Source organism: Aptenodytes patagonicus, chromosome 2 (assembly GCF_965638725.1).
Source record: "Aptenodytes patagonicus chromosome 2, bAptPat1.pri.cur, whole genome shotgun sequence".
Classification (NCBI taxonomy): Eukaryota; Metazoa; Chordata; class Aves; order Sphenisciformes; family Spheniscidae; genus Aptenodytes; species Aptenodytes patagonicus.
The window spans coordinates 153,987,688-154,096,833 of NC_134950.1; the positions used below are offsets into that span (position 1 = coordinate 153,987,688).

The 109,146-nt window shown below is 38.1% G+C and overlaps 1 protein-coding gene across 2 annotated transcripts; it reads right to left on the reverse strand.

The window, feature by feature from the left end:
• Window positions 1-15,662: 15,662 nt before the first annotated feature.
• On the reverse strand, window positions 15,663-108,619 carry ODAD2 (outer dynein arm docking complex subunit 2). 2 transcript variants are annotated; one of them, XM_076332359.1, is made up of 19 exons: window positions 108,396-108,619; window positions 105,357-105,514; window positions 103,805-104,000; window positions 103,128-103,234; window positions 102,537-102,673; window positions 101,402-101,518; window positions 98,345-98,562; window positions 96,475-96,600; window positions 96,124-96,268; window positions 73,849-73,995; window positions 73,350-73,559; window positions 72,951-73,187; window positions 71,821-71,931; window positions 71,120-71,274; window positions 67,406-67,648; window positions 58,557-58,671; window positions 43,535-43,723; window positions 42,724-42,945; window positions 15,663-16,053 (listed from the first exon to the last, which is right to left on the reverse strand). In XM_076332359.1, the coding sequence occupies exons 1-19, from the start codon at window positions 108,617-108,619 to the stop codon at window positions 15,940-15,942; spliced, it is 3,171 nt and encodes a 1,056-aa protein (XP_076188474.1). In that variant the 3' UTR covers window positions 15,663-15,939. The 2 variants fall into 2 exon arrangements, with proteins under 2 accessions (XP_076188474.1, XP_076188473.1); XM_076332358.1 differs by having other exon boundaries at window positions 96,475-96,612; window positions 98,342-98,562.
• Between the last annotated feature and the right edge of the window lie 527 nt (window positions 108,620-109,146).

Sequence of the window (109,146 nt, forward strand, 5' to 3'; positions counted from 1 at the left end):
TTTGGAGGAATTGGTAAGAGGGTGTGCTGAAATGGAAACAGGTTTGCAGGAAGAAAACACACCATGTGTGACCAACCCTAAAGCAGCTTTGCTGGTGGTGCTGCGGCTGGTGGTGCTGGTGGTGCTGCAGCAGGTAATACTGTCAAACTGCAGGGCCAAAGACTGTGGGGAGCAAGGAGGGCAACAACAGCAAGAAGGTGAAATGGGGAGGTTGTCAAGAGGACATCCTGAAGCCTGGCAGATGTGATCATTAACCAAACCCTGGTTTCACTTCTAGGTCCAGCAAGACTAGACTAAGACTGTAGCTCCAGTGTAGCACTCAGCATAACGCAGATAATTCCTTACCATTTATATCCAGGAAAGCTGTTCATTAAGGGAGCTGGTCTGCTGTCTGCAGGCCGCTGAATGCTGCAGAAAAGTGGGCCAGACTTCACCTGATGAGAAAGCCGAAAACAAGAACTGCACCAGACTCTGTACAAATGCAGGAGATGACTTTGTGTGAAGGTCCAGTTCTTGTCTTCCACAAATCAGGAAGGGTTGCATGCTATTTGTGTTTAGAAAAGGGTAGACTGAGGGTACCGGCTGGGTTGTAGAGCAGACTCACATGCTACGACACATAATATTTTGTCATCTGGCTTCTAGATCAGCTGAGCGATGAAACCCAGAGCCCGGGTTATGGCATGGCAAGGGAAAGTGGCCAGGGGGCTTCAGCTGCAGGAAGAGGTTAGCCATGAAGCTGTGCCTTGAACCTGGCCTTACACATGGCTGTCAGGTGTGGGGGCACCGAGGCCACTCTGGAGGCAGGGAGCTGGGCTAGCAAACATGGGGAGGGGGCAGGTGCCTCTTTGGGAGCTGCAGCAGGCAGTGCTGTCCCCTGTTTCTGCTAAGAAGCAGGGGGCCCTGTGGGGTGGCATCCCTGGTGACACTGTAAAACTCTGGAAAAAACACTGGGGTTAGTGGCAGCAAAAGCCCCAGACAAGCCACAGACCAAAAAAACCCCAACCCATAGCTGTTGCTTCATCTAGGAGGGTGGAGGACCCAGTTCTGTTTTGCATCTTCGTGATGTGTTTTGTCCTAAGAATTAATAAACAAAAACATAACAAGATCTCCAACTAAGGACTAGATCTCAGTTCTTTCTACTTCCATGTGAACTCCCCCCAAAGAGTCAGAAAAACAAGCTCCTGACTGGTGCTCACGGGCTTTATTTCTTCTCGCTGCTCTGCTCCACCTCCATTTTTTATATTTCCATCCCCTGGGCCATGTAAAACAAAGCACCTTCCATAGAGTCTCTGCTGCACTTCATCTGCTGCATGCAGTGGACACGGGGAGGAGGAGGAGGGCCATGGTGTTTGCAGGAGCCGTGTTTTCCCAGCGCCCCTTAACTCAAGCTCTGTCAGGGCTCTGTGACCAGCCATGAGGGCAAAAGGGCTCCAGAGAGGGGCCGGATGCTTTTCCTGGGAATGACAACGGTGTGTAATGCAGTGTTAATTAGGGGGAAACGTGGTTAGCAGGAGAAGCTCTGCAGTTTGGTCTGGGGCAGAGTCGGTGGCTCAAGATCAGGCCTTTTGGTTATTAAGCTTCATTCATGTGCGTGAGCTGTTCTCCATTTCGTGCTCTTAGGACCCAGGTGGGATCTGTGTGTGCCTCACCAAAGACCCCACTCGTGGGTCTTATGGCCCACCTGGTTTCTCCAGTTCTCTGCCTTTCTTCAAGTCAAGCTGTGTGGGTTGCTCTGGTCTGCACCATCCCTCCTCTGCTGCTCATTTCTGCTTAACCACGAGAAATACAAAGCCAGAGTCTCAAGCCTTAAATATGTACATGAGCCCTTGTTTCCGTACAAACAGGAGTTGAAACATCCCAAAAGAGGCTGATTTTCCTAATTATATGTAATGTATCAATATAGCCAACACAGTCAACACTGGTAATTTTGCTATGTTATATATATTTTATTCTTTTCATAACCATGCTTCTTTTAACTTAGTTTTAAAATATGTATTTAATATTCTCTGAGGAAATTCACATCTTCGGTGTTTTTACTGGTCAGGGAGTGATTCAGTTCCATTTAATGTAGTATCTCAGATGGCTGATGTCTGCTCTACATTTGAAAGATGGATGTGGATTTCATTGGATTTACAAGTCACATCGCAGAAATCACTGCTTTGAAAAGTTAAGGGTAAACTTTGAACAGTTGATAACAATAATAATTATAATGCTAACTTTTCTTCATCCGCCTGTGCAAAAATAAACACTGCACTCTGTGTTATTGGATTCCCTACTATTTATTCCTGTTTTGCCATCTAGCACCACTGGAAAGCATAAAGTCAGGTATTTCTACCATCAATATTCTTCAGTATTACAGATATAGAGGTCAATCCATAATTTTAAATAATTATTTGCAGAATGGTTCAAACTGTGAGGAATTTTTGCTCAAGTCTGCCTTTTCTGGGCAGGGAGAGAGGAGAAAGTGTGTGAGTGAAGGCGATGCAGTAATGCACAGGGGCACTGCGATTCACGTGGTGTCTGCCTGGGACTTGTCCCCTTGGACTTACTCTACCAGCCCCAACTCTCAAGCATCCCCAAATACCCAAAAATGTGAACTAAACCAGCAAGGTGGAGAGACGCGTGTGGGCTGAGGGGATGGAAGGGGCAGCTGCGAGGGACTGACTCCGTTGCCCACTTGAGCCGCACGCGATTTTGTGTGACCTCGAGGATTTCACAATCCCCATGCCTCTCTTCTGCAGCCGTAACATGGGAATAATAACACTTCCTCCCCTTTCTCTGCCTCCTACTCTGCTTTTGGCACACGGCTAATACAAGAGGGCTTGATCTCAGTTGGAATCTATCAGTGCTACTGACATGTTAATAATACCAGCAGAAATGTTTCCTCTTCCCTTTGCACTGACAAAGCTCTGTGCAGGGTAGCAGCTCCCAACACGTCAGCCCAGAGCATATTCACTTTCAACCCCAAATCTGAGGCGTTTTCTGGAGACAAGACAGAGAGGATACAACATTCAGACTGACTTTTAGGATTTTAAACAGGGAGAAGTAGTCATAACATGCTTCAGTTTGATGGCCCTCCAGTTACTGCATTAAAAAAACTCCAAAATATCCTCAGCCTCTTGGCTGCTTGCACAGTGTAAAACCTTGTGCGGTTGAGTCAGGGTTTCAATGATTTTCTGTCTAGAAGCTCCCCTGGTAGATGTCGGGTCCTGAAGAGGACAGGCAGAGTCGGAGCATGTTGCCTCGGCAACACAGATGTAATTGAGGGGATTTTGTGTCTTGAAGGAAAACCCCAAAGTTAATGCCACTTTCTATAAAAGCTGTACGGGGTCAGGCACCCGGAGCCGCCCCGGGAGAGCTCTCTCTGGGACACGGGATCCCGCTCTCTCCGGCTCTGCTCAGGAGTCACCCAGTAGCAGGTTGGTTTCCTGCAGAGGAAGCCTGAGAAAGTCTGAGGATAAAATAAGGTTGCGGAAAGATTTTCTCAAGATCACTTGCGATTAATGTTTTTGGCCTGAGTTTGAAAATCTCCTTCCTTATTGCTTGCAGTCATATAAAACCATCTCCCTAGTTGCTCTAGCTTTTACAGAATCGATAATTTATAAATCTCTAATGACTTGGAAGATTTCTTAAAGTTTTCTGATAATAATAATGAATATAAATGTTTATTCGAGCAGATTAAAAAGGATCATATTAATCTGTTATTAATATAATCTAGTAGAATGGAAGTTAAAGCTCTGTAAATAGTTTTAAAATACACAAATGCTGCTCTAGCAGAAGCTAAAGCCAAAGACTCAAAATGCAGTTTGGCTTTCATAGCTATTGCCAGCCTCGAATGTCAATACCCAAGGAGAGGCAACAAACTCATACTCTGTCTGTGTTTTCCTCCTTGTGAAAATAGATGGGTTCTGCAGGGCGCAAAACATGAGGTGTAGCAGCATAACTCATGTACAAACCGTTACTATTTATTATTGGTGAGGCTGAGGCATGCAGGCCAGCGAAGGAAATAGCTGGCACATCTTCATTAATTCCTTCTGGTTCTAAAGTAGTTTTCAGGAAATAATTCTCCAAGACCTTGGCTACACACACAGCGTATTTATTCAGAGTTGGCAGGGGCACCAGAAACCCTATAGTTCATAGCGCCCTCGTTTCTTTGGATCCTGAAGGTGTTTATCAAAAATGATTTTTAGACAGATTAGAGCCACACACATACATGGTACCAGTCCTACAACACTTGCTGGTGTCTTCGAGCACTTTAGGTTTAATCACAACCCTCATCCACCCTATAAATAAGCTTCAGAAATTCCCCAATGGCATTAAGGGTTATTTTGAGAATGAGGAGCCATCCACCTTAGTATGTCAAGTGAATATTGGCTTTGCAGGTTTTTATTTCTCCAAGTTATTTGAATATAACTATTATCTTTTCTTCTGTATTGTGATTATTTGACTTGTGACCTCAGGGATACTTTTCTTGTTGCTTTGAGATCTAGCCATGACTAAAACCAGAAGTTTAGATATATATTCAGACTTTTTGTCTGAAAAATAGACTGAAAATCTTGAATATCAGTCTCTCTCATGAGATGTCCTGATTTCATGCATTACAGCAGGGCCAGAAATAACATGAGAACAGCTTTTCTCACAGTATTTCGGTAGTTCTTTTCTGGCCATTGCCAAAAGCAGGATGTGAAGACATGCATGAACATTAAAGCAAACTCTTATTAGAATAGTTCAACTTCCTTTTGCATTGTGGTAAAAATTTGTGTCAATTTTTATTCTATTCAGATTATTTCAACCCTTTCAGTACTTCAAAAATCCATCAGTGTTTTTTCTTAATAAATCATTTTGCTAGCTTAAATGTGATTTGTGGGTTTTCATCCTTTTTTCTTTTTTTTTTTTTTAAACACAGGCCAAGAATATGACAAAGTGCTCAGAGCCAAATTGCACATTTGATTGTACACATAAATGTTGGCTATCCCTCTGGCTATCCCATTGACTTTGCAAGCATTCCTCATTTGTGTAATAAGCATCCAGTGTTTGCTGGATTGGGACAGAAGCTGCCCTCAGATGCGGGGGGGGAGGACTGCAGCTGCCATCAGCGGGGATGTGCCCCAGGGCATAAGGACAGAATCAGTTTCAGGTTTGCATAATTAAATTGTTTCCTTCAAAGCTGTCAACAAATTCAGGTGCCCGTCACCTCACAGTGTTTCCACAAAGTAGCAAAACGGTATAAAGTTACCTGCTTCAGCTGCCAGGGTAAATACTGGGAATAAGCGTAAGCACAAAGCAGGGTTGCAGCCTGCTCCTGTGTGCTCCTCTGGTGCGGGATGTGCCCGGGGAAGGCAGCCCTGGCAGGCCAGCGCAGGTCTTGGTGCTGTGCCTGCCCCGTCCTGGCAGTGCCCATAAAGGTACTTACGGCACTGGCGTGAAGTGCTCCTGCCTCTTTACAGAGCAATAGTCTAAACAAGTGCTCTGCCCAGACAGTGGCTTGGCCCCTCCTGTAGAGAGGCTCTCCACCTGCACTGGAGTTGTGGTGGCATCAGCTGGGGTTATGGTCCTCTCTGAAGAGCAAGGCTTTCCAGACCTCTGAACATGGGTGCTTCCCAGGGTGCAGCGGAGGTCAGTGAAGCCTTATTGGACTTTACCTTCTCCATCAGGTTGAAGCAAGGCAGCCTGTTTTAGTAGACCGGGGTAACCCTTGCTTGCCTATGTTTCCTCTTCCCCAGTTCAGTAAGGAAAGAAATGTGGGGACGTGGTGAGCAGCTTGTCCACGCAGCACCTGCAGGGGTACCTTGCTGCCACTGGCAGGCTTTTCATCATGAGGAGCCAGGCACCTCACCTATAAACTAGGTTCTCCAGCCAGAGGGAAAATGAACGGCACTTGGACTGCCCAGGACAGCAGTGAAAGCTCAGATCTCCTTAAATGATCCGTTCACTAGCTGCTAACCCCAGATCACCACTTATAACCAGGTGGTTGGCTCAAGCACTTGGTCTTCTTAGGAAAGCTGTCACCCTGTCAGGTCCTGGGTGGAGTAGGTCAAGCCACGGTTACACATAGAGAGGAGACCTCTACTTATGTGCTGAGACTCTCCCCGAGGACAGCTGAGGTATCAGTGTCTTACTCCAGATGGGTGAATCAGAGCATGAAAATAACTGCCTGGCAAAGCCACAAACTGCCAGGCAGTTCAGGGTTTGTGGATCCAGCCCTGGGATTATGAATCCCAGGATCTCAGATCAAGAGGGGACTTCAGGAACAGCCAAATCCTGTTCGGATTCGGAAAAAGAGGGTTTTGCTATTCGCCTTTCTCCAGACAATAACAGGGCTAAAACCACCTGGCTACAAACTATTGGAGTTGAAAATCGACCTCCTTCTCAACATTTGTTGACCCTCCTTCAGGGACCTATAATATCTGCCTTCGTGGGTTGGGATGCAGATATCTGGGAAGGAACAGATGGCCTTTTGCAGTGCACAAGTGACACACTGCTGGTTTTATTTAAGCAGCCCTTGAGGAAGACTCTCTAAACAGCTGCTGGGCCTCCTGTAGTTCAGTGAACTCAACTGTGAGACCTTTTTCAATGTTGTCGCAGCCACTGTCCTGTAAAAGGCTGTGACTGAGCTGCCTGCGCCCGCTTGGAGCACTCTCTCCAAAAAAAAGGCACTTCAATTCGTGCCTGTGTTTATGTGGGAGACTCTCCACGGATTGAGCCATAAGGTCCCAGTTAAGGTAATTCTGTCTGGCAGGAGCACTAGATAGTTTGCAATGAACATTTACAAGCCAGCCAAGGAATATGATTTCTTACACAAAAGATCCAGCTTTTTAAGTTTCTTACCCATGGAGCTGCTTCAAGCAGTCCTCATGCCTCGGTCCTCCCTTGGATGGACTCCACAGCCCTGGACCAGGTGGCTGATAATACAGAAATGCTGAAAATGCCTGGAAAGGACACAGCCATGTCAATCGTCTCCAATGAAGGTAGCAGTCACAAACACATGGGTTTGCCAAAAGTCTCTGGCTAGTTCCAAGAAGCTGTCATTTGTTTGCATTGCTAATCTACCAGAGACTGAGACTGCTCAGAGAGATATCAAGCCTTTTGTAAGTTTTCTTTCACCCTGCTTCTGTTGGGATCTGCAGGACAGCAGCCATCTGAGAAGGTTTTGGGAGACTGCACAGTTATTAGACTGAGACAGAAGGAAATCATCTGCGCAGGACGCAAGGCAGCCCATGGAGCTAAATGCACATTTTCATTGTGCAAGTCCTCTTGCTTCCCCCATGGCTCAGCTGCTTGTCAGGGCTGGCAAACTCAAGGCCTTGCTACAGCAGGGTCTCGACAGGCTGGAGGGATGCCCTCCTGAGGCTGCATGCCCATGAACTTCAGTGAATGCTGTGACACGAGGAGAGCATTTGACTCACAGATCGGGCTGGGATCCCCCACTGCAAGAAAAATTTCTGTAAGGTTTTTTGCAGCTCCCTTCTCATAACAGAGCGAGGAGGGTAATCTGTATTGCCATATACTTTCAAGTCTTTATGGAAAGGGGAGCAGCATGAGGGTAGTATATGGTGTATAGGGCACATGCCCTTTTCCTGAGTAGAAGCAGGACTGTTTCATACACCTCGTTGGCTGGAGTGATTCCCCAAAAGAGGGGTTGCCTTTGGATCCTGACAGTCTGGGTTGCCATGCCATCATGCAGCATCCCAAAATCTGTATTTATCAAGCTAAGAAACTAAATCATCTTTCTTTGCTTCTTAACAAAGTCCTTCCTTAATAAATCTTTCTTTTCACCTTGCTTCCTTCCACACAGTGATGTGACTGACCAGCACCTCTCCCTGCAGCTGGGGATGCAGCTGCACTTGTGTGGGCCCTGCAGCAAAGAGCAAGGTGAGAAACAGTGCGTGAGTGCAGTCGTGCTGCCCGGGTGCTCCCAGGGCTGGAGCACATCGGGTACCTGCACATCAGTGGCAGACGCGGGAATCAATGGGAGTGACTCCCGCATCCTTCCCTTTATATTTTCCTTGGGCAGGAGTGATATCCCACAATTCATCTTTGGATTTTTGTGCTGTTACCTATCGCCCAGAGCTGCCCAAGGGAACTGTTTCTGGTCACAGCAGGCTGGGTTTGCAGCACATTCTCAGCCGTCGGGAGCTCTCCAGAGGCAGCCTGCAGCCCCCTTTGGCTCTCCCTCAGCTGTTCTGCTATCATTTCATTTGCAGTTATTCAAGACATGTTTGCCCAAATCACACTTGCTTCTGGCCAAGGCAAAATGTTACCTGCCCCAGCAAAGTGAGATTTCACCTATTTTTCTGCAAACCTTATTGATTAAAAGCTCGAAGGGGTACCTGCAGGTGGCAGCCACTTTTTGTAACTGAATTCCCTCCACATTCTTATTAGTTTGTAAAACTGCTACTAGTTGATTATAGAAGCACAAGCTTGTTACTTTGTTGGCCTGTTTAATTTTAGAAATGTAAATCTGGTGGACCTCTCACAATTACTTTCTCATTGGATTAAATTCTTAGACAGTTTTATTGTTTCATTCTGCAGGGTTTTCCAGGGTTTTCTTCAGCCGGGTCAGCCTTTCTAAACTGCCACTTAGATTTGCTATGAAAATATATGCCTCTGTGCGTCCAGTGCATACCCCGCCAGACGCATAGTGGAAGCCCTGAGCCCAGGCTGCTTATCAAGCCCCTGCCCGGCACTGCAGGATGCTTACAGATCTCCAGCGGGGCCTGTGGCACTGGGAAACCCCATGGAGAAGCTCTATGTTCAATCTCGGCCATCTCAGGGACATAGACACTTACTTTAGGTTGCAAAGAGATGCTTCACAGCCCTAAAGCTGTTTCTGGAGTTGAGCATTTTGGCCAGCACTTTCTGAGGCCCCAGCATCACAGCTGCGTTTTGTCCTAGTTGTAATGGTTGTCCATGATACGGAATAGCTGTTCCCAGGCCACGAGGGTCCTCTCTTACGTTGGCTTTCTCTGATGGAGACTCTCTGAGACTTGCAGAGTGTCTGAGGGTGCTGTAGGGCACTTGAGCCTGCATTTCCCATCTCCCAGAGCAAGGATGTACATGGTATAGTACAGACTCTTTTTCTTCTTAAAGCTGAAATATTTCAGTTCTTTGGGATGGTGGGTGTGGATGTGGCAGTCATGGAGGAGAGGAGACACATGATTCAAATTCAGTTCTAGCAAAAGTTAAAGTGGTTTCTATTACGCATTCCTACAAAGTTCAGAACAGATTAAGTGGTAATTAGATATCAGTAATTGCCAGTGGAACTAAAATCATAACATAGATCTCAGTAACTGTGTTGATTTAGAGATGTCGACAATAATGAGTCTACACTGGTACTTGTAGAGCCCTAAGACTGGTGAAAAGGAGCATGTCCACGCAATGGAAGTGTCTTAAAGATATGCAAAAATCTGAAAAGCAACAGGGGGACTGAAAAGAGTTCTGTTTTGGTTTTTTGTTGGATTTTTTTAATGCTGAGTTTGGAAAGAATTAGGCCTCAGTTTCTTCAGAGAAATCACTCCTCTTTGTTTTGTACCTCTTCATGCCACATCAGATCCAGTGCTTGGCAGTCACCTATATTCCTTAGTTGCTGCGCTGAAAAACATTCACCTAGTCATTACATTCTGGGAAGCATACCAAGGCTGGCCCACAGATGTCCGCTTCTCCAAATATTTTTCCTTTTACATGACACCCCACCACAGATAATTGTGGAACGGGTTGGAAGGAGGCATCAATCTGACCATAACTTCTGCTTCTGAACATATTTTGCCCCTCATCTTCCATTCCATGCATGCAAGTGCACATGGAATATTTCTCTCCAAGAGTTGCTCCAGCTCCACTTGGAATATTTTCCTGCCTAACCTCGTGCAGGGGTAAGGACTAGGTAGTCTGCTTTCCAAATGGTGTAATTAAAAAAGAAAGTCAGCCATAAGTGAGTTCAATGAAGGTCTGCAGAGCAAGACTGGCAGCCACAGGGACAGGAATTTTTCATATATTGGGCAAACATAGCACAAAAAGTGGCAATCCTAGAGCCTCTGCACTATCGCAGCCCTTGTGACTGAGCGCAGTTATCGAGGACGGTGTGACTTTGGTTATCAGACAGAAGCAACACTGACCTCTTCTCTCAGAACATTAGGAGCTGTTTTTCCTTTGGGCTGGTTGCCCCCTGGAAAGCAGGCAGAGAAGACCCACTGGTTTAATACATGGTATCGTCCGCCAGTGGGTCTCAGCTTGGCCCTAACCAACCCCAGTCCCATAACCAAGGTTTACTAAACTGCTGACCATCTACCACCAGCCTCCTTGTCCTCTTTTTTTTTACTTTTTGAGTGTCTGTTTGTCCCAATATGGGTTCCCCCACCCTTCCGTCATTGGAAGGTTTAATGCTGAGTGAAAAACCACGAACAGCCTTTGAACGTGTTCTGCCAAGTCTCTTTACAGTACAATACTGGCAGGAGTAAAACACTGGGGCCAGGCAAATCTGCAAGCTTCATCACATTAAAGGAAGCAGAGCAGCACAGTTATTGCATCATTCTATGGCTTCCCAGACGTTGTTGTTATTTTTTCATCAGAACAACAGAACTGCACTTAGTGCTTTTTGCTGAAGAGCCAAGGAGGCCCCAAAAGGCTGTCGACTGGAGGAGAGAATGCGGCAACTGGAAAGATGAGTGGTTTGCTGCACTAATTTTATAGCGCAGCCTTTACCAGTCTGTGGTAGAGGGAACCAGCAATATGATCTGTGCTCGCATTTTTTTAAAAGAAGACATGTAGCCAAATGCTTAAAACTATTTGCTTGTTCAAGACAAGTTATTTGGAAATTTAACTACTACTGAATCAACCAACGTTTTTCAACACTAAATCATTTCAATTCCATATCATATGTTTTTAATTTTATCAGCATCTGTAACTTTTTAATTACCATTTTTATTAAAGCCTCTTTTTTCAGAAGCAGTACACAAATCCCTAGTTATTTAATCTGGGTATTAGAAGGTGCAGTTCAAGGCTCGGCCATTGGAGGAAAATTCTGCTGCCAGAGGCACCCCCTGAATCACAGGTGCTCTGTGTAGCTCTCCTGCATTCACCAAGCCCCTTGGAGAAGTGGGGTACGTCACAGCACGGCTGAACAAAACCTTACCACCAGGATTGTAACGAACAATTTTGCCACCCCCAAAGCTTCTAGGCAGATTCTCACCTAATGAAGAGTGGAGAAGCTTTAAAGGCACTCCAGGATCCTGGCACAATGGGGAGTTGACTGAAAACTGCTGGTTTATGACTTATTGCTTCATGGTTCAGCATTAGTATAATGTCATTCTTCTGGCCTTTCTCCAATACACACTCAAAATGACAACAAGCAAAGGTTTTGACTGGCCAACTACTATCTTGTCACCACATCAGGATTCCCAAATGATGGAAGAAAACACATGAAAATAGTGAAGATGGTTTTGTGCCACTGGAGAACTGCAAAGGTGATAGGATTAGGCCGCATCATATAATTTGGTAGCCAAAGTCAAAGCTTCTTTACATAGGTTTATGAACCTTTCAGAAAGAAAACATTTGAGTTCAAAGTAGAATTGTTTACAGTCATTGTAGAAGAAAGATCAAGCAGCTGAAGGGTACCATGCTTCATGTCGACCAGGATAAAACACGTAACTTGCCAAAGACAACAACTGGAAAAGAGGGACGGACTTGCCAACTGAACGGTGTCTGGCAGATAGCACAGAAACAAGTCAAGAGGATAAACACAAGCCATGGTGATGCTGTCCATGGATATCCTTCCCAGCAAGTCGTGACTATTTCTGAAGTGATAACTAGGCAATAGGATGAAAGGCACACGTTACAATGTAAAATTGCGCTCAAGGAAAAAATTCATGAAAATGGATGACTTTGGCTGGCTTCAATAGCCAAAGCAGCAAAATATGGAGCATGGAGGAACATCTCTGTTTAAGCAGGGGAGGGAACAATAATTGGTAAAATTAATTCCTTCAGAAGCAGTGCAATGTAACTTCCCACTGCAATGGCTATGGCTGCAGACACGCTGGTCCTGGCACATGCCAGGTCACCAAAGAGTAAAAAATAAGGTTGTCTGAATTGAGAAGTGGCCAAGATGCAGCATTGCTTCCTTCTGTTGATCTGGATCCTGAGCAGTGTGTGGCAAAGCTTAAGTGGCTAAAGAAGAGACAAACCACAATTTACAGTGGGGGAGCAGTTAGCTTCTGACTCTGGAAATAAGCTCTGCAAACAGCCCACATGGAAACTTGAATACCACTGCTGAAGAAACACGTTACATGTTTCCATCACAGTCATCCTGCTGTCATGTGTAAAACAAAGATTATTTTGGTGGAAATGCACGAGGAACAACCATTTAATTTACTATGAAATGAAATTCTTAAACTAACGTATTATCTAGTTCAGCCTCCTGGGACGATTCACATCTGACCCCCGGCGTCAGCAGCTCATTTGACTCATTTTAGGAGGCATGGAATGAAAGAGGTACCGAGCTTTCACACAAAGCGATCAGTTAGCTTAAAGCAAATTAGTGACTCAATTCTCAAGACAGCCCTGTGAATCTCAAGCTCATTTACTCGCCAAAGAAAAGTTTCAGTGACGGAGCAGAATAACAAAGCCCCTAATATATCACAGATCCATTGCACCCAGGCCGTGAAGTTTATATTTCCCTAACAACTTGGAGACAGTATTGTGTGTCAGAACACATGCACTTGTCATTAGCATGAACATTAAGAGGAAATGAACATAAATCCCAGATTCAAATGTGTAGTTTGAACATCCTGGGACAATTAAATTATTGATAATGGTTATCTGTCACCAAGCAATAAATCATAAAGTCACAGAGTAGTAGAAGAAAAGCTATCTTGCTGCTGACAGATGCGTAGACTGAAAGATGTGGTGGGCCTTTAAGGTTCCAGAAATAATTGCATAAAGGTGAAAGATTTCTTCTCTTGCTTTTTTTCCATCAACTATAGTATTTCCATACTCAAAACAACACTTTCTTGTGACAACTTTTCTTACTTGGCCTCTATGTTTTCTGACATTTTAATGAAAATGAGGAACGAAGCTGAAAATGAGCAGCTGGTGAAGAGCAGGCCTGGCTTTATGGCTGTAAGTGCACGACTCTCCATGCAGAGCCGGGAGCTGGCTCCCAAAATTGTGAAGAGTGACGGACACTCTCTGCTGTAATGATGTTATGTAAATACATAATAATAAATAAACTAAAAAAAAACCCTATTGCAAGGCTGAAAAGACAGGAATCGCATAGAGAAAATGAGGGAGCAGACTGAGCAGGTGATGGCAAATGAACAGGACAGAGTCTGATCCCCCTTTTTAAGTCACTTCATTTCTGCAACTAAAATAAGATTCTATATGGAATTTGTACATTGGATTGCTCCGCACTGAATATAATATTGAGCTCCAGTGCTCAGTATAACCGATTTCCTAAGAGGCTGCAGGTTTATGTGGACAAGTAGCAGCTGGTGGAAAGAGAAAGGAGTGAAGGCATTTCCCTTCCAGTCACAGGAGCCGGGGAGCGGGAGCTGGCTGGTGCCCGGTTATACACGGTGGGAATACCGGGCCCGGGTGGCTGTGGCTGCTCGAGTTGGTGCCAGGGCTTGAATAGGCTGGCGGGCGCTGCCAGGAGGGGTGTGTGAGCAGAAAGTGGGACCCAGCTTTGTGAGGATCCCTTTTCAGAGGGCTGCAGTGCTGTGAAACTCAACACAGCCCTGCGGAGAAAGTGGAAGCTTTTCAAATGTACACGCTGTACTGCACCGCTCAGAGAGGCCAGGGATCACATTCACTTATTTATTTTCCAACAACTAAATCTCTTTGTATTAATTACATGGAATCCACCAGTTTTGGCCAAAAAAGATGTTTTTTTTTAATACTGATCCTTTGCCTGTGTGGCGATCTGTATCGATTTCAGCATTTCTTCTCCTTGTACAGAACTTAAAAACTGCAGGCATGGTGAAGGAAAAGAAAACGGCACAAGTAAGTCATCTTAAGTCTGGGATTAACTGTCTGAGGCCTTAAAATAAAGACTTCAGATCAACTACTCAGAGGCATAAGGGCTACCAGCGTGAGTGAGAGTGGCAAGCTGAGGCCATTTAATTGTCAGGAACGTGACATTTATTGCCCTGACACCTGCATCATAAAATTAAGTTTACTTTAGAACTTATTCCATTTGAAAACCACGCTAAACGGTCAAGAGTGCCTTGAGTGGTCATGTTAAGGACAACAGTTATTGTCAGGGAGTTTTTTCCCCTCAACAGTTAGAAAAATAAGCCACCATTTTACGTATTTTTCATAAGCAAGACTGTCATAAACTATTTGTATCTACAGCTTCTTTCACAGAAAAGACAAAAATAAAATCAAGCCTCTCCTCTTCCAAATTAATTTGGTAATTAGCATTTATTTTAGAAGTATTTTTGGGTATAGTGATGAAGCATATGATACTACTACAGCTGTGACATCAGTATAATAATATGGATATATATGTATTCAAAATAACATACCAGGCCTATGGGGCAGAGCTGGAAAATACCTACAATAGTATTTGCTTGGTCACTGGTTGCTGATGGAACTTGTGACAACCCCATGTCTATGTTGGTGTTTGCATTGATCAAAAAATACTACTTGGATTAGTATTTTGATCTCCACACTGTCAGCACCTGTCCGTAGTTTGTTTCCTTTAAAATACTCTCTATACCTTCCCTAAGGGCCCAATGCAATCCTCCTTTTTCAGAACTGCATCATTCTAAAATGAAATTTTAAATGAGCCTTCATGTCTGCTTCAGAGAAAACACAAAGTTGGATTTGCATTATGTCTTCCTTAGAAGCTTCTGTTAGCGGTAAAATTAGTTGCCTTGAGTAGCCATGCTAGTTAGAAGAAAAATAATGAAATTACAAACTGCTTCCAAAACAAGAAAATTGCTAATTATTAAGGGTAGTAAAAAAATCATTCAGAAGTGAGTACTTGACAAACACAAGTTATTTAAACACTTGGGTTTTTTCAGTTTTGTCAGCAGTCTGTGCTTGTAATTAAGACATTACTGCTCTCAAGAAAATGCTTTAGTATTATTTGTTGAGCACGGTACGTACAGTGGGTCTGTAATCTATAACATCAATCATTGTTTATGTGGTTATTGAAAGCAACTCTAATTCTGAATATAATTTTATGCAGAAAAATAAAGTAACTACATCAATACAATGTTGTCCTCAGTTTAAAAAAAAAGACCACAATAAGATAATGTGTAAACGTAAATGTAATTCTCCACTTTTTATTTACAGCTGGTAAATTTAAATTTGAGTTAAACACGTTAATTAAAACACATTTCACCAGCTACTTATAAAATTACGCACTATTTTGTTTGATGTTGGTAGAAACAGGAAATTTGGAGTGATGTCTACTGCTGCAGCTGTTTGCAGTCCTTATATAACACCAGATGTGAGATTGATGTATCTGTATTTTGTCCTCTCCTGTGAATTTCAAGTGATCAAACAGGCAAAAACATAATGACAGGATGATTGGACAAGTTTAGCACGAAGGGAATTGTTCAAGACATTCATAAATCACTGCACAACCACACACGCAGTGAAGGAAAAATTATTGTAATGTCACAGATATGCAAAACCATTTATACCTAAATGAATTTCAAATACAAGCATATTAACTGTAGAAAAAGTCTTTGACATATCTTAACTGATAGTCTTTTGAAAGATGTAATACAACAGGACACACAAAACTAGGTGTGTGTTTTATAAAACCTAGATGTGACAAACCAGTAATGTAAAAACAAACATAATGTTCCACAGATTTATTGTTATTAAATTATCCTTATACAAATGAGTTCTGCTATGAAATGCTAGAAGGAGTAATTATGTCTTTAAATGTAGCTGTACTGCAAAACAAGTGTGCTGGTTAAAGGTGCTAAAGCATCAGCCATACTTTGCTTTTTCTGTCGCTAGAGCCAATCTGCGAATGTTTGCTATGCAACCAGCTGCTGCCTCCTGCAGAATTTCATCTGTAGAGCCTACCATAGCCAGTAGGAGCTAGCAAAAATACAAAAGAGAAACAGCATAAGAAAAACAAATAAGTATGCTATTATTTAAATAATATTCAAATCATATCTAGAATAATTGCATGAATTTACTCACACACATAATAAATACAATACTAAAAATCATATTAACACCACTGTATTATATATGTATGTATACCTATATATGTATACTTTTGTATACCTATATATGTATTAACATACACATAGAGCACGCTTTATATTTTATCATATTTGTACCTGTAATTTGATATTTTCATGTCTGATTTTCTGTTTATTATATCACGCCAGTCTATTGGTTGTGACTTAGATTTTTTCTTGTAAGTAGAAAGTGCATCTGCCTTAATTGAAATCATGGTTCCTCCCCCCCCAGGTACACTAGTATGTTTGTACATGCTCAAGATTTTTAATAAACAAAGCCATGCTTTTTTTTGGTCGTGAAACTGGATCCATGTGAATGGACCCTCGTGTCCCATTGACTGCAGCAGGTTTCTCTATTGTCACAGCAAACCACTCATGTTAAACTGCTTGAGGGATACAGATCTGGGCCTATCATTCTCAAACATTTGCATGTAAAAGGAAAAAACAAAAGCTCAAAAAAGGCGCCAAACTTTTGGAGCTGATTCGGCTTTTCAGTCATGTGGAGTAGATCCTTTACTCTGGAAGTCATTCAATTTTTTCAGTGGAAATTCCCCTGGAGTAAGTGAGGTATTGTTCAACACAAGTATGACATAAGACAGGCCTTCATGATAAAACATTTTTACATATCAGAAAACCATTAATAATGGTTTTGGATCTTACTTCCTCAGTGTGTTGCAAATCAGTGACACAACTGCAAATGCAATATATGCTGGAAAACAGAAGACTCTTGCTTAGCTTGAATCAGCTCCACACAATCCTCAGATTTCTGAAAATCTGCCAAGCTTAATGTGCATTCAGGTATTTTGAAGCTCAGACAGCTCTAATTAAAACCTGTATTTTCAGGCTGCAATACTTAGGATTCTGTGTTCACCCAAACAACCGCAGAGAAATCTGTTATCACTCAACTCCGGTGCATATTTTTCATACAGCTAAAATATTTCACAAAATTATGAACTGCTAAATATAAAAGCATAAATTGAATGCAGACATCAAATTCGTATGCTACCTTTTTCTAACCTTCTAGCAATCGTGAGGCATGGGCCACAGCTGCACACATACGGCATTTCCTTATGATGAGATCAAAGCATTTTATACTTGAGGAAGTATTTGCGTTAGCCAAATGTACAAAACAAGCATCTTGCCAGTCACCTTTCACCCTTTGACCCTTACATGTAACTTGGAAAGGTGCCTGTGATGGGCCTGAATTATGTCAAAAAGAGTATTATGTAAATTAAGCATCAATGATAATTTTTTCTAGTAATTCTTCCTATAATTTCCATTAATGTAACCAGATGTCTCTGGACAAATAGCTAGATAAGAATTCTTGAAGTGTGAACACTCCTAAAGGGATATGCCAGAGTTAAAATGACACAAGAAGAAATTATATGAGAAGGCTTTGTATCCTTATACTTTATTTGCATGCAAATGTTGGGCCAAGGGCAGCAACCAGAGAAGTCAGTGGAAGTTTCACCACTGACTTCAACTGGCAGAAAGAGCAAGCAGCACATCTCTGTGTAGTGATAAAGCTGCTCTGCAAAGCACAAAGGCCAGAATGCAAGTCTTATCAGATGCTTAACTTCTTTTTTTTCTTAAGAAATATTGCTGGATGAAGATCTTTCTTCCTTGCTATTTTCCACCAGCTGATTTCTCATCAGCTTAAACTATAAAGTGTTTCTTTGGGTGCCTCACAGCTTTCTTGTATAACTTACAGAGGAAAACTGGTATAGATCCTTCATATCCCTGACTCAAAACCAAAAATATGTATGCACATACCATTCATACGGTGGTTTTGGTAGAGCCGTAAGTTTCAAATTTGGGGGCAAGGAAACTACATGCCTTACGTGATTATTCACTGGATCTTCACAGACCTACTGAAAGCTTTTTCAGCGTAGTGATGGTGGAACTGAAACTTTCATAATAATTTCAGCGTAAGACTTGTTATCAGTTTGTAAGAGCAGAAGTTCATTACAAAAATAATGTTTTGGAGACACATTATATAGTAGAAATATAGCAAAAAGCAAAAATAGACCTTTGCCTTTATTATGACTACATGTTAGGTAGGACTCAGTTCAAGGTTATTTATTTCTTTTAGCCAACACTTCTTTCTAGGCTCAGAAAACTTCGGAAAACAGGTATTTTTCTGTCACTTTCCATGCAGAGCTAAGTATTAAGCAATAACAATAGTAGTAGGGGGGGAACTGTGCTCTTTATTGCAGATGTATTTTGGAAAATCAGGGTTAGGTATCAAAGAACAGCCTACGACACAACACTGGTTAAAAGTACCCAAATAGATGTCTAAAGAATTTGTGGTACAAAGGCAACCAATGCAAACAGCAATTTTTATAAAGGTATCAAATACTGATTTTTTTCATTCTGAGTTCAGAAGATCAAGGATCAGTTCCTCTCTAATTCGTTGTTCTTCTAAATCACTTGCCAGTGGTAACATCCATAGGAACTGCCACGTCATACAAAATCCTATACTACACTGTGTCTCAGGATTTTCACAATACGACTTCAAAGAAATATTCTTGGAAACACAGTCTAATACAGTAGCTGCCTCTGAGGACTGAGGATATACAGCAACATTTGTCAGTCAACCTCCTCCTTTTATGCTAACAAAAAGGCAGCTGAAAAGAAGATTATCGGAAATGCAAAATATTTCAATATAAGTAGGCAATTCCATATTTAGGAATCTAACTTTGAAGATTTTGATGTAAACCCCGCCTTAAATGAAATAAAATTTTATTCTTTTTGTATGTACCAAGAAAGTTATAATTCTTTCACTTCCTGGCTCCCACTCCTTGACCTTTTCAGGGGTTCAGCTCAATATACTGGCAAATTGGGTCATCCAATTCAGGTATGGAAATGTATTCATAGACAGTATACACAGACCATACCCACATATTAGATATATTTGACAGGTCCAAGACATCTTTGTTTATTCCAACGCACCAGTGCAATATAACATGTCCTTTTTCTTCATGCCCTTGAACTTTGTGTATCCCTTCCCTTTACTGTTCAGGTATCGTTTTCTGACACATGTAAATGTTAACAGATGTGAGAAGCAGTAAAAAAGCATGTGGTATAAATGCTTCTTTCTGGCACGTAAGAGGCACTTTCCATAGACAGAGAAAGCATTTGCAGCACTATGTAGCCTTCATTTTCTGTTGGCAGGTATCTATATTCTAAGGCGGGAGTCCAAAATTTTTTGCACAGTTAGCACGTCACACCAGCAAATAAGCACAAATACAAGCTGTTTGGAGAACGTACAGAGCATATGTAGCATTTCTGGTTCCAAAAGCAAGAGCAATGCACAGCCAAATCATTTAAATATTCAGAACAATTAAGAAGATTTTGCTATTACTACCCCAGCTTTAAAATAGCACAGAATTGTGATACTATATTAGGATTGCACAATCATAGAATAATTCAGAAAGGGATCTCAGGAGGTCTCTAGTCCGATGTCATGCTCAAAGCAGAGTAAGCTACAAGGTTAGACCGGGTTGCTCAGAGTTTTTTCCAGCCTGATCTTGAAAACCTCCAGTGATGGAGATGGCGCAACCTCTTTGGGCAATCTATTGCAGTGTTTGACTGTCCTTGTAGAGAAAAAGGTTTTCCCTACATTCAGTCACTCTTGTTTCAGTTTATGCCTGTTGTCTCTCATCCTCTTCCCATGCACCACTGTGAAAAGCCCAGCTCCATCTTTTTGATGACTGACCTCCTTGTAGGTACTGGAAGGCTGCTATTAAGTCTGCCTGAAGCTCTCTCTTCTCCAGGCTGAAAAAGCCCAGTTTCCGTAGTTTCTCCTCATAGGGCAAGTGCTCCAGCTCTTGACTGTCCTGGTGGTCCTCTACGGAACCTATTATAGTTTATCCATGTCTTTCTCATACTGGAGGGCCAAAGCTGGGTGCAGTATTCTAGGTGTGGTCTAATGAGTGCTAAGGGGAACAATCACTTCCCTCAATCTCCTGGCTGTGCTCCTGCTCATACAGCCCAGTATTGTGTCTTCTTTGCTGTCAGGACACGCTGCTGCCTAATGTTCTGCTTGCTCTCTACCAAAATCTCTATGCCCTTTTCAGTAAAACTGCTCCTCAGCCAGTCAGTCTCTAGCCTGTGTCACTGCAAGTGCAAGTGCAAGTCCAAGTCCTTCTCAGGTGCAGGACTTTGCGTTTGTCCTTGCTGACTTCCATAACGTTCCTGTTGGCCGGCTCCAGCCCTGCCTAGGTATCTCTGAATGGCAGTCCTTCCCTTGACTGTATCGAAACCGCCTCCCCTGCCCCAACTGGTGATTTGGTGTCATTGCAAACTTTATGAGTAAGCAGTCCATTGCCTTCCCCAGGTCACTGACAAACATGTTAAATGGGACAGGTCCCAACAGAGAGAGCCCTTCGGCACTCCCCTTGTCACCAGCCTCCAGGCAGAGTACAACCCACTAACTACTACCCTCTGAGCTGGACCATCCAACCATTTTTAATCCATTTGGTTGTTCACACATCTAGGATATAATACAGCCTACCTTGTACAGGAGTATGCTGTGGGAAACAGTGTTGAAAACCTTGCTAAAGCCAAGGTAAATGACATCCACTGCTCTCCTCTCATCTACAAACTTAGACACATAGAGGGTAATCAGGTTTACCTTTGGTAAATCTATGTTGACTGTTCCAAATCATTTTCTCCTTCTTGTGCCCAGAAATGTGTTCCAAGAGGATTCCCTCCATGATCTCCCCAGAGACCAACGTGAGGCTGACCAGTCTCTAGTGCCCCAGACTGGGAGGAGGAAGTGTTGTTCTGAAGACATGCTTTGCAGACTGTCATTGTTGGGTCTTATGCTTTCTGGCATACCAGAGGTGTAACAAAAATGGAAAGTCTTTTGTCTCTCAGGGCAATAGTAGGAGGTAAGGGGGTAAGCCACAGTATTTGCTTGGATATTCATGCATCATGAATGATGCCACCTTCCACTGTCTGATAGCACAGCTCCCTTAAAATACTATCTCTACAATCACAAAATAACCAATTGAAAAATTATTATTTCCAACAAGATAGCAGAAGCATCAAAATAAGAAGTTGTAAAACTGTCATTCCAAAATGGGTATGGATCCCTGGATGAGTAAGACAGTAATAAAAATGGGCTAGTAATTCTCTTTTCCATGAAGATGTCTTTCCAGAAGTTTTCACTTCTACAAAAGAAGTAGGTCAAGGGGATTTTAAAGCAGAAAAAGGATAGACAAGTTTTGCAACAATAAATCCTGAATCTGACAAAATCTCAGATGTTAGTGATGCTCCATGTATGGGTACAATAATTTATAAGTACTCAATTTCCTTTGGTCACAGTCATTGCAGCTTCCAGGCTTAGAGGTGGGAAGCAGGAAACATAGGAAGTGGTGATTTCAGAAAGAATAGTTTTGCATGTATTAATCTTTAAATAAGTGACTAGTCATGTGATGTTTCTACAACAAGATTTCCAAAACAGTGGAAAGCGTAGAACAATACTGCTGGAAAGAGGTCCCCTTGCTCATATCAAACAGGTAAAAGATCAGCCTATTCAATACTCTGGAATCCTGTGAACATGAATGCAAGCAATAAATAAAGAATAACTATAAAAAGACTATTTAATGCCCTTTTTTCTTCTGGCTTCTTTAGGTTTTCTGCCCTGTAAAACAAATTTTATTTGATTTTTTCCAATCAGAAGGAAATATGGATAAACTCCTTCAACAAGATTCATATCTATACTGGGAAGCTAGTCAGAGTTCACACAGAGCTTAACATTCCTGGAACTAAAGACATTTACTTCAATACAACTTCTGCTTCTATCTGCTGTGCTGGTGATGACATCTTGTAGATTGACATAGCATTTCCAGTTGGTGGTAGGACTTGCCATTTTTTTTTTAAATTTAGATTTAGTATCTGACTTCTTTTACATGCAACATTTCCTAAAGGATGCTAAATTTCTAGCACTGTGATTTTCTAATTGCGTAATACTTCTTTTCCAAAAAAGGCATTTCTCACATGCTTTTTATAAATCTAACCTAAAAGAAAAAAATACTTTAAATAAAAGCATATGGTAGAAGCTTATCCAAGAAAGTATCAGTCTAGATCCAGCCAGCATTTTGCTAACTTTCAACACCATATTGCACACTGGAAAATATTAAAGCACCTAGTTTGAGTGTTATGTTACACATATTCCTATGAAAATACTTCTCATAAAATTAAATTATAAATAATAAAACATACTCCACAATCAAAGCATAATGAAGGTTAAGCTACGTCACTGTTTCTAAACTAAAATTCAGGCCAATTTCCTGATTTCCTCTTTCACCTGAGTGAAAGGGTAAGACAACATGTACCGTGCACGGCCTCCTAAGAAGAAGATGCTCGTGTAAGTTCTGCAGTGTTTTGTGTTAATTTTGTTTTTCTCAGGTGGCACAAAGAGAACAGATTTCAGACGTAAAGTCCTGTGTGCCAGGGAACACTCTGAGCTAGCAGATGTACAAAACCCAGCACCAAGAAATTCCAGTAAAGGCAAAAGATGGGCAGGCCAGACACCTACTGTGCTGATTCCCTCTCATATAAGGTCTCTTCTCTGGGACTGAAGTCAGAGCAGCCCCTGGTGTAGCCTAGTTCACTCACTTTGAATGTAAAGAGGTGGGAACTGAAGCTCTCTGGCTGGGGTGGGAGAAATCCTAGGAAGATTGCACCTGGCTTCTTTTCCCTTCCTCTTATTCCTGTCTTTCCTCTTCTCTCTCCCATGAAACACATCTCCATTCTGGCAGCCATGGAAAAAGGGTAACAAACTTTCAGAGTCACTCAAGCATGGCTGGGGGGACGAGGAGGTCCAAAGGATGCAGCTTGGGCTAAGGTACACCTGAACGTGGTGGTCAGCAGGCTGGCCAGGAGCTGTCTCTTCTTTCTCATCTTTCCCTTCCTGCCTCAGAAAACGAGTGAAAGAGTATAGGGGCAGGCAAACCTGTGCAATTCTGCAAACAGGTGCAGGACATGTTAGGATGAGAACAAATTCGTCTGCAGCTTGTGGTGCACTTCCAGACATTAAACCATTTCACCTATCTCAGGACTTAGGACAGGTGACTTGTCCTCTGCAAGTTGTTACTTTTTCCTACGTGACTGCCTGTGACAAACCAGCTGTTGGTAAGCTGAATCCCACAAAATGCTGGGAAACAAGGGAGAAAGAAGAGTAGGGCTTGATAGATTCAGTGACGTACTCTGAACATCTGATTACTGGTACCCTACCATGAGATGTTTACTATTTCTTTAGAATACACAGCTTCAGTGAACTTCAACTGATTTTACACCATGATCTATCTGAAGTTTAAAATCCTTCTGGGTACAGCTTCATTTTTTTGTTTTTCCTACCTGCTATCTGTCCCTTTTTGTCTATTTATTTTGTTTAGTCACTTCCTGTATTATAACTAAACCAAAAGGTATTTGGGCAAGGACCGTGTTTCTCCAGCACATCTGAATTGTGCCTACTACAATGGGTTAGCACTCTTGAACGGAAATCCTCTTGAGCACACACTAATAAAATACAAAATGAGAATATAGTTCTCATACTCTCCAGTAAGGTTAAATGTTGCACTGCATCACTTTGGAGAAATATGTACAACCTGAACGCCTAAAGGGAATTACAATACGGTACACATTTTAAGTACACATACGTACTTGCAAGTTTTTATAGATCTAGAAAATACAAAGAAACCCTACGGCTCTCTCTCCACCTCATCTGTATTAATTGTCTACTTCTTATATAATTATTTAGAGAAGGATGCCTCCCTTCAGTGCAAAGACATAATAAATGGGCAGAGAACTCTGAGTATCAGTGACAAGGAGAAAGTGAACAAAATGCTAAATGGTGAAATGTAAAATAGTTTAAAAACTGTAAACTTGCAGGCCACTTTAAAATATACTAAGTTTAAAAGTTTTCCCATCTTAAGTTGTTACTTACAGGACTTCAGAGGGATATTTCCAAAATTTCAGATGTAAGTCTAACTAAACATAAACATACCATGCAAAGGTAATGTAGCTAAATAAAACTAGCAATAAAAATGATTTCTAATCTTTGTTTAAAAGGTACGATTATATGTAACCAATTGGAGTCCTTAAAGGCAGATAGTTTAAATCTACATTCACCTGTAAGAAGTTTGGTGCAATATTAAGAAATAATTCAACCATCATGAACATTCCGATGTACAAAGAGTCTTATGGGATATGAAATTCATCCCACAAAAAGCAATAGGCAGATCTGATAATCCAGAAGTGATGAAGCCCAGGGTCTTACAGCATATTTTTATTTGAACCACTTTCTCTATTTTATTTTTATTCCACTGTAGTTTTCAAGAGAAGATTAACATATAAAAGGCTTTTGGTGGGATAGAGAGAATAAAGAACTTTTTCGTAATCACAATAGAGTGACATTTTTAAAAAAGCTTTTTTCAATTCACTGGAAATTCATTTTATTAAGATTAAAACAGGAGCCTGCTTACCTACTACATGTAATGGACATTCAAAACAGTAAACTTATGTCATGGATGTTCCTTTCATAATTTAGTTTGGCTCAGCAACATGTTGGGGACTATCCTTCCCTTATATTGCTGCCAGCCTGATCAATCTTTCTTCTTTGTATTTCCTGCTTCTTTTCCGTACTTACCTGCTTTTTCACACTTTGCTTTCTTTTTCATTTTACAGGAGCATGACTGCTACCTTGCTTTTCTGTCCTAAGTATTACTGAAATAATACTGAGTATAGGAAATTGAGAGAGAGTTGCTAATTCAGTTTTGGTTTTCCAAATTTGTTAACATTACTATCAATATGAATACTGTCATTTTGTCTGTCTGTCTATCTCTAGCAGTCATATGAAGATTACACGAAAGTTAAGAGGGGGCAGTTACAAATAAACTATCAGCAGCAAGTTAGAGGAGAAAAAGGAGGTTTAAGCTGTCCATTAACCCTCACATACTGAAGGGTTCTGCCTGACTTCTCAGCAATACCCTGAAAACATGGTGCATTTTTTTTCTCGTTTGTCTGATATTCCTGAAGTGCAATATAACTAGTCTGTCTTTGAAGACAACATTGAACTGCAGTGAAGAGACACCACAGTTTCCAGACTAGTGACAAATTTTGCAATGTTTATCTCAAGTTGCATCTTATCCTGAGAACAGGGTACAAAATCTGACTGTACTAGTATTTTAAAAGTATGTTAGATCTACTGGTATGCATGCACTGACTTCAAACTCTCTTCTGTATTCAATTCCAAGTACTAATTTTGATCTCTAAAGAAAGTTAATATAGCTTTAGGTCCAATGGTCTGGGTGTCTGTCTCTCTGCCTATATATGATCATTATAATCAAAACCAGTGGGGTGCTTTTGCCAGTAAACCTTACATATCAAAGTCTGGGGACAAAAGCAGGGTGTTCTCACTGTAGATCCATACAATAGCATTTATTTCAAATAACGAGCCAGGGTATATTAAAGCTGTTTTTTTTGTGGCATGCAAGAAGACTGATCTATAATCTCATGTTTTAGATGTGTGGGTGGCAACAGTGCATACATTTACATAAACTGGAAGATGAGCGGTATTGTTCAACTTATAGTCTGGTTTTAGACTAGTAAATGTGCTAGAAAATGTTCAGTTAGAACACAGCATAAATAAATGTATAAATGGTATGAACACAGCTCAGCTTTATTCATACAAATATGAAACTGAATGTGATGAAGCAAGAAATGAGCTGGGGCTGTTCATGGGCAAAGGTCCGTGTATAGTCCACATATTCATTCATATCTGTAGATTTAAATGTATGATATAAAAAAAAAATGAAAGCAACGATGAACATAGAGTGGAAGTTACTTTTCAAGATTGTCAAACTGCTTCTTTTTTATTATTAGAGAAAAACATAAGGAATAAATTATTTTATACTGAGGAGTCAACTTCCTACAATCAACCCAAACTTCTGAGTCACTTGAGCATTGCTTTATGAACCGAGTGTGATATAGTGATCATAAAACATATTTACTAGTGCTGGAAATTTATATGCTTTCCTAAAGTCTGTGCTATGGAAAAACATTACCATGCACATGTTGTGACAGATAAATGCTTTGGGTTTTTGGTGATTAAAACATAAGGGGTGGCTTGAATTAGCACTCCATTCAGGTCATATTCAACCAAAGTATTTGTGATTTGCATATAGTTCCCTGGAGTGGAGTTAGACAGATATTTTTTAAAAAATAAGCAAAACATCTCCCCAAAACCACTCAAGGACTCACTCTGGCCACAAACTGCTTGAGTGGCTGCTGGATTTTGGAAGCTTTGTGAGATCAGAAATTTTTAAAGACACTGTGTAGTCTGCAAACAAGCAATAATACCTGCCTGCCTGACTTGTGTATGTCAGCCAGGAAATACTAGAGGCCTTGATCTGCTCCCTTCCCTCTCTAAAGACATAACTATGAAGTAGGGAATGAAAAATTCACTAATAGAAGTTAAATCTCAAACTTTCCTCTGATTAGAGCAAAAGTCTGTTCCTCAACTTTTTTACTGAGTAATTGCTCAACTTTAATTCCAAGCTTCAAGTTTTGGGGATGTTTTTGGCTTATTCGTTTGCTTGGGCTTTTTTAGTTTTATAAAAAGAAAGTTGTAGTTATGCTTGGGCAAGTGGAGGTTGTAGCACATGTATAAAAGCTCTGCTAAAGCTGGTTAAAGCATGCGGGGGAAGATGTAAAAATTAATTTCCTAAAACCATGCAACTCTATGCTTTAATATAGAAAGAAAAAATTCATGTGGGTCTTCTAGCCGAATGCTACCACTGCAAAACGTAAAAAGAACCATGATTAATACTCTAAACTTGGTATGGAGGTTACTTTGTATCTCAGATAGGATGAAATGGTTGGAAAGGTTAGTTAACTAGCTACCCAAAATATTATTTCTCAACACTAATGCTAGCACAAGAACATTATTAACAGCATGTTGGACATTCTTGGGTGAGTATACTTGGGGCACACTGCCACCTAATTATAATAATATGGAGAAGCTGGTGTAAGACAAAGCACTAGTCCTACATGGGGAATGTACTCTCTTTTTCATCAGTTCCCAACTGAGAGAGGCTACGTTTTCATTAAAACACTGTATTACATGCTTGAATCATGACAAAATTGAGGAACTTAGCATCCTTTCCTGAACAGGAGCATATTTACGCAGAATATTGGCATTTGTCAAAGAGTGGTTTCTCAAAATACAATTCCCTCGTATGCATTTGTGATGCTGAAGGATTAAACAGAATATCAGTTTTTCCCCCCACTCCCCAGGAAGTCAACACAAATTTAAAGATAAGTAACTCTTACATTTAACTGCAAATTTTATGCGAATTCTTGGATTACGAGAAGAGCAGAAAGATGAACAAAAACAGCCTGATCAATCAGAAGCAAACCCAAGATCCAAGTCAGGGCTTCAGGGTGTCCCTAGCTGTATGTTACATTGAAAATCTTTCTGTCCAAATTGTTTGCGAGGACTTTTTTGCCTTGCCCAAATACACGGACATCTTTTCAGTCCTAACAGATAGTTACTGGCAGTCCCTTTGCATCTGCTGCACGTGTAGTGTGCCATACTGTCCAGTGTAGTAAATTCAATGCTTTCATGAAAGGTAAAAACTTTGCACTGAGCTGTGATGTACTTGCACAGGAGATGTGACCTCCATGGCTCAGCATTGTGAATTGCAGTTTGCAATTGGTTCTCATCTCGACCATGAAGAACTTAGTATTGTCAGCAAAGCTTGCAACCTCACCATTCACCACCCTTCCCATTATCATTTATGAAATACTGAATGGCAAGATCCCTTGGCTGCAAAACTTGATCCTAAATCCGACACTTTGATTCCTCATTTTTAACCAATTATTTGTCCTTTCTGGGACTTTGCCCTCCCATCGCATAGCAGTTTAACTTCATTAAGAGTTTGTGGTGAGAAGTGCTGTTGAATGGTCTCTTAAAATCCAAGTGTGGTCAATTCAACACTTCCAAATAGCAACAAGATTATTGCACATGAATAGACTATACAACTGATGAGAAGACAAAATGCTTTGAGAAGCAAAAGATTAATAAAATGTTCTCTATACAGTGAATGTCCAGCAAATCCAGTACAGAAGTATGACAGACCTTCTTTAGATATACACATGCTCCAGGCACGCCTGTAATGCCTCTGTGGAGTCCAGCAATTACCTCTGATTGGAATTCTGCAAAGGTGCTAATCCAGTCTAATGACTGTTGGATTTGTGCAGATTGTACAGATACAATGCACAGAGATAAAAAGAGCAAATAAACCCAGATTCATCCCACATACCTGTGGACAAGGTAAGCAATAGGCAAGAATTGGTGAAGGACAGGACCTCCAGAGGACAATTCTGATTTTAGGTATTCTAAATACCTTTTGGAGATTTTTAATCTTTCTATATTGCTACAGAGCCCTAATTTATGTATCTTAGCCTGAATCCAGTATTTGGAACTGTCATATCTGTATGGCAGTATGGAAGCACCTTTATGAGTGCCTGCTTTCTCAATCCTATGTCATGGAGAAGTTTTTTTATTTTTGCCTTTATCTTCAACACAAATGCAATGAGTAGACTAGATACAACTTAAATTAACTTTCTATCTCGAATAGAATCATTTAGGTTGGAAAAGACCTTTAAGATCATCGAGTCCAACCATAAACCTAACGCTGCCAAGTCCACCACTAAACCATGTCCCTAAGTGCCACATCTACACGTCTTTTAAATACCTCCAGGGATGGTGACTCAACCACTTCCAATGCTTGACAACCCTTTCAGTGAAGAAATTTTTCCTAATATCCAATCCAATATCCAGCTGGTAAATACAGCCAATTATCATCCTTGGAGATAAATGCAAAATTAAATAAAATAAAATTTCCAATCAAATGAAATTGTATGGACCTTCACTCATAGTCTAGGAGATGATACGTTTTAGCTTTTACATACAATTGATTGTTATATAATCCCCATTGCATCATGACCTGATCCAGCCCTCACTGAAGACAGTGACAGAACTCTCATCAGCCTCCCGTCCCCTGGCAGCCCCATCAGGCCTTTAGACTTTATGCCACAGTACAGAACACTGACGAAGAACATCATTAACACTAGAGCCCATCCCATAATCTACGCATTGCAAAAGGACTTTTCTTTAGCATCTATACCTTGAAAGTGACAGCAATAAGATGTGCCATACTACTTAAAAGATACCGCAGAGTGCTCTTTGAAACGGCAACATAAAAGAGATTACAACGACTGGGGCCTGAAGCCAATTTGAACTGAGTGATTGATTCTACAGGAAGAAGAAGAAAAATAAGTTTTCATAGATGGCAACAATGAATAGATAATTCAGTACGTTAAGGACTCCTGCATGACAATTCAGCCTCCATTTACACATATGTATACATATGTATGTGTATATATATATATGTATATCGTTCTTCATATTTCTTATGTTCCGCTTCTTTGAATAGCTCCTTACATACAAGGAAACTATTTTTGAGCAGCTGAATGCCAAAAATAATTACCTGGCATTCTGCCCTTGTACATTAAGCCCAGTACCTCTCAATTAAGAAAACTAATTTTAATATCTGACAATTTAGATATTATTCCACAAACATAAAAATACTTTAATATTCTTCTTTCTTATTATTGCCAAATTAGAAAGAAACATTTCACATAGTCACAAGGATAAGACTGGTGCAGGGAGCTAAACAATTGCAAGAAGCTGCTCTGTGTATTTCTGTGGTTTGGAAATAGTGCCAAGTCGGAAGCAAAAGACATTCTCTGCATTTTCTAAAGCAAGATAAATACAGAAAAGAAATATATATGGAAGATGGAACTGCTATCTATGGACTCTGCCAGATTCCTTGGCTTTTTGGCACACCTATTGAAGCTGGCAGACTTAGCCAGTAGCAATCTTTTCCATTAAAAGGAGCAGCATATATTTTGGTTTAACATACTTTGTTTGTGCATTTTTAAGCTTCAAAAATGTCTATTTAAATTTTTTTTAAGGATTCCTTCTGCACAGTTGGCTGCAATTGCACTTATTTGAAGTGGCTCATTTATCACTAAAAGAGCTGCAGGGCACAGCTACTGTTAAACAGCTCCAACAAACCTACAGCTTAGTGGGACAAGCTTCTTTTTATAAGACTAAAAGATGTTTAAAATGTGCCAAGAGGAGCTTTATGCCAGCCTCTAGGTTTGCTATCCAAATGTTACTAAATTAGAGGTCTCCTGAAGCACAGAGTTTGGGCAAAGATAAGCTGATCTCCCTTAGGCTGCTGGTTTTTCCCATCTGAGATCAGCCAGATTTTAACAGAACACTTGCTACGTATCATAAACTTTAGTAATGTGAAATTTTGAAAAATCATCTAAAGTATGAGGCTTAATCTACACTGAAGCCAAACTTCATTACCTTTGGCAATGGTGCAAAAGCAAAATGTTTTACGTGTAAGTACCCCTACTTTATGAATGGTGAAATTTTGCTTATTATGAAGGTAAAGGCTTACTGGTTTCTGTTTCCTGGAGTTGAAACTGTAAGGAAAATGTTCACACCTGGCAGTTGTTAACACAATAGAAATTGCAGTGGCGTAACATTGTCAATTTTCATTAATCCTTCTGAAATGAAACAAAATACACCAGCAGTATTGGGCTTAGTTTATGGAACCTCTTATATCTGAAATTTTGAAGTGTGATGTGATCAATACATTTGTGGGTGAAGGGATTGGGCATACTTTCTGTAGCCAACAGACATGCAGAAATTTTGCCATCTAGTGCCCTCTTTCTTGATGTCTAAGAACTGTAACAACTAATTTATAAAAAGCAACAGGCATCAGCTTGGAGTATGTCCCAAACACGCTGTATCTCCAGCCTGAACTGTGGAGCCTGAATAGAGCCAACCATGATAGTTAAAAAGTAGGTTCTTCTAAACTTAAAATAAAAATATAAATATATAAATAAGCAAACACATACTATTGTATGTGTATAATATCATTGTGTAGATAGTATATGAAATATTTTTGATGGATTTAGAAAGATCTTATCTTAAACCTTGCTTAATAATGTAAAAGTCTATATTCTGCATTCAGTGTTCTTACCAAAGGCCCCCCACAAAAAACAACCAACCCCATAGCCGAATACTCCTAAAGAAGTAAGTGCCAGCGCTTTTGCATTTCATTTTCTAAACTTCAGGTATATATAGTTTGTGGCAAAAAGTTGTTTTTAGAATGTTTTCAGTAGAAATTACTAGTAATTGTCTTCCATATTTTGTAATTCACATCTATTTATTTCACAAAGATGGTCTTACGAAAGTCTTTTCACATAAAAAGGTTAGCCAAAACTTCTTGTAGGGATTTCTGACTTTAGAAAACAATAAGCAATATTCTGGAAGCTCTGCACAATGAAATACACAAAATGTATTTTTAATACAGTCATTACAACAAAGTATAAAAGAACTCTCCAAATATTAAATCTACATTTCACAATAACTTTCATAAATAGTGGTTAAACCAACTGTTTTTATATCTTAGTTTATTACAAGGGAATGGAAGAGCCTATGTGTGTGATTAACCTTTCTACCATTAAGAACAGAACTCAAACAGCACAAATACCTCTTATGTACTAATTCATCACAGAATTCAGAAAATACATTATAGCTGTTATACCTTCTTTGCCAAAAAAAAAAAAAAGGTTAACAAACTGAAAAAAAAAATCCATGCATCTCTTGAGGCTGTAGCCTGATGAGAAGACAGGAACAAATCTGATGGATTTATTAAAAAATATATATTCAAACGTATGAATATACAAATCAAGTCCCGCTCTTCGGAGCATGAGTCTATGCTTTGCCTGCCTTAGTGTATCAAGCACTTGAAATTAGGTTTTCAGCATCCCTGGTGAAGTTCCTATAAGCTACAATAACTGCTATTCTAGAAGGTATCTATTAATATTTTGTAATATTAAGAAAACAGAGTACTTCTGTGTTGTGCAAATAATTCAATAAACCAGAGCACAGAGTAAGGCTAAAGATCAGTTCTATGCACTGGTAGGTTGGATAGACACTTTCAGTATTAAAAAATGTCAGAACATGAATGGAAAGTCTGGTCTTCTGCATTTCAGGTATGTACTGTAATCATTAAGTTAATGGTTCCTCTAGCCCAAAAATAATTAGTTCTCTATGTACAGTGGAATAAGAACAGGAGAAAATGGACTTGTTCATAGTGCAGCAGAGCAATACTATCTTTAAATAACCTTGTTTGGATAATAAAAGCAGCTCAGAACAATGCAGATCTCAACAGAGGCTAATTTATTCTAACTTTGTGCAGCCTTCAGCACAGACACACACCTGCAAAAAACTGCCAACAGCACCAGGTATGGTTCCCGTATGGTGTAAGTGCCTTAAAGTCTGGGTGACTGGCTACTATCCAGTGGTCCTGTTTCCTCGGTTTTCACAAAAAGCTTACAGTCAGTATTCGGTATCTACATTTTACTTATGATGACTGAGTTGCAGCTATGAATTAGCAGTAACTGTATCTTGGTTTGCTTGAACTATCAAATATAATCAATACAAATATTTTTACAGATTTTTTTCTACCACTCCATTCCTATCTGTTTGTTCACCTCCACCTTGTTGTGTGCTACGTTTAAATTGAAAGTTTTCTGGGGTCGTCTTCTTCTTATGTAGGTATACATCACTGCCTAGCAAAGTGAACTACTTATCTGTGATCAATGGCTTTAAGCATCATCACAGTACACAGAAATAAATGAATAAATAGAAAAACTAGTACCTTTACTAGTTATTATTTAATTAGTTTGGAATTCAAGCACAAACTTTAAGTCAAAACATCAAGAGATCCTCATATGAGATACTGGAAATTACCTCACTGGGAAGATTTCCCTAAATGTTTTAGAATATTTATGTACCATCTGATCAGGCACTTGCAAATATAGAATTTCATTGGCAAGCAGAACAGGCGTTTTTTAGCTTCATACTTTACAATCAAAGCCACTGGTATTCTTTTCACAGACCTTAATCCATTTGTGTCTACATAATCCAAAAGTATTTACTGATTTCTCAGCCCGTGAACTCCTTCAGTTTTCTAATGAATCCAATCTCTGCCAAACCTGGAACCTTCATTGTGGAAAGGCAATATTTTGTTTTAAAGGCATTACAAGAAGAGTCAGTGTGTTGGTCTCTTAAAATTTTCCTCTCTAAAACAATAAAATGCTTTAATATATTTTTGTGGCTGCTTTTAAATTGTGAATTATTCTTACAAAAATGAGAGCTAACTCATTTGACATTTTTAAAGTGTATTGACAACAATTCAAATTTGATTTAATCCCCTGAAAAAAAAAACAACTTACATCACAAGGTCTAAATTCACTGGTGATTTACATTAACAATATTACCTAATTTTTACTCCTGTGCATGAAGGCCAACATTATAGCATGCGAAGGTCTAACCTGGGGGACAGTTTCCAAAAAGACATGGAAATCAAAGTAGAAAATTGGCTGAATATGAACTTTGAGGGCAATACTGTGGCCAAACAGAATAATGAAAATCTCTGATGTTCAAACAGAGCTTACATAGAAACAGGGAAGTTATTTTACCTGTTTTAAGTATTCATACAGATATTACTGGAATACTGAATTCTGTTCTGAAGTATGTTGAAATTCAGTCCAAAAGAGAAGTTCAAAAGTAAAAAATTCAGAACTGACACACAAATATAATTAAAGAATTAAAAAGAAATTCCATCAGAGATTACACTTGCTTAGCTAATTAAAAAGATGACAATGTGACAAGTAATTTGATCTTGCTCAGAAAGAAAGTATATGAGAACAGAAGTTATGTAGGGCTTTTCAGTTTACCAAGCAACAGTATCATACATGTAATTGCGTAAGATAAAGCTAGACAAACCTTAGGCTACAAATAAGGTGCAAATGTTTTTATGGGGAAGGTATTTAACCACTGGAACAAGTTATGATGGCTCTAGTGGATTTTCCATCGCTGGAATTTTTTAAGTAAAGAGTCAGTGTTTTTCTAAAAGATATACTCTATTCCAAACAGAAATAAATCGAAGCAATGTCTCTGGTTTGTATGAGCAAGGCTAGTCAGACTAGATCATTAAAACGATCCCTTCTAGTATTATAATGTATGTACCTTTGATTATTTCACATGAGAATAGTGTCCAGTTTATAGGACTATAATCTTATTTAGGCTTTTTAAATATTGGCACATTAACTTCCTTCCAGCCCTGCAACTTCCCCTGTACCGCAAGGCTTGTTGAAAATCAACATTCAGGAGGATATTAATTTAAATTCAGCTGTCTGAAAGCTAGCTGTTTAGTCTGAGCTAGTAACCTAGGTCCTTTCTATACTCAGCAGAGAAAACTAGGCACTTTCATGAGTCTATTCCTTCCAGATATCTTGGGCATCTATTTTCAGCTAGCACAAATCTGCAGGTGCCTCTCTCTCTTTCCATTGACTACAGAAGGTGTCTTAGTTTAGACTACTTTAAGCTCCATACCTAAAAGTGGCCAAAGTTAGATGAAAGGAATCCATCCTTAATACTCCAAAGATCTTTTTCAAAATCCCTGGATTCAAGTTAGTTAGATCCACTAATTTAAAACATCTGGCTTTATTAGATCATACTCAAAGTGTGCTTCAGTTACTGCTGGGCAGATAGTGTTTCATCACCATTATAGCATATAAATGCATCTCGTCTGTATCTTTCTAGGAAGAGAATTTTTTTTTTAATAGCTCTTTCTTATCGCACTATTATTCAGAATTCTGTCATTCCTATCTAATAATGAACTGGACTGTATAGTAATTTAAACAAGTCCTCCACTGCCTTGGGATGGGATTCACCCCATTAAACATAGATACCTACAGTACAGATGTGCAGATCTGAACTTTGAACCTGCACTCCTGTTATAGCCAAATGCAACCAGAAAATACTGCCAGTAGAGACTGAGGTGTCTTATCTTTGCATAAATGTCTAAATTAGGAGAGATGAAACATAATAAAGACTCTACTCCTCTTCCTTGACTATTATAAGAATTTGGGTGACTATTTCAGATGGGCATGTCCACAATGTAAACATTTAAAGTTAAGATGAATTAAGACTTTGATGAATTTTATTCTTCCACAGCCTGATTTTGGGTGCTTATTTTCTTTTGTTCTTACTTTTTTTCATTACTTTAATAACCTCCTCAGAGGTCTCATTAGCCTCATCATAAAAATCTGGCCTCAACTCTATAGGTGATGAGGCCATTCAAACTTTCTAGACCTTCTTTACACAGAAACAATAATGATATTCCACAAAAACAAATCCTTTATATCACTTACTAAGTCAGAAATTAACTTCCACAATAGCAGAAATTAAATTCCACAATAGATTACCTTTTATCTTTCTTCATTTGCAAAGTAAGAATGACCAGGAATAATCAGTTACATGTTTTTCACTTGTTTCGAAAGATTAACTTCGAAACTTTCGAAATATCTGAAGTCTTTTAGAAGTTATATTATGAGCAGTTTCATAAGTGGCTATATGCACCACCATCCCCACTCACTCACTTCAGAAGCATATCCCAGTCTACAGCTTGCCAACATAACCAAGAAAAAGTGTGACTGTAACACAGAGAAGCATTGTATTAATTTGACACAATGACATGGTCTCTAGGACAATGATTTAAATATTCTTTCAGGATCTTAAGATGACTTGAATTCTTCCTTTATAACATGTTTAGACTCATCTTTTCACTACTAAAGTAGTGGCACTTCCTCATCTGCCTGTGGCTTGCAGAACTTTCTACAATTCATCTTAAAAGAGCATCCCTATAAATAAACAGGTACTCTTCAGCGGACAGTTGGAGATCTTTTCATGAACAAGCTTGATTGTTCTAAGGTTTCAGCAGCAGTCAACTATAGGTAGACATCTTTGTGCCTTTGCAACAGCTACATTTTAAGAGAGATTTTCTGCTGTTTCCATGAAGAATGTGGTGATGATGGTGATGATACTTCCAGTTGTCTGTGACTTTTCCTATTTCTCTTCCCTCTAATTGTGACAGACTCCAAGTGTGAAGAACATTGCCCGGTACTCCTGCTTATCTTGGCTATAAACTGCCAATCCCCCACTGGATTTCTCTTCTCCCTTGGTTTGTGGACAGCTATCTCCAATCTCGAATTCAGGTTGATGCCTGTTCCTTAGTCTGATGTCTAAAAATTTCTCCTGCTTTCTAGTGTCCCACATGTCCTCACTGGGTCTTTGAAAATACAAATCTCTTTTCCAGCACAGCCATGAATTTTTACTTCAGAAAGAGGAAATATCTTCTGGTTTGGTAGAAAGAAAGCATTGATTCACCTGTCACAGGTCATAACCATTGTTCCATTCCCAGTCATAAGAATATCGAGTGTGGGACTGAACATAAAAGAAAAACTTCATAAACTGGTTTTCTAAACTTCCTCCGAAATCACTCTGTTTGTCTACTCAGAATTTCACATGGCAGCTGACATACACCAGTATTTCCCAACCTTTTTGTCACATAGCCTTGCTTGAGAAAACTGAATGTATTTTAGGTGCAGTTACAAATAGGTGAAAACTTGGAACACTGGTTTTCTCTCACAACTGTCTGCATATACCTGTGTTTTGTGATTAGCAAATACTGTTTGCAGCAGTGGCAAAATGTGAAATATGAGAATCTGGCTGAAATTACCTTCCCTATATATTTTTATTCCTGGTTTCCTGGACAGAAACATGTATATACACACTGCGTAGTGAATGGTCAGAAAGTCTGATGCTTTGAGAAAGTCTCTGACCAACTGTTCAAGCACTCAGCAACTGTGTCACTCACACAGAATAAACGTTTCCCTGAAGCATCAGACTTTCTGTGCGTGTGAACATAACACATGAACATGTGCTGAAGAGCACCTGGCATCTATTGCAACCTAGTCAGAACTACAGCAGCTGTGACATTAATGCAACTGGGCATGATTACTGAAACACCAGATATCTGGTAAAAGGATGAAAAAATATCAAAGGAACCCAGACAAATTTTCCAGAAGCAAAAATACGATTGGTCCTGAAAAAATCTGTACATAACAACCCCTACATAAATACAAAGTATGCTTTCAGTCAACTATTCACTGGAGAGGCTAGAAGAATGAAAACACCTGGACGTTCTGCCATCACTGAGAAGCACGGTGCAAAGATACCCAATAGCACAGCACAGTGCTGCAACTACTGTCTCACCTGTGCCAGGCAGACCAACTGAATAGACCAGGCAAGATTCAGCACTGTACTGACTCTCACATTTGAGCAACTAAATCTCCTCCACCCACTCTCCTTGCCATCTGGGAATGCCTCTTTAGCCTTTCTGAAACTCCAGTAGTTGATTCTTGATGGTAATTCCAACAGTGCCAGCATAGAAGTCAAGCTCATAATAGTTGGTGGATTGGCCAGCTGTGCCCTGAGCTGTCATGGTGCGCGTGTTGATTTGCTTCATGATCTGGTCAGCTCTTGCCACACAGAATAAAAGCACTTGGACTAGCACATCTGGAGAAACTATCATAGGTCCAACAGAACATATTTTCTCAGACTGCCCACCACGCTTCACTTATTATACGGGCATCCTCACTGGATAGGAACCACTATGTCTCCCTGGTCTGATATATCCTCCAAAAAGGCCTATTTGTCGCTTCACTTTGCTTTGCTGCTTTGCCATTCTAGGTATAACACAACATATAAGCATTAGAAAGTGGTTGGAAACATAACAGCAGGATAATTGCTAATTAAACCAGGCTTTATTTAGGGTTAGAAACTCTAGATGACCATAGGTATTGTCCTCCTGTGAGTGGGAGAATTTCATTCCCTGAAAAATAGGGGCAAAATCAAAGTACACACTTTATAAAAAATGGATATGCCTATACTGCAGTCATCGTACTAGAATAAGGCAAATCATCTGACACTGAGCTCCATGCTACCAAAGCTAGACAGGTAAGAAAGCTCAAGGTAGCTCAAGAGAGCTAGCTCTGATGACCTCTTACTGCACTTTTGTCCCTTTATGGCCTAGGGAGAACAGGTTTTTCACAGTTTATTAACATGGATCTCTGAGCCATGTCAACTTTAACACATACACTGGTATTGGATTCTCTCTGGCTATATCCTAGTTGAAAGGCAAATGCATTTTGCAATATGCTCTGCAGTCCTGATTCCCAACTGTTCATTCATATTGTGGTTCCAGTTCTGCGCCTGCATTTTTTTTTGACACAGAACAGAATGTATGCATCCAGGTTTAGTCCTAATGTGCAATCAGTATGTGGCCAGCTATGCACTTGGACATAAGAGCTGGGAACTGCTCCAGGGTCCTACTGTTTGCACTTACCCATTTTATCAATTTGCCTTTTTCTTAAGGATTTCTTAAAGACTTAAAGGAATAAAGCTTTGATAACAGCTCCATTTATACTTATTATGTTAGAAAAAATGCTATTTTAAAATATCTGGATAGTTAAAAATACAGAAATATTTGTGAAGAATGTTTTTGTTTGTTTAGATATAATTACTTTCATATTCTCCCGATTAAATGCCTGCAGCATTTGTAATTAAGTACTTCCATGAATGTTCGCTTGAATTTAATTGAAAACAAACACACAGAAAAATGAAATATGTGCAGGTGTTGAATAAGATAATTCTATGTAGCTTACCTAATTATTTGTAGCTCTTAGCACTAATTATGGGAAATGTTTAAAGAACTTCTTCATCTGGATGGATTTCTTAAAATAATTATTATCTTCTAATTTTAAAAGTATCAAACTTGTTTTCAAGGCTCAATTTACAATTGTAAGTTGTTACACCTCATTGTTACACATTTGCTGGGTGACCCTAGGACTTCAGATTCTACGCTATACACACTGACTTCAGTAGGACACTGAACAGAAGGCAGTTTACTTGAAGAGCTGGACAGATCTCTTCGTAAAGATTTACACTTATTCAGTACATTTGACTCTATTGGCTGACAGTCTTTGTATGGATGACATCAACCATCTGACTAGTTTGATTTAGTTTATCTGAAAACACACTCCGCCAAACTTCCATTATTTTTGCTTTTTGGGGGACTAGCAAGAACTACTCCTTCAGGTAAATAAGTGTCTTCTGAGGATATTTCATTTTTTACTGCCAGTAAGAAAAATGAGCAGTAAGGAATCATAATGTTTCTTTTCCTGGCTATGTATTTGGTTCACAGTCACCTCCCGGCTATGAAGAGATTCCAGTCTACCAAACTGAACAGTTTATGGCATGAATCAACAGTGCAGCCTTTTAAGGTTAGAGCTGATTTCACTGATATTCTGAATCACTTCCAAAAATCCTTCCCAAGACTTCTGCATATTGTGATACTTAGCAGGTATGAAGAATTATTCCAGTTCCTTCATGGCAATGTGCAGTCACAGGTGTTTTTATCTTAACTCTCTTTAACCTCTTAATTCTTGATCAGGTTTGGCTGCATTTTAAAGATTCATTACAGAACCAGTTTTGTTTGCAATCAGACTGCTTTCCCCAAAAAACCTGAGATCTTGCGAACTACAGAGAAGGATTAGTCAAACCTCATGGAATTTTGAAATACTTCAAGGTATGTGGGATAGCACTGTATCTCTTAGTCACATACCTTTGTAGCCCTGACCTAAAATTCAAGTGAATTTTCTGTTCATGGAATGAATATTTCATTTCTGAATGATACAGAGTGGAATTCAGACACTTTAACCTACACATCTCCCTAAGTATCTAAACAACAGAGTGATTAAATCTGTTCCTCTGACAGCATTTCTTTTGAGATACCCATCTGACTAAGTATAGTGAAGATGGTTTCTGCCACATTAGACAGGGTGACTGTTTCTGGATACTGAATGTGGAAAGCTTATTATCACAACTATGGCTGTTTTCCCTAATTGAATATGCCATGGGTATGGCTCAATAAAGTCCATTGAGAAGTTGGAGAATACTGCTTAATTATCAAAAGATAGTGAAGAAGTGGTTTGCAAAGATCAATCATTATTTTCCACATTTCCTATTATTTTCACTATTTTTCATCTGATAGAAATCAGATGATCTGAATCACAGAATCATTTGGGTTGGAAGGTATCTCAGGAGGTCATCTAATCCAACCTCCTAGTCAAAGCAGGGTCAACACTGAATTCAGACCAGGTTGCTGATGGCTTTGTCAAGTCAGGTCTAAATTCCCTTGGATGGAGACTCCACAGCCTCTCTGGGGAACTGTACCAGTGCTTCATTACCCTCACGGTAGAATTTTTTTCCTTATATCCGGATGGAACTCATCAGATTCAATTTATGACCATTGTCTCTTGTCCTCCCACCATGCACTTCAGTAAAGAATCTGCCTTTGTCACCTCAATAAATTTCTCTTAGATACTGGCAGGCTGCTATTAGGCACTGCTGCCCAGAGGCCTTCTTTCTCAAAGCTAGACAAGCTCAGTTCCCTCACAAGTCATGTGCTTCAGTCCCCAACCATCTTTGTGCATGGACTTGGACCCTAAACTGAACATAGTACTCCTGACATGATTTAGTAAGTGCTAAGTCACCACCCCCGACCTACTGGCTATGCTCCCGCTAACACAGCCCAGGATCCTGTTAGCCTTCATCACTCCCAGGGCACCCTATTGGCTCATGTTCGACTTGCTGAATCCAGTCTCCAGGTCCTTTTCAGCAGAACTGCTACCCGGGCTGTTAGTCTCAACATGGACCAAATGCAGCTGCTTCCCGTCATATTACTAATGTTTATATGATACAAGTACATGTGTGTGCTGGCACACGTGATGAGAATTGGTCATATATCCTCTCATATATTCAGGCCCTCCATCAGTTATGAGATGAGAAGCGCTTCCACTTCAGTTCTGTGATGGACCCACATACAAACCCACATTCAAACACTTGTCCAACTGCATTACAAAAATACAAGTTTCTTGTACACAAGAAGAGAAGTGCATCCTGGACAAAAAGTTTAGATGCAACAAACATAACCCAAGTTCCTTTATTTTGTAGTTTCGCTCTTCCTTTTATCAGTTCTCTTTTCTCTCCCTTAACATATTATAGTCATTCCAGAATACTGTGAATAATAAAAAAATTAAACACCTGTGATATTTTTCTGTACACCCCTATTTATCTGCAAGTGCAAATAAATGTTTTTAATTAGTCTAAATATTTTAACGAGGGCTGAAAAATAATGATGAACCTAGACTGAGATGGAATTATTACAAAAGTATATCATCAAAATCGGCTTTATACAGTACGTTCAGTGTACTAAAACCTGCATAATAAAATGAATGAAAACAACAGATGACAGGAGGGCAGAAAATGGGTTATGTCAGTTGAATGGAAAGATAAGCAACATTAAAAAGTCATCAGACACCAGTTTCAAATTGAGCTGTAGTACCGTATGTATTCTCCTGTGCTGTGTGGCCAGTATAATGCAACTGTGATGGGAAGATGTTACTCTCCAGCACTGAAAGGGCACCTTACATCTGAGTCAGTTCAAGTACTGGCATTTAAACCGAGTCTTTAAACATTTTTGACCAGTGGATCTTTTTAACCCGACTACAGATATAGACAGCTACAGGTATATGTATGATAACGCAGGACCATTAGACTGTGCCAGAATTGAAACTGCTCACAATAAAGTGCACAATCATTAGTGCAGGCGTACATTCAACATTAGTAGTAACACTACATCATAAGTCAACTCTTACTTTCAATACATTTACCTGAACATGAAGTAAAATGAAAAGTCTGTAAACAGTGAATATTTCAAGAAATTTATAAAAATTGAGAGCTCCTACAATCTCCATCTCTAAGGCCATAATCCTTATCTCTTCTGTGCCAAAGGAATAACTCTACTGGCTTCAACTAGTGAGATAAAACTTTGCTAGAAAAATCTTTTTGAGAGAAAAATTCTTTCTAGAGTAAGGTCTTTGCAGAATGTGCTCATACTTAACTCCTAAAATATGAGTTTTTATAAGTAAATGCAGAATTCACTGAAACAGCTCCAGGTAAACTAAGCCTTTGTATTATTCTATCTTAATTTGTCCCCAAATCCAGTTACACTCAGTTCCTAGGTGACTTTCTGCCATACTAAGCAACTATCTATCAAGATAACCCAACTTTGCAAAAGTCACTTGAGAATGACAAAATGCTGATGTGATATCACTACCAGCCTAGGTCAGAGTCAAGTCAAGTACTCTAGAGGTGAATGTCCACATCATATTTCCATTCCTAACAACCACCTAGCTGTAATATCTTTAGCACTGAAATACTGTTTCCTAATTCACTACTTAACCAAACATTTTTAGGATAAAGTTCAGAAAATTTGAGGTACACAGCAGTATTCAAGAACTATTTCAAATGAAAGATCTTTTCTTTTGACCGTGCCAAACCTCTTCAATAATTTGAATTCCAAGTAAGAAAAACTTTCCACCTCACCTTCACCACTCCATTTTCATGCATGGTGATACAGTTGTTGGGATCCTCTGAAAGTTGATATAAAGCCTGAGCTGTAGCTCTATGAACTGATGGATCATTTGACTTCAAGTAACGTACTAAAGGAGCTATAGCCTTGGTGTCTCCAAAGGTAACTCTATTGCTCCCCCACATGCAACAGTGGGAAATGGCCTCTGCTAAGTGACGTCTTAATTTGTCATTGTTCTGAAGAAGGTAAAAACATAATAAATTAAAGACAACATAATACAATAAAAATTTCATAGGAAAGCAGAATTGTATTCTCAAACATCTTTAAGGCATCCCAATTTAAATGTAGTACAATTAAAAACTGGAGAGAGCTGTAAGGCATGGAGCTAGTAGCCCCTTATTATTCTCTTTGTAGGAAATGCTGTGAATTTTTATATTATTTCAAAGGTGCTTTTAGACTGACTGGAAATTAGGTAAGATTGGCATTAAAATGTAACATATAGCGCCATCATTGAGATTCGCTGCATGGTTCAGATTTATTGCTCTCTTGACCCTTTGTGCTTTTTTTATATGGCAGCTGCATCTCTCAAAAGCAATATTCAGCAACAGTGACTATTAAAATGAAGCCCATCTTCCAAAGCAATTTTAGTACCAGCCACAGAGTGTTTTAATGTCCAGTATACATTTCATAGAGGAAGGATTCTACAGCTCTTCCTTGTAGCTGCTGCAAAATCTACCGCTCTTGTCATAACCTTTTGGTTGGGTATAATGCAGTGTGACATAAGAAACTCAGATACTTAGTATAATATGTTTAGAAGTTACTTACTGTGTTTGCTAGTTTGGACAACAGAGGGACGACTCCATGATCTGTTATAACAGCTAAATTTTCTTCATCTTTAGCTATATTTGTAATGGCTGCACATACACTTGCTAAAACTTCTTTATTCTTTGATTTTAGCAAATTGACTATCAGCTCCAAGCCACCAACAAAGGATCGAACCATTTCCCCAGCATCCTAAATGAGAATCAAAAGAAACATTATTTTAAAATATTCAATCTGTATTTATATGCAAATGTTAAAAAAAGAGATTGGCATGACATAATTATTCAAAACTGCAGCTATTGCTGTGTTGCTTTCATGAAGAAGTATGGCTAATTCGGAACTCAGAGCTCTCGATTGACATATAAGAGTTAGAGTGTTTTACATACCACCATCTAGGCAGAAATTCAATGCCTAAATGAAGGTATCTAGTGTCATTTTAGATACCACAGGGTATTCTTTACGGCCTCAAGCTGTCACTCCAGAAGGGTACAAGTCTCCCTTATCTGCTGTATCATATTTGCCAGGTAAGTGCCTCACATACCTTAGGGCATCTAAGACAGCAATAGAAACCCCTGTTTAGGCTCTCATAGTGTCTACTATTTCCTACATTAAGTCTGACAGCTAAGACAAAGGAGTGGTAATATTATTTTCTTATATCAATGCAAATGACTATTCAGGAATACTTAAGAGGGGAGGTTACACAAGTCATGACAGCCTCTGTGGGAGAACCATGGTGCACCTCAGAGTATGAACAATCAATGTAAAATGTGACTAAAGGACACAAATACGACTCTGGAAAAACCTCTGGGAAGTATGGTCTTAGAAAAGAAATAGAAAACTAAACAGTGTGCCTTGATCTTGAATACAGTATGCAGATCTGGTCCATCTTTTCCATCTTGAAAAAGTTGTAGTAAAATTAGAAAAGGTTTAGAGAAAGATGACAAGAATAATCAAAGGTAGGGAACTGCTCTGTAGAAGGAATGACTAACCAACTAGGACACTCAAGGCTATAAAAGAGAAAAACGAGGAGCAGTATGATAGAGGTGTATAGAATCTTGAGTAGAATGGAAAGGGTACACAGGGACTTCTCTTCTAGGAGAAGACCTGGGAGCTTCAGATGAAATTAGCAGGCGGCATGTTCAGAATAAAACAAAGTTATTTTCAAAGCATAGTTAAGATGTTGAAGTCCTTGGAGCAGGATTGCAGTGGCTGTTAGAAGTTTACATGTTAGAAATGAACTAGACAAATTCACAGAAAAAAAATCCATTAAGGGTTATTCAATGTAAAAGTATTCCCTCTGATTTAAAGAGTTCCTGAGCCACAGATTTCTTGAAGGTGGGAGAACATTCTGGGGAGGGGAACCACGGCTGCAAGTCTGCCCTCTTCTTCTACCTTTCCTTAGGCATCCCTTGTGGGCTACTATGAGAAACAGAATACTGTGTCAGTGAACCTTTGGTCTGACACAGCATTGTCTGTTCTCACACTCTTGTGTTTATTAGTCAACTCAAATTATCAAGCACATGTTTACATGTCAATGTGTAAAACAGAGAAAACCAGCACTTTTGGCACTGTGAGACTGAACTAACAGGTATGGAATTCATTTGGTTGCCTCAAAGAGGAACTGACAGTATCTGGTAAAGTGACACGCAGCATACAGTACTTCATGTACCCTTAAAAGCACACAGGGTATAAATCTAAGTTTTGTTTAAGCACAAATTCTTAACTGATTAAGTTACATAGTCACTGACCAATGCTGTAGAGCAAGATTCATTGCACTCCGTTAAACTGAGATGCTTGAAAAGAAATGTATCTCTTTCTTTGGTAAGATGTTCCACCATGTAAGATTACATTATTTTAGACAATCTCTTTTCAGTTTCCTTGTGGACAGAAACAATGCCAGAATAGAAAAAACATCTACTTCTTGGAATGATTTTTTACACGTTTATTCAATCTGTGGGTAACTCTAAGCAACATTTTGCCAACAACCATCTAGAAGGGATTCTCAGGATGCCTAGTTATACAGAGCCTGAAAGACAACACTGCAAAATGCAGCAGCATTTTCAGAAACGTCATTGTAAACATAATAATTAGCAAAGGGGTGGATGGAACTTCAAATGCCTAACCTGAGGATATCAAGTATTGCAATGTAATCTGGAGAATTCACCACTTCTACTTGAATGGGCCCATCAGTTACTTTAGTTGAGTGGACCTCTATACTAAGCTTAGATATTTGTGTTTATCAGGACTTCTTTATGCAATCTATAATCCAGCTCAACATTTTTTGTTAGATTTTCAACCTTTCAGATGTGGATCTGAAAAGATGAGTAGTTTTCTTAAAGTTCTTTGTCCAATGAATATAGAAACTAGTGAATGACTTAATTATGGCTAACAAGGATTTCTGCAGAAACATAAGACTTAAGAAAAGCAAATGAACTATTGATGACAAAATAGATACAGGTCAGAAACCACTATGGGCAAGAATTTCAGGTGTTTTTTGATGGTCATCTAATTTTTATGGAACTATTTACTAAAAGTATGCCATTAGTGCCCAAATCGTACCCTTCACAAAAGGGTACTGAAAATAGGAACTGAAAATAGGTCATATGAGATTCTTGGCGACATCATGGTGGCACATCTGCAGGTGGCATTGGATGGCCTGGTGTCAAACTGTTATTACACTGGAAAGAGAGTAAAAGTGACTGGCCAAATGGTCAGCAGTAACTTTGTAGAAGAAATTTTAGCCCAGGCACCTCAGTGATGGTAAATGTGCAGAGATGGAAAGAAAGGTCTGCAAGTGGGATTTCTTTCATTTGCTTCCTTCAACAGGTCAATAGGAGAATTTTGAATAAAAACTACCAGACACTCTCCTGAAACCCTTTTGGACTGAAAGGTCTTAGGACTTCATGAAAGTGCAAACATGGATAGTATGAACTTTCCTAGGGCTAGGGAGTGACCCTGAGACCAAGAATGGTTTTGATTATATTTATTTATTTTTGGGGGCTGATTTATGAACAGAGTAGGGTCCAATTGTATTGTGTTAGCTTTGCTGAGCAAATCCATCAAATTGCTCATGGACTTGGTAAATAAAAATTCCAGAAGATGCTGCAGTTCATCTTTTTTTGTTGCCAAACAGAATGCCAAACATAACTCCTAGCTGTGATGTTTCCTTCTCACAGAAAGCAAAAGCAGTGGGTAGGCCCATCAGGAACGAAACATTTTCCACCACAGGCAGTGCAATTCTTGAGACTGGAAGGGAGAGGTTAAAGCCATATAGTGTGAGGGTCAAAACCAGAAGCCACAGCATGTGGAAAAAGGGTAGTATCCAAAATCAAACTTCGTGCTGAAGTCCTAAATAAACCAGAATGAACAAATAACAGAGGTCCTTACAGAAATTAAAAGAGGATCTAAATGTTTATGCAGAAGAAGGACAATAAAGGTTTGTGACTCAGAAAAGCAGCTCAGAGAAACAGAGAAGGAAGGGCAGTGCTCTGTCACTTCTATTACCATGTGAGCTGCATGTAAAGGAAGGTGGGTTACAGCGTATTTCCCATGGATACGCTAGCATAAAAGTTTCACTATCATTGCTAGTGTATACATACCACAATGTAAATGTATCACCTGAATAAAAACAGTATTTCTCGATATCGGTTTTCATGTCTGTCTTGAAATTTTAAAATTTGACCAAAGGTGGTAGATAATGGGTTACAGAGAAAGATTTCCACACAGAATTTCTTACCTATATGTATTAGAGGGCTAGACAGCTAAATGAGCAGACACAGGAGAAGGAAAGAAAATGAGATGTTTTACATTTACTTCAATTCCTTGAAACTTACTACAGAAGTGTGCATTACCTTGTGTCTAAATACTGGCTCAATAAATGAGAAAGGCTTCTGTTCAAGAGGTAAACTCTAAGGTAAAGTGTCTAAGATTTGAAAGGGGCCCTGCTATACATGAAAATGATTCTGATTTTTTGCATGGTTCAGAGATTTGTGTATGTATTCATGCTCTTGAAAGTCGTTTCATGAAGAGATAAGATAATCTGTATTCCATCTTAATGAACTAATATGAACATTTTATATTTTCCTACCTGTACATATTTTCCTTCCAGGTGATTATAAACCTACTTGTTAAATTTCTCTCCTGACAAGCTTATACTTTCCACATTTTGTAAAGGAGTACCGTCCAATTAAACTGATGGAATAATATATAAACAATCCAGCAGTAAGTAAAAGAAAAGTTTCAATAATTGTCTGCGAAACCAGCTAAACACAAGGACAGAACCTTCTACCAGTGATGAAAAGTCGAGGGAAACTGCAGAAACCACATGTCAGGAAAGTTTCCCAAATGTGATTGTGGGTGTAGTCTGGTGGTCTGTGCAAGACAAAGAGAAAAGTAAAGAAGCAAGAAATTTGAAGAACAATGAGCAGAAAGAAAAACGGAAATGAGAGCTTTAAAATCTGTTACGTTACTTACAAGATCTTTTTTTTTCCCAAAGAAATTTAAACAACAAATGCAACCTTTTTGCTATCGTTTAGCAAAACCATATACTTGCTTTGTACAGTAAATTTCTACTTTTTTTTTTTTTACTGAAAGACGTGTATTTATTATATAGAATTGCCATACTTTAAAGATATTTAAAGAAGAAATTATATGAAGTTGTGCCTGTGATTGTGGAGGTCTGGATTTAATTCTTTTGAATCTATGTTCTTTGAGTATACTTGTATTAATGATCAGATAGCTGTTCATACTATAAAGTCTAAAGTAATTTCTGTGATTTTAGTTTGCAAATATTCTCAGGCATTTTGATCTATACTTATTTTTGTAACAGAAAAGAAGAAAAATCATATATAACTTTTTATAACAGAAAAGAAGAAAAATCATATATAACATCTCTTTGGAAATCTTTTTTGCACTTTTTGTTTCACATAGAAAAAAATGCAATCTTTAAATTCCACCTTGTAAATTAATCAACACACAACTTTTTTTGTGAGACTTAACCCAAAGGGTTTGTCATTTCCAGCTGTTACTGTGTGATAAGCTTTCATATTTACCCATAGTCCTTAAACTTCACTGTAGAAATGTAAATGTCATTGTTTCAAAGTAGTAGTTTACTATCGGGTAATAATATGATTGTGATATTGAACTTGAAGTGGAAAGTGTTCCATTTCCAGCCCAAGACTACATTTATACTTCAGTATTTACATACTGCAAGCTCTAATCTATTAATATAGCCATTAAACTACATTTACTTTCTTTAGTGTTACATATGAAGTTATTCAACAAACTTCAAGTATTTTGAAAAGCTTAGAGAACATCTTAGGATACAGCTATACAAAAACCAACTTGAAAGAAAAGCAGAATGCATTTAAGTGAGTTTAGGTAATTTACTCCCCCCCTTACCTACTGTGACAAAACCTTACTTCCTAGTTGTCCTAACAAGGCTACTCAGTTCGAGTTAGGCAAGAAAATAAAATGGTATGGTAAGAATAAAGCCTAAGAAACAGCCTTTATAGATAAAGTTATTGATAAAATCACTCCCACCAATAAGCAATAAAATAGATAATTTTATTGTATACATCTGAGTGTATGTGTTAATGATAGGCTGGATGCTTCTGTTTTAGCAATATTTCCTGAGCTGAACAAAGTAAGAGGTCAAACACAAAGACATTTAAAGAAGCAATAAAAATGTTAAAAAAAACTGGGGGGAGGGGAGCAAGAACATTTTACTGTATTAACAGGAAATATTTTCATTTTAAATGTTTGTCATTATTATAACTTTTAATGTAATATTTAACCTGAGGTGACAGATATGAAGAAATATAGTTTGTTAAACTACATTTTAAGTGGCTGAAGAAGATGGGAAGAGATAACAGGATTTTTCATTACTTCACATGACCACATCTTCTAACTAGTGGGCAGCAAAGTTTTTATCCTCAGAAAGTACGATAAATATTATTTCAAAACTGGATTCAAGGGGAGGAGTTTGCAATCTCAAGCAGTAAAAAAAAACCCCTATCTGGCATAGATGCTGAGGCTAGCAAAGTTACCTGCTGTGCTAATAAAAGCCTCATCCTGTTACTCTTTAATCACATATTTTCACACTGTTGAACTGCATGACTATTAACAAAATTTAGTTAACTTTCCCTTTTCACTTATTTCTACATTGGCTTCTGCCAAGAGCACAAATACTGTGAAATAGACCAGCTTTACACATATTTTTTTTAATTAGGAGCAGAAAGCATTACGATATTTGCAGACAGACAGATTTGGAAAAATCACTTGATCTCCACAGTATTTATACAAGGAGAACATTTGGGATTTTTGGGCTCTCTTGTCATCATATTATATGTTTTTTTGTGGTTATTTTCATTAAGTAAATAAAGTTCATCAGCCTTAAGTTGAGACATACAGTTCTTGTAAAAGAACTACTGAATTCTTTTGTAACTGAATTCCTTTCTTATTTCTTCCAAAGTGAATACTGGTTTCTTTATTTGAAAGATTTAAAGCTAAACATGGTATTACAAAAACACATTGTGTTTATCTTTAAAAATACTCCACTTGAAAGATAAAAGTTTCTCCGCTAAAAACAAGTAGTATTTCACTCTTAGAACATCTTAAAAAGCTTAAGGTGTCAAAGCTAATTTGTCAAACTGGATTGCTTTTGCCCAAAAAAGTGATGGTATGGCTGTGCAAATAAACTTTAGTTATCAAGAGTCATCTTTAAACTACCTTTTCTTTAATGAAGGAAACTGTCCATTTCCATCCTCTATTGCCAAATGAATAACTTATCATCCTAATGCACAACCCAATTTAAAATTCAAAATAAAGAAATGCAACAGATAAATTTCTATATTATAGCTGTTCAGTGAAAAAGGGAAACACAATTTATATAATGAAGTTTCTATTCATTTTTCTTACTAAACAACTCAATGGTATTATGAATCAAATTATATTTAAAGGCTAATTTTATTGCTGTCTATACAGCTGTGGAGGGTTCCACTGTAGCAGAACTGATGAAGAAACACCTTGTAAGATGAGACTACTTCACTACATCTCACAAGTCTTCTTCTGTGTTGCAAAAATGCAATGTGTTGAGAAAGCAGTAGACAATCAACATGGATTTTCCTGTCCTCTTCACCTCACTGAAGCAGCTAAAGCCAGGGCAGCAAAGCAGAGTAGCTTTAACATGGCTCCAATGCTACTCTGTAGCCTGGAAGAGCAGAATTCCTTACTCCTGGCTCTTCAGGGATTTGATCATCACAGTTAAATACTTGGCAAGTATATTGCTATTGATAGTTTCAAGAAAAAAAAGCAAAGTCCATTCGCCAAGTGTACAGCCCAAGAAAGCATGCAATGCATGTTCTCTAAAAGATGGTGGGAGAAAAAAAAGTCTACGTAGTCACTCATGCAACTTCTAGTAGTCCTTCTGTCTATTGTTTTCCTTACTTTTCAGTCTGGCGGACTACACCTACTCTTCGTCCCCCTCCTCACAACTCTCACTGAAGTTCAGTCCCGGGTAAATGCCAAAATCCTAATTTTTTTTCACAGAAGCAGTGAAACTACTAATATCAAAATCCTTTGAGGCCACAATAGAGAAAACGTCATGATTTGCTTTAGATTATTTTGAAAACCATTTTAATAATGGAAGTATGAGAAAGAGATAACATTGAATAACTGGAAAAACTAAACATTGTTTCCATTGGTTTTGGATTGAATTGAATCCAAATAAGTGTCTAAGCAAACTTCTTATAATTATTAATATCTTTATGAGATAGTCATCACTAATATGTAGTTTAATATTGTAGAGATGCAAGACAGCAATATCAGCATGTTCTGAGGACAGCCTAGGCAAACAATCAATGCAGTGACAACACAAACTAATAAGTTGTTATAACAATTATTGTTTGTGTCTTTGCAATTCTGGCATGGTTCCATAAATTAGAGTGGTATATGAGAAGGCAATCATATCATATTGTACCACTTACCATTACAGACCACTGAGAATCTGAACAACAAGCATGAAGTATAAAATATGTTATAGTTCAATCAAAAGCTTCTGCACTAGATAAAATGATTGCTTGAAATTTTCTGGTTTGTATTATGCAGCAAATCAGACACAATGATCTCCGTGCTCTTTTCTTGCCTTAAAATCTATGGAAGTCCCATGTGGCAAGTGAGAGGGTAAAGATAGGAAAAAAGTGAAATGGTCAAGAAGGAAAAACAAAGAGATGAAAAAGAAAAAATGTGAGGAGGATGGGGTTTAAACTTTTTATAGATTTTTAAAATCCAATTAGCAAGTCTAATTTAAAAGTACAGAAGCTACATGACAAGCTGTTGACTAGCATGTGTAGCTATTATAAACTAAGTTACAAGGAAAGCTGGTCAAATATTTTCCAGTGGAACAGTATTCCATCAGAAAATGCTAATGGAATGGAACCAAAACCTTCCGTAAGAACACAACGACTTCTTGAAAAGTTTTGACAGAAACCAGGCAGAAAGGCAGGCTAAATTACCAGCGTGCCTCTTCATCTTTTCTCTTGTCAGCCAGATGGCTGGTGAGTAGCCTGCCAGGCTTGCTTGGCTTCTGGTTTTCACAGAATCCCTAACTTCTTGCCTGATGGGCTGCCAAACAGCTGGAAAGCCAGGTCTCCAGGAGCTCCTAAGCTTTTTGGCTTCTTACGGTCTCCAAGCTCTCAATAAGCTGCTTTGCATGGAACTTAGGACCTGAGGCTCCCCAATGAGGGAGATATGGGTTATGCTCTTAGTTTCCCTTTGCTTTCCAGCTTTCAGGTTATGTGTTTTGCAGAAACTGGACTCCTGTATTTGTAGACATTAAGACTCAGGGCAATTTATGGCAGTCCATTCAGGATCTCTAGAGTAACATACCTACAGGAGGCCCAAACTCCTCCTGAGAGTTGGTTCACTAAAATCCTAGGCAGCCTGTGTCAAGAATCATTGGATAGGCTGGTTCTGCATGCACCCTGGCAAGCATGGCAGCCAGCTATGGATTCATCAAGTCAGGTCTAACTTGCTGGGCTTCCTAAATCTCCAAGGACCCTAGTGCTCTGGAAGGCCTGGGGGGCAAGCCAAAAATTCCTTTCTCTCTCTTACAGTACTCTTTTGAAGTTTAGTTCATAACACACATTGAAAAGTTGGAAAGTCTACGTCCAGATATCAGGAATTAAAAACTGCATAAAAATGAGATCAAATATAGAGAAGTAGGTATGATTTATGTTAAAAATGATAATGTCTAAAGAAAACAAATACAAAAATGGAAAGAGAGCAGTAAGAGCCCTAAGTTTGAACTGCCAAGGTTTCTGTATAGAATTGCAAGAAGCATAGCAAGGAAAACAAAGAAACTGGAAAATGCTGTACATACTCAAGCAGGGAATTTTGACATCATAGGCTTAACCAAAGAATGATAAGTAAACAAAAATGTATTGGTACTACTTTAGTAAAATTTTTAAAATATAAAACGAATGAACAACAATGTGCATTATGGGGCATGACTGATCTTTATACACTACGGTTTTAAATTAGTAAAATGTGTAAACAAAGCATCTTAATTCATTTAAAACAGCAAATAATTTTGTTAAATATCAGAAGAATTTCCAAGTTCAACTACCTTTCTTTGTTACTTTTAGTAAAGAAATGTTCTCTGTGGTTTTATACATATGGTTACATTAAAATTTCTATAACAAGCAAAATCTATGTAAGAATCCTAAATAGCATGGGTCATCAGCAGCACATTTTCCACCCACAGGTTAACTTCAGACTGCTGGCTCCAGTAGAAGTCACTTCCTCAGTATATAACACTTTTGCAAGAGTGAAAGCTACTTGACCTTCACAGATACCCATCTCGTGACCCTTTCCTCTTAAACCTGGTTTAGTTTTGATTTTGGTTTTTTTTGTGTCAGCATGATCATTCTCTTTCCCCACATGTAGGAAATACACAGACAACTTTAGATGGCTGATCACCCTTCATCACACCCATGAAATTCCACTGCAGAGCTGAAAGGGATGCAATAACTTGGGGGGAAAAAAAAAATCACTCTTTATCAGAAAAGTGTGAGATGTCATTTTACAAGTACATTTTAAGAAAACAGAATAACTTTCCCTCTCTCTTCCCTCAAATCCCCAGCCTCAGACTGTTTACTTAAATTATTTTGACAGACTTTGTATGTAGCTGGCTTCCTGAAGTTCTTTAAATCATAGAATCATAGAATAGTTTGGGTTGGAAGGGACCTCTAAAGGTCATCTAGTCCAAACCCCCTGCCCTGGGCAGGGACATCTTCAACTAGATCAGGTTGCTCAGAGCCCCATCCAACCTGACCTTGAATGTTTCCAGGGATGGGGCATCCACCACCTCTCTGGGCAACCTGTGCCAGTGCTTCACCACCCTCAGCGTAAAAAATGTCTTCCTTAGATCTAGTCTAAATCTACCCCCCCTTAGTTTAAAGCCATTCCCCCTTGTCCTGTCGCAACAGGCCCTGCTAAAAAGTTTGCTCCCATCTTTCTTATAAGCCCCCTTTAAGTATTGAAAGGCCACAATAAGGTCTCCCCGAAGCCTTCTCTTCTCTAGGCTGAACAACCCCAACTCTCTCAGCCTTTCCTCATAGGAGAGGTGTTCCATCGCCCTGATCATTTTCGTGGCCCTCTTCTGGACCCGCTCCAACAGGTCCGTGTCTTTCTTATGCTGAGGGCTCCAGAGCTGGACACAGTACTCCAGGTGGGGTCTCAGCAGAGCAGAGGGGCAGAATCGCCCCCCTCGACCTGCTGGCCACACTTCTTTTGATGCAGCCCAGGATACAATTGGCCTTGTGGGCTGCGAGTGCACGTTGCTGGCTCATGTCCAGCTTTTCATCCACCAGTACCCCCAAGTCCTTCTCGGCAGGGCTGCTCTCAATCCCTTCATCCCCCAGCCTGTATTGATACTGGGGGTTGCCCCGACCCAGGTGCAGGACCTTGCACATGGCCTCGTTAGACCTCATAAGGTTCACACAGGCCCACTTCTCAAGCTTGTCCAGGTCCCTCTGGATGGCATCCCGTCCCTCTGGCGTGTCGACCGCACCACTCAGCTTGGTGTCATCTGCAAACTTGCTGAGGGTGCACTCAATCCCACTATGTCATCGATGAAGATATTAAACAGTACCGGTCCCAATACGGACCCCTGTGGGATGCCACTCATCACCAATCTCCATTTGGACATTGAGCCATTGACCACTACCCTCTGGATGAGACCATCTAACCAATTCCTCACCCTTTACCGGACAGTCCACCCATCAAATCCATACCTCTCCAGTTTAGAGAGAAGGATGATGTGGGGGACCATGTCAAAGGTCTTACAGAGGTCCAGATAGATGACATCTGTAGCCCTTCCCTTGTCCACTGATGTAGTCACTCCATCATAGAAGGCCACCAGGTTGGTCAGGCAGGACTTGCCATTGGTGAAGCCATGCTGGCTGTCTCAAATCACCTCCCTGTCCTCCATGGGCCTTAGCATAGCTTCCAGGAGGATCTGTTCCATGATCTTCCCGGGAACAGAGGTGAGACTGGCCTGTAGTTCCCCGGGTCTTCCTTTTTTCCCTTTTTAAAAATGGGGGTTATGTTTAAGAAAGCCTTTATAGTTGTAGCTATAACAAAGGCTAAAACTGAAACATTGAAAGTTGAAAGCTGATACGTAAGCACAGGAAAAGGACAGGGGAAAGGATGAGGCCTGACATTACCATTCCTATTCTAATGTTTGCACCCAAAACTCTACTAAATATGAGGATGGAAAATAACCTCTACAACTTTTTTTTTTTAATTTCAAGACATACTATTTAAAGGTTTCTCTGTGAGGAAATAGGTATTTTCATACAAACTCAAGCTGGCAGTGTTCCTCTTATTGGCACAATGCCTTTGGATGAATTTTATAATAGCCCAAATAACATCTTTGTAGAGTTTCTCTAAATTTTTCTGTTTGGGCTGATGTACATTGGGAGAACACTATAAATACTGTTTTTCAAAGAAGCATCATAACCAAATATTGCTGTTCCAACATCAACAGAGTTGAGTAGACTTTTCTTAGCCATTTTTCATAATCATTTGTGTTTCTTGGACAGTGCACTTACACTTTGTCATTACCAATGTGCCTGCAGTAGTAACTTTTCCTTTTGGAAGTAAGGAACTTATTAATAAGAATGTGCTTCTATTAAGATAATTCCTTTGTATAAATTACATTCTTGTCTCTTTAAGTCTTATATTTTAAAGAAAGGTATGAACTAATTTATCCAAAATCGTGAGATATTTGTCTAAGACTCACAAGTAGCACTCACAGGTGCTGTGCAAATTTTCTCAGGAGAGTTCTACTACCCAAATTATATCACTGCAAGCCAACCCATAGGATCTTCACTCTACAAGAAATTCTTAAGGCTAAAAATACTTAGAACTAATGCTGGCATACAGAAGTGATGACTTGATACCAAACCAGTTTTATAGCTGTCAGAGCTGTAACAATTTATGTACTACAGTGCACAATTTATATCCTCTATTTAAAAAGTCTTAGATCTGTCATGGACCAAATATCACTGACCTATATCACACTGCTATAACAAGCAATATCACTTCGCTATATCATACTGATACAATTATGTTCTATGGGAAGTACTCTGAACCAGCTACCATAATGTAACTGTCGACATATATGATCTAGGGTCACGGGAATTTGGATTCTGCTCCCTTTGCAATTAACTTCCTCTCTAACAGCAAGCAAACTGGTTAGACCCAAAAGCTCAAAACTGGCTAGCACCTAAACATCTTGAGAATTCAAGTCTTGGCCTTTTTTGACTTTTATCCCCCTAATGGTAAAACAGAAATGGTAGACTTCCCAATCTTAAACAGATTACGGTGAGAGTAAGTGCATGAGAGATAATCATGTACTCACGTACTATGACAATAACAGCCCTATCGGTATGATAGATTAGCTTCTAAGATTTTATAAATATCATATAAAATAACCTTTAACTTGTATTTACAGGAAATGTCTGTGCAGAAAAATGGATGCTGCACTACATTGTTACAAAAATTTGTTTCTGATACTATTAACAAGTTCTATTTCATCTATGAACCTCCACACTACAGAAAAGAACCACTACAGCTTCCACAAAAGAACACAAAAAGAAAACAAATCCAGATTCTAAGCTCACAGCTATGTGAAACATGGTTGCAATCCCAAGTACAGGCTTGGAAAAGCCAGAACACACATAATCCTTTTAAACTCTCATAATTGTTTCTGCTTTTGAATCAAGCACTGCATAAACCAGACTGTGCTTCTTGGAAGATCGTGTAAATTGTTGAATATTATTAACTTTGAATAAAAAAATCAAAAATTTGTTTAGATAGAAATAGTTACTGCACTTCCACAGTGTGGCTATAATCGCTGCTTTATACATATTTCTTTCCATTCAGTGTCAGAGGAAAGGGTATTATGGGTAGGTTTGTTTCAGTGTGCCACTCTGCCTCAGTCTCACACAAAGAACTCTTTGTGGGGTCACAGATTAGCATTTGGGCAGGCAGCCAAGAGAGATGAAAGGAGGATGGCTACACTAAGGATGTACATAGCTTACACTCATCAAATACCCAGGGGAAAAATACAAGAAAAAAATCCATGTAGTCTATAATTTCAGTAGCTGTCCTCTATCCCTTTAGTTTCTGAAAAAGTGCTTTTAGTGGAAGCTCTAGCAATGTGGAGTTCTACTCTGGCACTACAGGTTGCAGGGTCTTACACAGAATAAGTATTACCTCAGTTCTGAGATAAAGTAATATTTTAACATTCAGTTATAGCAATATTGTTCAAGAGAGAGGCAGGTATAGTCATATCTTGACAGATGAGACATGTATACACCCATAAAGTAACAAAAAACTTTATTACACTAGAGTGTATGTGTTTAAAAAAAAGATGGAAAGATAATTCAGAATAACAGCATGCTTGAAAAATGGCAAGCAAGCTGCCATTGTAGAAATCATTGTGAAGAAATAGAAAATGCTCAAGTTATAAAAATCAAGACCAAATGCTCTCACAATACTTTCATCCATATATCTGTATCTACATCCATCCATCTATATAAATTAATAGCAACCATACAGTGCTCAGTTTCAAACAGGAAACATGGCCTGCAAAGGATGCTATGGATATCTAGCACTTTGAAGGAATTTCCATTCTTTACATAGTCAGGATCTCAAATGATATGTAGAAGGATATGTATTTGTGGTACAGTAGAGAGAAGATGCAAAAGCTGCATTAAATGTGGAGGTAAATTAGAAACAGAAGATATTACTGTACAAGGATTAAGGACAAAAGTCTACTTAGTATTCCAGAAAACTTCTAATGGGAAACAAAATCTTCCCCATTTATTTTACTGCAGGTCAGTGGTAAGAATTCACTGAAGATGACTTACAGCTTATACTCACCATTTTATCTCTATTTGGAAACTGACATGAAATAAATGAATAGCTCAGTCTTCTGTGCACAACTGACCTGCACAACAACCACTATTCACAACTGGCACTTTTTGTTGGCAGTCTGAGCAGAAAATCTAAGGATTACATTGGCATCAAGTCTGAAATATGCTCTGAAACCAAATGATCGTCTCTTGAAAACATAGCTGAAGTACCTCATAGTGGAGAACAACTACAACTACCTGTGCTATTCATAGCCTGTGAGTAGAAGCTTTCTGTTTTCAGCATTGTCAGATTTTCAGCATGCTTTATTTGGGAGCAGTAAGTTTAGGTCCTGATAAGTTATTAAAATCTATTTTCCAAATACAGTAAGCACTGTAAAGGCAAAACAGAACACTATAATGCATGCTAGATGGAGGACTATTCACTTTTGAAAAGCGAATACATCAATGTTTTTAAGCAGTTAACAGAACGAAATAAAGAGTGTCAAAGTAGCGAACAGCAAAGCATTGCTGGAAATCATCCATATATAAAAACTATATGTGAGTATATATATAACAAAACTATTACTTAAATACTTTCTTACCTTAGCATTTTCAATGCAAGGACAAATAGCCCAAGCTGCACTTGCTTGAACATCTGGATTAGGATTTTTCAACAATGACCATAACAAACGAACTCCATCTAGATGGTCAATTATCCTATTGCAGAAACAGACCAAAAAAAGACATAATTAATTATGGAGTAGACAATGTTAAATTTTAAAGTGTATCAGTTTGTTTGGAACACTGCTTTAATAAATATTGGTATGATTTTCTTTAACATACTGTTTTGCTTTATGTAAGTGCTTGTGTTTTACTGTCAGCTAATTGCCATCAACATAGTCAGTAAACATTGCTTACTATAGCAGATGGGTGTGAACAAATAATGTAAAGACAGAATATGTTTTCTAACTAAATCTCATTAATGCTGTTTACTTTTTTCTCAGCACTGTCATTCAAAATGCTTATAGAAGATAAAGTAAACTACATTACAATTAGAGCTCATATAAATGTGAAAGCAAGCATGCGACTTTTTAATGATCTGCATGCAAAGTGAAATCTGAATTCAAGCATACTGGCTTCTTTCATATAGTAACAAATACTTTCCAAAACAAATATTTATGCCCAAAACTATGTACTTAACTTTTTATTCAGTCTATGCTTAATGTATTTACCTTACTCTATGACATATTTTAAAATACTATGTTTCTAATCTAGCATTAGAAATTAAAATGGTCACACCACAGTGCATCCTTTGTTGAGCACGAATAACGTGTAACTTGTTTCCCATGTGTTCCTTACCAACAAGACTAACACAGAACACTATGTTATAATTACTTAAACACACTGTAATCAAAGTATCTTCGTGACTAGCTGAAAAATGAATTATCATCAGAATCATCTCTACACCATCTGTGTTATGTTTACATATCAATCAGGCTTGGCGATCCTAACTTCACATTAGGGTCCAGTGAATACCTTAAACGGAAAGGAAGGTCAAACAAAACTTAATAGCCTTTACAAACATGCCTTTTTTCAAAAAGATATGTTAAACGCAAAGCAGATGAGCTGAAGATAAAGAAAAGTAAATATACCTTCATTTTCTAACCTCAAAAGTAAAAATTCAATTGTATAAAATTAGTCTACATCTTTAATTGTAAATACAAGAGAAATTTAAATACAGATTGTGCTTAAAAACATCACATAAAACTTCTCATTTGTGTTCACGATATATAGGTTTGCCAGGAAATTTTTAAACTAATTATAAAATCAGCTTTGTATGTAATCCTACCATCATTTGAAGCAGAAAAAATAATTAAGGACATGAACTCTGTCTAAAATAACCAAGGATTTTATTCATAACGCTTTTATGCAAACTGGTTAAACAATGTTTTTCAAAATAATACTTTTTTGCACAAAACTATGGTTGAGACACTCTAAGTTATTTAAGATCTGTTAATTTTAACACAGCTTATTTTACACACTCAGCTCGAAATCAATTGAAAGAAAATCACCATTCAAAGGATAAATTCAGAAATCTTAACACATCAAAATAAAACAGCATGATCACAAACTACACAATAACATATACATGTTCAACATAGTAAGGATGACTTAAGTAAAAACTTCAAAACAAGCTTTTAAATCCCTCCAAACTCCCAACACTTTTAAGCAATTTTAACATTACTTTCCTGTCATTTCAGAAAGCACAAGGAATTTTTTCCTATATTGGAATTAATTAAAAAACAACCCATGAATCTTTCTTCTAGTCAAGCAGAGTACTGACCATTTACCAACATGAGGTACTTCCTCCCAAGAGGGGCTAAATATAAATGACCCAGCTCCAACCAGTATATAAAAATCAAGAGATAGAAGCCAAACACTGAGCTCAGCTTTTTCCACCACACTTAAAAAAACAACCTCTAGGCTGATTTATCTTTCCTTTCTATTTTTTTGAAAGCTTCCTTTTAAATTTAAAGTTTACTTTCATTTTCTTTTCAGTTTTCTTGTCTTCTCTTCAGCTTTTCAAGGTAAACTAGCCTCACTCTATGGTTCATTTTCTAAAGAAGAGTTTTGCCTTTTGCTTGAAGACCAGAAAGACCGGTTGTCTTACACCCAGCAGAACAGCTCAGAATATCTGAAAGTGTAGTCCTCCATCCATTCAACGTGTATAAAATCAAACTAAAAAAACAGTACGGACAAAACAAACAAATCTCCGAAGTGCATTGTTCATCACTGATTACTGCTTTCTCTCAGTTACACTAGATTAACTCAAATGAAAAGAACTCTACATACAAGAACATGCTCTTAAATTCTCATACTGGAAGAATTATCATTGTGTAATCACCATACAAGCACAAACCCTTTTATTTTCATCTTGCTGAGAACATATATTTGCCAATTAAAGAAAGCATTGCTAAACAAGTGACTAATCCTTTCTCAGTTCAAATTTTTATCTTTCCATGGTTTCACTGCACAATATAGCAAATGAAGAAACTGGGTGTTAAACGAGCATACCTGCTATAAAAGCAAAGGAACACTAAAATAAATGGCCCTGAAAAATGTTTCCTCTATAAAAGTGCTTAGACATTAGTTTCCTTTCTATGTCAAAATTCCTTTTTAAAGTGGACAAAAATACACATTTAGGTTTCTTTACAAATAAACAAAGAAAGAGACGGGAAAATAGATCTGTAATCTTGAAAATTTCAGCTCTGATGGCATTACACTAAATGATATTCTGATTTGCTTTCGTATATAGCTTTTGTATCTAATTTTCTTCCCAAAATTTATTATAACATTATTAGCAGGATGCTGTAATAAAGCTACTTACCACAATACTTTGGTTGACATTCAATTCTGTATTCATCCATAGCTAGTACATTAGTCACTCTGTGGTTACAGTCACTTAACGATATATTTTATAATAATTTGTTGACATTACGATGATAAAATTAAACAACACTTAAACCTGTATTAAACAACGACTCATGGGACTGTTAAAGGACAGTTCTTTTAATAAAGATGCAGAACATTTCCTTTGAAAGCTGAAGGGAATCTCATAAAAGCTGAAATAATATGATATTTAGTTGATATAAAAAAATCTTAGTATTTAATATTTTAAAGTTCAAATATTTAACTACTTTATAGAATAGCTGAACTACATGTATGTAATTAATAGTCAAAATCTCAACAGGCATGAAAGTCACCCAAAGTAGAAATGTAAACTTTATTATAGGTAATTGCCATCTGGTGCTTCACTATAAGTACATAACAATATATAAATATGCAGAATTCAGAAGCAAGAGCCCAGATTCTGAACTATTGTTGCTCTATGCCTTAACATAGCAGAGGCATCTCACAATAGACCTGGACCAAGACAGCGGCCACCTCTTCTGATTCAAAGCTTGTCGTAGACTGTTCTTATTTGATCACTGATACAAATTAGAACAAGGTGTAAATTATTCTGCTCCTCAAAATAACCAGAAGTAGTTGTATTGGCAGTTAGAAATAGCTGGAGTGGAGAGGCGCTCCTATCATGCACCCCTATGCAGGCCTGACATGATTAGAGCAGAGATGAAGGGGTATGCAGCTGACATCACTCCTACAAAAAGACAACTGCAAGGTATATGAGCAAAACATCTTCCTGGTTTCCACACAGAACAGCTGACATATGGTTTATATAAAATATGTCTTATGGGCAAATAATTTTAATGCAATTAAACCCATTCAGAGATTACTGGAGTGTCTAGGACAGCCTCTGGAAAATGTCACGTTACAGTGAATTGGTATTTGCTATTTGATCGGTGCCGATAATTTAACAAGATAATTTTTTTCATTACTTTTGTTGGCTGTTTACAGTCAACAGTTGTTTAATAGACTTTTCACATTATTTCGTTTAAGAACCTTGACATGACATCACTGAACAACATGAGATGTCTGTGCAAGATGTGGGTTACAATTCTAGAAATTTACTTTGGTTTTTTTTTATATATCTGAAACTGGCAAAGCTGTTAATCTGAAATAGTACTTCTCTTTCAAATTCAAACTGAATATTGAACATTTCCAGTAGAAACTTCAACATGTATTGCTTAAACACACATGCATACACACAGCCTAGACATCTGTTTGTCATATCTATCATCTTTTTCTGTTACAGTGTTATTTGCCAGAACTTTTGAGAAGTCTAGTTTAATTGCCTACCAATTTAGACCACAAATACAAATGTAAATAAACAAAGTTATACTGACTCTATATTGTGCTCACTGGTAAGATTACAGGGTTTAATTCTGTCAGAATGTAATCTTGTCTTTTTTGAAACCACAATTTAGCATGTTTCTTAAAACTTTCACTAGTTGCTGTGGACTGCTTTGATAAATAGTATTATATACCAATGACTCAAACTCCATCTGTTTGGCTAAAATAATTGTACATTTTAGTTTATAAGATTCTAAACCCTCAGTTTTGAACGCTAGAGATGAAATCTATAGGTTTTCAAATGAAAAGGGCAAATTAAAATCTAGTGGCAGTTAAAGAATACGCACTAGTCCTCTGTTTTTAGTAAGAGAAAAAGAGTAACTTGTAAAAAGTTCCTCAAAAAGACAAATGTACCTAGAAGATGTGCAGCAGCATCTCTGTCAGTGGCTGTGCAGCAGAATGAGTATGGAGAACAGCTTCACACTGTGCACATAATAGTAAGGAAGTTCAGTCACATAGTTATGCTGTTTTAAGAAAAGTCAACTTATTTTTTGCTGTGAGAGAAGCTGGCTGCTGCTCTTTATTTTGCATAGCTCAATAGAGTCAATAAGAATCACTTAATTGCTTGAAGTTGCCTTAAAGTAAAGGCTTGGTGCAGAAAAGTAACACTATTCCACTCAGTAGTTGTAGAAGTTAAAGTGTCAACTAGGAAACATGACAGAGATAAAATATATAAAAGACATATAGAAGCTCTAGATTCACCTATGCCAATCTACTAATCTTCTCTCTTTGTCAGTGGAACATATGATATATGTTCCTCCATGGAACACATGATAAACATACCATGTTTCCCTCAGAAGTTAACTGCACTGTTTTATGAAACACTCTCTTTTTTTTTTTATTTCTTACATTAATCCCATCCTCTTCATTACATACTCTTGAATCATTCACAGAAACTACATGAGCTCCACTCAGTCTGTATGGTTTCCACATAGCTACTGCTGCAAGTATAAGCACATTCAAAATAGAAGACTGCTCAACTGAATATCTAGTCTCTAATCCACACATTGTTAAACACACATGCAGCTAATGAAATGTAAGAATATATCTGAAAATTCTCAAGCCTTATGAGGGCTTGATACTCCCTTTAAATTTTCCTGCTTTGTCCTGGGTTTCTACTACATATGAAAGTCAATGATAGCAGAAACCAGAAAAATCATCACAGTTTTCAGAATTTCTGTAGTGCCAAACTAAAACAGTAACTCTTTAAACAGTGCTTGTCTGTACCAGATGACAAAGAAAACAAGCCTTAAGACCTACCAGCCAAATTTACCAGGAGAAAAGCTAACAGTAGAGAACAACTGATCTCCTAGAACCTGTCAAGCCATTCTGAGGAATAAGTGATTATGAAATAAGGAACGTAATATGGATCCAGCCAGATGAACCAGGAAGACCAGAAACAGCTAAGTATCAAACTGCAATAGGAAGTTCTCATCACCTGTATATACTTACAGGCTACAAGGGGCTTTGCTTTGCTTCTTTCTAGAAGACAATCTTGGCATGTGTATTGGGTTTGCATGGCAAGGTTTTGGTAGCGGGGGGGGCGGTGCAGGGGTGGCTTCTGTGAGAAGCTGTTAGAAGCTTCCCCTATGTCTGAGAGAGCCAATGCCAGCTGGCTCCAAGACGGACTCGTCACTGGCCAAGGCCGAGCCAACCAGTGATGGTGGTAGCGCCTCTGGGATAACACAGTTAAGAAGGGAAAAAAAAAACCTGTGCAACTGCAGTCGGAGAGAGGAGTGAGAATATGTGAGAGAAACAACTCTGCAGAGTTCACTTGACCTCACCAAGGTCAGTGAAGAAGGAGTGGGAGGAGGTGCTCCAGGCGCTGGAGCAGAGATTCCCCTGCAGCCCGTGGTGAAGACCGTGGTGAGGCAGGCTGTCCTCTGCAGCCCATGGAGGTTAACAGTGGAGCAGATATCCACCTGCAGCCCGTGGAGGGCCCCACGCCAGAGCAGGTGGATGCCCGAAGGAGGCTGTGACCCCGTGGGAAGCCCGCGCTGGAGCAGGCTCCTGGCAGGACCTGTGGACCCATGGAGAGAGGAGCCCACGCTAGAGCAGGTTTGCTGGCAGGACTTGTGACCCCGTGGGGGACCCACGCTGGAGCAGTCTGCTCTTGAAGGACTGCACCCCATGGAAAGGAGTCACGCTGGAGCAATTTGTGAAGAACTGCAGCCCATGGGAAGGACCCACGCTGGAGAAGTTCATGGAGGACTGTCTCCCGTGGGTGGGACCCCATGCTGGAGCAGGGGAAGAGTGTGAGGAGTCCTCCCCCTGAGGAGGAAGGAGCAGCAGAGACAATGCGTGATGAACTGACCACAACCCCCATTCCCCGTTCCCCTGCACCACTGGGCGGAGAGGAGGTAGAGAAAATCGGGAGTAAAGTTAAGCCTGAGAAGAAGGGAGGGGTGGGGGGAAGGTGTTTTTAAGATTTGGTTTAATTTCTCATTATCCTGCTGTGATTGGATTGGTAATAAATTAAACTAATTTCCCCAAGTTGAGTCTGTTTTGTCCAGACAGTAATTGCTGAGTGATCTCCCTGTCCTTATCTCAACCCATGAGCCTTTTGTTATATTTTCTCTCCCCTGTCCAGCTGAGGAGGGGGAGTGATAGAGCGGCTTGGTGGGCACCTGGCATCCAGCCAGGGTCAACCCACTACAGCACATCTCCATATCCTTGTTAAGATGTGTCCTTTTGGTTAACAACTTCAGAAAATGTTTACAGAAAGAGAATGAACTCCACAGTAGTTTCTAACAAGACTACTTATTGTTTTAGTCCCAAATTCTGTAAATGGAACAAAGTGATGCTACAGACTGTATATCCTTCATGTCTTTGGTGACTTACTTGTCCCAAAAAGGAGGAGAGCAGTTTGGATGAGGAGCTACAATTCCAATTCCTGCTCCGCTTGCCTGAGAGGAGGAGAAGGGAGAGGAATGGATGTCCTTCTTTTTTTGAGGGGGGGCGGGAATCTAATATCTTAACCCTGTGAGAGGCAAAGCACTCAACCAAGCAAATAATTTAAACATGTGAATAGTTGCACTGGTGTCAATGTTTTAACTAAGCATTGCTTTTAAATATTTTGCTGGATTGGTATCAAACTTATCCACACCTGGATGAATCACACCTTGGGAAAAGATAGCAGCATTCTCTCTCCTAGTACTACAAGTCTAAATAGCACGATACATCAGGTACATGTCACATTTCTGTGTAACGTGTTTTTTGTAGTAGTAAAAAGTATATTCCACTCTTGATCTAAGATCTTGCTTACTTCTAATGTTTGAAAATATTTTAAAAAACATTTTAAAAGTTGAGAACCTTCAATAGAGAATTTTTTCATATGAACCAAATTCGACATTTGATCCCTTTGTCCACTCTTTGCAAACTCCATAAAATTTTGTCCCAATCTGTACTCTCTCCTTCTTAAAAACAAGATGGACTTTGTTCATCATAATTTTAGCAGCAACTTGTGTTATTTTTGGTGCTTATACAGACCACATTCCAGTATGAAGCTATCCATACTGGATACTACAAGTGATAGTCCTGAGTACTGGAGTATGTCTGTGGTTTTATAAATATCAATTTATATTTATTGGCATTTGATTTACAATGTTAATTCTAATAGGTTAATACATTACTCTAAAGGCTGATTTTAGTGAGCTATGTCATGAAAGTGATTTCATTTATGTATACTTTTATGCTACATGGCTAACTGTTCATACAACCCATGTTTATAGTTGTGTACCATCTAGCCTTTTGCCACTGGGTGACAGCCAAAGCATGAAAACAAAAGCCCTATTCAGGAAAAGAATTCCCTGCACTGTTATATGAATATCAAGTGAATTATGCAAATCAGAACAGGAGGAGCTTAATAAAACTCTCTTTCTGACCTTTCTTATCTATAAGGAGGGAAACATGCCAAGAATCTTGAGGTAAATATCCCTCCCTGTAAGGGAACAGTAAGCACAGTAAATGCTGACCCCAACATTTAACTGGAACACTTAATCATAAAACTCAAAGATCTTTGTAAGCTGTACAAATCTACATCACAAAACCAAAGAGAGCAGCAACTCTCTCAGTAAAAAGACAGTCTTTTTCTTTGCTTTTGCAAAGGAATAAGAGGGAAGAAAAGGGTCAAAAAAAAGTCTGAGTTCATAAAAGGAATGATGGAGAGGGACAAGACAGATGAAATACAAATAATACTCTTTTAAAAATTTTTGAATTATTTTTCATGACAGTAAATGTGCACATTTCCTTTTGGAACTACTTTCTCTAATTTAGGCTATTATTTATTATTTGAGAACAGATGTAAAAGGAGACGGCAAAACAGGTACCTATCATACAGCACTTTAAAACGGTGCTCTGTAACTCTGAATTCAAACTTTAATAAAGATCAATTTACTAAGGGTTTATCTGATTTCCCCCAAAATATAAAAGCTTTACATTCTATATACTTCCTTAATGAAATTTTTTTTATATATATATATAGCACATTTTACAGTAGGATGGAACTAACCCACACAGCCCTGTGGAAAACAAGTAAAATATCCTTTTAAGTCAGATTAGGCTTGACTATATTTGTGCCAGAAGTACTAAAAAAATTTTTTTTTCAGTATTTAAAATGCTATGAATATGAATAGCTTACATCATATTTTCAGGTTCTGTTGCACAAGCTCCCACTGCTTTGGTGACATTCACAAGTAGTGCCTGATCAGTTCCAGCAAGTAACTTCACTAGAGGTGGTATTCCACCACATTTACGGATAATAGTTCGATTTATTGGCTCTTGGCAACATTCTCCCAGTGCTCCGACAATATTTACAAGAACCCCTTCAGGCTGGTCAGTGAGCAGTCCTACCAAAGCTTCTATGGCTTTATATTCGCGAAATCTAAAATATAGAAATAAAATCAAAGTTGTTATTTTCAGTATGTTAATGTTATAAGTTTAATTTTATAATTAAAGTATAATTATAATTGAAGTATAATGTTTAATTTCTGTATGTAAAGTATCTGGCTGAAGAAATCACAATACAGGTAAACCACTTCAATCAGTTCTTGAAAGTGTGACACACAGCATAACTTCTTACTCTACCTTTTTAAACACATTTCTTTAATTTAGCTATCTAGGAATCTGCAGAGTAGTTTGAGAGTTTTTTAAAATTTGACATGGGGGTGCAACGTCTATAAATAGCTGAAAACATACTGGAAGACTGGTAAGTACTGTGGCACCCTAACTTCCAGTGCTTTTTCCTGCCATGTTAACAATAGCTATAGCAGTAGTATATCAGACCCTCTTCCACCTCTCCGGACCAAAGGATCACCCTTACTTTTCACTAAATGTTAAGCCTCTAGAGGGTTTGCCCTGACCAGTTCTATACTTAGTTCAGGCCTAATAAGTGCGTTTTCCTAAGGTCAGACCTATAGTTCTAGTACATTTCTATTGTATTATGTTAGATTCCATTTTGAAATTAAGTAATAAATTGACAGAAGTTTGAGTTGACTGCTATATTAAAACTTCCTTCACTCTTCATAGCACTTTTGGTACTGAAAATCAAAAATATGTTTTTAAAAATCCTGGAGGTCCCATCCTACGAACAGATGCATGCTAAACCTCAGAAGTTCATCTTTCAGAACAGGACTTTACTCCTCAGTACTGGGGTTGTCTTCTAAGTTCATTTTGTTCAGAACTTAGAAGATTCTTCACACTTAACAAATACTGTATCTTCCTTTCATACATTTTCTATGATACACCTTGACAACTCCACTTGGTATACCAAGCCAGATCTAACCTGTATATTATTGAATACTTATACTTTGATTTATAACTTTGTGTAAATACATATAGTTTCTTCCCTAAAGAGATACTTTCTCTGAGAGTAGAGAGTTCTCATTTGTGCTTCCCCCATGGCCCCTAGCTTCTGGAAATGTCTACTTGAACTACAAATACTCTGTATTTTCCAGGAATCAGTTATACATGTGGCTTTTCTTTCATACAAAAAAATTACTATTTTTGAGATTTTGATGGCAGAACTAGAACTGTTTCAATAAAAGTTAATCTTTCCAAGCTGGTTTATCAGTATAACAATTAAAGCAACTGAGAAATGAGAAACTTTCATTTTTCATGATTCAACCCTTTCCTTAAGGGAGGAATCTTCCTCTCTTTGTTCACTATAATTTAGAAGTTTCCCTATAAATTTTTTTCAAGAGAAAACATCAACAGCATGAAAAAAAGAGCAACAAAGCAAGCAACCAATTAAAAAAAAACCAACCTTATTTTCTCTGGCTACTTTATCTGTGTTGCATATCAACTGCTTCACAGATGGAACTATATGAGCTGGCTCTGCGATGGGCAGGCTACACTCTGACAGAGCTGTTGGCTCAGGCCATCTTGTGTCCAGAAGCAGTACGGCTGCTTGCACGCAAACTGGAATCTGAGCTAGTCAGGCCCAGGCACCTGCATCAGCTCATTGTTGAGTCAGCACATCATCTCAGCAACATACTGCAGGTATAGGAAATACTGTGGAGTAGTTCTAAGATAATTAAGTGGCCCTGCAGGAACCAGGAGGGTTTGTTAGTTCTAGCTTCGTGCCAGACTCAAGCTAATCCCTCCAGATCTACTTATGTGTTTTCATATTATCCTCCCTCCTCATTCTGTAGTGCCCTCCGATCCTGAGTTTGGATGGGGTTTACTGCTTCAGACTCAGCACTACATAATACATGAATTCAGCTCAAGTCTGGAGCTGCGCCTGGCTAGTAACCTTCATGGAGCATCAAGCACTTGCCAAAGATATGTGAGTAGCCCAGCAGAAATCTCTTTGCATTTGGACAGAATTATTGGCTACAGCTATACTAATAAATAAAACAGGCCATGGCTCATTCTCTAGCCCTGAGGACAAGAAGCACAACATAGCATCCATATGGCTAAAATCTCTTATCCTCACAATTCAGGGTGGCCTCACCCATTCTGCCTAATGGAAACAATCTGTTGCCTGCACTGTTCCCAAGGAGCGTCTGGGCATTGTTTGGGAGAGCACTTGCTGGCACAGGCCAAACTGTGTGTAAGGGACTGTGCTAGCAGTTAAACAGTATGGATAATCATAACATGGTGCCTGAACCCTGAAAGGTTTGGCCCTGTTTGGTTTACTGGTATAGAGAGAGCCATTCGGTCCATCTCATCACTGATTGATCCAGAACCAGGCTGCCTCTGTGTAGATACCCAAAGCCCACAGAAAAGAAGGGTATACCCTTCTGAAAAGCCAGGTTACTGTGCAATCAAGAATGCAAAAAGCAGTAGGACAGCAGTAGAGTATGTAAAGACCATGGCTCTGTATACCAACAGTTTGGGAGCTCATTTAGGACAGTAAAAAGCCAGACTGTAAACCCTTACTACTGGAATTCTTTCTGATTTTTATCCAGCAGTTATCTATCATATCTGCTTGTCCAGCAAAGTACATTAAAATTTGGGCTGCAGGAAGAGGTTACCTTTTACTGATACTCCTTCCAGCCTATGAATCTTACATTCCTCGGTACGGAGCAGCGTAACTTCAGCAGGAAGCCTAGCACATACTCCAGTGGAGCAAGCTTTTTTTTGAGGTAAGGTGCATGAATCTGATAAATGAATTCTAGATGAGGGGGTCGAGTATTCTCAATCATTAAGCTGTTCCATGAAAGGTGGAGGGTGATAACTCCTGCTGATACATTCTCAGATAACCACTCAGAACTCTGATACTGAGAGGTTGTAGGTACCTATGGTAGGACTCTCATCAGTTAATTCCACTCATTTAGAAGCTGGGTGATCAGACTCAGCTTTTCTGAGCCCCTTCTGTAGTCAAGGAGAGAGGCATCTAGGCTAATTATCCCAGATTCCAGTATATTTCTAAAGTAGGTGGACCTAATGTGTATTAGATATCTACCTTAGAATGAGATAATTTGCTCTCTGTCTCTCTTGACGTAAAACGTTAAAGCTAAGTGTGCTAACTACTCTCTCTACCATGCAGCAGTGGTTCCTGTTTGTAAGCTATAGAGAAGAGTGGGGACATCAGATACGCCTGCGTGTCAAACGTTTAGTATGTGCTAGTACACCTCCTGACTCAGTGTCCTATATCTTAACCTTTAGAGGCCTTTAGAGGCACTAATTGTCCCCATTGACTTTTAAGATTCTAGGAACTTAACATTGTTTCCACTGTACCCTGCTGAGGTCAGGTGGCAATTTTTTAAGTACTATAAGACCTAAGTTGAAAGCCCAACCGATTACAAAGTATGGTTTTGAAGAATCATGACATAACAATTTTGAAAACAATAGAGGCCCATAAAATCAAAACATGATAATGTAATAAATGTTTGTAAAATTAAATTGTTACTTTGACACATTTTCTCCACTCATTGCACATTTCCAGATTGCTCCTGTCACAGCTGCTAAAAGTTGTTTGTTTTCAGAGTTACCAAGCAGAACAGATAGCGGTTGTAGACCTCCATGCTGTCTAACCAGGTCACGTGTTTCTTTATCTTCTGCACACTATACAAAAAAATGAAATATATATATTATGTAAAACGTGTAAAATGATGTCTTCAAAAGCTAGGTGTATTATGTTGTAACTAGAAAAAACTAACACGGAAGAAAACATAAATGTTTTATTAAAGTATCTGACTATGCTAACAACTCACTAAGAGAGTTTGACAGTAAACCTCTACTGTATATGCAGCACTGCTTATACTGTCACATTGTGCACCTTGTGGGCAAACAAACATAAAAAAACAAAGCAGCTCTTTGCACAGTATGCCCTGCCTCTCTCCATTGGTTACCTATGCAATTTAGGGCTTGCACACAAGAAGAGCAAGTAGGAACTAAATTACAACATTAAATATGCAGCTAAAATATTTTCATAAGAATTAAGCCAAAGACCATCAACATTCTTATAATTTCTTACACATTAGAGAAATAGTAAAACTAAGAAATATTAAAACTGACAACCACATGAAAACAAAGGGCTAATCCTGTCTCTGAGCTACTGATTATAATAATCATAGAATCATAGAATAGTTTGGGTTGGAATACAATTACCTTAAATATGGCACTTGCACAATGCATCTGAAGCTCCTCATGTTCACTACTCAGATTTTTCACAAGGTTCTCAATCATTCCTTCTGTCCTTATTGCAAGTCTGTAACTTGGCTAAAAAGATAAACTGCATCTTTTAAATCCTGTATATTAACAGTTAATAACACTAGACATAATAGAAAAACATGTTCTTAGAATTAAAATTTTTTAGCGATCTTTTCTTCCAAATTTTAACCCACAGGCATGTAACAGGGGACCATTATTTAAGAGAGGGGACACATCTGTGTAAGAGATGCATTTAGTGTTATTTCCAAATTTGGCCAGATAAGAAACCCTCAAAAACTTCACATTCTCAATATAGAATTACTGAAGCTAATATCTGCCAGGTTGCTGTCTTGTGGAGCATGCATAAACCTGTGTAGTTCAAGAAGCTAATTTTGAAAATACAAAGTGTTTTATAATGTAAAATCTTTTGAAAAATGTCTTCCATGTCTCAAATTCACCAAGAGAACTTATGTATATTTTTGACCTAATGCACCTTAATTTCAAATATGATTCCACAAATGGAGAAATAACCACTCATCTTATATGGTAATGGTAAAAAATACTTATTTTCAAATTTAAAAACGGAATATACTCAAAGTTGTGAAACCTGCCAACGAAACCTGTAGAAAAATCACATATATTCCTTCCTTCTTTTTGCAATCAGACACCATCTTACCCAATTCATAAGGACTTTGTAAACCACGCTGCCCTGCACTGCATTGGATCTTCCTGGCCGCATGTGCAGGTTAGCTTTGTAGAATTTAGATGTACTGATTAACCAGAATATAGCATCTTAAGTTGCCAAATTTGTCAAGTATGATGAAAAAAATGAGAAAAAAATGAAACTGATTAAGGATTTCAATTCTATATATCTTCTTTCACAAACCACTCCTAGCCTTTTAAATAAAAAATGTGGTCTTTACTTCATCACAAGCTGTGACTTTCTCAAAACCAGTTTGTCCACACAAAGCATCTACTTGCTGATGGGATAACTGCCCTGGTTGAAGTGACAGTCAAACGTAATGCTTCCTTTTAGTAGCTAATTGTTTTAATGATTAGAAATAACTTAGCTATATGTGTTTACTTACCTCTGAGGCACATTCTTGTAGTGTCCCCACTACTGGGGTTAAGATGTTTGCATGTGAACATTTGAGCCATCTAGCTAATAATGGAATGCCACCAGCTTTACGGATTGCTTCTTTATTTTTGATGCTTTTGCTGCAGCTCCAGAGTGCCAAAGCCCCACAGCGTGCTATTTCAGTATCTTTTGCTTGATATGGTGTTAGACTGGTTGATCCCACTGAAATACATTCCAACAGCCCAACCTAAAAAATCCATTTTTTTTAATTACCTACAGGGAAGTTTGATATTATATCGCTTTTTAATGATGGCAAACACTACCACAAGAATCATGTATACAACATCTGACACATTTTTTGGACAAAAATATGCATATGACAAGGGTACAAATTTTAATGTCTGCTTACCAATCTCTTGATTCCTCCATGCTGCCTTACTGTCCTTCGCGCTCGTTTAAATCGAGCAACATTAGCAATTGTTTCAGCTGCCAAACATTTTAGATCTTTATCTGGAGAGTCCAGTATTTTCACCATGATCTGTAAGCCCCCAAGATCTGCAATTGCATGTCTGATCAGTGTATTTTGACTAATTTCCTTCAGGATTTTTAATGAACCAATCTAAATAATGGAAGACAACAGAAGTTAAACATTATTTAAGTATACATAAACAGAAAAATTCCTGAAAATGCTGGGTTATCTAAAACATTTTATCTTTTAAATTGAATCAGAAGAAGGAAACTGAAAGTCAAAGAAAGTGATTTTTTTCTAAAAAATCCTTGAAATTGAGAAAATACAGAAATGAGAAAAGAAAGAAATCAATTTTATTTATAGTATATAACTTTGAAAATTGAAAAACTATTCTAATAGAAAAGGCATATTCATTGCTCTATTCGACAAAGCTACTTACCTGACATTTAATTTCTTCTGTGTCTAGTAAATTAATTAACACTTCAAGACATCCAATGTCTCTGATGGCCAGCTGACAAGTTTCTTGAGCCAGATTGAAATCTCTCATTGAACACAATGCAATTACAGTAGCTGTTGGATTACCTCCCTAAAATAAAGCAAATAATTAGCAAATGTGTAATGTGCATTTAATATAAAACTTAATCTCTTCTACTAGTACTAGTAAAACTACTACTAGAGAAGAAATATGTTAGATTATTTTGATTCTATGGTATTAAGTAACGCAGACAGTAAGAAATGGAATTATTGATAAAGTCTGCAAATGGCATATAGATTGAAGTGAGTGAATAGCACAGGTGACAAATTACTAATATGGCTTGCTGTGAATGGACTAGTAAATGAGGCAGTCGAGTATTGTGAGTTTTGTAGGAGTGTTTGCAGATAGCAAAAGAACACACAGTGAAGACACAGACATTTCAGAGAAGCTATATGCATTCTTTGCATTGGTGTTCACTCTGGAAGAAACCAAAGAGATTCCAACTGGAATCTTCCGTTGTGGAGGACATCTCAGAGGATTTTTCTGAAACTGAAGTCACTGTAGAAAGTTTTTATAAAAAAACCCTGACATTGTGAACAACAACAAACTGCCATTATTAGATAGTATTCAACTGAGTTATAAAGGAAACAGGGTAAAATAGTTGATTCAGTAGAAGTGGCATGTATCTTCTTGCTTCAAACTGCCCTGTTACCAATGTCCTGGGAAACAACAAATGTGATGTCAACTTTGAAACGAGTTCAAGTGTTATCCAGGGCCTTTTAGCCAAATATCTGTGCTGGACAAATTAGGAGACTGTAATAAAGAACAGAATTAGCAGACATCTGTCTAAATATGATATTATTGCAACAATATGATATATTTAGAGTCACCATGGATCTGTTAAGAGAAGTCCTACCTTACAAAACTTACCAAGCTCACGGCAATGGTGATCTAGTTGATATGTCTAACTGGACTCCATAAGGATTTTGACAAAGTCCCTCCTTGATACCTTTTAAAGAAACTAAGCCACTATATTATAAGAGGAAAGGTCATTGCATGGATTGAAAAGAGTGACTAAAGGATAGGAAACTGGGAATAAGAGCAAACAGTTGGTTCAATAAAGGGGTGTGATTTAGTGGAGTTCCACGGATCTGTGTTGAAGTTGTGCAATTCAACATACTCATAAACACCCTGAAAAAAGGAAGAACTAGTTATGTGACAAAGTTTGTTGATGATATTATGATTCAGGGTCAGTTGTGACAAACTGCTAAAGAACTTACTAAAACTAAGAGGGCAGTAAAATAGCAAATGAGAAAATGCGAAGTGATGCATAGCAGAAAAAACAATCCTAACTCCATAGATGAAATGATAGGTTTTCAGCTGACCATTAAAAATTAGAAATGATACCTTGGGGTCAGGGTAGATGGCAGTTGGTTAGGGTAGATGGCAATCAAAAAGCAAATGGAATATTAGGAGTTATTTGGAAAAAAATAGTGAACAGAGAATGTCACTATACCACTGTATAAATCCATGGTTCACATTCACCTTAAAAACTTCACGCAGTTCTTCAGCCTCAGTTTCAGGAAGGTTACTATAGCACTGGAAAAGGTTCAGAGAAGAGCAGCAAAGATAATCCAAGGTTTTTTCAGTCTAGAAGAGGGATGCCTGAAGGGATATGATAGAAGTCTACAACGTTAGGGATGGCATTGAGTGGGATAGATAGGGATTGACTGTCCAATGTCTCTTTTAATACAGATATAATCTCTTTTAATAATGAGGTATAAGAGGATTCAGGATAAAAAGAAATAAAGGGAATTGGTTCTTCAAATGAGGCAACAGACTAGTGGAACTAGTTGTGAAAGGATTCCATGAAAGCTAAAAAATTTCATTGAAGGTCAGTAAAAACATAAAAATCTCATTCAATTTTCAGCTCCCTGAGCTAAAAACAGGTGGGGGCTTGGAGAGTATTAGAAAGCTGTGTGTTTGCCCTGTTCTTACTTTGCTCTGGGCATTCATTTATGGTCCTGGGTTTCTTCTGCCTTGGTAGAATATCAACAGAGTTTCACACTACTGTAAGTTATGCAGTCAAGTTTCCCACATTTGTGGAAATCAGAGGTCAGGACATCTGGGGTGCAAAAGATGAGCTTTAACCACAGAAAACTTCCATCCCGATTATTGTGTCTCCCCTCCTGTTGCAGTCAGGTTATTGGGATACACTGTCTTTTGATCTGCCCAATTTAAGGTCATACACTTACAAATAATGAAAAAGGGTATAGCTCAATGGAGGACTTCTATTCTGGAAACCAGAGCATATAAAAAGATTTGAGATGTTGAATATCAATTTGAGATGACAGTATAACATTTGATTAAAAGGATGAATTTTGGGATGTGTAAGTGAAAGTACTGAATAGGAACATAGGTATTATCTCTTTTCAGGCACTTGTGCAACTATTACTGAAATTCTGTGTCTAATTTTCCTTTTTACAGTTCTAGAAGGAAAGTGAAAATATGGAGATGATTCAGAGAAGAGAAATAAAAATGACTGTAAGCCTGGAAAATAGCTGCATTAAGACAGACCATGAGAAGCACTATTCAGTTTATTAAAAAGTAAATTAAGGTATGATTTATTCATAGTGAATAAATAAATCTATGAGGAAGAGGAACGTGATCACAGAGAGCTCTACAGTCTAGCACAGAGGTCTGATGATTTGAAGTTAAAGGTACTAAAATTTAGATGAGGAGTAAAGTGCAAGTTTTCCATTGTGTGGTTAATTATCCTTTGGAAGAAATTACTTAGAGTGATGATAAGTTTTCCAGCAGTGGAAATGTTTCGGTCAAGACTGGATGTTTTTCTAAAAGATAAGCTCTATTTCAGTCACAGCTACTAGACTAAAAGCAAGAAAAAGATCAAAGAATACACCCTGTGGTATGCAGAAAGTTAAACCATAAGGTAACAATGGATTCTTTTGAACGTATAATATAGATATACTATTAATCAAGTTGGGTATGAACCCAGCTGCACAGAAATTAGGAGGGCTGATCTACCATGTAGCTGCAACAGAAGCTGGAGTGCATGAGCAATGCCAACTGGTGCTAATGTGGAAGTTACAACTTAGAGCACCTAGTAAATCAAACTACAGTATCCACCTCCCGCGTGCCTCTGAATTCCAGGGAAGCTTTGGCTCCCATCCAGATCTGAACTGTGCTGCCCAAGTCCACCTCTTTCAAATGACACTTTTGAAACTGTAGAAGACTTTGAGCCAACGCTTTCCAGAGGAAAATATCGTGCTCAACTGTGCACATCATACTGAAATACAGAATATTGAAAAACTGAGTAATGTTTGCTAATATGAAACAAGTAGATCTAACAAAAACATAGCATTTTGCAGCCTCTGTCTTAAATGTAAACAGAAGCAGTAAGACAAATACAGAAAAAAGTCTTTAAATTTAACATGCTCTTTAACAGATACCATAAATGTAGTAGAGAATCACAAGTCAGATAATACATCCAAAAGGAATGTGAGAAAAGTACTTGATAAAGTTTCAGATCAGTAACTTACATCAGACAAAACACTTCTGCTAATCAATGAAGTGTATGTGGATGGAGCTTCATAGCTAATTTTTACTTAAATTTCTTGTAACAATAGATATCCACAGAATTTCCTCACAGAAAATTGTTTAAATATAAAGGTGATCTTTTAACATCTGCAACATATAGTGTCCTAAAGGAAGATTCCTACAATTTTTTCATGTTACCTTTTTTTAATCATCGTTATCTTCTTGACTTCAGAAGAAAATGAAACGTGTCTAGCTTTAAGAACATATTTTGACCTATTTTGTAAAATATGTCGTTAGGAATAAAATACTGTAGCAATTTCTCAAATGTTTTCCTAGAGAAATCAGTTTACCCACACATATCAAAATCTAAATGATTTTTTTAAAAATCCGTAAGATATAATTCCAAAACTACACAGAATATTCTGTAGCTCAAAAGGACCACCAGCTGTCCTTTTATGAAGTTTGTGGTCTTTTCATACAGCTTAGACTTTGAGATTCACTTTGCTTTGCATTATAAAAATTTTGCAACAGGTGTTTAAAGAGAAAACTTGTCTCTATTATTTTACATAATATAAGAAGTATATTGCTAAACTGACAAGTGATGTCTCTTCTTTTGAGGAGTGCTTCACCTACAGTGAAATTACATCTATACATAATGTAGTAATTAATAATTCACTTATCTTACAGTTATAATGGTTGGCATACGACATTTAATATGGACCAGGTTTTTAAAAAATAAACAACTTTTAATTCTCTTATATTAAATAAAAAATAGAACTGTATATAAAATACATATATGCATTTTATTTTTTTGGCTTCAAAAATGCACACACCACTTGAACTGTTTTTAAAGTAAAACCACAAAAAATATTTTTCATATGTGCTGAAGCATCAGTTCTACAAAATAAGAAATACTATTGATGGTTTCAACAATTATTTTTTGTTTCTTGAAGTGATCATTAAATAAGTCTTGCAGTACTTACAGCATAGATTTTAACATGCATGGAAATAGTTACCTCTCTATTAAGTTGACATAAAATCTGCATCATGTTGTTATACCATTTGAAATCTGATATGTTGGATGCAAAATAAACTCTACTGGCAGATCAACAATCAATTTTAAAGCTTGAAATTAAACACAGATTTAGTTTAAAATGTGCCTCTCTTCCTATATGGTGGTATAACATATATATCCACAAATTAAATGAAAATAAAACAGTATCACTGCTACACTATCAGTAAAACATCTTCTGTGCAATGTATGTGTAATGTCTCTATTATGATACTCAGAGCTCACAAATGAAAATTACAGAACTATAAAGAATGTGTAGCAAAGCCTGTCTTTCTTTTGCTTTTATTTTTGAGGTGTTTAACAGACCACTTTTATAATACAATAATGCACAGATTAATCTAGTTAAAACTTTTAATGTATGTATACAAAGGCAGCTGTTTTAGATGATGATAAGACTGTATATACATTTGGTATCTGTGAGTCCAATCTCACCTTCTGTGATGGAAGGAAGAAAAGAAAAAGGTCTCTACGAGACCTTCCCCATAAAATGTCTCCATTAGAGTAGGGCAGGGTGTGGAGCCTGCCTTTGTATTCTTTCCACAACTGAAAAGGGCATTTCAGGAACGGTGAAAGCTACAGAGGTGTCATGTGAAGGTTGCTGAATTATCTTTTCATTCTTAAAAATGTAAATCAAGATTTAATGTAAAAAGGAGTATTAGCCCAGCTAGTTTGACTGCTGTCATTAAGTTTTCATTCGTTTATTTTTGTGTACCACAAAATAACTAGCATTTGACTAACACGTACTTTGCACCTGTCTGGGACATGACTTCAGTCTTGATTTAAAGACGTCAAGAATGGGAATTCTAAAGGCTAATCATCTTTACTGCTAAAATAATGAGCTTGTCTGACTTCACCACTTTTTTCAATACATTTGGGAAATTTGGACACCAGAACAAGACCCACTGCTTCCAAAATCAGTCTTACCAGTGCTGTATAAGAAGTCAACCTTACTTTCCTAAGCCTACTCACTGCTCCTGATTATGAAAAAGAGCATTCATTGTCTTTGCCACAGAAGTACTGAGCAACTGCTCAGTTGCTTGCATGCTAACTTCTAAAGTTTTCAGAGTAACTGTTTCCAGAAGACAGCCCCCCACTGTACAGGCATGTTCTGAATTTTGTGTTCTCATCTACTTAATTTTGCACCTGGGAATCGTGAAGCACATTTGATCTGAATGGAGACACCCTGCCAAGCAATTCAGATCTGCCTTTGAGAGCCTGTCCTGTTATTCCAAATACTTTGCCATTTCTGGTTTTCAAGAGTGACTTCATATTCACATCCAGAACTCTGACAAAACTGTTGAACAGTGCTAGGTTTAGTCACCACTATACTAGAAACATCCTTATTTGATGACGTTTCTCCAAATATGACTATATGCATCGGTTAGTCCATTCTGAACGCACAGCAAGATGCAAGACATAAACTTTTGGCTGCATCCAGTCCCCCTTTTCATTGGCTTGTTTAATGTCCTATCTTTCTCCATTTAAAAATCCTCAGGCCTTCAGGAATTCTTCCTTAGGATCTCATGGAATGCTGGACACTGCTTCTGAAGTATTCAAGTACCTTCTGACACCTTCTGGCAGAAACGCATGCAAATACAGCATGCCTCTCCCCCACTCCACTGCTCAAAGATCTCAAGTTATGGTGGCTCCTCAACAACAGAATATGGTAGAAAATAGTTATCTACTTAGTTGCTGGTGCTAATGTTTGTTAAAATTAGTATTTAAGGTCATCCTAGGGCTTCTTAAGCCACAGGAGAGTTCCAGTGTGGGGAAAAAACCAAAATTAGCTACAGGGACATATTTTAATACTCTTAAGCATTTCACTTTTTTCTCTGTAAGTTTGTTAAATGAATTTTACAGTGAAAAGAACTGGCAAAGATGGCTTTGGTCTTATTTTGCAGCCATTACCTCCTAAAGCAGCTGAAATCATCTTGATTCCAAACATAAGTCAGGGCAGTTTGAAGGCTGGTTGCCCAGGATGTTGCACAAGTACAATAATGTTTTTAAATGGCAGTGTATCAAATAGCAATTAAATAAATCTAGTAGCAGGTCAGAAATTCATCCATTGTTGTTATGTAAATTCAGGAAACCAGAAGGCATGATGTAATGGGAAAGAAGGAAAGAGGAAGTTCAGAAGAGTCATCAGAGCCTTAAAAAAATTACATAAAGAGTACAAAAGCAAAAATGTCATTGAGGGTGAAGAACAGGAAGTGTAGAAAGAGATTAATCAGGCAAAATCATGAGCTCTTCAGTTGGCTGAAACTCAGGAAGCATACAGAGAGTGAGAACACAATCGAGTAACTAAGGATAAAAATAAAAGAATAACACAAGCATATAGGGACATAAACCAAAATACAACTACCAAGGGACACACAAGTTGAAACCATCATTTTTCTTGATACTTCTGTAATAATCAAGAGGAAGAAAACTGTTAGTTGACAGCAAGCTTTCAACAAATGCAGCCAAGAAGGCTAAAAGCATTAATGGGTCTTTTTTATGCATTGGTCTTTACTATGCTGTCATGCCCCACCTACGAGAAGGGGAGAGTGACTAAGGTCCGCAAATCCCCTCGGTGTGGATTAAGGTGACATAACACATGATGTCCATACATGAATATCAACCTTAATGGAATGAACACTCCGTAAGTGTCAACCCTCTACGTATTAATATGTCACGTAAGCTAAGCGGCTTTATGAGAAGTTGAGGTAGGCCTTGCGTTACTTAGCAGTTTTAAGGGCAAAGAAAGAGAAAGTGAGGGGGGGAGAGAGAGAGCTAGAGAGGGAAAGTGATAGAGAGATCACCAGTCCTGGATCCAGCGTCGGACCTGCCAATGAGGTGTGTCGGTGTAGAGAGCGCCCCAGGAAGTTTGTATGCGCCCCTATTTATTGGCCCCAGTCCAAGACTTCTGGAACCTTCTCTCGCCCCAGTTCCAGGAGTGGTTGAGACACCAGTCAGTCAAGGGAAGTGACACTAGGCCCCTCCCCATGGCTGACTTCTGGAGCCTTCTCTCAGGGCATTGTCCGACCTCCCAGCACAGTCACTTGGGCCTCGTCCCTTACGCTATGCTCTAGCAATGTATACTAATGTCAAAGATGATGTAGTAAACACTCTGCTTATGCTAAAGACATAGATAACTTAGATGTCTTCATGCTAGCTGAGCTTCACGGAATCCACTCTATGGTACTGAGAGAATTGGCTGATGCCAAAGACATTAGTTTGCAGAACTGCAGAAAAAAATCTGGGGTTAACAATGGAACATAAGATAGATATTAGCTATCAATATCACAATGTTGTCAGAAAATAAAGCGAACTTTACAGAGAGGCTTATAACCAGATTTGTAACCTGTAAGATATGAGAAATTATCCTTCTTCAGTTTGGCACTGACAAAACCACAGTTTATGTACTACATCCATTCTAGGTATCATACTTCAAAAAAGATACTGACCAACTTGATGAAGACCAGAGGAGGACAGCAAAATATCTCAAAAGTACGATCTACACAGAAAAACTGAAGGAACTGGCGCTGTTTATTCTAGAGATGAAGAGAATAAGAAGGTGGTTTAAAGAACAGCTATAAAGACAAGCATCTGTTCTCCAGGTCCATTGTGGGTAAGACAAGAAATAATAGGGTTAAATGACATCAGGGCTGATTTATGCTAGGTAACAGAAAAACTTTTTTAATGGCAAGAATATTTGAATTTTGGAATATATTGCTTACAGTAGTCATGAAATCTCCATCACGGGAAAGAAAACTTGAAGAAATATTTGTCCAGGAGACACACAAAGAGTCGATGCTGTTTTGGAGGCAAGCAGATGGGAGTAAATGACCTCCTGAATTCTGCTCTAGCCCTGTCTTCTATTATTTATTTTTTGTGAACTTTTATGACCATGAAATTTTGTAAATACTAAATGTTTTTTATTAGATATTTCCTTCTCTTCTTTAAAAAAAGATGATTGATCCATAATAGATAATAAGATCATAGATACAGATAACATAATAAAATATACAGGCTCAAGATTTCAATATCACATGTCCCATCCTAATTAAAACCCTTCCTAGTGAATATAAAGCTTTACATTTTGAAACTATGATCTCAGTTCCATAGGCTAGGAAAGAAAGATACAAAATTTCCTCTAGAGTCATCTCTGGAAAGGGTAAACACCATTAAAGTTTTTGCAGATGATCTGCCAGCAGGCGGAAACATTAGCTTTTCAGATAGCTGAGACTGTACAGGAGCTGTACAGGAGACCTATGGAATATCTGACCTGGCACAGTCCACCTTATAGCATGCATTACCCTATTCCTTTTGCTTGAACCCTCTGACTTCATATGTGGCATAATTATGCCACTTTGATCTTCCTAGAGCACAGACCTGTATCAGAGTTTAGAATTGTCACAATTGACACTAGAGAAAGGATGGTTTTATGAGAAAGGCCCCATACCTGGACTCAGGATACCAGTGCTCCTTGAGTCCTTTGACAAAATTCCTGCCTGCTACTGGCCAGATGCCTCTTCCCAGTATCTTTGTTCCCCACTTTCAACTGAAACCGAACGGCATTATTGGAGTACAAGTAATAAAAGTACTTACAAGACTATAAAGAAGATGATTCCAAATGTGTTGCCCAATTTGTAGCAAAATGCATATACATGCATGGAAAAACATAAACATTACAATAAAGTTATAGTGCATTTCAGTTTCCTGAGAGAAAGCAAGATTAAATAAATGAAAATTACACAGCTTTTGGCTCACAAACATCTCTATAAATATGGTACCTATTTGGAGGTTTTTTATTAATTTATTTAATTTGTATTTGGATTTAGAGTGAATATGACTGAATGCAACCAGAAAATGAAATATTGTTTTACTTTGCATGGCAATGTCAAGGATTTATTTTTTTTCCTGTTTAGACCTATGGCTGAAATTTATTTTGCCATAGTAAAAGTTCATTTTATTTACTGTATTAAGTAAGTCCTTGATAGTTACCTTAAGTGCATGTCTGTGATAGTATGCATATGACTGAATAACAGGAAAGAAAATTGCTGTTTGTAGGCAGTTTTGTCATTCTTATGCATAATAATACCCCACTTTTGATTATGAGTATATATAATCTGAATGACAATTACAATATACTTGAAAAAATTAAGACCAAACATGCCAAGTCAATATATTTTTAGAAAATACTGAACAAAAAAAATAGTTTTATGTGATATCCAAAAGAACGTAGGTCAAATTATAGAAAGCTTCATTGTTATATCAGAAATTATTTAATTAAAATTCATTAATGGAATGAAAAAACTCCTGGAACAAAAGCATTGTTTAAGTGGAATCCCAGCCCAAAATATTATTAAAATATTGCCATTTTTATAAAATAAGAAAGCCAAAATAAGTAGTAAAGTATAAAACAGAATTCTTCATTTACACCTTTGTGACTTTTTGATTTTCTGTTGAACTTGACTCTCTCAAATCACAGACTATTTTGTAATTTTCTGCTGGAAAATACATCAAAATTTAAATAAATCTTGATAAAGCTTAATGAAAGACTGAGTATTGCAGTATAATATGTATAATATGCTTCAGCAAGGCAATTTTTCTATGCTAGTGAACCTCTAAACACTCAGTTTTGTTTTGGTTTAAGTACTAGTTCCAATTTTTCATTTTAGTTTATAAAACATACAAGCTGCAACTTAAGAGATGAGTTATAGACAAGTATAACTGAGTTATGGAATAATTCCCTGCCCCATTTCCTGAATCTTCTGGCATTCTTTGGCTACAGCCTGGCAGTATGTAAACCATACAGATTAATATAACTAAAGCTAGTGGAAAATCACAGGCATCACAAAATCACAAAATCCAAAACGTTCACATTGGACTAAAACCATGCACAGAAGTTGTATGGTTTTAGTTGCAGATTAATACCTTGAGCCTGACCCTTCACAGTGGCAGAAATGATAGATATGTTATGAGCCAGGCACAGTGAGTTTAAATTGCCACCATATTTTATGAAATTGAAAAGAAATGAGTTTCCAAACAAAAGACTAAGTCTATTATTTTCTGAGTGAACCAGAAGGTTTTGTTAGGCAACTGTTGATTCCCTCTTGAAAACTCTCCCAAGAGATGCATCCATTCTGTTAGCTTTCCTTTTCTGATTCATAGTAATTGGATTCTACAATAGAGGAGGTAAGAGTCAATGTAGTTCATGCGCAAACATATGAACTTTTACTTCATTGGACTAGGAATAGTAGAATGTTTTTCCCCGTAACTTCTCAAACCTCAAACTTGGAGAGAAGTGAAATGCTGACCCAAAAAACACAGAAAACCTGGCCAAGGTAATATATAATACCTTAACAGTGCAAGTTTATTTTCTTCTCATTTGTGAAATTTTCAGTTTAGGAGCGTATTTGTTCCCCAGTTGTATCCGGACAATTTTGTAAAGACAATGGACCACACACTTTTCAATCCTGGATAAATTTGGGGAGAAAAATAAAAAGATTGTAATGTGGACAAACAACCCATAATCCCATTGTGATTTCTAGATCAGATCACTGCAACAGATGTTAATTTGGAATTTAATCTAATTCATCCATCAGAAACTACTGTTACTGCAAAATGTCACCATTCAAGAGAACATGTGAGCAATGAGGTCATTCTGAATTTTAGCTCTGGCTTAGGTTTTAAGTTACCACAGGCCACCTGTAGTACCTTTGGTAGGTGTACCGGAGTTCAGACTTCAGTTCATTTGGCAAAGTGGCTTGAGATAACCATATTTACAGAGTAAGTCTTAGATTGTCTCCAACTCACACCATAGTCTCCCAATGACACTCCAGCATGAATGAACTCAGCTTCAGCAACCATCCTAGACTTCCTCTGCCCACCACGATAGGCTCTTTTAGCATATACAAATTGCTTTATTTAATGCACAAACCATGATCTTCCACCATGCTTTGCAAGAGAAGCCAGTCTCCTTGGTACTGTCTTATCTCTCCAGCAGTAAACTGCCTTCAGCTGCCACTATCACCAACACAGATGGAGTCCCTGAACAGGTGATTTACCTCAGCATCCTTGATGATAGGACCATGTTTTAGAAAGTGACAGGCCACACATTTCTTCAGCCCCAATTGAAGGAAGATTGCTCACTTGTTTGTTTGGATCATGACATACTGAATCTCAGTCACTGTACTGCCCTCTCCTCGCTTTCAAAGAGGTTGTTCTGGAGAACAGAGACTTAGACACTGGGTAAGTCACACACAATAGGAGAGTTGTTCCATTCAATGCTTTCTGGTAGTGAAATGCAAAGCTTTCTGCATGCCTACATCTGTGGCCAAAAGGTCAGACAACTCCCTCTAGAAATGGTCACGCTAACTTCTACCATCAAGGAATAAATCGTTTTGGGGTGGGAACTCCATTGTGACAGTAACTGTAATAGTAGCGTGCAATGTCATCATATGTATACTCAGCCTGCCTGATGAGCATCAGAAACATGGCCAATACCACTCACAGCTTGACAAAACATCTTCAATTGTGAGGTTAAAGAAGATATTCATATTCCATCTTGCAGCCTGCTCTAAAGGGATAGTAACTATGTGTATGAAAAGACTAGCCTCTTTGTAATAACCCCGAGCCTGGAGGATCATCATGGACACTAAGACAGGATACAATGAGTGTGTGCACCACACCCAAGTCTTTAGCATTTGTGTCTTCTTCAGGCATAGAGGACATCAGTGCTGGTAGGATACCTGTATTGTTGGTAAGCCTGAACACCCTATACTCTCATGAGTCTATAGTTCCTATACAAACAATACAATGCCTTCAGCTCTTGCAGGCTGACTAGAGAGTTATGTTCAGACATTTCATCCTGAGATGATTGATTTTATACAAGTATCTGGATACTCTGTGTCCTGAACAAGGCTGGCTGCAGTCTTGAAAACCTCTGCAAGGCCAGCAAAGAGCCCTTTTATCAAGTTTAAGGGAATCAGGCCATGGCATTCAGGACTAACTTTATTCAATCTAAAACTGCTGCAGTCCTATACTGTTCTGTTGCAAGTGGGCTATCTCCTTAAATTTAAATATTTGAGCCCAGTCACCTGCAAACATTTTTTTATATAGGCTTCCACCTGACGTTAGTCTTTATCCGCTTTCTTTCCTCTCTTTCTGCCTTCAGTCTCTGGCTGAAGTCATATGTGATGCTACATGAATCACAAGCCATTGAGACAAACTTACCCTACAGTAATCCTTCAATGGCCTTCAAAATGTCCCTTTGACATGAGCAGTGAACATTTAGGGCTCATGGTGTCCTTGAGCTATGCTTCTCTCCTAATTCTCTCCCATCCCATAAAGATGCCCCTTATGCTGCCTATGCAATCTTCCTCCTAAAAGATACCAACTAGCTAAAAGATACCAACTGAACAAAAAATGTTCTTTTAGGAAAACTACTAAATACGGCTAAATTTCTTTTGCAAGAAAAACAAGCAAACAAGCTCTCAGATGTGTTATGTGCCAGTACAGATAGGTGAGAACAGCTAGTTGGGCTAATATAGACCAAAGTTACTCAGAAGGCCAAGATATAAACTTAAAAGTGATTCTTGGGTAAAGAGAACAAAATGCTGTTTCTCATAGAACAGTGAGTAACTTTGATTCATATGATTCCTCAAAGAAAGGACATATGTACGTTTTAGCGACCAGAAGGCAGATAAGGTCCTTTGCATCTGTGTAGAAATTATTGGATTTTTTACTTTGCTTTTCTGATTGCTCAGACAGTATCAGTCTCAGTCAGATGTCCCAAAATCTCCACGTTGCTGTTTCTTTGGACAGCTAATTCTTACAAATTCCTTCCAGATGTTTATTTACTCATGCTTTTCTCCAGAATCCAGATAGCCTCTCTCTTTGTTCACCAACATAGTGTCAGAAGAACCGTCCCAAAAATGTGAGGATACTTTCCAGCCCACTCCCTGAAGAGCTCCAAAGACAGTGCAGCGTATGGTGATAAGAAGGTGAAGAGCTGTGCAAAGCCAGTAGGTCCGATCTACTGAAACCCTTCTGAAGAACGAGAAGCAAGACAAACCTATAGGATGCTGATCACACGCCTATTGTCTACGTAAACAAAACTCAAGCACAGTCACCAAGCTGGCTAGGCCAAAGTTAGCACACAGGTATCTAGCAGATGCCCATCAATTAATTCTCCCATTAACTGAGGACTGCCAATTAGTTTCTAAGGCTGTTACCAAAAAGGCTGATCTTTACAAAGTACTCCAAGGAAAAAAGGCCAGAAAGCATGCAAACCCCTATTTCCAAATACATAAAGAATCTGGAATAAGAGTAGGCCTTCAAAAGACTACTTCACATTACACTCACTGATGATTTCAAATGCACAAGACTGTGGGGATGGCAATCATCTGTCTAAATTCACTCATCTACAGCCATCCTACATTCCTGATAATTAAGATCGAGTCATCTATAGCCATCCTACGTTCCTGTTAATTGAGATCAAGTCAACAATGAAGTTGAAAACGTGATCCATCTCACTCTGAATTAGATGCTTAAAATATCAGATGAATCACATCCTAAAAGTGCCTGTTTTTTCCACTGATCATAAAGGTAGCCTTGAATGCCCAGCTTAGCTGCAAACACCTACTCTGTTTACATTTAGAGCTAGGTGAGATGAATCCCAATCTAGGTATTGCCTTTTATGTCTGTCTTGGCACTACAACAAGGATACAGCCCCCTCTCTGCCTTTGGCCACTTCATCGGAGGAAAAGAAAGCATATGTATTTTTAAAAAGAACATGCAGAAATTAGCAGGAAATGAGGATTGAATGAGAAAGAGAAAAGAGTGTAGGATTAAATTTTAAAAAACTCCGTACACAAACAGCACTACTGTTTTTTAATTTAACATTGATATTTGTAAATCCTGACTGCAGACTTGGAGATGTGACATATGCTGCCCATAATACAGATATACTACTGACCTTGTGTGACAGTGTCAGACCTGCTTAAGCAATTTTGATTTTGCCTAGCACTTGGCTCACAAAGAGAATAAAAGCCTTAATGTTATTACAGCTATTTTATTTTTATGGATCCAACTCATGTGGGAAACCAGTGGAAGTGAATCTGTGGAGAAAATTTAATGAGGTTGAACCAGGAAGGACCTGTTCTACACTACTGGAGAGCTAGCATGCTGCTGAAGTTTCATAAGCACTGAGAGACAGAAAAGACAGTGTGATTTGAACCAGCCAAAAAAGATTTTGCAAGAAAAACAAAATGATACCAATAGTTTATGAAAAACTAAGAGAAAAATGTTCTCTGGAGAAAGAAAACAAACTTAAAAACGGAGCTTAGTGAGAGCAGAGGAAAAACAAATATAGGTGAAGGTATGGCTGAAGCACAGGCATGCTTCGGAAATAACTGTGTGTATAGTAAGCTGTGATTAAACGGAGCCTAGATCCAATGTGGAACACTCAAAACCAGTGAAGAATGCTGTTCTCACTTCTTAAAACTCTTGGTAGCTTTCAGACACAATCATGTTCTAATTCTTTAGAAAAGCCAGCAATTTGATTATCTACTTCATGATTATAAAGCTGTAAGTCGGATTGAGACAGCTCTGGCAATTTACAATTATTTTAGAGGTACAGTAGCTATGGTGTCAAAACCATAGCTCATTAATTTAATTACCTGCTTTTACAATAGAATACAACCCTGCAGAAAGAGGAGAATCAAACATCAGTTATTTTACATTCTTTTCCTCAGCCCTTAATTTTTGACATACCATCTCTTCTTTCTCTTTTTTTGTTGAATATTACTTTTTTTTTTTCTTTATTTCTATCTTGTCTTTCATCTAATCAGCTATGAAACTCTTAGGAATGGGTGAACCTCAGAACATTAATTAAACCTCCACTACACAGAAATTCCTCAGAGTTCGTGTTAATGGTCAAAAATCAACTGGCTATTATGAACTTTATATGTCTCTTGTGATGAGGAATGATTGTTTGTACAGTATTTTGAGGAGAGAGCTATGCAAGGGCTTCAGAGTTGCCAATTATAATAATAATTTGAGAGTCCACCATTTGCCAATATTTCCTACCCAGTAAATTTATCATAAAAAGGTTTCTTTTTCATGATCAGCACTGGCTGGACTGTTAAAAAATACATCTCTTAACTACAAAATGCAGTTTTCCCATATTTTTATTCCCCTTTTTTTTTCAGTAATTACATCCTTTACTGAAATTAAAAAAAAAATCTTGGCTAATACTGGAAGATGGGAACAAGAGATGTTCATGAACAGTGGAGAAGAGAGTGATACGAAGAGATAATTTGCCAAGGCTGACAGGTTAGCCAAACATGTACCTAGAAACACTAGCAGGTGGCACATGATTACGTCTCATACATCTGGTATTTTCTGAAAAATAGCAGTCTACCACTTAGCCAAACTACAGCAAAATTTATTTTTCATCTTGATCTTTCAGTTCAGTTGAATAAGCTCCTTCATATTACCCCACCATATACTTTCATAAGGGAAGAGAAAAGATTTATTGTTAGACACTCTACTAATAACGTTAGCTAAATTATCTGCAAAGTTGGTCAGTCCTGAAAACACAGTGGCAAAATTACTTTATATACGAAAATATTTTATATGCACTTATATATGCTTATTTTGTATTTAATAGCTAAAATATAATCTCATGCAAGTCTTGTTAATGTGATATTATAAAGAAAAAACAGTTAACTCTTATCCACAGATTGTGGAAAAAATAATATAATGTGCAATACATTTCCTACACATATTAGATATTTTTGCTCCTGCTATTAGATTCTAATATTTGCCTCTATTCCACATCTAGGGCCAGATTTCAAGATTACAGATAAATTTCTTTGATAATTTTGCACACAAAATAATTTCTAAGTTTGTTACATACCTGACCAAATTCGTAACTTCTATGTTAACCATCTAAGTATCCAATTATAGTTATAAAGTTCTACCCACCAGTAACTCTTCCTGGGAAAATGGAAGCAAGGTCAAGAAATAGAGAGTCATTTCCTCAGAATTTGTATTTGCAGTTCTCTGTGCAGTTTGTTGTTCAGGGATATCCATAAACACCAGAGGTTTTAGACTTTTTCTATAACTACCACAAAACTTTTGAGCAGTATTACAATGTGTAAAATAAGTAAACGAACAATTGATACTTTGGTGGGTACACTGTAACACTGATACTATTTTTTCTTGTCTTACAAAATTTAAAATTACTTTTTGTGTAGTTTCACTTTAAATGAATTAGTATTAAAAGATCCATTTTATTCCTTAGACTAATATGTTCATGTCTCTTTTGAGGTTCTGCATTTTAGAATAAAACAGAGTAAGTTTTCTGCTAATCTCAAAATACAATCAATTTCTTAATCCATGCATAGTTTATGAAGCCAATTTAAATTTTTGTAATGAGTACTAGTGTAATCTTAATAATTTGGAACATTTCCAATACCATTATGACTTAAGAAAGCTATACTTTTCCATTATGCAGTTAAAAAATACTGTGTCTATCCTGTATTTCATACAAATTTTGAGAAAAATCTACAAGTCACATCAATGTCTTTGCAAGTCCTATAAATGCATAATTAGTTCATATAAAAGAGTTGCTGTATACACCACCTGTTAAACCACAGGAGAGTTGAGACTGCTACACAATTTTTGTTTGCACAAGAAAGTAATAATTTATTTTGAAAGGCTGGACATTTTCTATTGCAAAATTTTATGAGGAAGATATCTATTTTTCAGATATCTAAAACCTTAGACCTCAGATATGACGAGTCTCATCTTAGAGATAAACTGTGACTGACTTTATATTAATGCATAGTAGGGAAGTGTGCAAGCAGTTGTTGACTGCCTCCTCCTTCCCCTCCAAGTAGAGAAATGTCACATTGCAAACCTTGCATATAGAGTGCAAAAGAACTCCACACACACACACACGCAACTGCCATTTAAGATTTGGTCCTCAAATGTTCTGAAACAGGCTCCCTGTTTCTGTAAGAGTTTGGACCTTCCTTGTCCACATTCCTACCTTTCATGCATACATGGATTTACTGCACCCTGGTTTGCCCCGAGCCCCTAAATTCCAACCTCCAGATGTCTCCCCGTCTTTTCCTGGGGAATAAAACTATCCCATACTGTTTATCAACAGTATTTACATGAACGTCTCATTTCAGATCCTGCATCTTAGCTCCTGGCAGAGCCTCCCTGCATCTTTTCACTGTCTATTTGACTTTCTGCATTTCTTAGCTGTACCCTTCTTCCCCAAGAATGCTAGTGCCCTCCATGTACAAAGAGCTCAGCTGGGGATCCACTATTCCTTCCTGCAAGCCAACACACAGCTGCATTTCCCTAACTGATAAATTTGAGCTTCCTGAGAAGAGGAAATAAGCTCTGTGTGCAGTGCAGCAGCCACACTACATCCTCCTGGCTCAGCTCTGCTCGCACTGCTAAGGGGAGGCAGAAGCTATGGGCAGTAGGTCTTGCCCAGCCAATACTCACTGCAATACATGCACTGTAAGAACTAGACCCGTATCTTTGATCTCTTAAGACTTTCATTTCCTTGACCCAATTGCCTAGAAATAAGTGAGGACTTTTAGAGGGAGTTGGAGAGAAAGAAAAGGGAAGAGGCAAAGACCAGAAGGAATATTCCTGTACATTCCTGCCTCCCTGGTCTGTTTGCCATCTTTATGTAATGTAAGCCCAACACAGAGGGGCCTCCTGCCAGCTACAGAAATGTTGCTTGAATGCAACAGTCTTCCAAAGGTCCTGCCAAAACGCAGCTGTGGAGCAGACCTGAATACCCCCAGTGTATCCCGCAGTTCCTTCACCCTTCTCCTTGTCCAGTCAATGAGATTTTACTGAGTCATGTGACAGATGTCCTCCCTTCCCAGCCATCCACTGCAATGCAGCACCAGCACACACGAGCACCTGGGAAGCTAGTGTTCAAGGCCATACTTGGGGCACATCCTCCCCGGCTCCTAGGCACCATAGCTTTTCTCCAGCTCCTGGACCTGGCACAAGATGTGAACAGCTGGGGAGAGACAGCAGGTTTGTCCACCTATGATTCCAAAGCAGAAAAGAAACACAATGCTGTTCTGGGAATGAGGTCATTTGAACTGGAGTAATTCAAAACAGATATGAAATTAGTGGATATTTTACATGAGGTGTGAGACTTGACTGGTTTCACTAGTGTACCCCTGAAACACAGCCAAAAGTAGAATGACTTTCCAGGTAAGAAACTGAGGGAAGAATTCTGTAACTGACATGGTCCTGCAGAATTCTATCCAGAGCTCACCCTGGCATAGGTGTATACCCTTACAGGGAACCAAAACCGAGCAGTGCAAGGGCTGAAGGGATTAAAGACTAATTCTGGAGATTGGAGTTATTCCTGGCATAGTCACCAGCCCCAATTCACCTCTCAACAGCTCAATTTTATCTTAAAACTGGCAATAATCAGTGCTCAACAGCAGGCAGCACAAAGCATTGTGCCCAGCTATCACCTTTTTTTTTCTCTTTTTTTTTTCTCAGTGAACAGCCCCAGCCCTGCCACAAAGAAGAGTCTGCATTTCTACCTGATGTTCCCCATTTCTAGTAAAAAGATCATTGTAAAATGTGACCCCTTCACCCTATTCCTAAAATTTTCTCATGTAGAATGTAGTCCTTCCCCTAGAAATCTAATACTTCAGAAGCACTACTTTAATAAATAACGTGAAATCTGAAGCAGGCTCTCCTGAGTGAATCTCACTGTTACAAACATCAACAGAGCGCTTCATTCCAATTTTATCTACTCTAGTCCCAAAAGATGCCTAACACAATGCCACCACCAAGCTCACTGATCTATCTTCGCTGCCCATTCTTAAGTCGATGGGGAGACATGGCAAGAGCACACATGCTCTAACTTCTGTTTCACAGCCCTGGGAAGCTTGAAGGTAGGACAAGGAGCCAGACCACAGAAGCAGCTGCTTCCCAGTGGAGCAATTCCAACATGGCTGCTCTTTCCCAGAAAGGAGGGGGAATGGAGAAGGGCAAAAAGTCAGAAGGGAATTTCCCCTGCAGTGGAATTTTCTGTCCATGAAGAGGTATACAAATACATAGTCTACAGGCACAATTCACAGGATCTGGCAAGTTTGCTTTATATAGGAAGCAACCATCTTTTTAAGTTTAATGACAAACTAACATTGCTATAAAAACTAGGTATCCTTCAGGTTTTATGGAAGTTTCGTGTTTGCAAATTGATCTTTTACAGAGTCTTGTTGAACTGTGATTCACATTTACTTTAGCAGACATTCAAAAAATGGTTGCACCTACAAATTATTACATTTTCTAACTTGCTATCTCAAACTTCTATTATTTAAGGCATTTTATTAAATTTTTAAGATGTGCAAACAATGTATACAGCCTTTGAAGACACACAAGCCCTCTGAAATTTGTGCTTCTATATAAATATGCTTGTAGATACTTAAATATTGCAGTCATAAATTTATTTTCTCTTATGTTGCATGTGTCATGAACACTTGCCTACATGAACAACAAGAATGCCAAAAAATCTCCTAAGTCTGGCCAGAAGTGCAGTATTTATACTCGAATTAAAATGAATTCCATGTGCAAGCTAAAGTAGCACTCCATCAATAAAAATTTCAACCACTGTCTGTGGTATGGCACTGAGGCATCTCTCTTCAGCTTTATCTGACACTAGGGATTTCTTGCTTTATGCAGCTAAGAATCAACAGAGAACTATTTTAAGTATATCTTCAAGTACTTTGTTTAATTTATATCTAATTTAAAGAACTATTGGAAGACTCGGGTGTACACGAATACATAAAGAAGTATACATTTGAATTTTCATAACAAAACTTCTTCATGTGATGGAATCTTGTATTATAAACACTTCTTAACAGGCACTCACAATTTGATCAAAAATGCCCCCCTTCCCTTTTCTAGTTCTAAGCCAGTAAGTAATTTTGCTTGTTGACAGCCGGAACAAAATATACTCATTTCTAAAACAGAGGAGCATGAAAAATATTTTTTCCTATTTGCCATTCTCACTCTTCATTCAGAATGGTTTCATGCAAGTGTAGATATGTTTCAGTATTCAATCAAGTCCAATACTAAAATCTAAACATGACTACATGAAGGATCTAGAAAGGAAAGGAAGTTTGAGAATTATGTAACCAGGAGAGAAGAGCCTTGTCAGTAAAGAGGGTGGTCCACAGATGGGTCAATGAAAAGATTTCTGGAAGTTCGCCAACAGTAATGAATTTCAAGTATCCTCTCCAGGAGGACCTTGGGTCTTTACTAAAAAGTAGCATGGTTATTTCTCTGAGCTCCCAGAAAAGTACAAAGAGGTGGTCCATAAGACAGAGAGAAGCAAGCTATTAGTAGATTGAAAGATTTGAAACCAACACCTTGAACTGTAATTATATGCAGATAGAAACAACTGTATAATGCAAAATGTATACACAGTGAGTTTAGACCTAGCAGATAGCTGAGCAAGTTACATGCTGAATGTTACAGCAGATTACACTTGCAAAGGGTTACTTTAGCACAGCCAAAATGACAAGAATATAGAGGTCCAACCTACAAAATATAAGGTGAAGAGAATTGTAGAAACTTGTATTATCCATGCTTTTCTGTGTCTCTTTGGCTACAACCACTAGCATAGGTCCCACATACACGAACTGAGAACAAGCAGTGTGAGTGCACTGGAAACTGTTTAAAAGACTAAGTTACTCGTCTACAATGGTTAAAGGACTGGAAGGAGCCAAAGCTTTGCTTATTCCTCACAAGTATTTCTGCTGTACCAAATGCCAGCACCATCATTTTATCAGTCGGATGTGTATACTCTGTAGCTGTACTCAAAAAACCAAATAAACCAGTGCTTTTATTAGTAACTTACAGTACATAAATTCCAGTACGAACTTGTAAAGGAATTTCTCCTGAGGGAAAAACATAATTAGTTTTAAGAGTTTTCCAGAATAGTAGAGGGTTGTTGGTTTTTTTATGTGTTTCAGACATACACAGAATTCTAAACATCTATATTTATAGGTTCCAAAGGATTTTCAACAAGTCTGTGTAAAAAAACTTTTTTTTTGTTTTAGAGGATGCCTGTTTATCATACATTTTCTTGTCCACTAACAGCATCTATCCAGACACAAGACCACGTTAGAATTACTTCAGTCATGCATTAATCATAGTTGATGAAAGACTTTAGGCAAGTATTCAGTTTTAATAAAAACTCTTGAAAGTTACTATCCACATAAAGAAATATCTTGGAAAGTTTCACCCAAAAAGCAAAACAGAAACCCAATAATTAATAAAGAAATTATACCATCTTAAGTTTTAAATAACACTGAACAGATGGTTTAATCTAAGGGTCTATATAAGCCAAAAATAGCAGAAAAAAAAAATGCAGGAGAAACGGGTGCGTGATAGGAAAATCCACAGTCCCAGGATTTGAACATACTACATAGCAAGGCTATTCTTAAATATATGGAAGGTGGAAAGGATGAGGAGCTGGTCCGGTGTCCTCAGATGTAGAAGGCAAAGAGTAGCGCTTTTTTTTTTTATAAAATTTATCAATGCTTCTTATTTACCTTTAAATATTTTGCAAGTTTCTGAATTCCCCAGTATTCTGATGGCAAATCGGTGTTTCCTTCCTGATGATGTACAGGCTGCTCTTCATCTTCCTCAGTCTCTGAGGAACTTTCACTAACATGTTCAAACCTGCCCGATGTTTTACTAAAAATAAATGAACAGCATCACCCATTTTAAACGGCTATAAAGTAGTATGAACAAGCACATTTTAAACAGGTATGACAACACTGCCTAATAACAGAATTACAAAAATACAATTGACACTGCCAAATACTAAGTTTGGTGATAATTACTGTAGATACAGAAAATAAAAATTAAAAAATTGAAGGAAAAAAAAAAGTAACCCATACCATTTTGAAGCTGGTTGTATTTTAACAGATTCAGAAGAAATGCCACTGGCTTTCTTTTTGATTTTCAGAGATACAGTACTACTTCTCCCTTCTTCTTCAGTATCTTTTTTTGCAGCCTTGTCACTAAAATATTTGGTTTTATTAAAAAAAAAATATTTTTAATATATATATAGAACCAAAAAGCTGTGGTTGGACACATATTATGTCAGTACATATGAGCTTATGAACCTACATAATAAACTTCATTAAACAGAAAGTATGCTGTGTCTTAAGTGACTAATTTTGCTTTAATAAAATAGTGGAATATTAGAAAAATTATATTATGCTGACCTGTATGTGATACAAGAACAAAGAATGAGTATATGCAGACAGACCACAGGCCCATTTATCCTAGGATACCATCTCCAACCACGACCAATAGCAGCTATCTAGGTAACAGCAGAAGAACAATGGAAGAACATGGAAATTATTTTTTCCAGAATATTCTTCAGCAAATTGTGATTCAGGGAACTCCTGATCATCCTTGCATTAACGGTTTTGGATGGATTTTTATTCTATGAATGTGTCTGGTTGCTTTCTGAACTCACATAAACAAATGGCCTCTACCATCCTGTGGCAAAGAATTTTAGAGCTTAGCCATGTGTTGTATGAAGAAGTCTCTCCCTTTGTTATGAACTGGTCTCACTGGCTCATTTTCATTTGATGCCCTTTATTCTTGTATTAGAACAGACAGTGACTATCTGTTCCCTATTTACTGTCTCCAGTCATTATTTTTGTATCTGTCTTACTGTCCCCCAGTCATCTTTTTTCCAGGCAGAAGAGTTCTGGTCTGCCTAGCTCTCCACACACTGAGCTGTTCCATAGCTTCCATCGTGCTGAATACAATATATCTTGCTTTCCTCATATTCCAAGAAGACTCCTAGGCCTAGCTGGGCACAATCTCTGGTGCATTTTTGTCCCTAATTTACAATGTTGTGAAAACAAAATGTCCTTTCGAACCTGGGCTGGTCATACTATCACAGTCACAACAATAAAAGAGAATACTGCTCATGACTACAGCCAATTTCACTACATCTAGACTCTAACAATGACTGTGGAAAAAGATGAGGTCTTGTCTCTGGAAAATGACTTTTTTTTAACTGATGACTGTAGGTCACATCCAAAATCTCTTAAAATGTTTCTTGCAACATGTCAGATTGGCAGACTTGAGAAGATACTGACTTTTTTTTGTAGGGTGGCAATCAAAGCCTTTCCTTCAGATATGCTTCTTCCTTCGTTAACACAAAATCAGGAAACATGAAATCAGAATGGGGTTCTGATTTCAGAAGACAAATCCAACAATATCCAATATATGTATACTCTATTTTTGGGCGTCCAGACTTTGAGATAATCTCATTAGTGAAGACTGTTGCTAAGCAGAGCTAGAAAAGTGGCTCATATATGAAATCATTAAAAATTGGTAGTATAAGTAAGAGTCATCCTGATTTTCTATCCTAGATCTCTTTTGCCTCCCTCAGAAAGTGTGGTTTAGATTAGATTGTCTACTCTGTCTTGCTTTAAAGGGCATTTTACACTAAAAATATGATAATATCACAGTCCTGGAGGACCAGTACTGCACATGGTTGCAAGATATTTCTCTGCCTTGCTGTGGAAACGATATAACATCATCAAAGTTGTTGCACGACAGAAAAAATCTGAGAAATCTCTTTGGTAGTGTGTACTCTCTGCTTAGAAATTAACACGTAGTAAATTTTGGTTTATTGCTCCTAACTTAAGATAATAACACAAACCTGTAACATGCAGTCCGATCATTAGCACAGTTTAGAGAGATCTATAGGAAAGTTCAATTATAAAGATAACTACTTATCTGTGGGAAGCAGAAAGCCCAGTATTCTTCCACTTCATAGATGGTTCTAATTTCTTCTTGTCAATGGATCTCCTTCTTGCTGCAGAACTTTTCACTTTCTCACATACATTCTTTTCTGTAAAATCATAAAGGTTCTGGGATTGGCCAGAGACCTTAGCATCAACTACTTCCATACGCTGATAATTCTTCTCATATGTTGGTTCTTTAAAAAAATTATATTCCTGATAAAAGAAAGAGACATGGTTTGTCAGTCATATTGCTATATGAGTAATGCATATTAAAACAATGTTATAAGCACAATTCCAGGATGCTGCGCTTAAAAATTGTATGTATTAAATGTAGAATTAAATAAGGATAAAATCAGATTGCCTTTAAAAGAATGAAACATTAATCTGGAAAGTAGCTGTTACCGTGTGCAAATTAAAGTTTTTGAAATAAATGAACTAGTTAAATTTGGAACTTCCTGAACATACTTGAATGTTGGGTGTTGCTCAATTTCTAATACATTAAATGATTTGTGACAGAAGCACTTTTATAGAACCTAATTCTAAACGAGTTTTAAGATCTAGAATTTCAAAGTCAGTCATTCTGCTTTCAATGGATCATTTATATAAAAACTATTTCCCTGAAAAAAGGATTTACAAGAAAAACCCACAAAAATAATGAACATAAAACTGAAAATAGGCTATGATAAACTGCTAGACTTCAGTTCCAAGTAATTTAATTTTATATAGTTTAGAATTAATATAAACACATTCCATTTCAGTTTTTTCATCTTCTGTTTCTCAGGACAAAACATTGTTGAACAAGTCACATACAAGAATGGAAATTAGTGGCACCTACCAATCCTTTAGCTGCCTGTGTCTAGTACCGTGGCTGACCAAAAATATCCAGAACAGAAAGGACTATTGTCAACTCTTATTCTCTATTGGAACATATTCAATTTTTACAAGAAAGACAGCATACGATCATTGCTTCTTATTATTATTGCAGCTGTCACTACCAGATAGGTGAAGACATTCCTTTACGTATCTGATTCAAGGCAGTTTTAAGGAGACTGTCACAGTATGGTCTGTTTTCAACTAGTCCCTGATGTGAATCAGCTGTTCCAGGTTTGCTGACCCAACTGCCTAACCATAAACTAACTCATGCTAATTCTCTCATTCTGAAAATGTACTCTAGACAAGAAAATTTAACACATGATAAACTAGACAAATCACAGGAGAATTGATGCTGTAGCTTGAGCAGCTAAGCACGTTAAAAAGTTGTTTCCTACAGCACTAGATGCCAACACAGCAATTCTAAATGTTAGCTTCAACAAGGTCAAGAAGATATTATAAAAGTTAATTGGGTTTGCAATATATGTGTACGTAACGAGCTTTTTGAAGCTCTCCTCTCCTCAGAAAATAAATCAAAACTATTTCCAGTCATAATTTATTTCATGTAGGTAACCTTGGAAATACAGCTTTTCTCTGCTTTTCAGAGTTCTAGAGTAGAGAAGGTTTTCCCTCAAATACAAATGCTCTGCAGCTCTACAGTATTAACTTGTGTAAATTCTAGTTTTAGAATGCAGAAAGTACTAAACCAGCTCTTCAGCAAGGCAATATGATATGATATTCCTAAACCATTAAAATGGTATAATTTATACTCTTCAGCATAAACTTATTTACACAGTCAGGGAATACTGAGTAAATGATTGATATCACAATTGAAGGAAAGTAGGATAAATTCTATTTATTTACTCTTATTTAATAAGTGTACACATTTATTGAATAGCTACAGTATCTTTATAAGAGCAGAAAACCAGTAGAGAGAGGTATATTATGTCTATTATAGATATTAACATTAATCTATATTAACATTTAGTACTGTAAAAAAATATTAAAATATTACCATTTTTTACCTTTCATGACCATCAAATGAAGTCAAATCACTTTGAAAATACATTACACTAGTAATTATGTCTAAAAACATTCATATATTGTCACATTTATGAAATGTAAACCAATATGTAGATATAACATTAAAAAAATACTTGCCTATGGGATAAATAAAACACATTTTGGAAATTATTGCCCTTTCAAACAGAACAACTTACAAATTTAATTCTGTTACTGTTAATATAAGCTACTGTATTTATGTGTACAACTTGAAATGCTCTGTTCTTCCAGAACTGTCAAATATCTATATCTCAAAGAAAATAAATAGCAGCCCCACATCCCAGAAAATCAGACCTAAAGGGTAAGAAAATTTCCCTGTTAATGACTTGCTTCTTGCAATAATTAAAATTGCATATAAATAACCACTGTAAAACTTTGGACAGGTTTTAGCCTGTAATGAATTTTACCACGAAGTTATTAACCTGTTATAGCCACACTAGAAATCTGAAAAAAGAGTTTTTATCAGGAATGATGAAACAACTAAAATTGTAGCGGCACTATGTGATTCTAGCTAATATAGAGCTCTAAATAAAAGCCAAAACACTTGCATTTTACAGTGGCTGAAGCAACACACAGTGTGTAAGCTGGATGCTTAACTCTCAGCTCTGATATTTAAATCAGGCAGTTCTCATAAAAAAGTTGGGCTGTTATTTATATTTCAGTTACAAAGAATGAAGATAAAAATTTAAGTGGTTTTGATCACAGAAAAATAGTCATAAAAAGTTGACCGTTTCTGTAAGGATGTCATATTTTCCTGCTCTAACATTTCCAAGTGCTCCATAAAGAATAACACCAGAAGACGGGCAAAACTTCTTATGCAAAATTAAAAGCTGACCTCACATACTGGATCAAACCTCATAATAATAAGGTATGATAGAACGATATGTGAAATAGTGTATTATTTGCTATTTACGAAAGGAACGTATTTAGCAGAAACTGAAACAAATATAAAGAGAAATAATAAATGCATTTCAGAGTCTTTAAAATTCTTCATTTAATCACAGATTTATCTTTGATAAAGAACATAAATGTTCAGCCAGGTTTATAATGTAATTCTTACCAATGTACAATGTATGTTTGTACAAAGTAGAATATACACCCAGTATCAGTAAATACATACCTGTTTAGCCATATTTTCTACAAATCTAGGTGATCTCTCCCTTAAAAATGTGACAATATCTTCATATACATCACTTTTTCTTTCATAGTCAATGTCATCTTTACCCTTTAGCTCACCCTTAAAAAAAGAGTAAGTTTAAAATTATTAATAGTATCGCCTTACACAGGTAATTTAATCTGCATCATAAAATACTGCTAAAGAGCACAGAGGTCATACTGTAATGAATTATGTACAGAAGTCTCACGCTCAGCACAGAGTCCATCAAACTTCAGTAATGCTTTGTAAAGATGCACGGATCATCTCCATGGATCCCAACAGATAATCAAGATCTTAGATAGAATTTTGCAAGTAATTACTATCAGTTAATTGTACTGTGGGTAGTTCCACTGAAAAGAATTTATGGCTCATGGCAAACAACCAAGTAAATATGAGCTTCCAGTGCAGATGTCTAAAAAGATCAGAAAGTAATGTGACCTGACTGAGCCTAAGCTTTATGAGCTTCATCCATTAAAAATGTGCTAAGTCAAAATTTCCCCGGATTTTTTAACTCTTAGGAAATCAATTTGTGGAGTTACACCTGACGGACATCAGTCTCTCTTCAAAATGGATACAAGAGCTCTGCTCACTGCTTAAAATACATAAGGGACTATTATGTCTAAATAAAATCTGTAAGGAAAGAGGTAACCAAAATGAAAAGTGGAAGAAAAGAGATAATTAATTTTTAAAATCTTCCACTGAAAGGAGAAAGAACTGCTTATCATTTATAAAAAGACAAAAGCAAGCTATATTAGCCACACAATAATATTGCACCTCAGATAAGAGCAATGAGGCACTAGAGAGGCATCTAGTCCCATAGTACCTTTAAATAGGAATAGTGTGAAAGAGTGTTTAAAGACTAAACAAACACTGCCAGCAAAAAGTGCAGAATACACTCCTAGTATAAGACTTACAGAAAAAGCACCCAAAACATATGGGAAAACTAGCATACATTTATTACTGTGTCTTCTCCTTCTGTACTGATAAACTAACTCTGCAGGTCTTACAGCCTCAACACCACTACCCTAAACCTGATGGATTTTTAATTTTAGCACATAAAAATATTCATTACTCCATGGAATCCTTTATTATTACTTACTCCATTTAAAAACACTCCTGCTGTGCTGCAAGTGATATACAAAGGATCAGTGTCATGTGGTTTGATGACTAAGTAACAAATTTCTCCATGTACTTGTCTCCAGGGAGGAGCTCGGCATCCATTAGAGAATGTGTAATCTGTAACCAATTAGCATTAGTGTTTTTATCCAGTTTTCAAGTATTTTTAATAGTTATGCTTGATGATAAATATAACATGTAGACAAATAAAATTCCCAAACAATACCTTACTCTTAAGAATTCATACTGTTAGGAATTAATCATGCAAAACTCTGTGAGCCTGTGGCCCAATCCAACTAAGAACTACAACTGTGCTTAGCACTTTTCAGGATCAGGGACTCAGTTCACTTCCTCTACTTCCACTGAAGAAATTTATATGATTGGAGATTATTTCTGCAACTAAAGGCTGAAGAACAGCATTCCATGTCTGAAAATACTTTTTATTTTACTTTATAACTTTAAAGTAGAAATAAACACTTTAAATTTATTACTGAAATTAATTTAGCAAATTTCACACAGAAGTCAAGTACTTCAATAAAGGTATATATAAAATGAGATATGATCAGATTTGGACCTGATGTATATTCCAGTGATTCCAGTACTGTATGTTCTCCTTTCCCAGAGAAATTCTTGAGAAGATTCACTTCATTATTTATAGCAGCTGGATTTAGTCTTATGTCTCTGCAATTAATAGAAAATGGTCTAAAATGTATTCATCAAAAGGATGCACTCAGAGAAATGAAAAGAGATTTTTACATTATTTTTTTCTTTTACATTGAGTCTTAATGGTAGCAACAAAAATCTTGAAATGGGTCATCTCCCATGGTTTTTCTTAATTTTATCTGTTAGTTTAGTGCAATTTTAGTTCCAGAGCTAATATGAAGTCCTTGTAACTACAAAACAGACTCAATGTAATATTTAATATGCTTCCATGAAGAAACAAACATTTCCTTGAAAATATTTAACTGTAACTTTGTTATTTGTACAAATGACTTCAATTTGCTACCAAAATGCAAAACATGCAATAAAAAACCCCACACTTGTGGGCACACACTTGCATACCCACACCTACAGCAAAATCTTCAGAAAAAAAATGTTTTTTCAGTAACTTAGTGAACAGTGAAAGTTATTTCAATAAATTTCTTTATGTCACACAAAATGCACGTTATGGGTTGAAACCAAACTGATTTAACAATAAAACAAAAAAATGCACTGGTTGACATGCTTAGCTTCCATTTGAAATACACTTACTCTGAAATGTGTTTCAAAGAACTATTAAGCAGTTGCAAATCCAGCTGATGAAGAAGAAGAAAGATTTTCATTTTCAGCTCTGTTTCAGGGTCATCATCTTTTTTCACTTTGTCAAGTAAATGCAACATGGACATATCTTCTCCTTCAACAGTCCCATACTCAGGGCCAAGAATTTTCACTATAGGATCTCTGTTAGCTGTGAACATGAAACAGAATCCTATAATGTGATACTATGTTAAAAATTATTAGGCAAAACAAACACTTTCTATCTCAATTGGTGAATAATTTTGATGCTATTAATTTACAATAAGAACTCTAATAATGTGCATATTTATTCATCAAATATTACTGTATGATGTCATATCCCTCTGCTGTAATTTGAAATACATTTTTAAAAATATGAAAACATTAAGAACAAAAAGAAATTTTTCATAACAAACAAAACTGCTTTTCACAACAAAGATTAAGATTCATTCAACCAAGAGGTGTATATTAAATACTACCCTTTATCAACAGCCCCCTTTCCAGAAAATATGCCTGGCTGATCACCAAAACAGGAAAACAATGGGTTTAACTCACTGAAAATTGATCATTTTGGAAATATGATTTAGTGTTAAAGAACATCTTTGAAGTTTTCTAGCAGCATTCCCAATGGCCCCATTACTTCCTCAGCTATGCCAGCTGTTTTTTGGTAAACAGTGACGTAACTGCATGTCAATGGGTTTTACAAAAACATTTTGCTCTATTCCTGCAAATGAAGTCCCATGCATCTGTGAATGCCTCTGCATGATACCCTGTCCATATTATTCTTCCCTATTATTCATGGTTGATCACTATCAGTGACAGGACCCTGGATTAAATGGATCTGAAGATTGATCCAGTATGAGCATTTAGATTTTAGTATTGCAGATGCAATTTCTACTAATATTACCAAAGAATATTACTGATCTTTTCTACCTCCAATGAGAGGAGGATATCCAGTTTAGCATATCAAGGGTCGTCTTGTCAGTTTGAAAATCTAGGACTTGAATATGACACAGTAAAAGTACTTGTACCTATATTTTAAAAAACAGTGTGAGAAGGAGCCTGAAGTGCTCACAGTGAACCTTGTGCAGGTAGGAATGCCTTAAGCACATAAATTTTTCTTTGGCTATTTTTTAAGGATGTAACACGTTAAAAGAGGATTAAACTACAAACATAGGAAAAACTGCTATTAGCCTCCAATAAGACATTCTTTTTCGGAAATTTAAACCTACTGTCTGTTGCAATAGTTGCGGTATTACTCAGTACAAATGAATTTGTATATGACATTCAACAGTTTTATCTTAACTGTATTCCAGATTTCTCTGTTATTGATTTCTGTGAAAATAAAAGAAGAAATAGAAACTCCATTAAATTCTGGATCAGCACCTTTAGCCACCTTCATGAATCAACACCTTCTTATATACTTAAAATGAAGGCATGCCTTTCTTCACATTTCATAAACACGAATTGAAGGAGAAGACATACTTTTTAAGAAAGAGGAAAGATGAAAAAAAAGAAGAAAGGAAACCTTCAAGGCATGTCTGTGCTTCCTTTAACTTTTTTTCCATAGCAATTTGTAGCAAGCTGGACAGCTGGTCAAAACTGCGAACTCTGAGAGTTGATGCCATGAGGAGAAGCAATGGTTGGCCATCTTTACCTTTGGCTTCAGACTGAACAGTTGCTCCACTAGAAAAAATAAATTATATCTTTTTAAAGTAAGAACTTTAATAAACAGCAAATTTTAGAGAAGAATCTTGAATGTTATTCAAGCTTCACATGATAAAGCATATACAATTTCTTTAAACTGTATTTTAGAAAACTTCCGAGGTAAACCAATTTATTCACTGCAAATCAGACCTCTGTAACTCATTTGCTTTAACTTGGCAACATCTTTAAATAGAATTTTGACAAGCTGAATTGTGAAAAACTATTCTTACAGGACTGGTCACACCTGACGTTTGGCCCCACAAAATATTCACTCGTATTCTGCATGTTCCTTCTACATGACTGCTGAATGATTTTCTGACTATCAGGTTCATAAATGACAACTGACTTAAAATCATATAAATGTATATTTCTATTTGGAAAGAACTCTCTGGTGGAAGGGAATAAAATATTTTCTCAGAATTAGGGTATTTCTACAGCGTTACCTAAACAGAACCTGAATTTGACAACTTATCAAGGAAAACTCCGAAAATTCTCCGGTAGCTTTGTGATTTAGTCAAGAAAAATGATTTTATGGCACCTTGCTATGTCATTGTGCAAAGAATCACAAAAATTAAATAGAGTTACTGTCATGTAAGTCTTAGGTATTATTCCAAAATCAGTCAGAACCAGATTTAAAAAGAAGCGTAAACCTTTTGATTATCATTATTTTTTCAGCACTAATTTTCAAATACTAAAAGAACTGTTAGAATATTTGATAAGCTACAGAAGTATAACTGCTATTTTGATTAAGACTGAAACCATGCTAATATATTAAAACTGCCTACTTAGAAAGAACTTGGAGACTGTTGTTCACAAAGAAGCTGTAATGCAAGACTCCGCTTGTTAATCCACCTCAATAACAGCAGTAAACCACCTATGCTTAATCAGGAGTGTTTTGTGTGGCAAGGTTTTGGTAGCGGGGAGGGGGTGCAGGGGTGGCTTCTGTGAGAAGCTGCCAGAAGCTTCCCCCATGTCCGATAGGCCAGCAGGAGTAGGGAAGTGATCGTGCCCCTGTACTCGGCACTGGTGAGGCTGCACCTCGAATACTGTGTTCAGTTCTGGGCCCCTCACTACAAGAAGGACGTTGAGGTGCTGGAGTGTGTCCAGAGGAGGGCAACGAGGCTGGTGAGGGGTCTGGAGAACAAGTCTTATGAGGAGCGGCTGAGGGAACTGGGGTTGTTTAGTCTGGAGAAAAGGAGGCTCAGGAGAGACCTTATCACTCTCTACAACTACCTGAAAGGAGGTTGTGGCGAGGTGGGTGTCGGTCTCTTCTCCCAAGTAACTAGCGATAGGACGAGAGGAAATGGCCTCAAGTTGCGCCGGGGGAAGTTTAGATTGGATGTGAGGAAAAATTTCTTTAGTGAAAGAGTGGTGAAACATTGGAACAGGCTGCCCAGGGAAGTGGTTGAGTCACCATCCCTGGAGGTATTTAAAAGACGTGCTTAGGGACATGGTTTAGTGGGCCTGGTGGTGTTGGGTTGACAGTTGGACTCGATGATCTTAGAGGTCTCTTCCAACCTTAATGATTCTATGATTCTATGATTCAATGCCAGTTGGCTCCAAGATGGACCCACCACTGGCCAAGGCTGAGCCAATCAGCGACGGTGGTAGCGCCTCTGGGATAACACAGTTAAGAAGGGGGAAAAAAACTGCGGGGCAATAGCAGCCAGAAGACAGGAGTGAGAATATATGAGAGAAACAACCCTGCAGACACCAAGGTCTGTGAAGAAGGAATGGGAGGAGGTGCTCCAGGCGCTGGAGCAGAGATTCCCCTGCAGCCCGTGGTGAAGACTGTGGTGAGGCAGGCTGTCCTCTGCAGCCCATGGAGGTTAACAGTGGAGCAGATATCCACCTGCAGCCCGTGGAGGGCCCCACGCCAGAGCAGGTGGATGCCCGAAGGAGGCTGTGACCCCGTGGGAAGCCCGCGCTGGAGCAGGCTCCTGGTAGGACCTGTGGACCCATGGAGAGAGGAGCCCATGCTGGAGCAGGTTTGCTGGCAGGACTTGTGACCCCGTGGGGGACCCACGCTGGAGCAGTCTGCTCTTGAAGGACTGCACCCCGTGGAAAGGAGTCACGCTGGAGCAATTTGTGAAGAACTGCAGCCCATGGGAAGGACCCACGCTGGAGAAGTTCATGGAGGACTGTCTCCCGTGGGTGGGACCCCACGCTGGAGCAGGGGAAGAGTGTGAGGAGGAAGGAACGTCAGAGACAACACGTAATGAACTGACCACAACCCCCATTCCCTGTCCTCCTGTGCTGCTGGGCGGGGAGGAGGTAGAGAAAATCGGGAGTGAAGTTGAGCTCAGGAAGAAGGGAGGGGTGGGGGGAAGGTGTTTTAAGATTTGTTTTTATTTCTCATTATCCTACTCTGACTTTTGATTGGCAAGAAATTAAATTAGTTTCCCCAAATTGAGTCTGTTTTGCCTGTGATGGTAATAGGTGAGTGATCTCCCTGTCCTTGTCTCAACCCAGGAGCCTTTCGTCGTATTTCTCTCCCCCGTCCAGCTGAGGAGAGGGAGAGATAGAGCGGCTTGGTGGCATCCAGCCACGGTCAACTCACCACACAGGAGCCACTCCTAATGCTAACAGAAATCACAGGGTTAATCACTGTTAGATGCATGTTGTAAAAAGTCTTAGGAATAGACAGTGCAAGTTGTATAAATCACTAACTAAACAGGTCTGTATCACGACCAAGATAGAATAGTCTCAAACTCTCAAAAAACCCTACAAATTTTAACTCAAAATTTTCAATATATATCAGTAAAAACCCCACCCATTTCAGCCTCCCAAATACACTAAGGCTTTCTTTATGCTAAATGAGCATGGTTTTGCTTTGAACCACACTGCAATTCAGACTTACTTGATCTCATAACCCTCTCCAAATACTGAACAGCCCAACTGCGTTTTCCACTCAAGGGGCTCTCTGAAGACAAATGCTGCTTCCCGAGGATGTCTAGTGCTGAAGTCCTCCACAAACTTAATAATTTGATTTAAAAGAGATTCGTTCAAAGGGGTGATTTTGAGTGTGCCAGTTCCAGAACCAGCAGCAGTCCACTGAGCTGCCCTTGCCAATGCCGCTCCCATGGTTTCAACTAGTATCAAAGATGTACACCTTAGGAAAGAAACACAGTCAGAGAATGACCAAACTGAGCTCTCAAATGATAAATACAATACGCTGTGAATGCTATAATTTGAAGTAAACATATCTATGAATGATTAGATTCTTTTAACTTGTTTAAATCCCCTAAGTGGGGAAGGGGGAATAGAAGAGAACTCACAAATATTTTTAAAGAAATATGGAAATCTGGTGAAAACACAGGTTTTTTTAATCTTGATTAATTAATTTCTGGTCCTATTAGAAACTCAGGGAGCTGACAGCAGGTGGCCTCCGTTATGGCTGTAACAAAAGGCTCTTAGGTTCTCCGTGGAAAGTTGATGCCGCTGTTAAAAACTGTATGGGCAGGGGGACAGACACATACAACCCCCAACAATGACACTCCCCAGACATTTTCTTTAAATGGAGGAAAAAGCGGGGTGACAGACCCACCCGTCAAGCCTGGAGGGGCCGAGAGCCACCGAAGTAAGACGGGCGCGGGGAGGCCTCGCTCCTG

Excerpts from the sequence above, each read along its gene's own strand:
- ODAD2 (XM_076332358.1), bottom strand. The coding sequence starts at position 108,619 with ATGGGAGCGGCATTGGCAAGGGCAGCTCAGTGGACTGCTGCTGGTTCT. Across the intron at positions 105,515-108,395 it reads GGAGAGGGTTATGAGATCAA|TGGAGCAACTGTTCAGTCTG; the intron begins GTAAGTCTGAAT and ends TATTTTTTCTAG. Across the intron at positions 104,001-105,356 it reads AGCACAGACATGCCTTGAAG|CTAACAGAGATCCTATAGTG; the intron begins GTTTCCTTTCTT and ends TCATGTTCACAG.